This window comes from Lissotriton vulgaris, chromosome 8, assembly GCF_964263255.1.
Source record: "Lissotriton vulgaris chromosome 8, aLisVul1.2, whole genome shotgun sequence".
NCBI lineage: Eukaryota > Metazoa > Chordata > Amphibia > Caudata > Salamandridae > Lissotriton > Lissotriton vulgaris.
The window spans coordinates 927,228,953-927,373,131 of NC_141696.1; positions in this window are offsets into that span (position 1 = coordinate 927,228,953).

Below are 144,179 nucleotides of genomic sequence, written 5' to 3' on the forward strand. Positions count from 1 at the left end.
TTTTCACTTCTCCTTTTTCTTCCTTCTCCCCCAATTTTGGGCATTTTCCTCCTATCTCTCTTTCTTCTTTCCTCTCTGTTTTCAATGTTTCCCTACTCTTCCCTTATCTCCCTGCTGATCTCTATTCTGTCTTGGTTTGCTTCCCCACGACTCTTTCCATTCCTATTCCATACTCTTTCTTGTCTCTATTTCGGGACACTGTCCCTCTGTAAAATATCCTCATATTCTCCTTTCCTTCACGACCCTCTCAGCCTTGAAAAAGCTCACGGCCAATTGGCCACTAGGGCCAAACACGTGTCGGCTGTACCCTTTTCCGCAGATGTGACAAAAAATAAAAACCATGCACGTGAAACTTTAAAAGAACGCTTGAATTTTCTTTTTGAACTTTTGTTGACAAACCGTGAGGGCACAATTCTTCAATTTTCCTCTATTCTTTTTTGAAGGATGTCCGGAAAGAACAGAGGACAGAGGAGATACGAAATTCTGCCCTAAATTAAACTTTACTCCTTTGAATTCCACTCTACCTCTTGAAGTCATCACCTTTGAAAGGGCAGACATTCATGAGGTGGAAGAACTGGCCAGGTCACAAACTCAACACTTCGGAAACCTCAATAGAGAAAGCGGCTCTAGACCAACTTAAAAATAATCAAGGCTTGGTCATAAAGCCTGCAGATAAGGGAGGGGCCATTGTGATTCAAACAAGGATAACATGCGACCAGGAACGCTTAAGACTGCTTGGCGACGAGAGGAACCACCGGGTCCTTTCTAGAGACCCAACAGCGGAATTGAGAAGGTAGATTACTACCATGGGGGAAGGGGCGATCAACAACAATTGGATCTCAGTACATGAGGCTAATTTCCTGCAGCAGACCTTAGTTTTATACACTTCCCAAGGTGCACTAAGCAAGGAGACTTCTGCCATGTAGAACTATTGTCACAGAAGAAAGGGAGGGCTCCCCAAGGAGGTTGGGTGAAGACAGGTGTAGGGGTAGGGGGTAAGGGGGAGGAGGAGGGAAGCACGGGTGGGGTTGCAAGGGGAGAAAAGGAAAAAAATAGTTCTCATTCCATCATAATTTACAGAGACTTTCAGATGTGCAGACGGGAGTACAATCGGACAGGAAAAAGGGGGGGGGAGACACTATAAATTGCCCATAATAAAATATCTTTCATTTCATGGAATGTAAATGGGCTCCGGTGTCCCAGGAGAAGGAGATTGATAATGTGCTTTCTGGAACAATCTCCGGCCAAAATCATCCTCCTCCAGGAAACCCATCTAAAAGGTATTGAAAGCAAAGAGATCTTTGGAAAAATAGGATGGATAGATGCATTTAGCTGTTCTGGGCAGACGGGAATAAATAGTTTTGATCAAGGCTGAGACCAGGGGGATTATAAAATCAACATCTACAGACCAGTCAGGGAGATGGGTTCTGACACAAGTCGATTTCAGTGGCTGCAAACAGACTATTGTTTCATATTATGGCACAAATATAGACGACCCCAACTGGCTACTCAAAGTCCAGTCTAACATAACAGGGGTTACCACCCCCATGATTATAGGGGGGGATTGTAATGTCCTTCTTGATCCCCGGAAGGATCGTTCCAATTATAGTCAGCATGTTACTACCCCACGCTCTAGACGAGCCGTGGTTAACATGATGCACGAGGTGGGCCTTATTGACCTTTGGAAAATGAAGGGGGGGCGAGATCTGGTTTTACGTATTTTAGTAAAAAACATGGGCACGCCTCAAGACTAGATTATGTATTGGTAGATAGGCAGGGGCTGGAGGCCATTTCTGATATTAAATTACTCCCTACCATTCTTTCAGATCATGCCCCTAACATGTTCACATCTTCGACCTGGAGCACATGTCGTACTCCTACCTCCAGATGGACTTTAAAAAGGGATGCACTTCACAATCAATATATAGTTGACGCAGTTATCAACGCAACTAATAACTATTTTCTAGATAATGTCGGCTCCGCCGCTATAGAATTCGTCTGGGATGCATACAAGGCTACATTAGAGGTCAGATCCATAGCCTCACCAGTTCCAATAACAAGGAGGAGGCGTTTAAATTTAAGAACCTGAAAGGTAAAATCTCTCTGTTGGAGAATTAAAGGCACACTGTAAATATTGACAGTTTGCCACAGGTCTTAGAAGATTTAGAACGCCTGCGGCTGGAATATCGTGGGTTGTGGGACTTAAAAGTGAAGGCACATTGGGCCTTACACGCAATGGATAACTATGAATATGGAGAAAAGGCTGGGGCTATACTGGCCAGTAAAATCAGAGCGGACCAGGTCAGGATTAATATAAATGGTTTAGTTATTGACGATCAGGGAACAATATCATGTCAACAGGAGGACATGGAAAAGCATTTACTCTCACTATTTTCTAAACTATATGATGAGGAAGAGCCTTTACCAGACTCAGGCAACACCTTACGGTGGTTGGAGAGCAAGGCACTCCCCAGACTTACGGATCAATGTCTAGATATCCTCAATAGTCCATTTACTGAGGAAGAAATTGGCATGTATATTAAAAAAATAAAGAATAACAAAGCGGCTGGCCCCGATGCCCTTCCCGGAGAACTCTATAAAACATTACAGGATACTTTGGTGTCACAGCTTTGCGAATTGTTCAACTATATATACAGCCCGGAGGGAAGGATACCTCCGTCCTGGAAGGAGTCCACAATTGTGTTAATATTAAAACCGGGGAAGTATCCCCTAAAGGCAAATTCCTTCAGGCCTATCTTCCTGCTAAACGCGGATTAGAAGATATTCACAAGCGTTTTGGCGGGGAGATTGGCAAGGTTAATGCTACAGCTTATCAACTCCGATCAAAAAGGTTTTGTGCCTGGAAGATACATACACGATTTAACCCTCCAGCTTCTTGGAAGTATAGACTTAGCGGAGACGCGGTCGGAACCCCTGGCAGTGGCGGCCTATGACACGGCGAAGGCCTTCTACTGCGTCAACTGGGGCTTTATGTGGGATGTACTGAGCACGATGGGCTTCGGTGCAACCTTCATACAGATACTGAGGGCATGCTACGAGGGAGCATCCGCCACAATATTACTAAATGGCATGTTGACATCTCGCTTTAGGCTAAAGAGAGGAACTAGGCAGGGGTGTCCTATTTCGCCCCTTCTATTTGATCTCTACATTGAGCCTCTGGCACAAGCGTTGCGGTTAGATGATCAAGTTACACTTTTCACTGCCGGAAGTTTTAGCTGTAAAATGGCATTATATGCCGATGATTTGCTAATCTATACAAGCAATCCTGCTGAGGTCTTTCCTAGAGTGGAAGAGATAATGAAATACTTCAGTAAACACTCTGGGTATATGATAAATAATCAAAAAAACAAAATATTGTGCTTGGGTGTAGATAATTGGGAGGGAGCCTGAAGCAGTCAGTTTATATACTTAGGTATAATAGTAACACCAGACCTCAATACCGTAGCACTGATTAATATAAAGAAGATGCCAAGGATATCGACCATCTTTTGCTGAGATGGCAGAACCTCCAGCTTACAATTTATGGTCGGGTCAACCTGGTCAAAATGTTGATTTCACCGAAACTGACATACCTTTTTAATATGATTCCATAGAATTTCCCACATAAGGCCTTGGCCAAAATTCAAGGGAAAATTGGTAGCTTTATCTGGGCAAATAAAAACTCAAGGATCTCTTGGAAAAAGTTGAAAAGAAGATTGATGAAGGGAGGCCTTGCGCTCCCTGATATTCTTTGGTATGCTTTTTCTTTCCAACTGAAAAACATTTGATGCCTCCTTACCAGCCCTGATGATTCCAACTGGGGGAGTATATTGAACACAATGGTGGGCCAAGAGGGGGGCGGACCTGGCTTCCTTTATAAATTTGGTGAGCCAAAATTTTACAAAAAGGTAAGCCTCAGGGTACTGGAACATGCGCTTTTAGTATGGACCAGAGTCAAGGGGAGATGGGACATTAAGTATTATTCAGATCTTGCCCCAATCTGGGACTCCCCGGGCCTGCCGACATGTTTTGAGGATAGTCTCTCTCTTTCTATCAGGAGAGCAGGTATAACAGTATGGTCAGATATAGTAACACCAGAGGGAGTTCTCCCATGGGAGATCTTGAGATTGAAGATAGGGGACTCTTTCTCCAGATTCAAGTATATTCAGATCTGTTACTGGTTTACCGCTAAGAGAGAGAACATAGGCGGGAACTTGGATATCCAGTCTGCACTCCAATCCCCTAGTCCAATGAAGAAGGAAGTGGGACTTTGGTATAGAAAAATGTTGCAGGAGGAGAAATCTGTATCCTCCTCAATGTATCAAATCTGGAATGCCTCTAGGCTGGAGGAGACATCGGTCGCTCTTTATGACAGATCTCTTTATACTTTGTACAAATATGTTAGATCAGCCTCCCTGAAGAAAAACCACTATTTCACCATCAATAGGCTTTACTAACCCTGGGCGAAGCACTACGCTACGCTTGCTGAGTTTGCGAAGTTTGCGCAACTTCGCACTACGCGAGCTGCACGTAGCACAGTGCGAACACGCGCAGTGCAGCGTAGCGTAGTGCAGCGCTTATTATTTGCTTGATCGCGGTCCTGAACATCATGTTCGCGACCGTGAGCAAGCAAAATGACATCCCGGCGAAATTCTCAACGCGGGGAGGTAAGGTTTCTCATTGTGAGTGGTTGCACATGCTCGTGACCGCTCTCAATGAGAAACTACCAGCTCGCGTTGAGAAAGCTGCAGCTCGAGTAATAATCTACTCGAGCAGCAGAAAACTACGGCTCGCACTGTGCAAGATGCCATTTTCAATGATTGCACAGTGCCGGATGCTTGTCCGCACTGTGCAATCATTGAAAACACATTTTGGACAGTGCGAACATGCTACTACGCAGCTCGCATAGTGCTACGTGAAGTTCGCGAAGTGCGAAGTGCACTTCGCGTAGCTTCGCGTAGCGCTACTTCGCGAACTACGCCCACCTACACGCCAAAAATTATTGCAAAGTTTGTGATCCCCCTCCATCGTGTTCAAGATGTGGGTTAGTGTAAGCAGATGACATACATGTATTTTATGATTTTCCTTCTCTGGGTCCCTTCTGGTCTATGGTTGAGAAGGCCCTAGATGGCATTTTTAAGACACAAGGCTTTGACTTTAAATTTAGTTAGAGTCGTTTTTGGGATGGATACTCAGCTTTGTAGTTTATTAAGGGGGGCACAAGTGGCTTTATTTTTTAATCGTATTATAATAGCGCGTAGGGAGATTTGCAAACTTTTGAAGGATGCTAGCCCTCCCTCATATGAAAGCTGTTACGGGCGGCTTTGAGCACTGCTTGGTTAGAATTTAGTTTGACACAAAATGTAAATAGCATGGTGTGGGATCCTTTGTTAGAATGGGGAAGACAAATGAGGCTGGTTTAAGGCCTGGCTGTCCTATGATTACACCAGGCCTCGGAATAAAGAGGCAGGGCGGGTATGCCCAGGCCATTGCAAGAACGTCAACCCCGGGTACTCACGACGATGGAATGGATTGAGAAAGTTTATTTGCACAGCTTTTGGTGGAATGAGGACACCAAAAAAAAGAACTATTGTCACAGGCATTGGATCTCTATTGGAACCTTTGTTACAATGTTGTGATTTTTTTCTTCAAACCTCTGGTCCAAAGTAGAGAAGCGTACCTTAAAGATACTACTGATGTCCTCACTCTGTTAAAATACATAGATTTCAACCATGAATAGGAATACCTGGTGAGCTTGGATATTGAATCCCTGAAAACCAATATCCCTCAAATGGAGACCCTGAGGGTAGTGGAGGAGATTTTGTTTGATCAGGACTGGCGGTACTGCACCCCTGACCCTTCATAATACACCTGGTTGCAAAGCACTCACTTAGAACTTTTTTTGAGTGCAAGGGGACATATTACTTACAAACTCATGGGACAGTCATGGGTAGCGCTTTCGTGCTGAACCTAGCAGGCCTGTATGTCTCTGCATTTGAACAAAAGTATATCATTGACGCAAAGAACCCTTGAACACAAAACATCCGGATGTGGAGATGCTTTATTAATGACATCATTCTCATATGGAATGGTAACGAGCAATCAATTGAAGATTTTATGCAATGGCTCAATAACCAGAATACCTTCTTACATTTTACTTCAACAGTTACCAAGGAATGTCTATCCTTTTTGGACCTCAAAATCATCCCATAAGGAGGAAAACTGACGACTAGAGTGTATCACCAACCCACTGACAAGAATGGACTTTTGCTCTTAGAGAGCTTCCACCCCAAATCCTTAAGGAAGAACCTCCCCGTGGGACAATTTCTGCACCTGCGCATGAACTAGTCGAAACTGGAAACTTTTAAAGAGGAGCCAGCTTCTTTGTCAGAGAAATTGGTAAAGAGGAGGTACCCTACCAGTGTGTTACGGCATGCCCAGAAAGGAGCACAAAACTGCCATAGGGAAGCCCTGTTGGAGAAGTAAAGAGACCAGAGAACAAAAACGCAATATGCATGACTAGATTTAATACAGCCTCCACCCAGATTAAACGCATCATTATGAAACACTGGCATATACTCAACTCTAGTGGCCTTCATCTGGACAAATATGTATTCTCCTTTAGAAGAACCTCCAACATTAGGGATCACCTGGTCCACACAAGACACCACCTTACATCTCGAGCGGAACAACAAGGACTTTGGGAGCTTCCTCCTGTCACAGGCGACACCTGATGTTGCTCTTGTGATGTTTGCAGACCAACTGCTACACCAAATGTGTAGACTCATGTTTGAATTACCCATAGGAACAACGTATGCACACTAATTGCAACTCTGTGAATGTGATATACATGATCAATTGCCCTTTTGGATTGATCTATGTAGGCAATACATCAAGGAAAGTGAAAGTGAGAATAATGGAGCACAGGAGTAACATCCGCTGTGCTAGGACCACCACACAGCTCACAACACTCTATGCAGAGATAGGAGATACGGTGAATGACCTGTATTGGATAGGATTGGATAAACCTTACATCTCACCCAACATGAAGGATCCCAGCCATACACTGTTCATACGCGAACAGAAATGGGTCTATAGGCTACGCATATGTAGAAGAGGCAACATTATGCTCCAAACCGGCCGCACAGCTTACGTAGCGCCGCTTTGGCCAACAGTTCATCTCCTTCATTTTTCAACCAATGTTAATCTGCGTAAGCCATTCTCTGTATGTCATTTTAAATATTCAGCATTTCCTTCAATCCACACGTGGGGTTTTGTGCCATTTTCAAAGCTTCTAATGTAAAAGCTGTGCCCTCAGGACCTCTTGCTTAAACACGACAAGTGCAGGGGTTTGTCCAAAAACAGCATTTATTGCAAAACATCAATGCATTTCGGGCATCTTGTGCCCTTCATCAGGATGTGCTGTTCCGAACGTTCACAATTAACCATTCGCCATCTTAGTGCAAATGAAGTTACATGCACTAAGATGGCGAACAGTTAATTGTCAACGTTCGGAACAGCACATCCTGATGAAGGGCACAAGATGTCTTGTTTTAACAATCATTTTAATGAAATCAACTTTATACCTGTTCTAAGTGCCACCCCGTGCACTGAGAGAGTGAGCAGTTCGATGAAGGATATGCTACATCAAAACTAAGCACAGGCTGAAAGTTCATTCCGCTCGCCGAATTTGCGGATTTTCCGCGATTTCGCGATCCACGAATCTTGCGAAATCGCGGTAAAATCCGCGAATAAGCGGGGACGAATTTTCAGCCAAGCACTTACAGGATTACAGCAGCAGGTGCAAAAGTTAAAGCTAATTTTTTGTAACCTTTTACAAAAGGGTTACAAAGAAATTAACTTCAACTTGGGCACCTGCTGCTGTAAGCCTGTAAGTGCTTCCTGGCGCCTCGTTGCCTACTTGCAACTATTCTCTGACCCTGCTCTGATCCTTGAAGCAGGGTCAGAGAATAGTTACAAGTAGGCAATGAGGCGCCTGTCACGAAAATTAAACCTTAACAGGAAGCACTGACAGATATAAAAACAAGCATTTGCAATGCAATAGGTCTCGCATTAGGAAAGTTTGAGCTATTGGTCTTGTAAATGACATTTTTTTTATTTATATGTTGGTTTTGAAAATAGCTAAATTAATAGCTTTGTCACTTACAATGCCAATAGTTATAACTTTCTCAAAAGTGTCACCTATAGCATTTGTAATGCAACATGTTTTGTATTTACGTGACTTAGATGTATTGATATTACAAATTACAATGGCTTTTAATTTTTTTAAAATAATTAATACTTAAATAAAAGTGATTTAAGTGATTTAAATTTATAATGGCAATAGCCTAAACTTTTGTAAATAACTTTTGTGAAGATTATGTTCAGTGTATTTTATTGTGACGAAAATCCAAGAACAGAAGTGAAATATTAACATCTTTTTGTGACATTTGTAATAAAGCTTGAAACATTGAGAGAACATATTTGACCCAGTTGATGTTGAATGGTTTCGCAGATTGATGCTGGGGTGGCGCTGAGTGGTGCTGTGGTGGTGCTGAGTGGTGCTGTGGTGATGCTGAGTGGTGCTGTGGTGGTGCTGAGTGATACTGGGATGGTGCTGAGTGATGCTGGGTGGTGCTGAGTGGTGTTGTGGTGGCGCTGAGTCATGCTGTGGTGGTGCTGAGTGATGCTGTGGTGGTGCTGAGTGATGCTGTGGTGGTGCTAAGGGGTGCTGTGGTGGTGCTGAGTGATAATGTGGTGGTTCTGATTGATGCTGTGGTGGTGCTGAGTGGTGCTGTGGTGGTGCTGAGTGATAACGTGGTGGTGCTGAGTGATAATGTGGTGCTGTTGAGTGATAATGTGGTGCTGCTGAGTGATGCTGGGGTAGCACTGAGTGATGATGTGGTGATGCAGAGGGCAGAAAGGCACAAAAAGCAGTCTAACAAAGGGCAGAAGGGCAGAAAAACAAGGGAAAAACGAGTCTAACAGAGGGCAGAAGGGCACAAAAAACCAGTCTAACTGAGGACAGAATGGTAGAAAAACAAGGGAAAAACAAGTCTAACAGAGGGCAGAAGGGCACAAAAAACGAGTCTAACAGGGGGCAGAAAGGCACAAAAACGAGTCTAACAGAGGGCAGAAGGGCACAAAAAACGAATTTAACAGAGGGAAGAAGGGCAGAAAAACAAGGGAATAACAGAGGGCAGAAGGGCACAATAAACAAGTCTATTAGAGCGCAAAAGGGCAGGAAAACAAGGGAAAAATGAGTCTAACAGAGGGCAGAAGGAAACAAAAAACGAGTCTAACAGGGGGCAGAAGGGCAGAAAAACAAGGGAAAAACGAGTCTAACAGAGGGCAGAATGAATCCCGCCCTGCGTGTTTGTCCACGAAGATGCCACCGTTTTGTGCAATACCTCTACTCAACTGGAGTACTTTCTACTGTCTAATCAGTAAGTGCCCCATCCTTGGCTAAATGTATAGGGGCAGATTTACAATCACTGGCGCATCCCCAGGGATGCGGCAGTTATTGTGCACCGCAGCTCCGCCACCCATGGTCCGCCGCATTTACAATGCGGCGCAACATGTGGCAAAAACGGCACAGATGCGTCACGCATCTGTGCCGTAAAAGTAGTGCATTACTGGAGCTGCGTCGCAAGCGCGATGCAGCTCCAGCATTGCTATGGGGGGCCCTATCTCCCCAATGCTCCGTCAAGCAGGCGCATGGTTTTGACGCAGCATTGACCTAAAAATGACTGAGTGAAATCTTGTAGATTTCACTCAGCCACTTTTAGGAGGCGTTCCTGTGAAGGAACTCCCTCCCCTGCCCCGGAACGCCTCCTGATGGTGCAGGGCTTTACAACGTGACGCATCACTCAGCATTGCTGGACGCAGCTCCAGCAATGCTCTTGGGGTCCTATCTCCCCAATGCTACGTCTAGCCTTGCGCCTGCTTCAAGCAGGCGCAGGGTTTTGATGCAGCATTGGCCTAAAAGTGACTGAGTGAAATCTTGTAGATTTCACTCAGCCACGTTTAGGAGTCGTTCCTGCGCAGGAACGCCCTCCCCAGTGCTGGCAGGCGCGAAGGTTTTGATGCAGCATTGGCCTAAAAGTGACTGAGTGAAATCTTGTAGATTTCACTCAGCCACGTTTAGGAGTCGTTCCTGCGCAGGAACGCCCTCCCCAGTGCTGGCGCAGGGCTTTGCAACGTGACGCATCTCTCAGATAAGTCACGTTGTTAATACCCAGCACCATGGCGCATCTTTTGTGCTGCTGCTGCTGCATCACAAAAGTGACGGAACTGCAGCGCAAAAGAGGCGCAAGCGGCTTGTAAATCTGCCCCATAGTGCTTTTACTACACTGTTGCTGCATAAAGGGCCAGAAGATGTGTCTCCAGTGACTATGTGTGCCTGTGCCTGTGTTACAGGCACACATGGTCACTGGAGACACGTCTTTTGGCCCTTTACGCAGCTGCAGTGTAGTAAAAGCACTATACATTTACCCAATGAGGGAGCACTTACTGGATTAGCCAGTAGAAAGTACTCCAGGGCAAATCGCAAAAAAATACGCAGTTTTGCTGGAAAATTTGCGAATTCGCAGATTTTTTTGCAATTTCGCGGGGAAATCCGTGAATTGGCAGAACGTGAATTCGCAAATTTTGCCCATGCTTAATCAAAACCACATCCATTCAGATGAAAAACTTTCCAAGTTTCCATCCGACTACCAAGTGAATCGGTCACAACACAGACCAAAGGGAATGTTACAAGTACAAAAGAGGAGCCCAATAGCCTGGGAACTACCTTGATTCGGAAATAAATAGCAAAGGTAAGACAGGCAGGGGCCCCCGGCCCCAACGGCATTCCGCCAAAGCTATACAAACATGATCCTGAATTTTGGTGCAATGCACTAGAACTAGTCTTCAAACATGCATTTGAAACATCTACAATTTCACAGTCCTGGAGCGGCTCAATCATAAGCCAGATTTACAAACAAGGAAAGGGGTCTGAGCCAAAAAACTATCGATTGATAGCCCTCATTGACACTGAGGCAAAATATTATGCGGGGCTTATTTTAAATGATCTGCCAACCTGGGCTTCAGACAACCATATTATTTCACCAACACAAACCGGGTTCCGACAATGTCAGGGAATAACAACAAATATAATGTCCCTAACTTTACTAATGGACTCAGCAAAATAGGGGAAATATCCCCTGTACCTCTGCTTTATTGACTTTACAGCCGCCTTTGACCACGTGGACAGAACAAAGTTCGGGCAAAAACTTCAAGGGATGGGAATACCACCTCCGCTTCTGGACCAGCTAAGGAATTTGCACACAAACACTTGGATAAGGATAAAGCTAGGTGCAGGGACCCACATATCAAAAGAAATCCCTACCTCAAAAGGGTTAAAACAAGGGTGCGTCCTAGCCCCGTTGCTTTTTAACCTATATCTTGCGGACTTACCAGGGGAATTGGACAAGTGTAAAAATCACGCACCGAAACTAGGAAATATAACCTTATCAAATCTGTTATATGCCAACAACTTGGTTCTGATAAGTCGAACGCCCATTGTATTACAACATCTACTGAATGTGACTCATAGCTTCGCAGAACGGAACACCCTGAAAATAAATTATAGCAAGACAAGAATAATGGCAGTAAATTTTCATGGGAAGAAAAGTTTCAATTGGTTCCTGGATGGGCATTGCCTAGATCAAGCACCCAGTTACAAATACCTAGGATTAATATTAGACCAAAACCACTCATTTAAACCACAGATAGAATCCGTGAGAAGGAAAAGGGTAATGGTGAATTTGGCCATAAAACCTCTAAAGAAGCAACTACCGGACCTAACACTCGACCCTTTAAGAAAAGTACTGCAAGCAAAACTTCACCCTACAATTACATATGGTAGCTCAGCAATGAAGGGCAAAGATGCAACAGCTGTAGAAAATACATTAACTAACGCATATCGATCCATTTTTCACTTCCCTAGGTATTCTTCCCCGGCACAAATACGGCTGGAGTTTGGGCTACAAAAACAAGCAATCAAAAGAAGGGGAGCATACGGAAAATGCTGGCATAAAATCAAAGAAACAGGAGAAGGTTCCCTGAACAGCCAAATTCGGATTGAGCTACTCCATCCAGCAAAATCACCAGCTAGAGATTACTTGCAGGACTCAATTAAACTCTTAGGGCTGATAAAGATAAAAACACGTTATCCAAACGATCACAAGGATGGGTAGTACTGAATATGTACAAAGCTTTAAAACTGCAATCTTACTTGAAAATCAGAATAAAAACTACAACAAAGGAAAAATTCCTAAAACTCCGCCTGGGGATTGGCGCAATTAATCAGTTTCTTCCCCATTGGGAGAGAAAAGGGGGTGATCAGCCTTGTCGCCGCTGTAGCCGCGGAGTGGAGTATTTATTACACGTTAATTGCACCTGTAACAACCTAAGGGACATAGGAATAAACCTTTTAAAACCAGTGTTTAACCAGTACGGAGTAAGGACCCATGGACAAGTGGCTCTGCTGTGTTTTAACCCAGAGAAAGTGCAGCTAAACTGTCGACTAACAACATTTTTCGACATAACAGCTAGGCGACTGGAAAATCTACGCACGTCGCCCTTGGATCACTTAACAACAGAAGCGTTACCAAGTGGTAACACCCATTAAATGGAACAGGTGGGAGAGGACTCACAAACGGAGCCAACATCCTAAAATCTGTTCCTATTTTCACCACACCAGAAGTGGTAACATGTGGAAAAGAAAAAAGAAGGCCTCTACAGTGATCTAAATTGCGGTCATTCCATTGGGGCTTCCCCAAACAAAGCGTCGCAAGCTGTCGATGGAAATTAATGAGTTAAGGCAATGACTTTGAGGAAAATCTCTTCAACGGGCATATCCCTCTTAACAACAACATTGCGATCCACTGGGAAAAGACTATATGGTACATTGGTAGAGGTCAAGTAACAGTGGCATCTGCCCTCCTCCACCTTCTTATTTCTCTTCTTTTAACGAGTAACTGAAATGAAATACGCGGACTATATAACAGTATTTTAATTGCATATGAACAGATATTTAAGAACAAGTTTTAATGTATGCAACGGTTTTAATTAATCATGCATAATAACAATTCATTCATTCAGTGCTACAACCAGAGCGAAATCTGCTTTGGAAGTTGTGAGGACAGTTGTTGGACTCAAGGAAGATAAACATTGCTTCCGGACTTCCTGCGCAAGCATTTTGGCCAGGACAGGCAGGAGATATAGGCCTAAAACTCTTGACCTCCGCTGGATCGGTGTCTGATTTTTTCAGGATTGGCAAGACATAGACTGCTTTCCAGGTGGAAGGGTAGATGCCCGTCCTCAAGGAGGAGTTCCAAATGGGGTTGAGTTGCTGATTGAGCCACTCACCATCAGTCTAAAATACTTGGCCGGGCACGGATCACGTGACAAACCTGATTTCCTTTTGCTCAGTTCCAGCTTAGATGCTTCTGGGCTAAACGCACTGACCGCTGACCAAATTCTAGGCTTGTCCTGAGTAGTGATTGGCATTGTGGAAGACCCAGCTGAGGAGAAAGAGGAATAATTAGCTTGAACTTTCTCCTGAAAAAAAAGTGGATTGGTCCTCACACAGAGTAGCCGTGGGTACAATAGCGCTATCCAAAGCCAACTGTTTAATGGAGTTTTGAACAATCTTGAAGACTTATTTCATTGAGTTATCCACTCAGTTAGCACTCCCATTGTGCTAGAGAGGGATTCATAGAAATGTAGAAATATAGTACACTTAGGCACCGATTAAGCACAATGTTCATAGAAACAGTCATGTGGCAAAGCAAAATAATCACCTTCACTGACATAAAAAAACTTTTGACCAATGTATTTTTACCCCTTCTTCCAATTCACGCTAACAAGCACAGCACCACGATCTGGCCCCCAAGCGTAAGTCAACACTCTAGTGTTCCTGGGTGCAGATGCAATGACATCATACACGTACGTACTATGTCACACGCATGCACCCCTGTAGCCGTGGCACATGTCACAGGAAGCCGACTAGCATAGAAGGCCCGGCTTGGCCTGAAGCCAGGTATATGCACTGCACCAGGAGAGACCATATTTGTGGTTGCGCACCACTCTTGACAATGTAAGGAGTTGGAGGAAAGGGGGGTTTGATAATGTGACACGGACAAAAAGGGTGGCGGCGTGGCAGCAATCATCCACAAAAAACACCAGTTCACAGCACTCTCAACCATTCAAATTGTCAAGACGGAAACACTTATCATCAAATTGGAAACTCACCTTTCTTCGCTGGCATGCGTCGTTGCATATCGCCCTCCATTGCATATGCCATCTTACCCGTTGGAGTTTGCTGACTTAATTGGCCATCTGGTTATCAATCACACCAGAGTGTTGATCATGGGTGATTTTAACTACTGGCCAGGCGACACAAATGAAACCCTCCTTTCCCGAGACTTCACGGATCTATTGATCAATCTTAATTGTACTCAACATATTCACTCCCCCACGCATAATAAAGGTCATACCCTAGACCAAGTCTGGTCTTTTAACCTAGACATCACCCAACTTGATATCCTTCCCTGCACCTGGTCAGACCACTGTCTAATTAGATGCACACTTGCCGGGTTGGCTGCACCTCCCACGACTAGACCTAGCAGCATGAAGGCGAGGAATTGGGGCCAAGCCAGCATCGAGTCCTTCAAAACTATCCTCATCAACACTGCCCCGCCGATCCAAGACACCTCTCTCACAACTCAGGCGGAAAACCTAGCCATCTGGCTTGAACAAGCTAGCAACAAGGTTGCCCCTCAAAAACACATAAAAGCACGCAGGCCTCACGATGCTCAAAAATGGTTCTCTCCCGCTCTGAAGCTTCAAAAACTTAACCTCAGACAGGCTGAGCGAAAGTGGCGTAGGAAATACGACCCTGAACTAAAAACCAGTTACCTCTCTCTCTTCAAAGATTATAAAGCCGCTGTATTAAAATGTAAAACCGAGTTCATTACAAGTAAAATCTTAAACTCGGCAAACAAAACCAGAGAGCTCTTTTCGATAGTCGACGAATTGACAGGGATGGAGAGAGTGTCAGCACAACCTGTGCACTCTTAAGATCTAGGCGACAGGCTAAATAATTACTTTTTCGAAAAAATTGATACAATAAAATCCAGTATCCTCTTATCCAGTACCCCCAATCCTTCTGCCTTACCTGGTGAAATTCATCCCTCTTTACTGGACCATTTCCCCTTTATAAACTTGGATTCCTTTTCAAAACTGACGAACAGGGTCAAATCTGGCTCCCCTCTCGACAGTGGTCCCCCCCACATACTTTGCAAAGCCTTCAGCGCATGCCCTGATCCACCCATATCCCTGCTCAACACCTCCCTGGGCAGTGGAACAGTCCCTGACTCGTTCAAAAGTGCAGAGATCCTCCCCATCCTCAAGAAACCCGGGGGGAACCCTCAAGTGCTGAGCAACTATCGTCCTATATCTCTCTTACCCTACCTTAGTAAAATACTGGAAACACATGTGACGGAATGTCTGAGCTCTTTCATTGAGGAGTCTCATTATCTCGACCCTCACCAAGCTGGCTTTAGACCTGCCCACTCGACCGAGGCAGTCCTCGTAACGGTCATGGATGAGCTACGCAAGGGGGCTGACCTCAACTTCCCCAGGCCCTGATCCTCCTTGAGCTTTCAGCCGCGTTTGACACGGTCGATAATAACATCCTGATCGACCGTGTCCATAGCGATGGGGTTGGAGGACAGGCCCTGAGGTGGATACGATCCTTCCTGACAAACAGACTCCAATCTGTCAGACTGGGCAATTTCTGCTCAAAAAAAGGACGGCTCTCCTGCAGAGTCCCACAGGGCTCCTCACTATCCCCCCTTTTATTCAACCTATACATGCAACCTTTAATATCAACCCTGAGGGAAATGGGAGCCCAGGTCTATAACTATGCAGACGACCTGCAACTCATATTTAACATTCAACCTACAAGACTCTCTGAAATCAATCTACAGTCGATCATGATTTACATCAGCTCTTGGATGAACACCAACCAATTGAAGCTTAACCCTGACAAGACAGAGTTGGTCTTGACACTTATGCCCTCTAACCCCTGGAATTCCAGCTTCTGGCCTCCCGCTCTGGGCCCCCCGCCCACCCCAGTTCCTTCCGCAAAAAGCCTAGGCGTAAAAATCAGCAGTGATCTCTCAATGACTCCACAGATTAGTTCTGTGGTATCAGCCTGCTTTCTTATGTTACGGAAAATAAAAAAATAAAAAGATTTTTGTCCATAGAAGCCCTCACTCTGGTCGTCCTTGCACTCATTGTCTCTCGGCTGGATTATGCCAACGCACTGTATGCTGGCATTCCAGCTTACCAGATACACAGGCTGCAATTGATACAGAATCAGGCGGCCGGACTGATCTTCCAACTCCCGGCCCGCCATCATACAAAACCTTTGTTAAAAAAATTGCATTAGCTTCCCGTGGAACAGCGAAGCACTTTCAAGCTCTGCTGTATTACACATAGAGCCCTATCAGACAAAGGCCCTAGGTTCCTCTCAAATCGGATCAAAAAATACACTCCCTCTCGTACCCTTCGTTCTGCTGGACAACACCTACTTATCACTCCCAGATTTAAGCGCCTAAAATATGGCGGCACCCGCTTCTCCACGCTTTCCCCTCAAATATGGAATTCCCTCCCTCTCTCAATCCGTTCTACTGCTTCGCATCTCCATTTCAGAAAGCTGCTTAAAACATGGCTATTCCAGCAAGCCTACTCCTCCTGAGCCTCCATTCCATAGAGCCCCATCCAAGAAGCGCCAAGAAACCAATCCGGTGTACGTTGCGCTATATAAATATTTTAACATTAACATTAACATTAACATGTGCATTCTGATAGCTGCAGTTGGTGGGGCACGCAATATATCTAACGTGCTGGCGGGCTTTTCCAATGCTGAAGGAGGAACCAAATCTAGTTCCCTATAGAACATAGTGAGTTATGTTATGAGCGTGAGTCTTGCCTGATACTTATGATAGCTACCTAACTATAATTTTTCCAACTAGTGTGTGACTGCAGGGGGTCGCCCACTTCTCTCGTGCCAGTTCTAGCGATTGATACAATAAACTCAGTAAGATGACTGTGTGCATGATCTAAAGCACATATGTTTGTAGATTTTTAGCATGAGTAATGTTGGGGCATGATTACCTACAAAATTCTTTTGAGAGTAGGTGTGTTAGGACATAGGCACATAATGCTGGAAATATTGATACTTTCATATTTGTTTTCACAATCAATATAAGGGTAGTGTTCGATCACCAGTGGTCGTGTTTAATTATAAGAACCACTGTGTCGCACCAAAATGGTTTATAAAATAATACAGGTAGCATATATATTAGTCACTTTCTTCACTGTTCTTGTTTGTTTGTTCATTTATACACGAACCCTCTCCACTCGTATTTTTATTCTCTCTATTTACAGATCTCACATAGGAGTATGTGTACTGAACCATACCACATAATACAGGTGGAGTAGCTTTCAGTACATTGATATACTAGGGTCATATCAGCAGAAAAGGAATCTAGCATAGGGATCCAACACTCCTGATGAAAGCCGCTAGAAACACAGTTTCGGGCAGAAACATGTCATGTAGAACAGAGGGGTGAAGGGTGCATAATACACTCATCTCACCACCATCTCAGGGTATGAATTACCTTTTTAATCCTGACAAGCGAATCCAGGAATAAAACTATTATTAGGTTATCCCTTAGTTAGTTTTAGACTTATTATCTGCACCTTTTTGGATCCTTCTTTACTTTTCAATTTGTTTGTACCGCCCTCCCCACCCTATTGCTCCATCTCAAGCATTAGTCTGTGCTGAGGTGTCGCGTCAGCCCTATGATGAAGCATGCCACGAGTTGTTGTGGGTGAGGCGGTTTTTTACAAAGTAATGTGCTTTGCTACACCTTTATTTAAGACTGACCCTTCATAAAAATTGTGACTATAGGAACCTTACTTCTTTTCTGTGTGTTGATATTCTCAGATTACCAGAAGTGGTAGAGCAGAGAAGCCATCAACAACCTATGCCTCTCCAGATGAAGTGCAATGCGGAGACATATGTTTGCAGAATGCAGCACATACAGAAGTTGCAACTCATCAATTTCTAATCATTGTTTATGTGCAGGAAGGGACACCTTCCTTCACACGAACAATCACTAATGGCGATTTGGCTCTTTCTATGTGTACTGCAGAATGCCGCCTTGTAAATAAGGTAAAGGGGTTATCACCACCAGGACGTCAGAAAAAGTGACGTTCTGATTGTGATAAGCTCTTGTGAATATGCCCTTAGCTGTCCAAATTCAAAGTTACAGCCAAAAATGTAGGAGGAACAGACCACAGTAGAATTATTTTTATTCGGTGGGTCAAAGCTTCATGGGAGATATTTCCAGGTGAACTGTCACTTTCCAGTTGTGGATACATGTCAGAAAGTTTTTGCTCAACAGCATAACACAAGGTGCAGGTAATGTGCAAGATCAGCAGAGGAGTTCACCTTGGCTTTGGTTCCAGACTACATCCGTTGTTCAGTTGTTGATCTGGCCAGGTTGCCTCCTCTCTCCTGGAAGAGGTTTGATTTCAGGCCACTGCAACAAAAGGTCCTTTATTTTCATTTTTCTTTTTGTTGTTCAAGCTAGACAGTGCACTATTGTCTACAGAGAATTGTAGAGGAAGGCAGAGGTCTAAAGTGCAGCCCTAGGGGACAAGCAGGAAGAGGGGAAGCAGCTAGCAACTAACCCTTTGAAGTACCCTACTGTGTTACAGGCTACATACACGCAGAGGAGGGAAGGAGCTGGAGGGGGCAAACATTAAATGTAGCCAACAACCCTCTGGCATGCTTCACGTGCGATGAGATGGATTATTAGGCTGCAGTCATGACATACTACGCTGTGCCCCAAGGAGTGTCGGTTGATTGTCTCCTTACTCAAGTTTATGTAAAAGGAGAATGTTACACCACACTTAAGACAGCTGCCACCAGCTAATAACAGTGCCATTGGTTGTTCGTCCATTTTAAAAGGAGTACCACTTTGGGTGGATCCCAACAGCACAACACAAACTATCACTCCGATGGTAAGCAACATGCCAACATAAACCTCATGACATAGATCTTTCTGACAGAATAATAAAATGGCACCTACAGCGATCCTTTCACAGAAAGACATGATCACATCTATATTTGAAAACTGGCAAAAAATGACAACATGTCTCAAACTTATAATATTTTAAACATTTCAATCTGTGAAAAACATCAGTTAAAGCTGACCATAAGAAGTTATTTTTTTAATCATGTTTTCCTTGATGTTTTGATTTTTTCTAGCCAGCTGAACTTGCATTGTTTGCATTGAAGCTGAGGTAGTGGCTATCAATCCTGTTAGTACTGGTGCTCAGACCACTAAAAAACGGTTTACAATTTTCAGTATAAGTATTTCTTTCGGACCAGTACTCATTTTGAACTCCAAATTTTAAAATGAGATCAAACTGCTTTGTGAATCTGGCCCATTTTTTTTTTAATTATGTGTTTAGAGTATTGCTCCTGTGAGAAAGATGCAAAACCATACATATCTACAAAAGAGGCACAATTATGAATTGAGAGAGTGGCTTTTAGCCTAACACTCTAGTCCAGATTTGCTAAACTTTACTTAGGTGCTTGCTTGACACAAAGGGATGCTACTTGACATATTCTTTGAAAACAACAAGGTACATCGAATTTCATATTCAAAATGTTTTTAAGCCAAAAAATGTTGCAAATACCCTGCTGAAACGATACTACATTGTATATTGTGAAACCCTTGGTAATCTATGCAATGTGGGGCCAATGGGTGGAGACAGTACACACGCCTCTAGGATTCCACGCAAAGCCACATCAACTTAAGTTACTTTAACTAGTGTGACCTAAATGTATATGTAATCTCAGCCCAGCAAGGCTAATATGTCTGGCATTGGCTACAGAGCTTTTGATTGCCAAGGCTTGTTTCCTTTACTATAGTTTATCTTTCCAATAAAACAACATATTGGGTGTGTTTAAATAGTTAACTAAAGTTAAAGTATGACAAAAAGCATTTTAAGATGGTTGCTGTGCCTGCACATGTGAGGTTGCAAAGGGGATATATGATGTTAGCACGCATACTTTTAGCACGCATACCATTACCACGCATTTTTTACAACGCAGGTCATTTTACAACGAATACCTTTACAACGCATTACACTGCAACGCACATACTATTACAACGCATACCATTACAATGTAAGTATAGGTAAGTATATAATATTAATATATAATGTAAATAATAATTTTTAAAATATTTTATTTATTTATTTTTTATTTAATTAATAAATAATTTAATTAAAAACAATAATTTTAATTTTATTATTTGTAAATATATATGTTAAAAATACCCAAGTACCCCAAAACCCAAATCCAACCCTAAAACCTAAAAATACCCCAGTACCCCAAAACCCAAACCCAACCCTAAAACATGAAAATACCCCTGTACCCCAAAACCCAAACCCAACCCTAAAACCTAAAAATACCCCTGTACCCCAAAACCCAAACCCAACCCTAAAACCTAAAAATACCCCTGTACCCCAAAACCCAAACCCAACCCTGAAACCTAAAAATACCCCTGTACCCCAAAACCCAAACCCAACCCTGAAACCTAAAAATACCCCTGTACCCCAAAACCCAAACCCAACCCTGAAACCTAAAAATACTCCTGTACCCCAAAACCCAATCCCATCCCTGAAACCTAAAAATACCCCTGTACCCCAAAAACCAAACCCAGCCCTGAAACCTAAAAATACCCCTGTACCCCAAAAACTAAACCTAGCCCTGAAACCTAAAAATACCCCTGTTCCCCAAAACCCAAACCCAGCCCTGAAACCTAAAAATACCCCTGTACCCCAAAACCCAAACCCAGCCCTGAAACCTAAAAAGACCCCTGTACCCCAAACCCAAACCCAGTCCTGAAACCTAAAAATACCCCTGTACCCCAAAACCCAAACGCAGCCCTGAAACCTACAAATACCCCTGTACCCCAAACCCCAAACCCAGCCCTGAAACCTAAAAATACCCCTGTACCCCAAAACCCAAACCCAGCCCTGAAACCTAAAAATACCCCTGTACCCCAAAACCCAAACCCAAGCCTGAAACCTAAAAATACCCCTGTACCTCAAAACCCAAACACAACCCTAAAACCTAAAAATACCCCTGTACCCCAAAACCCAAACCCAACCCTAAAACCTAAAAATACCCCTGTAACCCAAACCCAACCCTAAAACCTAAAAATACCCCTGTACCCCAAAACTCAATACCCCTAATAAATATTTTTTTAAAAAGATAAACTTACCTATACTCATACTTACGTTGCAATGGTATGCGTTGTAGTGTAATGCGTTGTAAGGGTATGCGTTGTAAAATGACCTGCGTTGTAAAAGTATGCGTGGTAATGGTATGCGTGGTAAAAAATGCGTGGTAACAGTTACATACCTTGCAAAGGCAGTTATCCTGTATTGTCTTTTTTTAAACTTTGTCAAAAATATTTTAAGGTGGCTGCCAGTACATGTAGGAGTCATGACTAACTAGTACAGACTAAGGGCAGGGCTGCCTTTGAGGCTCAGATTGAAAGGTTGGCTTTTTCTGAAATTCACATTTACTCAGTAAAAAAGTCATAATGGCCTATTGCGTCAGTACGTCCGGAATTGTAATTCCGCTCGCGGAGCTGGCTGAATTCAGAAACTCTGCGATACACATGTGATGCTTTTATTGCAGATTTCCTGCTAAATGTCACCATCCAGCTCACAGCGGAAATATAATCCCATTGGCACGTGCAAAACTAGTGTTAGCATGCACAGGCGAGCACAATGAGATTGGCTGGCCACTAGCACCTATTCCGTTTACCACAGAGCCTTCCGCAACCATTTTTGTGATGCTGCCAAGCGAGAGCAGCTGAGATTGCTTCTTGACCAGATTCTTTACTTGAGAAACAGTTAAATTACCACATAAAGATGTTTTCGGCTGATAGTATACTTAAGGTTGCTTTTGAGTGCAAAAAGATATTTTTGTGTCCTCATATCACCATAGCGTCTGCAAATCTCGCTCTATTTGTCCGCCTTACGGTCTGCTGCATTTGCATTTGGCACCACCACTCTGAGCCACCTAAGCAGGGCCATCACTTGAAGCGGTGCCTCTGTGTAATCATAGGACCCTATTGTTCTATTTGAGGTTCTTTCCTAAATTCCACTCCACCTAGAAAAATCCACCTATATGCTGGGAGGCCTCCCTATCTTGCATTCTATATCCGTCTGCCAAGTCCAACTAGCCACATTAACCCAATCAACAATGTTCGGAGGTGATGGGTCGATCCACCATTTACAGATTTCTCTCCTCGCTATAAGTATCAAATAGAACATATGGCCACTTTGCTCTCTGCTCAATAAGCTACCTGAGGTCTTGTCTACTCCTAACCGGACTATTAAAGGATTTAAAGCTATTGTTACCCCTAAAATATCTTTTAAAATTGTCTCGATGTCAGTCCAAAACACTTTATTCCTAGGGCATAAAAACAAGATATGTTTATCATTATCTTTTAAAAGTCTACACGTGGGGATTGGCGGTGGAGCGAACTGACATATATATTTAATTGCATCCCCCTCACATCCCCAAGACTAATCACAGGTAAGATCTAGGAGAAAAAGCCAATTTCATATGGGCTTCCTGGGGGGTTAGGATGGCTTGGAAGAAGAGCAGGTAAAGACTTGAGAAGGTTGGCTTAGCCCTCCCAGACCTATATCTTTATTGTATAGCGCTTCAGTTAAAAAATCTCTGTATGCTATTGAGAAAGCCGGATAGCTCAAAACGGGGAATGCTATTAGGAGAAATGATGAGAGAGTTTTGAGCTGATGGGTTTTTGTATAAGTTTGCCGCCTCAAAATTCTTTAAAGGGGTTCGCCTGAAGGTTTTAATGACATCACTGGTGCAGGGTGAGGAAAGTGCATAGTATTGGATAATATTCTGACTTTGCACCAATAAGGGATTCCCCCGGGCACCCCAGAATGATTCAAGGATGGGTTGAGTCTCCCTCCAAGGTGGGCAGGGATTGCTGCCTGGTGAGACCTGATCACAGTTCAAGGGATACTACTCTAGGAAGTCCTGAGAGCTAAAGTTGGAGATATTCTTCCCAGGTTCAAAAATGTGCAGTTGCCTTCATGGTATGTAACCTCATCACAGGCGACTGCGGTAATGGGAATTTGAGTCCTCTCTCCAGGATGTAAGATCTAAATGAAAGGAGGTCATCATATGGCATTGGAAACTCCTAGAAGCCGGAGATAAGAACATGAAATCACGGTATATGTTGTGGGTAGACACCTTTCAGGGAGTGGACTTCCAAACAATTTGGCGTGTCTCTCTGAAATTATTATACTCTGTTGTTTAGCCAGAAACCTAAAGTGAAACCACTTCTTTACCCTCAACAGACTATTTATTTTCTTTGACTTTTTTTTCAACAATAAGGAAGCGCCCCAGATACTAAAACATTGTCTTCCTGTCCAGCAGGCTCCTCCCAGTGCTTTGAGCATCTCCTGGTCACTTTTTATTGGATGTCACGGTTGAAAGATCACTCTGTTTGGCTTTAATTCCTGCTGCATACATAACATTTGAGTTTTAAAGACCTTGATTTTTTGACATCACAAGTAAGTTCAAAAACATTTATATAAGGGTATTGCTTGTTTGATAGAGGGCATGCACCAGTATTTATCTTTACTTTTATTTGACTTTTTAATTGGATTGTAGTTGTGTTGGATGGCCTGGACACCTGGAGTTGCAGTAGGGGCCTAGTAATTTTTTTGCATTTCATTTTTTTATCTTTTGTAGGGGAAAAAGGTTTTAAAGTGCAGTACATTTTGCTAAATGTGCAGTATTCATTTATTTTACTATGTGGTCAGGTATACCCACAGGTCATACAGCAGTTAATAGTCATTGGGTACATGAAACAACTTTTGTCCTAAAACATAATTTAGACCAGGGATGGTATTGGATTAAATACATAAATTGGGTATTTTTTTATATTTCTTGTTTTTTCTGCAAAAAGTATATGATTGGGTAATATTTGAGGCCTTGGGTGGATGTGTGTTACAAACGTTTTATAGCTGACTTAATTTTTTGTTTTTGGGCACTGCTGAATTAATGGTAGTGTTTTCTTCATTGTATACCATGCCTCCTGTGCCTGGTCAGTGTGTGTGCGTTTACCATAGCCTACCAGTGACATGGGGCCATTTTGTGTAGTCAGTGGTCTCAGGCCTGCATGTGTTCTTTGTTGATTGCATGCCTCCTTGCTTGTTGTTGTTTGTACATGTGGCGGCGACAAATTTTTGCAGCCAGCCAATGTGGTAAATCCTTTTTTTTCAGTTTTCAAAGCCATTTTCTAGGCAGATTGACAGGAGAGGGCTATGCCTTTTCAATTTTGTTCATTTCTTTTGTACTTTTCCTTGGTATAAGTTTAATATGCTTGAGGATCATTGTAGTAGATGTATATATGAACAGTGTTTAATAATATATGCTATGTGTTCCATGTTTCCTCTGAACCTCCTTGCCTTTCAATGGGTTTCTCATAGCCCCCCGTTGCACCATCAGTTATTTATTTCTTTATTTTTTTATTTTGTTTTTTCAAATATGTTATTTTTTTCATTTTACCTTCACCCCCTGCCTACCATAGGCAGCTGCCGTACATCATCATTAATTTTGTAAGGATTGTCATTACTCATTGCCATAGGTGCACACTGTCATTTATTTTTAAGGATTACTCCATTTTCTCCTGGACCCCCTACCTGCCATAGATGCACATCAGCATTAATTTTTTAAGGATTATTCCATTTTCCCCTGCACCTCCCTGTCTGCCACAGGTTCCCGTTTGAGGCACATAAATCATCCTGATTGAAACATTATGGTATGGTGGTATGGTTTGACTTTGGAATGAATACACTATTGCTGTTAATTTTCTAGATAACCACACTGAATTATATTGTATGTACTATGAATAATTCAAACTGTAAAAGTGCCAGGTTCTGCTAAAGGTTTTTCTTGCTTATTTGTATTTAGGTACCCAAGGGCATCACCCACAGTACTGCCACACAGAAGGCTCGCACAAAGTGACATGGCCACATGTTGGTCGTCCTCTCTTCCGCTTGGGCAGCTAAGTGCCAAATAACAGAGCTTTTAGATGTCCCCAAAGAAAGGTGTGGCAAAAAAGTTGCCAGTCCTTTTTCTAGAAAGTTTGCGTGCCACCTGCACCATCTCCTGGGCCGCAAGCTGGAGTGCAGCACTCCTACACTTACGACGGTAGCACCCTAACCTAAGCCCAAATCTTGTCTCTCAGTGAGAAAGCCACTACAATCAAGGCAGCGAGCAGTGAGCCGCAGCCACAAACTAGTATCCACTTGACACCAGAAACTGAGCAAAGTATACAGTAGGTGCCCCAGTCAGAAACAGATCTTCCTGAAGGAGGATCAGACCAGGAGGTTAAGCTTCTTGCTCAGCGAAATGTACCTTTTCTTGAACCACTTACTGTTCGATCTTCAGCAAGAAGTAAAAAGAGTACTCCACCATCTTCTCCAAGCCCCCTTTTGATGATCAGGACATGGATTTGAATCTGGCTGTTGCAAGATCTGCCACAAGAGACAAGGAAAAAATTAAAGTAAATGAAAGCCTTAGAGTTAGGTCAGCGGATGAAGAGGACGAGCAAGCCATTGTCATGGAAGCTGGCTCAGAGGACACCAACAATGCCACTCCTATTCAACTTGGTCCAAGGGATGCACTGGTTCCATCACCACCGCCAATGCTAGTGTCCATATTTTCAAGGTCCCTGGTGAGGCCTGCACCCACTACTACCTCAATCTAAGTACGCACTGCATAGAGGCAGTCGTCAACACACCAACCTACCTCCAGTTCTTTGGGCATTGGCAGTGGCACCAGTGACACCCTAAAATGTTCCCCTCCCCAGTTTAGGACTTCTTTATTATGATTAGTAAGCAGGAAAAAACCATTGCAATGTTCCATTTGCCATGCAAGTGTTCGTTGAGGTATGCCTGGTTCCCACTATGGCACTGAAGGCCTAACAACCCACAAGAAAAAAAATCACACAATCCGGTGGGAGGAGCACATTAACAAAATAGCTGCAGGTGATGCTGGTTATGAGGGAGGAGAATCAGCTCTGACAACTGTGGAAGGCGATGCGGAAGAAGATGGCAACATCCTTATGCAGCACCTGCATCAGCAACCTTGTAATGGCACAAGAGTCACATGGAGACACCACTAGATATAATGACTACTCCAGCATGCACATAAATCTACCACCTTCTGGTTTTCTCCAAAAATCACATGCGTCTATGGTACAGTGAAAGAAAAACAATCCATGCTACTATCATGAGCATCTTTAGTCAGGAGAGGGCCTACAAATGCAGCCACCCAATGGCATGTTTGTGCAATGGGAAGCTGGCTAAAATGTTAGAGTTGGACCTCCTCCCTTTTTCTTTTGTGGAAGAAGTGGGATTTTTAGCGTTTGTGGCTGCCATCTGCCTGAAAGACAAGGTTCCAAGCCAGATCAATTTTGCCAGAGTTGCTGTTCCAGTGCTGCAACATGATGTGCTACAATTGGCTGGATCAGATTTGCAGCAGAGTGCTTTTCACACTAGCCACCTAATGACAGACTTTTGGACTAGTTGTTAAGCAACTGATTACATGTGTATCACTGCACACTGGATTGCTTTTGAGGGAGTTAGGCAACAGCTGTACAGGTCTCAGCACTAAAGAAACTTTGAAGGGCATTAGATGTCATTCAACAGTAGTGATGTTAGCCATGGAAAAATTCGATATAGCTGCAAACATCTTGGAAGACTTTAATTGCAAGGTGATTGAATGACTACAAACTAGAGTTCTCAAAATCAGATTTGTTACCAAGGACAATGGCAGTAATTTAGTCAAGGCCATGGCAAATGGTGGCTATTTCAGTGTTCTGTGTTTGGTGCATTACGCCAACCTGATTGTGCAGGACTTTCACCAAAAAAAGAAGACATAGTCAGCAACACACTGATTACCTTACATTACATGTTGGAACTTGACCTATTACATGTTGCAACATCTTTTTGAGCAGTAAAAACCAATCAATGACTATGTCATTCAAAGAATAAGGGATGCATCTGGAAAAAGCATGGCCATGCAGGTAGACAAATGAGGACTAGCCCGGTCAAATGCTTTATGCCTTACACAGATGCCACTTCCTTTTGAGGTTTTCACATGAAAAGTCAGCAGGAAGTACAGTATGATGATCCAATCTATCCCGGTGTTGCATCTGCTACAGGACCAGTTAAAAAGGTGTCACAAAGGTTCATCAGTGTGAACAGAGAAGTGCATGAGTTGGTTCAAAGCTTAATCCCCTGTTTAGCTGTTAATCCAAGGCTGCACAGAGACATCGTTTCATCCATGTAGTAGATATGTGCCATAGTACTTGACCCACGGTACAAACCATACTGGACCCATTCATTCCTTTTTCAGAAGTGGATGTTTCACTATACAAGATGTGGATTAATGAGCAAACAAGAGACATGGAAGAAGAACGTCTGGAAGTTAGTGTCCTAGGCAGACGTTAGGTGTGCAGCTTTAAACCTGCAGAGAGGGCAGTGCTGTTGTCACACAACAGCTTACGCCAGCAATAGGAGCACCAGGAACAACAATAACAGCAACAGAAGAATCAGACCCCATCTCATCAATGGCTTGGTTTCAAGGGGCATGGCTTAAGTCAAGTGCAGACTTAGACATGGGCGAATTTTGCGGATCTCGCGTTCGCGAATTTGCGGATTTGCGAACTCGCAATCCGCAAAATCCGCGAATTCTTGCGAATTTGCGGATTTTTTTTTTTTTTGTGTTCGCAAGGATTTCTGCCAGTTCGCGAGGGTTTCGTACCAGTTCGCAATTGCGAACTTACATTTCGTCGCGCAACGGTCGCGAATTATGTTGTTTCTACGTCTGGTTCATCATCACAGGTTCCCAGCACCCTCTGTTTCACCACTGCAACCCTCTGTTACATCAATGCCACCCTCTGGTTCATCATTACTGTAGATTATGGGGGGGAAAAGCAAGCACACCATCCCTGCTTCAACTCAGATGAATTAATTTGGGGTTAGTTTATTAATGTGTCACTGTTTTAAAATTCCAGTCTGGCACCTGCTTCCTTATCTGTAATTTTGCTTTCTGTTGCAGTGCATTTTTTTTCCCCAGGACCTTCTTTGTGGCCTACTTGTAGCTATTGTATGAGCCTGCTGTGAGGGTCAGAGCAGGGTCATACAATTGTTGCAACTAGCAACTGAATTCTGGAGGGGCCCCAGTCAGGAAGCACTACCGGGAATTGTTACTAATGATGAGTTTGAACTCTTGCCCCTGCCGAGTGCTTTCACTTTTGAAAAACTCATTTTTCTGCAATTTCGCGGGGTTCGCGGGGTGCGAACACGCGCAAGATCGGATTCGGAAGCCGCAAATTCGTGCGAATATGCAATTTGTTTTTTTTGCGGCGTGTTAGTTGGCAAGGTTTTGTGCGTTTTTGCGAGCCGCTCGTAGCGCAAGACGCGAAGTTACCCTCGCGGTCGTTCAAGGGCGCAGCCATCTTGTTTGCCTGACGTATTTCCGTTTCCGGCCGCGAAGTGTAATCTCGCAAAGTCCGCGGTTTGCCAGTACAGTCTCGCGCGTGTTCGCAAGGAAAATCTCGCGCGAACTTACCCGCGCGGTCGTGAACGGGCGCGGCCATCTTGTTTCTCATTCATTGCTATGGTTCTGGGCATGGTCTTTGTATCCTCTGTCAATCTCTGCCATCCTTTGCTTGTTTGAAGTTTTTTTTTATCTATTTTACTTATTATCTATCCCTCTATTTTTCTAGCCCTATATTTTTGTGTTTACTGCTACTTTTGGTTAATTTTAAACTACTTTTGTAAACTCTTTTCTTTTCTTCTCTTCCCTATTCTATTTTCTTTATTCCTTTCCGCCCAGACCATGGTGAAGGGAGCCGGGAAGCATCCCGAGAAGGGGAAGGGTCCCGCACCCCGTGTCCGGCTCCCGTGCGGGCGTTTGAGGGGGGAGCTAGTGATGCCACGGGAGATCTTTACCCCGGAGGAGGTGGCCCAACTCATTTTTTATGTTCAGCGCCGCCTCCCCAGGACCATCATGGGAGGCGGCAAGATCAGTGCCGGGTACGGGGCCCGGGAGCGCCGGAAGCGGTGGGAGAAGGTGTGCCAGGCCATTTACCACCACTCTCGGGTCTGGCGCACCTACAACCAGGCCACCCACCGCTGGACGGATGTCCTGACCCGTGAGCGAGATCTGCTCGACCTCCTTGGCCTTGAGATCCCCGGGCTTGGTGAGTAGTAGTAGCTATGTCTTTACTACTATGTTTTCTCCTGCTGTGTTATTATATTGCAAATTTTTGTTTTTTACCAAGAGCAATAATGCTGCTCATTACATTGTAGGTACATTTTATTTCAAAATCTTCTGTGCATTTCAGGTACACTGCTCTCCTTCTCAGTAGTGTTGCTACTATGCTTATTTGTTTTAGATTTTGTGTTCATTTCATTGGCCTGTGAAATTATGTATGAGTGTAGTTGAAAGAACTGCGCAATGCTACACACTAAGGTTCAGATTTTTAATTACCGGCGCATCCCTGCAAAGTTGCAGGGATGCGCCAGTAATTGTGCGTCACGCCACCATCACCCATGGTGCGCCGTATTACAATGCGGCGCGCCATGGGCCCAAAACGTCACCAAAGCGTTACGCATCTGTGCCGTAAAGGTGGCGCATTGCTGGAGTTGCGTCGCAACGATGGTGCAGCTCCATCAATTCTCTGGGGTGCCCTATCTCCCCAATGCTGCGTCAAGCCGTACGTCTGCTTCAAGCAGGCGCAGGGTTTGAGTCACGCATCATTGTCCTCAAAGTGACTGATTGAAATCTTGTAGATTTCCCTCAGCCACTTTTAGGATGCGTTCCTGCGCAGGAACGCCCTCCCTTGCGCCGGAACACCCCTATTGGCGCAGGGCTTTACAACGTGATGCATCTCCCAGATGCGTCACGTTGTTAATATACGCCGCACCATTGCGCCTCTTTTGTGCTGTCGCTGCGTCACAAAAGTCACGCAACAATGGAGCAAAAGAGCCGCAAGGGCCTTATAAATCAGCCCCTACAGACTCAAGTCCAGTCCTTCCTTTGTACACATGGCGATAAGAAGAAATAGTGGTGGTGGATTAATAGTTTGAGTATTTTAATGACTGGTGAATGTAGTAGGAAACTTTAGTGTTGTCGCTGATCTTCAATCACGATGGACTTTGGCTGTCACTTTGCGTGCTGCGGACTGCTGCCTGCCAATCCTAGGCAAACCTTTTTAGTACTTTGTTTAGTGAGTTACATAGGGTAGTTTCCAATTCGACGGTCCGCAAATCAAGCAATACTAAAGTAATGACGTAGTCGACCACATGAGATTGGTCAATAATATATCCCGTGGAGTCGTTCCCTATTTGCTATTTCGCAAAAATATTTTGTTACTTTGTTAGTTCTTTTTTAAATGTTTGATTTGGTTGAGAAATAAATATCATCCATGTTTTCTGTTTTTCTTTCTTTCATGTTGTACATCAGCTTCCCCCAGGGGCAAGAGGAGGACACAGGAGGAGGAGGAGGAGGGTGCTGTTGTCGATGCAGGCCAGGACCGGGCAGTCGAGGGCTCCTTTGCTGGCCCCAGTAAGTTTTAATTTTAATATAGAGTACTTATTTTTTCCTAGCGTTCCTCATTCGATTTTTTCTAAATCGTCTTTGATCTTCTTGTAGACAGGATCTAAATTCTTATCCCTATGACTCCGTGTGGTATTACTAGATTATTCTTATTAGTCTGTCTGTGTAGCTAACTAAGATTGCACATTTGGCATTTCCATTGGACTCCCATTCTAGTCAGCAATAGCTCTATGCACTGAGTGTAGTCCTCTGGGATTGTCCATAATGTCTTTTCAAGTATTCTAAATGTTTATGCTTTGACCATTGCCAACAATAAAAAGGTGAATGACCACCACCAAGAAATAATAAGATACTACTTTACTTTTGGTTTGGATAGGACAATCCATTCTACTACTGTTGCAGGGACAAATCTGCACAAACAGAACTATGGACACTAAATAATGCATCGCTTAGCTTATCAATTATAATAGGTGCTGTAACTGTTAGACTTTCCACATACCTCAGTGATAACAGACTTTGTAGTTGAACCCCCAATCTCCTTACTGACTAGATAGTGTGGCAGAGTCATTTAGCTCCCAAAGTCACCGATGGCAGAGGCACGGACTCATGCTTGCAAAAATTCGAAAACCTTTAGCTTATCCACTCTAGTCTGGAGGACCAAAAACCACAGAGTCTATTTAAGTTTAAAAGCTTTATTAAAAGTAAACACATTTATTAAATTCAAGTTTGTCATAAAAGTGAACGTGTAACTGAAAATGGAAAAGTGCTTAGTGCTGACGATTAATTGGACACATTTCTTGTGGTCGAGCCGAGCTCTCACCTGGTTTGAACTTGATCCTGCTCGTGTTCTTAGAAGTCAAGGTTCTGTCTGTTAGGAGAAAAAGTGGTGCGTGTTAAAAAGTAAAAAGCAAACATTCATCAGTTGTGCCAAAAAGTGCAGCAAGACAACAGCCTTCCCTGGAAAAAGGGACATTTTTACTCTAGAGTACACAGTCAAAAATTATTAAATTGTACACTTTTTTTCACATTTCTTTCTTCCTCCTAGACCAAATATTATATAGTAGTGAGTGGTGTATTCTAACATTATTAAATGTACTTTGTAGGTGGAACATCTGGAGACGGGGCCAGCGCGGAGGTGGTGGCATTGGACGAGGAGGACAACTCTGGGGAGGAGGCGGTGCAAGTGCCGGAAAAGGACATGCCTGTGAGGGTTCACACGGTGGTGGCGGGCAGAGGTAAGCTATACATTCCTTAGTCATTGAGATTGAAGACTGCAGAGTGTGCTTTCTGCACGGGTGTATTATAAAAAAAGCAGGTAGTAGCCTCCTCTAAATGTACTTCGACTTAGCTGTGAAGTTTTTGGCGAGAAGAATCCCAATCAGATCTGAGGTGAACTTGATGGATGGGATGAACGAAAAGCGAAAGAAGGGTGTAAGTAAGTGTGGAAGCACGAGAAATGTAATGATGACTGGCAAAGAAGAATGATATGTGTTTGCTTGGTCCCCGAGGTGGCTGGGAAGGTAAGAAAATGGTATGGTGCATGGCTGGGTGAATGATGAAGCAAGGATGGGTGGAAGGAGAACAGCCTGGGTGGGTGAGACAGAAACTGTATGTGTGCAATATACTTTGAATGGATGGATGCCTGGATCATTCATGGTACTATCTGACTCTTAGATAGCATATGTGAATCTAGAGAGAGTAGACGGTCACTGGATGAACTAAGTGTTACTTTGAAGAGCATGTAACACCGCACCCGCACGTCCGTTCCAGTGTAGGAAAGGCAAGGAAAAGAAGTTGTAACGTTGTCCAAAGACTACCATGAATAGTAGCAGTAGTTTGTATTGCAACTGCAAGCACAGCATATATCCAGTTATTACGGTGGGCACTCCCTACCTCCCTTAATAACTTTAGTTTAGTAGTAGTACGTCATTCATGTGTGGGGGTATCACTGTTCACTCAATAATAAGCAAAGCACCTAAAGTCATCCCATATGTCATCAAATACATCCCATGTGAAGTGATAGATAATCAGATAATTTAGCTTCTTCATTTTCCTTTTCTAATACTCATTTGCACTGTAGGGTGAAAGCTAAATTAATTAAGCAGTAGCCCTTTTAACAGAGTATTCTCAGTGCCACCCGTAATAGAAAAGTAAGAGCTTCACCACCTGCATGTACTGGACCGGTACAGTAACGCAAGTCTGTCTCACTCACCATGGTGTGCGTCTGTTTTTCTCGGGTGCAAGTTCACTGCGCTGGCATTATGCCGGCTTGCATAAGATAACGTACCAATTTTCCTAAACAAGAGAGAAGAAGAAGAATAAGAGTGGTGTACTGTCATAGTCGACTGTAATAGAAGTCCATAGTGCTCGTAGAATTTGTTCCTTAAACTCCCACTAATGTTAGAGCAAGGATGAAGAAGTCGGAGGTTACATAGATACTGTCCTCAATAGTTATGCACTGTGCTTTCAATTTGCTACTTGTACTGTGACAACTTTCTGCTCAATCATTTTGTGTTAATCTTAAGGAGCATTGGTTACAGACTATGTCTTTCTTTTTTCATGTAGTTGCTCCTTCCAAATCCAAGACACCATCAAGGAGGAAGGAGCTGGCTCGAATGGCCCGGCAACGGAGGCTGGATGCCACTGTTGCTGAATATCGGCGGCTGGTGGCCCTGGAGGAGGAGGAGACGCAGTCTGGAACAACAACAACGTCCACTGGGACAGCTGCCTCCTCCTCCGTGCGGGCTGCCAGCCAGCGCAGTGCTCCAGCGGTACGGAGCCGGGCTACCAAAGCCAAACGCCACCGCCCAGCAGCAAAGAAAGCAGCTGCCCCTCACAGGATTTGCAAGGCACACCGGCGCCGCTTATCCCTCAGACTGTCCTACCTGGAGCAGGAGGTCCATAATTATAAGAACGTGGTGGAGGGCCTCCGCTTCGAACTTGCCACCCTCCGCAAGGAGCATGATGCCCTGGCTGCTAATTCCAACAGCACCCTGCCATAGTGTCCCTTGCCCCTTTTTTAGAGACTTTTGGGGGGTGGGAATTGGGAGTTGTGATTTTTGGGGACTTTTGAAGGACAATCGTTGGGGTTAGGGAGGGTTTTGCGGGAGATTCTTTTGTTAGGGCTATAAAAATATACTTTTTGAAACTTTATCTGACCATACCTGTTTTTTACTGCTTTTGAGTCTGGTGGGTGGGGGTTTAACATAACAGTAAGTTTGTTTTCCTGAATAGTCCTAGGACTTTAGTAGTACTACCGTCAATCAAATCTCTCGTCTCTCCTAATACTCCATTATACTACCTCCAACCAAACGCCTATCTTACCTGTAATTTCTGTTTGCAAGTAGGGCTAGGCCCAGGGCTGGCTCCACGGGAAACAGCAAATAAGGTTGGCAATCCTGGGCGGATAAAATTTCCTCATAGCGGTGGTACTAGTGGTGTGACACAGTGGCAGTTGCTTGCCTATGAAAAAAAGAAAATTAAATCTGGTTTGTCCTCCTGAGCAATACAAAGGTACAATACAGAATATAGCAGGTGACAGAAGTACACTAGAACAGTGCCACGTTGTAGCCTAACAAATGTTAAAGTATAACTAATTCGGTTGAAGTTCTTTGACATTAGCCATGGGTCTTTGTCAAGCAGAGTAAGAATATATCCTCGGATTTCTTCACCAGCCTGTTGCTATCACCTTATCCTCCCCAGCAAGTGTGTGGATTTATTGCTGTAATTTAGTCACACATCAATCAAAACCACACAGCCCGGGGGAAGAGGGTTAGGGTTTGAAAAATGGATGGGTACGGGGGTTTTTGGGAAAGGTTTTGGGAGACAAGAAAAAGTAGCACAGCATGGACGAACAATTGTGAACATAAACAAATCTTTGGGTACAAACCTATCCATCAATCTTTGAAAGTGCATACACTACTGTAACTGCATGCATGTCAGTTAAAAGTAATTAGTACTTTCGACAACTGTGGAAGAAAGAATGCGACAGTACAGGGCGTGGGTGGAAATATTGATAACTATATTCAACATAAGGTCTCTGTAGCCAGATACCTGAGAGCCTTGCTGGTCACTATAAATCCATTCACAACAACACTCAATGGGGTTGGTCTGGAAGGTGTCAGGTTTACTCCCCGTGATCCAGTCGATGCAAATATGGTTCCACCTCCAAATGTCACCAACACCCAGAAGTGTAAACACAGGGTGTTCGAGGCATTAGGCGGGGGAGAAAAATAACAAACTAAAATAAAAAATGTGGGATGGGTAAAGGTAGGGTCAGCAGGGAAAGGATACCTGTAACAGAAGACAAGACAGGCATCAGTGAAGTGCTGTCCTAACATACAAGGGTACTCTCATATAGTCTCACTAAATAGTCTGCAAGTCTCCCGCCTACTCATGGGAAATGTAGTTTCATAGTACGGTAGGCGCTTAGGGGCTGCGTAACCTGACAGAAGGTATAGTAGATAGAAAAGGAGAAATTGCTTTTTTTCTAGGTGTCCCCTCACTCACCAGGGTTGCCCCTTGGTGACATGCTTCATCATTGGGGCCATCCCAGTCCTCTACGGCCTGGGGCGTGCTGCGACTTGCGAATTACGTAGGAGCACTTACAAATGACTATGTGTGGTGCAGATGTGATAGTGGAGTGGACTAAGTGATGTGTTAAGGGATCAATGTAGAAGCAGAGAGAGAGCCAAGAAATGCAGTCACAGTCAGAGAAAAAGGCAAGGGATACTGTATCTATGTGGTTGTAGTGGTCCTGTTGGAAGTGGTAAGTAAGTTGCCCGCAGGAAAAAAATCCTCCTATTAGCGGCACTCCTCCATTGCAGCCGACGCTTCGTCCATCGATGTTGGTCACCAGAAGACACCCTGTCCACTGCCTGCCTGATGCTGAATTGTGGCTCGCTACTGTGAAGCCTGACTCCATCCTTTTTTCCCCATTGCAGAGACTGAAACCCGGCCTGTAATTATTCAACGAAAAACAGGAAGTGATATAATATTACAACACCACTGATAAATAAATATAAGGTATGTAGGCTGTGGAGTGCAAAAAGTCACAATTTGTTTTTCCTAGTAGACAGTACAATGTTTTTGAAAGTGCGTACTCTGAGTCACCTTTTGAAGGATAAATAAGTATGGGCAAATTAATGTATCGGATCTTGCCCCTCAAGCTAGGTGTACTGTAAACTGTGTTTTAGAACAAAATTAGATCTTCCTAGCAGTGCTCCCACCCAGACCCTTACTAAAGCCAGTCGCAAAAATGTAGAAGACCCCCAATCAAATCTCAAAAAACGAGGCCTAGCAGAAAACTGGTGACAAAACTTACTTTGAAAGTAACAGTAGGCCGAAGTACCCTAATTACCCATTACCCACCGTGGATTGCATTCAAACCACTTGCAAGCAACCAAGCAAAAGTAGCCATAGCCAGCATCGCTCCAAGACTCGAAATCCCCCCCACTCAAACACATGCAATAGAAATACTGCTAACCCTAACGAACCCTAAGTTAAGAATAGTGGCAAAGGCTTTCTTTAACTATGCCAAATCCCCCCTTTCCCACCATGGATTTTCTTCAAATGACTTGCAACCAAAATTACACATTCTCACGAGTGCTCTAAGACCCCAGAACTCAGTTTGAAAAATCTAGAACACCCCGAAACACATGCAATCCTGCTGCTAGGGCTAACCCTAACGAACCCTAAGTTACAAAAAGTGCCAAAACTAAAGGCTTTTCCGCGCGGATTTTGTCCCAACCACTTCTACCCGGTATTAGACCTTCCCAGGAATGCCCCAAGACCCGGCAACCCACCCGCCAAGAAGCGTAACACCCCCAAACAGGCCAAAAGCAAAATCTCATACTTGCAATATTTCTGGGCCTTCGGTCCAAACGCGCTGCGTAGCTAGGCCATAAGTCGGGGTTGGCACGACGGATTTCCTGAAAAGCAAATGCAATCAAGATTAGAGTGTCCCAGCAGTGCTCCCAGACCACGAAACTCACCCGCAAACAGACGGAACCCCCCCTAAGAGCACCTCAAAGGCAAGCAAGTCATCAAAAACACAAAAAAAATTCCGCCTGGGATTTGGTCCAAAACACTTTTATCCGGTATTAGAGCTTCCCAGCAATGGCCCCAGAGCCGTCAACCCAGGAGAAAACGAGTAGAAGACCCCCAAACAGCCAAAGAGCAAAAGTACAAAAATGGGGACTTAGTCACTTTTTCACAAATTTCCCAAATCACTCCGCGCGCGCTCTGCAGCTAGGCCCTAAGTCCCCTCAGCCACCATGGATTTGCTTCAAACCTCTTGCAAAGTAAAGTATATATAGCCAGCAGTGCTCCCACACCACGAAACTCACCCACAAACACCAGGAAGCCCCCCAAACAGGCCCCCGAAAATGCTACATAGAGCAAAATGTCAGAAATAGCCCAAAAAAAAATCGGCCTGGATTTTGTCCCAACCACTTCTACCCGGTATTAGACCTTCCCAGGAATGCCCCAAGACCCGGCAACCCACCCGCCAAGAAGCATAACACCCCCAAACAGGCCAAAAGCAAAATCTCATACTTGCAATATTTCTGGGCCTTCGGTCCAAACGCGCTGCGTAGCTAGGCCATAAGTCGGGGTTGGCACGACGGATTTCCTGAAAAGCAAATGCAATCAAGATTAGAGTGTCCCAGCAGTGCTCCCAGACCACGAAACTCACCCGCAAACACCAGGAAGCCCCCCAAACAGGCCCCCGAAAACGCTACATAGAGCAAAATGTCAGAAATAGCCCAAAAAAAAATCGGCCTGGATTTTGTCCCAACCACTTCTACCCGGTATTAGACCTTCCCAGGAATGCCCCAAGACCCGGCAACCCACCCGCCAAGAAGCATAACACCCCCAAACAGGCCAAAAGCAAAATCTCATACTTGCAATATTTCTGGGCCTTCGGTCCAAACGCGCTGCGTAGCTAGGCCATAAGTCGGGGTTGGCACGACGGATTTCCTAAAAAGCAAATGCAATCAAGATTAGAGTGTCCCAGCAGTGCTCCCAGACCACGAAACTCACCCACAAACACCAGGAAGCCCCCCAAACAGGCCCCCGAAAACGCTACATAGAGCAAAATGTCAGAAATAGCCCAAAAAAAAATCGGCCTGGATTTTGTCCCAACCACTTCTACCCGGTATTAGACCTTCCCAGGAATGCCCCAAGACCCGGCAACCCACCCGCCAAGAAGCATAACACCCCCAAACAGGCCAAAAGCAAAATCTCATACTTGCAATATTTCTGGGCCTTCGGTCCAAACGCGCTGCGTAGCTAGGCCATAAGTCGGGGTTGGCACGACGGATTTCCTGAAAAGCAAATGCAATCAAGATTAGAGTGTCCCAGCAGTGCTCCCAGACCACGAAACTCACCCGCAAACACCAGGAAGCCCCCCAAACAGGCCCCCGAAAACGCTACATAGAGCAAAATGTCAGAAATAGCCCAAAAAAAAATCGGCCTGGATTTTGTCCCAACCACTTCTACCCGGTATTAGACCTTCCCAGGAATGCCCCAAGACCCGGCAACCCACCCGCCAAGAAGCATAACACCCCCAAACAGGCCAAAAGCAAAATCTCATACTTGCAATATTTCTGGGCCTTCGGTCCAAACGCGCTGCGTAGCTAGGCCATAAGTCGGGGTTGGCACGACGGATTTCCTGAAAAGCAAATTCAATCAAGATTAGAGTGTCCCAGCAGTGCTCCCAGACCACGAAACTCACCCGCAAACACCAGGAAGCCCCCCAAACAGGCCCCCGAAAACGCTACATAGAGCAAAATGTCAGAAATAGCCCAAAAAAAAATCGGCCTGGATTTTGTCCCAACCACTTCTACCCGGTATTAGACCTTCCCAGGAATGCCCCAAGACCCGGCAACCCACCCGCCAAGAAGCATAACACCCCCAAACAGGCCAAAAGCAAAATCTCATACTTGCAATATTTCTGGGCCTTCGGTCCAAACGCGCTGCGTAGCTAGGCCATAAGTCGGGGTTGGCACGACGGATTTCCTGAAAAGCAAATGCAATCAAGATTAGAGTGTCCCAGCAGTGCTCCCAGACCACGAAACTCACCCGCAAACACCAGGAAGCCCCCCAAACAGGCCCCCGAAAACGCTACATAGAGCAAAATGTCAGAAATAGCCCAAAAAAAAATCGGCCTGGATTTTGTCCCAACCACTTCTACCCGGTATTAGACCTTCCCAGGAATGCCCCAAGACCCGGCAACCCACCCGCCAAGAAGCATAACACCCCCAAACAGGCCAAAAGCAAAATCTCATACTTGCAATATTTCTGGGCCTTCGGTCCAAACGCGCTGCGTAGCTAGGCCATAAGTCGGGGTTGGCAAGACGGATTTCCTGACAAGCAAATGCAATCAAGATTAGAGTGTCCCAGCAGTGCTCCCAGACCACGAAACTCACCCACAAACACCAGGAAGCCCCCCAAACAGGCCCCCGAAAACGCTACATAGAGCAAAATGTCAGAAATAGCCCAAAAAAAAATCGGCCTGGATTTTGTCCCAACCACTTCTACCCGGTATTAGACCTTCCCAGGAATGCCCCAAGACCCGGCAACCCACCCGCCAAGAAGCATAACACCCCCAAACAGGCCAAAAGCAAAATCTCATACTTGCAATATTTCTGGGCCTTCGGTCCAAACGCGCTGCGTAGCTAGGCCATAAGTCGGGGTTGGCACGACGGATTTCCTGAAAAGCAAATGCAATCAAGATTAGAGTGTCCCAGCAATGCTCTCAGACCACGAAACTCACCCACAAACAGACGGAACCCCCCCTAAGAGCACCTCAAAGGCAAGCAAGTCATCAAAAACACAAAAAATTTTCCGCCTCGGATTTGGCACAAACCACTTTTAGTGCTTCCCAGCAATGGCCCCAGACCCGTCAACTCACCTGCAAAGAGGTAGAACAACACCCCCACAAGTGCTGAGTCTTTCTTCATTGGGCGTAAACCAGCCCTCTGCTTTGATGGAAATAGGAGTCTGGAGGAGGAGGATAGAGGAGCATGTTCTTCTGAACTTGTGAACCTGAGGAATGCAGACTGCGGCACCTTCAAATAAATTAGCAAACAAGTGAAGACAGTTCTGCTGATGGGCTTGTTTTTGTGATTATCTGATTAAAGTTTGAATTATATTAACTGTGCACAACAAAGAAAGACAGACACACAGGAATAAAAGTGAATAAGGATGAAAAAGAAAGTTATTGATTCGTTGTCTCATTTTCAGGGCTCGAAGTCGGTATCACGGTCCAGGAATAAGAATAAGGCTTCGTCATCATACTCTGCGAATTCAGCCAGGGTGAGGTCAGTGCCACCTGACAGAGTAGAAATTCCCTCATCTATGGTGCTGGCCACCTCCTCTTCATCCGGCACGCTCTCTCGTACTCTTATATCTGGTGGTATGAGGTGCTGATTCATCTTGATCATTGTTAACCTCTCCACATTTTTGGGCGAGAGGCGGCTCCGTTTGGGAGTTACAATCCCACCAGCCGCACTGAAAACCCGTTCAGAAGACACACTTGCGAGTGGGCAAGACAAGTAGTTTAAAGCCAGGTTGGTGAGCTGTGGCCACAATTCTTTTTTCCCATGCCAATACGCCAATGGGTCAGAATTAACATAGACCTCTGTGGAGTCATTCAGATAGTCCTTCACCATCGACTCAAGGTCCTCCTCCAAGGTTCCTCCACTTTGCGTAGCTCTTGCTGTGCCTCTGACCTTTTGAGAACCAAACCCACGCAGAGCTAGCCAATCCTCTTCAGCCTCCAATGTTTCTGTTGTCTTTCGTGCAGATGATCCGGTTGCCGGTGTCTTTAACGGCTGAGAGGTCACTTGTGCCACAGCCACAGGTGCAGAAGTGGATTGTTTTGACTGGGGATGGCCTGCTGATGTACTGCCATTTCCTTCAATTTCCAGCCGTTCTGTTTCAAACTTCTTGGCTGACAAGGCTAGCCAACGTTTGTACTTTGTAACATCTTCATCAGCAAAAGGAAAGAATGCTCTGCCTGCCAGCGCCTTTTTGTAGCGTGGATCCAGAATAGTAGCACAAATGTAATGCTGTTCTGAGTGGATCTTTTTAAGACGTTCATCACCTTGTAGGAGCTCTAATAATTGCTCAGCCAGAAGCAAAGAGTCTTTCTTTTTGTCATCTTTTCGAAACACAGAACACACCTCCTTCAGTTGGTCCTCCAGCATGTACAACAATGGGATAGCTTTTCCCAAATTAGAGTCCTCCTTGCTGACTGCACGTGTGAAGACCTCAAAAGGACGAAGCATGCGTGTTAGGCTTTCAACTATGTTCCATTGCGGCCCACCCATCCTCAGCTCCTCTATACCCTCTTTCAAGAAATATTGATCGAGTTGCGTATACTGCTCATACAGACGCTCAAGCATGTAGAAGGTTGAGTTCCAACGTGTTACCACCTCCTGGATGAGTGCTTTCACTGGCATTTGACATTGATATAGCATGCTCCTCAGCTGCTTGCGGGCCTTAAAAGAATGCCTGAAATGCTTGCAAATTTTTCGGCAGTTCTCCAATACACTGTACGCTGCACTGCGTTTATTACCCAAGAATTTTTGGACAACCAGGTTTATACAGTGCGCCAAACACGGCACTCTGAAATAGTAACCGTCCCTCATGGCCTTAACTATATTGGAGCCATTGTCTGTGGAAACATAACCAACCTTGCGTTTTAGTGGGGACAGACAGTTAAGGACCTTTGTGTTAAAGACATCCAAAATGTTTTCTGCTGTGTGACGTTTCTCCAAACCAAACATGGCTAGTGTTGCATGTTTCCGAGCACCTTTAAAAACAATGTTAGTGTCAACACCTGAGTTTAGCTTTGCTTTAGTCCCTGAAAAAGAGACCCAGTGTGCAGTGATGCACATGTAATCAGCGCCTGCGCCACTGGTCCACATGTCTGTTGTCAGATGTATAGTGTGAACAGCACTCTTCTGCAAAGCTGCCCCAATCACCTTCAGAACATCTTCATGTAGTGCTGGAACCGCAACTCGGGCAAAATAGAACCGGCTAGGAACCTTCCATTTAGGGCAGAGCGCTGTCACTAATTCTAGAAAACCAACCCCTTCTACAAAAGAAAAAGGGAGAAGGTCCAGAGCTAGCATTTTAGCCAGCTTAGTGTTATACAGACGGGTCATTGGGTGGTTGCGTTCATATTGCGCTTCTGTAAACAACATCTTTTTAATGTTGCCCTGGACCAATGATTTACGGGATGATGATGATCTCTTCGACCCAGTTACGCTCGCTGATGAACTTTTCCGCATTGATGTCTCACTCTCTCCCACACTCTTAGTGTGGCTCCCATGGGGTGTGCTGCTGACATGGGAACTGGGTGTAAGTGAAGTGTTTGAATCGTCTTCTTCTACCTCCTCGTCATCAGCAGATGACAAATCAACGTTTTCATTACGTGCAATTCCGGCTTTCTTGACCGCCTCTAGGTGCGGAAACCATTCGACAGCGTGCCTTCTCTCAAGATGACCTCTCTGGCCTCCGGTACCATAGTTAGAACCAAGCTTACCACGACTAAATCGAAGCTTACAAAGGCTACAAATGGCTACGTTTTCCTTTTTTGGGCAAACACTAAAGAAGTCCCAAACTGGAGACTTGAAATGTCTTCGGGGGCCGGAGGAGGCGGCGATACTGGTGGTGGTGGTCCTGCTGCTAATGACAGATGAAGTGGAGGATGTGGATTCAGTACGTTTTGCACTTTCACCACCACAAATTGAGGTCGAGGACGAGGTGGGTACCTTCTTGCGAAGAAATATGGAAGCGGTAGGTTTTGGTGTACTACTTAACTCCAAATCTAATGATTCCATTTCCATTGCCTCCTCGCCGACATCATCATCACGCTCAGCAGCTTCTCGGGATAGGGTCAAAATGTCTCTTTGCTGCATGCCCGGTGGGGCTGCAGTGACCTTTGTGATGACTGGCTCGTCGTCATCGTGAGAGGCTTCATCACCAGCAGTATCTGTCACTTCTTGTTGAGCCTCATCACACTCCATAGGTTTGAGTTTTTGGACGACCTTCCTTTTACGCTTAGGTACCGGTGTCAGATCATGGTGTGCCTCTGCCTCACTGTCAGACCGCAGTTGTGGTTCCCAAGACAGATCACTTGCACCAGAACGAGGTGGGCTTGAAGAAGATGTAGACACCCCCCTTGATCTTTTCCTTGCTAGGGATGTGGAAGACAATGAATGATCATCAGGAGGAGTGGCTTCCAATGATACCTCAGCTTCATTGTCGATTTCCAAATGTGCCCCTACTTCGGGAGGAACAACTATTGTGGGCACTTGTGAACGTCCATGCACCTTTGCTTGCGCATCTCCTTTTGCTGCCTCTCCTTCCACATGTACTTGGGCGTGTACTTGCACATGGTGTTGTTGTTGCGGCTGTGGTTGTTCAACACTTGTCAGATGAGTTACAACAACCTGTGTTGATTCAGGGACATTGCTGCTACTTTCTTGCGATGAGCCAACATCACTGGTCGATGGTGATTGGAGAAGTACACTGACTGCCTCTGAAGCACTCAAGGGCTTTGACTTAAGTTGGCGTGGTGGTGGAGGCACTGAACCCAATGGAGCAGGGGTGCTGCTCTCAGGTTGGTCCCCAGCAGATCCTGCTGCTGCAGGCGTACTTTTTTTTTTGCTCCCAAAAAAAGTGGCGGGTGGCACACCAGCCTCCTTGGTAACTTGCTTCTTCTGCTCCTTACTAGCAACTTTCTTGCTAGAGGAGCTACGGAGAACTTTCTTTGGGGGCGGGGCCATCTTCTTCAGAGCAGGTCAGACAGCAGGCCGCAGTTGCACGAATTGTAGAGTTGTCTGAGGCCAGACGTGACGTCGCGTGACGTTATGCTGCACACACACACCGCTGCAGGACTTCTTCCTGGCACTGGTGGTTCTCTTGAGTCTTGTGCACCTAAAAAAAATGGAAGACAGAGGAACATCAGTTCAGTTATAGAGCACAAAAAAATCGAAAAACACTGCAAAATCAGCACAATCCCAATCCATCCATGCCCTCCATAATGTTTAAATTCAAGACAACCCACAGAAAGACTAGGCCCATGCAAGACTCACTACCCCTGGGCATAAATAAAGGTTGAAAAGTAGGCAAAATGGTTGGAGGCCTAACAACAAAGCCTGCATTCAAAATGGCCACTTGCCTGCCAGCACATGGCCAGTGCCTGTAGCTGCACTCAAAATGGCCACCAGCCACATGGCATGTCCCTCCCCATGAACACCCCCAAAAATCGAAAAACACTGCAAAATCAGCACAATCCCATTCCATCCATGGCCTCCATGATGTTTAAATTCAAGACAGCCCACAGAAAGACTAGGCCCATGCTAGACTCAAATACCCCTGGTGAAAAGGCCACAAGTACAGGCCCAAAAATCGAAAAACACTGCAAAATCAGCACAATCCTATTCCATCCATGGCCTCCATGATGTTTAAATTCAAGACAGCCCACAGAAAGACTAGGCCCATGCTAGACTCAAATACCCCTGGTGAAAAGGCCACAAGTACAGGCCCAAAAATCGAAAAACACTGCAAAATCAGCACAATCCTATTCCATCCATGGCCTCCATGATGTTTAAATTCAAGACAGCCCACAGAAAGACTAGGCCCATGCTAGACTCAAATACCCCTGGTGAAAAGGCCACAAGTACAGGCCCAAAAATCGAAAAACACTGCAAAATCAGCACAATCCTATTCCATCCATGGCCTCCATGATGTTTAAATTCAAGACAGCCCACAGAAAGACTAGGCCCATGCTAGACTCAAATACCCCTGGTGAAAAGGCCACAAGTACAGGCCCAAAAATCGAAAAACACTGCAAAATCAGCACAATCCCATTCAATCCATGGCCTCCATGATGTTTAAATTCAAGACAACCCACAGAAATACTAGGCCCATGCAAGACTCACTACCCCTGGGCATAAATAAAGGTTGAAAAGTAGGCAAAATGGTTGGAGGCCTAACAACAAAGCCTGCATTCAAAATGGCCACTTGCCTGCCAGCACATGGCCAGTGCCTGTAGCTGCACTCAAAATGGCCACCAGCCACATGGCATGTCCCTCCCCATGAACACCCCCAAAAATCGAAAAACACTGCAAAATCAGCACAATCCCATTCCATCCATGGCCTCCATGATGTTTAAATTCAAGACAGCCCACAGAAAGACTAGGCCCATGCTAGACTCAAATACCCCTGGTGAAAAGGCCACAAGTACAGGCCCAAAAATCGAAAAACACTGCAAAATCAGCACAATCCTATTCCATCCATGGCCTCCATGATGTTTAAATTCAAGACAGCCCACAGAAAGACTAGGCCCATGCTAGACTCAAATACCCCTGGTGAAAAGGCCACAAGTACAGGCCCAAAAATCGAAAAACACTGCAAAATCAGCACAATCCTATTCCATCCATGGCCTCCATGATGTTTAAATTCAAGACAGCCCACAGAAAGACTAGGCCCATGCTAGACTGAAATACCCCTGGTGAAAAGGCCACAAGTACAGGCCCAAAAATCGAAAAACACTGCAAAATCAGCACAATCCCATTCAATCAATGGCCTCCATGATGTTTAAATTCAAGACAACCCACAGAAATACTAGGCCCATGCAAGACTCACTACCCCTGGGCATAAATAAAGGTTGAAAAGTAGGCAAAATGGTTGGAGGCCTAACAACAAAGCCTGCATTCAAAATGGCCACTTGCCTGCCAGCACATGGCCAGTGCCTGTAGCTGCACTCAAAATGGCCACCAGCCACATGGCATGTCCCTCCCCATGAACACCCCCAAAAATCGAAAAACACTGCAAAATCAGCACAATCCCATTCCATCCATGGCCTCCATGATGTTTAAATTCAAGACAGCCCACAGAAAGACTAGGCCCATGCTAGACTCAAATACCCCTGGTGAAAAGGCCACAAGTACAGGCCCAAAAATCGAAAAACACTGCAAAATCAGCACAATCCTATTCCATCCATGGCCTCCATGATGTTTAAATTCAAGACAGCCCACAGAAAGACTAGGCCCATGCTAGACTCAAATACCCCTGGTGAAAAGGCCACAAGTACAGGCCCAAAAATCGAAAAACACTGCAAAATCAGCACAATCCCATTCAATCCATGGCCTCCATGATGTTTAAATTCAAGACAACCCACAGAAATACTAGGCCCATGCAAGACTCACTACCCCTGGGCATAAATAAAGGTTGAAAAGTAGGCAAAATGGTTGGAGGCCTAACAACAAAGCCTGCATTCAAAATGGCCACTTGCCTGCCAGCACATGGCCAGTGCCTGTAGCTGCACTCAAAATGGCCACCAGCCACATGGCATGTCCCTCCCCATGAACACCCCCAAAAATCGAAAAACACTGCAAAATCAGCACAATCCCATTCAATCCATGGCCTCCATGATGTTTAAATTCAAGACAACCCACAGAAAGACTAGGCCCATGCTAGACTCAAATACCCCTGGTGAAAAGGCCACAAGTACAGGCCCAAAAATCGAAAAACACTGCAAAATCAGCACAATCCTATTCCATCCATGGCCTCCATGATGTTTAAATTCAAGACAGCCCACAGAAAGACTAGGCCCATGCTAGACTCAAATACCCCTGGTGAAAAGGCCACAAGTACAGGCCCAAAAATCGAAAAACACTGCAAAATCAGCACAATCCTATTCCATCCATGGCCTCCATGATGTTTAAATTCAAGACAGCCCACAGAAAGACTAGGCCCATGCTAGACTGAAATACCCCTGGTGAAAAGGCCACAAGTACAGGCCCAAAAATCGAAAAACACTGCAAAATCAGCACAATCCCATTCAATCCATGGCCTCCATGATGTTTAAATTCAAGACAACCCACAGAAATACTAGGCCCATGCAAGACTCACTACCCCTGGGCATAAATAAAGGTTGAAAAGTAGACAAAATGGTTGGAGGCCTAACAACAAAGCCTGCATTCAAAATGGCCACTTGCCTGCCAGCACATGGCCAGTGCCTGTAGCTGCACTCAAAATGGCCACCAGCCACATGGCATGTCCCTCCCCATGAACACCCCCAAAAATCGAAAAACACTGCAAAATCAGCACAATCCCATTCAATCCATGGCCTCCATGATGTTTAAATTCAAGACAACCCACAGAAAGACTAGGCCCATGCTAGACTCAAATACCCCTGGTGAAAAGGCCACAAGTACAGGCCCAAAAATCGAAAAACACTGCAAAATCAGCACAATCCCATTCAATCCATGGCCTCCATGATGTTTAAATTCAAGACAACCCACAGAAAGACTAGGCCCATGCTAGACTCAAATACCCCTGGTGAAAAGGCCACAAGTACAGGCCCAAAAATCGAAAAACACTGCAAAATCAGCACAATCCTATTCCATCCATGGCCTCCATGATGTTTAAATTCAAGACAGCCCACAGAAAGACTAGGCCCATGCTAGACTCAAATACCCCTGGTGAAAAGGCCACAAGTACAGGCCCAAAAATCGAAAAACACTGCAAAATCAGCACAATCCCATTCCATCCATGGCCTCCATGATGTTTAAATTCAAGACAGCCCACAGAAAGACTAGGCCCATGCACCACTCACTACCCCTGGTCAAGGCCCCAACAACAGGTCAAAAATCGAAAAACACAAAATTTTACATACAAAAAAAATCGAAAAACACAGAAAAATCAGCACAATCCCAATTCATCTATGGCCTCCATGATGTTTAAGTTCAAGACAACCCACAGAAAGAATCAGTCCACCCACCACTGAGTACCCCTGGGCAAAAGGCCCCAAAACAGCCCAAAAATCGAAAATCCCAAAATTTTAGTTGCAGCAACTGTAATGCCCCAAACAAACTTACTTGTAAAATTTCTAATCCAACAGTGATCCAAAGAAAGTCAAAAAGGCCTCAAATCCAAAGATCCAGCAGCATCCACAAAAAGTAATCCTTCCAGGTCCACATCCAAATGAAAAGTGACCAGGAGATGGACAAAGCACTGGGAGGAGCCTGCTGAACAGGAACAGGAAGTTGAAGACTATGGGGCACTTCCTTCCTCCCACCCCCCTGCCCCCTCCCCAAAATGGACTCCTCGCTAAAAAAGTGCAGGCAAATGTCAAACTAAGGAGTTATTCACATAAAAATCATCATTTCTAGAAGGTTTATGCTGCTTGCTGGTGGATTTCTTGTGCAGAATTGCAAATTTATATTTTCGCTCGCCGCATCTCAAATCTCGCAATTGCGAAGTACCGCGAGACGTGATCTCGCCGTATTCGCGTTGACAAACTATCGCTGGCAAGCCGCGATGACGTAATCGCGCTCGCCAATTCCCACGGGATCACACAGCAAGATCCAAAATGGCGCAGCACTCGCAAACTATCGAAAAAAACAACTCGGCAAACGATGATAAACGCCGCGCGCCGCAAAAATTGTATCACCAACGCCGCGCGCCGCCAAAAAAATCCGCTGCGTGCGAATTTGCGGATTTTGCGGGAAATCCGCAAATCTCGCGGATTGCGGATTTCCCGAAAATCCGCAAAATCCGCGAGCGGAACGGATTTTCCGCCCACGCTTAGTGCAGAGGCAAAGGTAAAAGAGGTCGAGCAAGTGGCAGTACCAATGGCCATTTAGAGTATGTTCCAAGACTAGCTGGATTGCACAAAGAGGTCTAAATGGATACAAACCCATTGGTCTATTGGGATGGGAAGATGCACCAATGGCTGACAATAACATATCTGTCTTGTGCGGTAGCCAGTGTGTCCGCTGAACATGTGTGTACTGCAGCTGGTGCAGTTGTCACAGTTAGAAACATGAATAAAATGAACCAGCATTCCATACTACACAATTACACTGTTCCTTGAAACACCAGAAGAGGAGGAGGATGAGGAGATTAGTCAGGCTCAGGTGTATTAGCTGACCACCTTCTGGGCAAACCCTGAGTTTGAGGAGGAACTCTACTTCCCTGACTGAGCAGTCCATCATAGAACGTTTTTAGATTATATTTTAACTTCTATGACAAAAATAATGGATATAGCTAGAAGAACATTCTATAGTTTGTTTGTGTCTGACTTATGCAGTCCCAACATTTAGGCACATGTATGCTTACATTGGAGTTGGACCAGTGTGCGATGAAGAAGCCTTTCCATTCCCTTCAAGGACAATAACTGACTCTGACCCATGCCTAACTTTCTTCTTTCATTCCCTAGAAGGGCAGCCCTAGTAAAGGTAATGTAATTTACAAGACTACCAATGATTTGATACAATACAACAATTGTGTACCTCCGTGCTTGATTTGGAACAGGTATCTATTGCATTAATGAGTGTTATATTATTGAGTGAGTATGAGAGATGATTTCTCATGTAGTAGTTGACAGTGAGAGAGGGTGTTCAATGAATCTGTAAACTTGATTCTGATTATTTATAATGTTTGGGGTCTGATGAGTGATTTTGCCTGAAGGTGATTGACCCTTTCACGCTTGTTTATAATTATTTGAATGGTCCACTCCTTGCTGTACTTTCTTTCTGGCCCTTCTGAGTCTAATCCAGTCTGTTTATTCAACAAATACAATTCTAAAGAAAATGAGCAGATTTTCTCTTCTTGTTCATCAACAGCAGTGCACTACAGGACTATCTCTCTCAATTTTATTTGGTTTGGGAGTCAGACCAATTTGTTACTTGGAGTCAAGACTACTGCAATAGTGCGAGAAGCTGGCTTGGTATATGATGCACACTTATGTAAGTGGGCACCGTGCACCTATCCAGACAACCCTTGTGATGACTTTAGTTGTCTTAGACTACCTTAGAAAGCTCTCTACATGGCAGCTGTGGAGAGCAGCATTCAAGCTTAGTCAATAAGGAGTGTAAAGCAGCTTATTTGACCAGAACATAATCTTATTAGAATAGATTAAGTGAAAAACAACCACACAGTGTACTTATAAAAATATGGATTCATTCTAAGTCACTCACTAACATAAACCGATATCTCCTAGCCAGAGATATACACAATGCACACATGACCTTTCAATAGAAACAAATAAGTAGCATGAATACACAGTGGTCACCAGGGGGAGATCAAACCATATACTAAAAAGGTGGTATGCGAACCACGACTCGAGTCAAGCCTATACCCAGAAGACGTAGAAGTGCTGGGGACCCAAGGAACCACCGGAGGTAAGTAACTAGGAACACCATGGAGGTCATGAGCAGAGTGGGAACACAACCGTGGGCTCAATAGAAGTTAATGGGCAAGTCGCGGTTGCAATTTTAGAGAAGAAGGACACTTCCCTGTGGACCCAGAAGAAATCCAATGGAAGACAAAATCTTGGAGAGCCACCAACCTGTGGATACCCTAGGGACCAGGATACCTACACCAGGGAAGTCGGGTGCAAAGGTGTGAAGTGGCGTCAGAAACCGCCATCAAAGTCAATAGGAGACTTCAGGAAGATGCTGCTGGAGAAGGTGAAAGCGTCCGATGGAACACAAAGGTGGATTCAAGTTGAGAAGTACCTGAAAGCAGAGGGGACAGAGTTTATGTCACTAAGGGGGAGGCACGGAAGACAAATGCCTACCGATGTAGAGTGTTGCAGGAGAGATGACGGTGACCTTGGAGCTGCAGCTGTGAGAACTAGGTGAATCTGTGGATGACCACGAGCTGTTCATGAGCCGTCCCCCGTCGGATGTCGAGAGTTGAGGGGTCGGTGTTTGTCGAGAACACCAACAAGCCTTGGCAACTGCAAACAACGTGCAAAGCGAAGGAGGTGCAGTGTCGGAACCAGCAAGGTCTAGGCAACTCACCACAAGCAGGGAAGTCAGGGCAGGCCACGAGCAATCACAGGAATACACAGAAATCAAAGAACACCCTCAAGAGGACTTACAGGCCAGAGGCACTGGAGTCGCAAGAGGACCATGAGCATCTCACCAAAGATGCAGGCCCGAAATACAAGTGTTGCAGTGAGGATGAAGATCTTGGTAACAGGAGATGCTTGTGGTTGGGGATGATTGGAGCCCAAAGATCTTGGAGAGAGAAAGCCAACAAGCCTTTGCAATAGTAAGTTGATGTGGTACACAGGGGTTCAGTTCCTCCGGTTCCAGCGAGAGAAACTGACCTCAAGCTTGGTGAGACAAAAGGCCAGGCCTCTAGGGAGATGAAGAATCACCACCTGTGTTGCTGATCCTTTTGGAGTCTGTGGCAGCTCGGGATCAGCAAACCGGCGAGCTTTGTTGCAGTGCCCGCAGATACAGGTAAGTGACTCCTTCACTTCAAAGGAGATTCCTTCCTGTGTCTTAGGTGTTTACCGGCCTTGTAAGGTTCCTGTATGGAGTACAGGCACGGATGTTGCAGCAGAGGAGCAGGCCAATGAGACCAGGAGCAGCAGGAGTCTTCACAGTTGCAGTCTTGTTACCCAGAGCGAAGTCAAGAGTGCCCAGATGGTTGAAGTAGAGGTGGTGTCTTGAAATGAATCTTGTCCCAAGATGAATCTAGGGACCCACCTATAGGTAAGCTCTTAAGTACGCTAAGGCAAGGGTTCGGACAATTCAGGGTATCCTCCTGGGGAGGTTGGACAGTGGAGAGGATACTTCCATTCCTTTGTCCAGTTTTGCACCAGAGCGGGAGCCAACGGCTCCCTGAGCTCGTTTGAACTGGACTATCCAGGGAGGGTACCAAATGTGTCTTTCAAGCAAACTGAGAAGTGCTGGCAAGCGCTCCCACCCGGCCCCAATACATTAAAACCTGTCTGGGGAGTGGTCACACCTCACTGTGACAGGATACCTATTGTTCTGCTTTCCCCTGCTCAAGCTTGTCTCATCAGCAGGAGGGCAGAATCGTGTCTCTGGTCCGCATCATCCTTGCTGTCAGGGTCTAGGAGACTTGTACCGGGGACACTGAGGGCCTCCTGGAGGAGCTTTACAGTGCATGGAATCATACCTATCACACCATTTACAATGTGCAGGGGGGAGTGATTCCAACAATCTTTCCACCAAACAAGACAGGGTTCGTTACAGCCAGTTTAGAGATGATCATCACGTAGTGAGCTATGGCCACTCTATGTATTGTAATTGCTGATGCACTTACATCCCAGTAAAATGGACTACGAAGGTTATAGGGGTGTCTTGCTCATGCAGGGGCACCCTCACACTTAGAACCAAGCATCCTGCCTTCAGGACTGAAAGGCCTGTTTTTGGGGTGACTTATAGGTTTTACGTGCAGTGACCGCAGATATAGGGAAGCCTATATCTTTTGTAAGTGGTGCTAGCACCAGCTTACGCAGGCTGTGATGGCAGGCCTGTAGTTACTGTTTGAGTGATCCTCCATGGGTGGCATAGTGCATGCTTCAGCCCATGGGGGACCTACAAGGTACCCACTCCCCGGTTACCTTAGTCCCATATACTAGGGACTGATAAGGGTACACCAGTGTCCAATCTGGGATGTACCTAAATATTTACCATTCCAATTTAGGGGAGAAAGCACAGAAACTGAGAGCATGATCAACAGGATCTCAGTTAGACTAGTCCGAAACAGCATAGCACCAGCTAAAAAGTGGGGCTAACCATAACAGCAGATCTTACTTTCCTACAAATCTTCAGAAGAAGGAAGTTATCGACTTCAATGGAAAACCAACATGATGATGAATCTAAGAGACCTAGTCGCACCTGTGGACAGGAGATAGGTGCTTTGATATGGGAAATGCTGCTAAGTAGTACCTGCTGGATTAAATGGCAAACTCCTCTATTATGATTATGATTTTCCCCTACAGATAGCCTAACAGGCAGGAATGGGATAAAAGGGGAACTGGGCACTTCATGGGCCTACTTTGAAGCCCCACAATTTTAAAGGCACAACTGGGTATAAGTATTGGGGTTCTGACCCTATCAAGACAGTAAGTAGTTTTCTGCTTTAGATATTGACCTAGCCCATCTCAATTGAAACCAGAGTGACTCCAAGGGCTTGCTGACTTGCCCCCTGTTCTAAAATTTTCAGGGCCATCAAACTTCCTACAACTCTGCAACAGCACCTGGCTTCTGGCATCTGTGAACCTTGCCCTGCCAAGTGATGCCATTCCAGCCCTGGGCCCTAGAAAGGTGATTTTTGCTTTCCAGAATCATCAAAATGTACGCAGTGACTACTTTGCGCCAAACAGAACTGATGCGTTGCCCAGCTGCACCGTCGCAGGAATCGATTGATGACTTCGCTTCGGCGGATTAAACAACTCAACAATGACTGACAGAGCGGCTTGACAACGTTTAAGTACCTGCATCATAAATACATTCTTCATCACCTATGTGGATCGGCACCCATGCATTGAGACTTTGATGTTGATGCTTTGCTCCATCAAAGGCACTTTCTCAGCAGGACATTTGTGAGTTTTGTAGCCGGCCTGCCCTCCATTGTGGTTGGCTTGAACTTTGTATTTGGCCCTGGTCCAGTGCGACCTCAAGTAACCCTTTAGCGCTATCAAAATCTGAGCACAATTTTTAGTTTATTCCATTAAAAATACATAACTCCTGTTCTACTATTGAGATTTTTGTTATCTTGGTCTTATTTTACTAATGAAATTATTCTCTATTTTTCTAAACCTGTATGCAGTATTTTTGTGAGGTTTTCATTGTTTGACAAATACTTTACACATTGCCTCTTTAGGTAAGCCTGACTGCTCCATGCCAAGCTACCAAAGCTTGAGCATAGTATATGTTTTAGTGTGTATCTAGCGTACCCTGACTAGGATTGTGATCCCTTCCTGGACAGGGTGCCAGCCTCTGCCAACTAGAGACTCAATTTCTAACATTGGTGATCAGCAGGGAGGATTGGACTTGTGCTTGTGCAATGCCAGATAGTAACTGATTGTTCACTACAACTCTATATTAAGACCAATTTAGGTCTTTTTCAATTCTCCCTACTTGTGTTTTTGATTTTCCTGCTAAAACCATGCCTCACTCAGAAGAAGCAGCATCTGAAGCAACGGTGCACCAGTTGTAGGATTTCTGTAAAGACTTTCAAGTGTTTACAAGGGGTTTCACTTGGAAGATGGAGCTAAAGAAGACTTTGAGAGCCTGGTCGGAGAACCAGGTAGCAGAGGATGAACATCCAGAGGAGGACCTGATTCTGTATTCCAATGTGGATTTAGGACTGCCTGTAGAAAGGGCCAATAACTTGCCAGGAGCAACAGCGGTTCCCAGAGCAGAGAGCAGTGTTTCTTCCAGGAACCTGCCCCCAGAGGAGCTGGCAGACAGGAGGGATGAAGTAAAACTAACATTGGAGCGTGTCAAGCTGTAGCAGGCACAGCAACTTGCTTTTTCTGAGAAAAAACAGGATCTGGAGGAGAGGAGACTAGCCAAGGAGGAGAGTAAGGTGTCTCATGAGCTCACTCTCAAAGACCTGGACATGAGTCCTACAAGTTGAGTCCTGTAACAGCATTGGTGGTAGCAGACCTGTTGTGTCCACTAGTGAGTTCAAAGTCCAGATTCCAAAGGATGTCATGCTTAGTTATGTTGGGGGGAATGACATAGGCAAATAGTTTGCAGTCTATGAAGTGGCTCCCAGAGTGTACAAGATCCCAGACGAGTTATGGGGTGGTAGTTTATGGAGGCATGTGCCACCGTGGGGAGGGATACACTCCTTACACTAGAGGACCAGACATGCTACACTGCTATGAAGGCCAACCTAGTCAATAAATCTGGATTGACCTCCGAGAGGTAAAGGCTCAGATCCAGGGGTAGCCACAAAATATCAACACAAAAATTCATGGACTTCTTGGATTATGCCATAAGGGCCTGCTTTGAACACAGCCCCACTTCAAAGGCACATCTGGGTATAAGTACTGGGGTTCTGAGACTACCAAGAATAGTATGCTGCTGGACCTGTGTTGAACTCTGCCAGGAGAAAAGACTGCTGTGCGACAAGGATTGACACTTTGCTACTCTGAATGAACTGCTTTCTGCTTTTTTTCTGTCTGCTGATCTCTGTCCTGCTGAGGATAAGGACTGCACCATCTCACTTATACCCAGAGTGATTCCAAGGCCTTACACCCTGTTCTGAAGACTTCCTTCAATGATGCACCAGCACCTGGATTCTGCCATTTGTGAGTCCTGCCCTGTCAAGTGGTGCCTTGGAAAGTGGTTTCTGTTATTGAGAACCGTCAAAATTAACGCAGTGATGCCTTTGTGCCAATCGGAACTGATGCATTGCCCTTCGTGGGTCGATGCAGGAACAATTTGATGACATCATCTCAACAGACTGTGTAGCTCGATGACGACTGACAGTGTGGCTCAACAATGACACAGTGCCTGCATTGTAAAGCGGTAATTCATCACCTGCACAGATCAGTGCAAATACATCTAGACTTCAACGTTGATGTTTTGCTCCATTTAAGGTACTTTCTCAGTGGGACCTCTGTGAGTCCTGTATTCGGCCTGTCCTCCATCACGGTCTGCCTGAACTATAGATCTGCCCCGGTCCAGCACGACCTCAAGTAACCCCTTAGAGCTATTGACTTCTAACCACTATTTTTGGCTTACTCTTAAAAGATTCATAACTCCAATTGTACTTATTGGATTTTGTCATTTTGATCATTTTATACTGATACAATTATTCTCTATTTTCTAAACCTGTGTGGAGTATTTTTGTGGTGTTTTCATTGTGTTAATGTGTGTCTGTTGCACAAATACTTTTCACATAGCTACTTTAGGTAAGCCTGACTGCTCTATGCCAATCTCCCAGAGGGTGAGCACAGGTTATCTTAATGTGAATGAATATAACCCTGACCTCTGCCAACTAGAGACCCAATTCCTATCAATTGCCTCAACCAATATCGAAAAAGTCTAAAAGTCTAATATTGCCCTAACTGCCCTTCCCAATTCCTACCCACAACAAAAGTTCCTCCCACCAAAGAATATGCATCAAAAGAGAGACTAGAGGGCCTCTATGCAGTTGTGGACATGTTCCAGCTCACAGCAAAGCAGCACCAGCTCCCGTAGGATGCAGTGGAGGAGGTAGTCATTGGATGATGATGAGGAGGGGAGGCAGCAGTGGTAGATCCCAACTGTCAGCAGAACTGGCGATGGTGTGGCCGGGATGGAGGCAATGGAGCCTAGCTGGAGTTACTGGGAGCAGATGCACATGCCTCTGTGTCCTCCCCCAAATTGGAAACAACCTCCAGAGTCAACCCAGTAACTTTAAGAACCAGGGAAGTTATAGTAGAACAAATGAATATTGTTTTCTTGAGAGAGCATTAACCCTACGGAGTCAAGCTAAATAATTAAATTGAAACATTACATATAAAAAAATGAATTTCATAAAGCTTAACACTGAACTGACACACCCAACAACAATTATAAGGAAACATCTATAAATCTTGCCCTTCTTATCAATTTGTCCCAACCAAAAAGGTATTGGCCACAAAGCTTTACATACAAGACATCAAAAGTAGATCTGATTTTCATTAATAAAATAAGGGATCAAAGAATAAGGTAACACATCTAATACCAATATAAAATATGCAGAAGAAATGGCTGCCATTGATTCCAAACAAATAGTTGAATCTAAAAAATACACATTATGGAATTTACAGTTATAGAATAAACGTATTGCAGCCAATATCAATTGAATAAAGGTCGAATTTTCAGCCCAGCGGTAGAATTGGTCAGGGCAAACTTATTGTGACAAATGCAATCAGAAACTGTGAGAAATCAGGACCTTGTTTGCATTGTCCCCCACTTTTTGCATCCATTTGACTACCAGGTGCTGGTTTTCTGACGTTTACTGTGCCCTGGGCCCTGCTAACCAGACCCAGGGCCTGTGTCCTTTGTAAAAAGTACATGGTAATTTGGGATAATTACAATTGGCGATGACAGACCCTTATATGTCCTTAGCATATAACAAGGCAAGAGGCATTAAATTACCTATAAATTCTTCGGACAGTGAAGTTTAGAGGCTCAGTAGATTTCGTGCACTGGAATGTGCACTACTTGTCTGCCTGGTGTCAATATACAAGGCAGCCCTGTCTTGCAGACTGTTTTAAAAATTTTATTATATGCAAATTTGTCTTTGGAATTAAAGGTACTTCCAAAGTATCAAACAACCTTATTTATACACGTCACCCCTAAGATGTCCCCCAGGTGCCCCAGGGTAGGGTCCCTTGTAACTATAAGCAGGGACATTATCAAAAATGTTTTATATGGAGATGCGATATTTAGGGGTGAGGATAACACAAGACATACGGGAGCTTACCAAAGTCAACTTTCTTAGAGTGAGGAAGGAGATTACTGCTGCTCTGCGAGGTTGGGTACATCTGCCATTAACGCTGTTCGGGCATGTGAATCTGGTGAAGATGATGATTTTACCAAAGATAACTTTTTTGTTTGATTCACTGCCCGCCATTATTTGAGAAAGACTGGTTTGAAAGACTTCAGAGTGAGATTGGCTCGTTTATGTGGGCTTCAAGAGGGTCCTGTCTTTCGTGGAAGAAGATCAGGAGGAAACTTCTGAAGGGAGGGCTAGCGGCTCCGGACTTTCAGATCTATTCATGGGCTTTTTTGTTGAAAAACTGTAGAATGTTGTTGGGTACTCCAGGGAGTTCAGTTATAGGGAAATTGTTGGCTGCGTTGCTTAGAATAGCGAATTTTAATGAGCACGGCTTTATGTATAAATTTGCTGATCCAAAATACTTCAAGAAGATTAGATTAAGAGTTTTAAGAGACCTAGTGGAGGTCTAGTTTAAAATCAGGAGGGTATTAAAAATTCCTTATTACAGCTTTATGGCCCCGATTTGGGAATCACCAGGATCCCCTTTCTGGTCTAAGGATGCCCTGGCAAAAGCATTGAGAGTGGATGGGCATCAGAGGGGGAACGATTTATTTCCGGAGGGCAAGCTGGTTCCATGGGGATATTGCGAACAGGAATGGGGTCTGAGATTCTCCAGATACAGAGCTGAGCAACGGGAAAGGAAAATTTAATTGGTCTCCACAATGATTTTGAAGAGAAGCCAATGTCAGAAACAGAGTTTAAAAAAGAAGTTGCGTTATGGTATTGGCTAATACTGGAGATGGAGGATGGTCCATTTACGTTGCCGGAGACCTTGTGGGGAGAGTGCTTGCCGGAGATTGCTACAGAAGACCAATGGCAAGTACCAATGTCTTTGCTATATAAAATAGTTAAACCTGCAAATTTAGGGAGGAACCATCTGTTTACGATACACAGGGTATATTGGTCTCCTAGAAGACTTTCGAAATTCAATCCCGGTGGTATGGTGGTGTGCCCTAAATGCAAGAGTCCTAATGAGGATGATCTTCACATGTTCGTGTATTGCCCAGCAATAAAAGAATTCTGGAAGGCTGTAAGTACGATTCTGTCGACAGGTCTTGGCCTGCAGATCAAGGTAGGCCCTGAACTTGTCATGTCTGGGAGACTGGATTTGCAAGGTAAGGGCACAGACGACAATGCTAAACTTTTGTTTTATGCTATACTGCTGGCTCGGAGAGAGATTTGTAAACATTGGGTTTCTGTGGTCTCCCCAACAGAATTGGACTGGATAAGATCTATGAGAGACATTGCCAAGTTAGATATTTTGGAAAGCGTAAAAAAAATATCGATTTTGGACTCGCTTTTTGTTATGTTTTGGGTGAAGGGGATGGTGGTAAATTCTTGATATAAGTCCTATGATTAAGCTCTCTCTTATCTCGGTTGGCTTTTAGTCCTCCCTGGTTAGGGGAAGACCTGAGGAAGGGTGGCTACGGCTTGGAGATGGTCCCTTTGTCCAACCGACTTAAGGGGCGATGCCCGGAGGAGGTGTCTGGATTCTAATTAGCGTTGCAGAATGCCCCTCCTCTATAGCAGAGTCAATATATGAGATTAACAGCCCAAGGGTGGTATCGTTGAGTGCTGGGCGGTGAGAAGGCAAATTAGGACAAAAAAAAAATTATAAGCCCTGGTGATGGAGAATTTGTAAATTTCAATTTTGGCCTTTGTAGAGAATGGCTCCATAGGCTGACGTAATATTTTACTGCAGTATAAATATTGATAGGAGCCATGTAAAAAAATATACTTCAAGGTATCGAACTGATTGTTAAAATAAGTCCAACAACTCACCACTGGTAAATGTATAAAAACTATGACAGAAATAAGTTATTAAACTTTCTTTTCTGTGAAGAAAAATCCAGCCTCGCAGCTGCTTTCTCCTGAATGGACATCCTCTGCCCAGGTGTGAAAAGCCCTGCTAATGAGACAATGGGTTTCCTGTGGGAGGAAAAGTACAAGCTGCAGAGCAGATAGCAGGAATGGGATGAGGGGTGGCTAAACTGGTCTTCAAAGGGAGAATTACACTTTAGGACTGCACTGGCTTACCCTCACTTTCTGCCACCGCAGCCACACAGGAGCCCCTGTAATTAGATTATGGAGAGGGTTGGGAAGGGAGTGTTTAAGAAAATTAGCCACAACAGTAGGCTTGGGGCCTGATCCAGCTCCACTAGAGAGACTTTCTCCATTTTGAATTTTGAGAGAATAGTGCTTTCTGGGACAAGGATATGCCACACTCTAGAGGAAGTGGTCATATACCTGGGTGGTAGCCTGCATACCATTGGTCAGGTGTGCCCCCCTGCTCGATGCTCTGGAACACTGCGTAAATATGGAAGAGCTGCATTGCTCCTCAGATCTTTTGGCTGACACTACAAGGAGAAGACAGCCTGCCCTGCTAGAATCTGAATCTGCACCCAATCGACTGGACTGCACCTGCTGTACAATATGTTATTATAGTCCTAAGGACTTTCCCTTGCTTTAAAAAGGATTAAGGAGTAGAATCTCTGCAAGTGGCATCTTTACATAGCCCACCTGCATCATCTCCACCACAAGACCCTTTTTAAGGACTTGGCCAGGTGCATTGTAGGAATTGTAATACAGAGATCCCAAGGTCCATCTAGGAGATTCCAGACACTTGGATTTGTGTTTCGGACCATTTTGAACACTCAAGAGGAACTTCAGGAAGAAGTTCCAGAAGTTTGGAGCAACTTTGGGAAAAAGATCCATAAGGTGATCGACTCAACATCAAGATTCAAGCCTGCTATCGTCAACTGCGACCTGGCCTGGATTTCAGTTTTGTCCTGCTGAAAGCTATGGAGCTCCAGGCTTCCAGGATTTGACCTAGGCCTCGCAAAGAAGCAAACTGATGATGTTGCATCAAAATTGGATGCTGGAGGGGAGCGCTCAACATCAAGAGAATATCCTCCAGAAAAGTTCCTAAGTCCGATGATGAAATTTTCTCCAAAGACTCTCACTTTGTGTATCCGGCCAGGGCTCCATCGCAGTTTGCCTCCATTTTTAACTTTCTCCCGGTCAAGTGCGACCAGATGTTTCAAAGTGGCTCTATACAGTTTTAAGCACTAGAAAGTGTTTATTCTTTAAAAATTCATTTCTAATGTTCTAAATATTGGATTTTTGTCATTTTGGTGTCTATTTGTTCATAAAAGTATATTTTATTTTTATAAATTGGTGTTGGATTTTTATTGTGTGCTGTGTCTTACTTATTTAATGTATTGATGTTATTAAATGGTTTACACACCTGTCTCCTAGGTTATGCCAGCCTGCTTTTTGACAGCTACCAAGGGTTGAGTAACGGAATTATTTATTGAAACCTTTAGAGCCCTCTTATTGTATTTGTGGCCTTATTACTAGTGGTAAGTCACTACTAACTGCTAATAATACACTTTCCAATAGAAGTAAAGTTTCTGTTCAATAAATGTCAAAGTTAGTGAATGATTGGGGTAAATTGCAATAGGACGAAGAAACTGACACAAACAGGAGTACTACTAGAGCTGTAGAAGGAAAAAAACTTGTGAGAAAACATGCAGGCAGGCAAATCATACACCGCTTAGATAGGCTAAGATATCAGCCCACGGTCCAAGTATTTGTATAAGTGACATAATGTGCAGCAATTGCACCAAACACTTATGATATGGTAGCAAATAACACAGACTCAACCAACTGATGAGGAATTTCAAATCTTGTGGCTCTTGAGAAACCCAATTTTGTGGTCACAGCAAATTGAAGTATACAGTTGTACATTGTACAGTTTGACTTGCGGTATACTTCAATTTGCTGTGATCACAAATTCTGGTTTCATAGTAAAAACTAAACAGACACTTTGTGTATAAAAATAAAAACAATCTCTCATTAATGTATAAAGCATATATGTAGCACAATTAATAGTATTCTTGGTTTGCAACATTAATGGTAGCATGCTGGCATCGGGTCAGCATGCAGCTGCGGAAGCTGTAATGGACAACTTATTATCTTACTTTAACGCCAATAGCCCTGCTCTTCTCTGACTTTCTTTCAATTATACCCTGACTCCAAAGAGGCACATGAATAACAATAATAATAATATGTCACACACACGTCACATATAACTGTGGATATCAAGTCTGCTGTAAGTAGACAGTGCACAGCAGTACATGGAAAGGAAAGGGGCTATATATTTTATTTGGCATGTTCATCACAGAATATTCCACCTGCCAAACTCTAAATCAGGCGCTAAGTCCCACTTTACTCCATGGCCTCGCCCTCTACCACAAATATTTTAAACAAATACCTTCACAAACTAGTGAGGAAAGTTACTTTACTGCAAGGTAAGTTAGAGGGAGTAATCTAGGTAGATGTTTAGCTATAGAATAGTGAACAGTCAGTGATCATAATGTGCTAAGCTTTTGCTTAGTCAGCCATCGTAGCTGACGAAGGATGAAAAGGAAACATTGGAAAAAGCATCAATCTGTCATAGAAGGCATGAAATAAACACACATGAATCCAGAGAAATGTGGCACATGTCAAGAATGGATTTTTCGTTTTTTGTGTGATTGCTGGGACAAAACTTATGAAAGATTAATTGAGTGAAGAACTAGTTGGAGGTGACTAATTAAGCATTGGGAAAGACACCTTGTTTTCAGTTTTTAATACATAAAAAAAGTGTAATGCTGCATTACCTGAAGGAGACACAGATTGCACATCCAACACTCCATTGCTGAATTGAACTATCCTAACGTTAGGTCTTAGGTGGTGAAATGCCATGTGGGGCAATCTGATAAATGATGATGGGTGGGATATCTGTCTCACTTAACAAATGCAGTATATCTAATTTGTCAATAAGCAAGCAGTGTGACATACCACCACCCTCCCATCCCACTGCTGGGACTCCTCCCCCTCCAACCCCCTACTGGGCACCCTCCATTGCACTGCAACTGCCTCTGCCAGTCTTGGCCCTGGTGGTTTTGTGGCCAGAAAAAATATTCCACATTGTAGATACCAGTTTCACAACCTAAGTAATTAATAATATTTTGGAACAAATATCTTCTTTTGAAACTGGCCCTTTGGGAGGTTTGTTGGTTGGCATTTTATAAAATGTCAAGCGAACCAACATATTTTTGTAATGGAAGGACAGTACTAGGATCTTTGTTGGCAAATACAATACTTTCCTGCCATACTGCACTGTAGTAGAAACTGCTGGCATACTGTATAAATGAATGACGATACAAAAGTGGATGATGGACGGAGCATTGGAGCAAATCAAACACTCACCCCCAGTCAAGTGACATGGCCCTATGCAAATCAGTCTGACCCTGTGCCTCAGATCTGTTGACTGGGTGTGAGTGTTTCATTGGTTCAGATGCTTCATCCATCACCACCCCCTTTTGTACTGCTTTGTTCACCATAAGTTGGCAGGGTATGCTCAGACGTGAGTCCCTTGCTCACTTTGCCACTGGATTCAAGCAAGCCGGGCTGAAGACGGCTGAAATGCCAGAAACCGGTCCTCGGAAGCTTGTTTCCGGTCCAGGCAAGGCATGGCTTGGCAGTTCAGGCTGGACTGTTCCAATGAGGTACAGGGTCAGACTGATTTGCATATGGCCATGTCTGAACTGGGGTGGCAGAGTGGACTAAAGAATGGTGATGGATTAAACCCAGATCTGTTGACTGGGTGTGAGTGTTTGATTGGTTCAGATGCTCTGTCCATCACCACTCCCTTTTGTACCGCTTTGTTTGCCATAAGTTGGCAGGGTATGCTCAGACGTGAGTCCCTTGCTCACTTTGCCACTGGATTCAAGCAAGCCGGGCTGAAGACGGCTGAAATGCCAGAAACCGGTCCTCAGAAGCTTGTTTCCAGTCCAGGGAAGGCATGGCTTGGCAGTTCGGGCTGGACTGTTCCCATGAGGTACAGGGTCAGGCTGATTTGCATATGGGCTTGTCCGAACTGGGGTGGCAGAGTGGACTAAAGAATGGTGGTGGATTAAACCCAGATCTGTTGACTGGGTGTGAGTGTTTGTTTGGTTCAGATGCTCCGTCCATCACCACCCCCTTTTGTACCGTATAAATGAATGACAACACAACAATGAGGGGGTTCATCATCATGGCTACACTCTTGTTTTAACTGTTTGAGCATGAGCAAAAAAGCCTTCTTAAAAAATGCATGGTGAATATGAACAAACTTTACTTGGGCAAGCAATCTTCACAATATCATAAATCTGGTCACTTAGTTTTACAGTACTACAAGACATTTAAGGTGAGTCGGAATGCTTACTAAAACAGCAGAGGAGCACTACAGACAGAAGGAAGTCAGCTACAGAAACATGAAATATAAAAAAGGATAATACAATGATATCAAGAATTTAACAAACAGATGAGGAGTTGAAAAAAAGGAGACTTAATAAAAAATGTACAAGGAAAAATTATTGTACTAGTCGGAAGAGGTAAAAGTTAGGGAAATAATAATAACAGGATTTACTGGGGCCAGCATAACCATCTGCCATGGCCTCAGCGCTGGTAGTGGTGGTTTCACTTGCAGGGGCAGCACCTTCACTCTGCTGTGATGCCCGCTTGACCTTGGGTGCAGATGTAAGAAATAAAGATACAAAATAGATTAGTGGTATATTTAACTTATAATAAATATTTTGGCAGGCAGACACAGTAGCACTGTATTTTTCTAAATCAGATGGCCTATTGCCCTATTCCTAATTTCCTAAACGTAAGCCCTATTCCTAATTTCCTCAACTACATTTTGAACTACTAATGCATGCAACAAATGGTCTTTGCTTCTTCACCCCCTTTGATGGACCAACTGAGTCTCCCTTTTCAATGCATACTACATATCACTGGGAGATTGGGACTGTATGAGTTACATAAAAAAGACACAGAGAACACTAACTCCTTGTTATACTACTATCTTGGGGGCCCATTACGATGTCGTGCGGATTGTCCCCGCCAGGCTGGCGGGGGCAATCCGCCTGACATCCACTCCCGAATGCTTTTCCACCTCTGTCGCCTTGCGGCGGGGCGGATACAAATTAATATGGTGGCGGTGTCTCATAGACACCGCCAGCCATATTAGTATGGGCAAAATCGGATGCCTCTCCGTGGCGGCGATGCCACCACGGAAAGGCATGCGGTCTTCACTCTGGGGGCCCCCTGCGGGCCCCCAGAGTGAAGGAGGGGTTGGGGGTGCACACAGGGGTTACCTATGGTACCCTCCAGCATTTGCATAAACAAATTTGTTTATGCAAATGCGCAGATTCATTTTTAACATTGTGGTGGGTTGTGCAGTGAGCACCGCCCGCCACAATGTTAAAAATGGGGGATGCGCCTGCCACTGTGGCGGGCGCATCCTAATGCAGACATCAGGACCCCCGCTCTTAAGGCGGGTGGTCCTGTTTTCCGCAAAGGTGATTAATGGGGCCCTTATGTTATGTTATGTTATGTTATGTTATGTTATGTTATGTTATTTTATTTTATAAAGCGCACAGATGCCGCAGCCAAGAGGCGTCCCGGCGCTTAGGAAATGGTAAAAAACACAACACGGAAATTAATAAAACCAGAGAGAAGGACTAAACAGTAGAAAACAAGAAGGTCTTCAAGGCCTTTCTGAACGGGAGCAGATCAGAAATGGAGCGAAGAGAGGCAGGCAGGGAGTTCCAGAGAGCTGCCGCCATCACAGAGAAAGAGCGTCCGCCCATCCTTGCTTTTTTAAAACGTGACACTACAGCAAGGTTTGTCCCTGAGGATCGAAGGACTCTGGAAGGCACATAATGACAAATTAATTGTGACAAAATGGGGGGAGAAGCTAGCTTCAGGATTTTAAAAGTTAAACAAAGGGCTTTAAATTTGATTCTTTGCCCGACGGGCAGCCAGTGAAGATCCTGGATAGTACGGCGTACAGAAACAAACTTCGGAAGGCCAACCAACATCCTGGCGGCCGCATTTTGCTTCCACTGAAGGCAAACTAATTCTGCTTGATTGGCGCCCAGGAACAAGGAGCTGGCATAGTCTAGTCTAGCCAAGACCATGGCCTGGACAATGATCTGTCTCGTGTCAGCATCGAAAAACTTAAAAATAGGTCGCAAACACCACAGGGCACCGAAACAAGTACCGGCAACCCGTTTAGTGTGGGCGGTGAATGAAAGTTTGTCATCCAACCACACACCAAGGTTCCTGACTTCAGCCACTGGGGTGGGAACAGGGCCCAATTCAGATGGCCACCACTGATCGCCCCAAAGCTCGCTTTCCCTACCAAAAATAATAACCTCGGTTTTAGAGGCATTCAGTTGGAGGCGATTGTTCGCCATCCAGCCCGCCACAGCTTTTAACGCGGACTGAAAAGTGGCAGCATCCATGTTGGACTCTCCATTAAGTGCCACCGCCAGCTGCGTGTCATCGGCGTATGACACCATGGAGAGACCAAAACTATGGGCAACCTCAGCCAACGGTTGAACATATAAATTAAATAAGGTAGGGCTTAGGGCCGACCCCTGCGGGACACCCTGCGAGATCGGGCGAGGAGCAGAAACAAAAGGGGGAGTGGATACTTTAAAAGTTCGATCAGTAAGGAAAGATCGAAACCACTCGAGCGCTCTCTCTCCAACTCCGGCCTCCTCAAGGCGATGGAGGAGGATCTGATGGGACACCGTGTCAAATGCGGCACTTAGATCCAATAGGATCAGTGCCGCCGTTTGACCTTGGTCCAACATCTTCCTGATGTTCTCCACCACCGCTAGAAGAGCCGTTTCAGTACTGTGACCCGCACGGAACCCATTTTGCGAGTTATCCAGTATTTTCGCTTCCTGCAGATGGAGTGACAGGATGCGATTAGCATGAGATTCTGCTAATTTCGCTAGCCAAGGAAGCAGGGAAATCGGCCGATAGTGTTCCGATTTAGTGGGATCAAGGGCCGGTTTTTTAAGAATAGGAATGATGGTAGCCTGCTTCCAAGCACTAGGCACACAGCCGGTGTTAAAAGACAGCTCAATGAGACTGTGCATGACCGGATAGCAGCACTCAGCAATTTCCTGGAATTGAATGGGTCTCATGGGGTCATCAGGTGAGCCGGATTTAACCTTCATTGTCAAGGCTTTAAACTCCTCTAGAGTAGGGCTGAGAATAGTCAGCAGTGGTATGGAGGCCTTAGGTACGATGTTATTCTCCTGGATGGTAAGCTGGGAGAATGACCTATAAATGGCCTCGACTTTTTCAATAAAGAATGACGCCAAATCCTCACAGTACTCTAGGGAGGCTACCAGAGTAGTAGATTGATTTTGTTTACTTGTAAGGTCCTTACAGACCCTAAAGATAACTTTTGTGGGATTGGAACTGTTTTTTATCTCCCGAGAGTAAAAGGCCGCTCTGGCAAAGCAGATGGCCCGGTGGTAAACTCTCGTGCAGGCCCTATAGGCGGACTTGAGGTCCGCGTCGTAGGTTTTGCGCCATGCACGTTCAGCTTTTTTACAGGTAGATTTGAGCAGTCTAAGAGATTCATCATACCATGGGCTGGAAGGGCTAGATCTAGTCTTGCTCCACCTAGCTGGTATTAACACATCTAGGGAGTGATTAAGCCACTCACAGAAGTTTTCGTACCCAAGAAAGACCTCCGAGGGAGGTTGTGGATGATGTTCCATCAACAACTGATGGAAATGTTCAAAATTAAGTTTTCTCCAAGGGCGCTTAAAAAGACCCGGAGTATTATTACTATGAGAGGAAGTAGGGATGGTGACATGGGCTTCAATCAGACAATGGTCTGTCCAGGCCATAGGCCTAGGCAGAAGCACAAGAATGTTGGTAGCAAAATTCGTCAGAACGGGATCTAACAAATGACCGCCGATATGGGTCGGTAATTGCACCAGTTGATTTATTTGGAAGGCTTCAAGATCAGCCAGCAAACTGGACACCGAATTAGAGAGGGGAGCATCCATGTGTAAATTAAGGTCGCCGATAATCGTGAAGTTGGCTGATTTCAGAATCAAAGAGGAGACAACCTCTAAAAGACTATGGCGAAAGGCGCCCTCAGGGCCGGGTGGCCTATAGATTAATAATCCCGATAAAGTAAAATGGGGATTAACTGAGATGTTAAATACGCGCTCTCACACCCAGCTATGGTGATGTGCTTCCAAACACATGAATAGCAGGATTTTAGCGCAAGTGCGATACCTCCACCTCTAGCAGTACGGTGTAGGGAATGCATGGTGTATCCCGGGGGGAGGGCTAGATTTATAACAGCCATAGATTGGTCATGCAACCTTAGTGTCAGGACCGAGGAATCTGTATCACTTCTTAAATAATCAGCACAAGCAAGCACAGATGAGTACAAGTAGGTAGCACTGAGCACCTGGCTAGGTCAAGCTGGACCAGAAATTATTCATAACATTAATGTAACTTACCTCTGAGTGTGAGCAGCATGCTATTTAAAAAACAAAAATTAGCATTTTTAGAAAAGACAAAATATTTACTCACTAAGCATCACAACATTGACACCCAGCAGGTTGATCAGGTCCTGTTCCCGATATATTTGGTCCACCCAGCAGTGCATCAGTTGCTGTGTGCTGTGCAACAGTGCATGCACCAGCACAATCTCCCCCAAAGCAGGCTTAGCTCTCAGGAGGCGTACCCTCTTCCAGGCCCGTCACCTGCTGTCAGCATGGAGGGAGGTGGTTTTGCACAAAAAAAAGTGTGGCCACCTTCACCTCTGTAAAAAACAGTTGGGCTAAACACCTGAGTGACGGGCCGCTGACCGGGTGTGTGAAGCCTTGCACTGGTGCCTCCGGTTGCTGCCTGTTCTGCCATGGGGCTGGGTGAAAAAAAACTGTAGGACAAAATAAAGCAGAAATGAAGAACTGAAGGAAGTGGAACACAAGAAAGAAATGAAAAACAAAAATAGAAACAAAACGTTATGAAAAAAATTTAAAAAGACAAAAACATAAAATACATACACAGAAAGACACACACAGATAAAACATAAGTAAATTAGGTATGATGAGTCGAATTGGGTGAGAATGAAAACAGAATAAAGTACATTGAAAAGTGCCCCGCACCATGCACAGAATAGCAGAGAAAGCAGGTAAAACACAATAGCCATGCCCATGCGCACAGTGCAGTGCCATTCCCTCTGATTTTCAGCATGAAATGCACTATCGGTGTAAACAAAAGCACAAAGAGCTGAACGAGTATCTTCCCACCCATTCGGAGAGTTCCATGAAATCTTATTGGATATATAAAAACTGTCTTAATTGAAGAACAGAAAGCAAACCAATTAGTGGAAAAAGATATTGTGCTGATTTTCATTTAAAAAAAAATACTAAAATCACGGACACCTTTCAGTGGTTTAGAATTAATTTGCTTTCAGATGAAGACCAATGACATTCTGTTAATTGTAGCACTAAACATTGTTTCCATCAACGGAAATGCACATAACCTTTGAGAATAAGCATATCTTTCAAAGTGTAAATACAATTACTTTGTCTAATCCATTATAAAACACTGAATCAAATATGAATCTATTCCTAAAATTGTGAACTTCAGAAGTGTCATATACATACCTACTGTAACCAGTGGAGTAGCATCTTTAAGGAAGCTTTTTTTAATCAGCTAATTCCTCAGCCTAAAATTTCACTGCAAGAGTACTTAAAATACTTATGCCAGATATGAGATTGATAGAGTTGAATGAATGAATAAAAAGAAAACAGGCATAGAAGCCTGGCAGCTAGTGAAAAAGGAAGATGCATGAGCTTCTCAAAATGTGTGTGAGTCTTACCCCGGACAAGATGACAAACCACTTTGCTGTGAGGGGCATGCTATTGCAGATCTAAAGGTTAGTGTTTAATCCAGAGGCTATTCCTTATCTAGATTAGACTTGTGTTCTCAAAGAAACCAGTAAGTGAGTAATAATTTATTTGGTTCAATTGATTAAAATTGTTACAAAAGAAGAAAGAATTCCGTAAAAAGCTCAATTAAAATGGCATTCATATGGACACCGTTCTTGTTGAAATATCCGAACCATGTATCAAATATAGTAGCAAAGTGTTACCAGTGTTTCAAAAATGATACACTTTATGACAGACATAGATCAAAGAACATATCTTGAATCCGCTATTCATTTCCATTTATACATGGCAAAATGTCTTATTGTGTGCATCCCTTGGGTTGTAGATAATTGTGATTAGTATCTCAGAAAGGGCTGCATACTACTTGATTTAGTCTTAGGAACTTTCATGAAAATTCTCTTTATCTCATCAAGGAAAGTGGCTCATGCTTTAATAAGAGACGAGCTGCATATTTATGCTGATGCTGGGCAACTTTGATGTTCATTTTTTTTTTCCTGGAATTAATCTGGCTTTATAATTTGTGTGATACTCCATAATTTTATGGAACGTAACCTGTTAAAAGTCTTTGGCTTACAGCAATGTATTTCCAAAATCTTGTCTGTACTGCCGAAGTTTCGGTGGAGAAGAGTTGGTCTTTTGCTTCACCACAGGTGCATATGCCATTATTTTGAAACACTGGTTTCATTAAAATATCTCATACTTAAAAAAAAGGCAAATGCATAAAAAGGACTCCAAGGTTTCCTCTCTTGTGTGCCATAGCCTACACAAGTTGGCCCTACCAAGTGACTTCCATCTTTCATACACAGCCTGATTTATCATTCTACCGTTTTGTGAGCCCCTAATAGCGATTCATAGCGAATCGCTATTAAGGACTCGCAAAACGGGATTCATGTAGAAATTGCATAAAGAAATGCGATTCCTACATAATCCTTATTTGCGATTAGCAAATTGCTAATCGCAAATAAGGAATAACTCGCCATTCATTCCTATGGGCCAAAAGGCCAAAGGACACCCTGTAGCACCCCTCAAATGAAATTTTACACAGGTGTTGCCCACACACATGTCCAAAGGACATGTGTGTGTGTAACATGCAACTCAGAAAAATGCATTTAAAAGCATGAGTTGAGTTTTCGCAATTTACCGCGAGGTCTGACCTCGGGGTAAATTGCGGCCAGAAATTGCGAATTCGCAAAACAAAATCGGATGATGAATTGCATTTAAGGAATCTCAAATAGAGATTCCTTAAATGTAATTCCTCGCAAAATTGTGAGATCGCAATTAGCGATTTTTGCATTTGGGATGATGAATCCCAAATGCAAAAATCGCACTCGCAAAGGGCCAGATTCTCAGAATCTGGCCCTTTGCGAGCTGATATCGGCTTCATGAATAAGGCTGTTAGTTCTTTAATTAGGAGTACCATGTGATTTGCATGGAGGAAGTGCTTGAGCATGTTCAGATATGGCTGGATCTCAGTTTTACTTCCTGTATGATTTTGATATGTGTTGTAAATGGCATTTTCTGCAGGGTCACCCCCAACCTTTTTACCTTCCTTCTCCCATTTTCGCTGAATTTGTTGTTGCCAGCTTTAGGACTCTAGGCACTATACCACTGCCTACCAGCGCTAAAGGGCATGCACTCTCTGCTTAAACCAGGGTAACATTTGCTTATCCACAACTGACATATTTAGCTTACTTATATGTCCCTAGTAAAGTGCACTGCATGTGCCCAGGGCATGTTCATTAAATGCTACTGGTGAGCATGTAGAACTGATTAACCACCCACTTTAGTAGCCCTTTGAACATGTCTATGGCCTGTCACTGCAGAGCTGTGTGTGCAGTTTTAAACAGGCATATCGACCTGGCAAGTTAATGCTCTTGCCAGGGCCAAACCTTCCTTTTTATTACATATAAGTCATCCCTAAGGTTAAGCTTGGAAAGCCAAAGGGGAGTGTTTTTAAAAAGTAGGACATGCACAATTACGGTATACATGTCCTAGTAGTGAAAACATTTTAAACTTTGAGATTATCCCATTATATTTTATAAGTGTGCTTTCAAATTGGGAAGAGATTGGACCCCCAGGTTTTGTGTCTCCGGAATCGCAATTTAAAATCACAACTCATGGGGTAGTCAGATTTTAAATTGTAATTTTGAAAATCCCACTTTTAGAAAGTTAGAGAATTAATGTGTTCCTGGTGGAATTATTTATATTCTAATCAGCAAGACAATACATTGTAAGTAGTGTGTAATAAATCCTGATTTACTCATGCGGTTGCTCTGCGTGGAAAATGATTTCTTCTTACCAACTAAAAAAAACCTCCACTTGATTTGAAATATTAGTGCATATGGTATCTTGGAACCTTGTGCAAGATTGATTATTTGACAAGCTTTTTCCCCTCCAACACGGGGTTCTGATGATAGTCTTGTGGACCTTTTGAAAAATATAGAACGAAAATTATCTGCAGATTTCTAAATCTGTAAGGTTAAAAGGATGTTGCGTCTCTTGAGATCACTGGATTTATTACACACTACGAAATTTACAGGCATTGTGGTTTGGCATTAGTGTTGCATTAATATATTGTCATGTCCATGCTTGTAATATAATATTGATTTAAATTCTACAAAAATATATTTTTGCTAAAAACAATACGCTACTAATTGATTTTGTGAATGCTTCTTGGATGGTTTGCTGTTGGATCATTACAGTGACCAATATATTGTCTTGCTGATTAGAACATAAATAAATCATCCAAGAACAAACATGTTCATTCTCTAACTGTTTTACCTAGTTCCCTGGGGGAAGATTGGCTTGCCCTCTTGTTCAAAGAACGTTTAGAAAGTCAGGATGTTCCTACTTTAGCCATTTGGTGCCTTATGACAACACTGAATACTCACCTTGGGTGGGTGATAGCTGGGCTTTGTGCATTCCCTCTAGACAGCCACAAACAAAGGGAGCCTAGGTGTGAATTGATGGGCCATCCACAACCTGATAGGTCATCCTGGGCAGGATGGGAGGGAGCAGCTGGACATTGCCTCACACTTACACCTGAATAGGCAGTGTCCTTCTTCCACACAAAGAGCTGCATGCCCCCATGTAGTGAGTCTTGAGCCAGGGCAGGAACAGCAGGGCCCCTGTGCACTTCAATGGCATATCTTTGAAGTGTATCCCACTTCAAAGGTCCAACTGGATATATATACTGGACCTCAGACACCTCAACCTCAGTACACATCTGGACATCTGGATACTTTGCCAGGAGGAAGGACTGCTGTGCTGCGCAAGGACTGCCACTCAGCTGGGATGCTATTTCGCTGGACTCCTGTTTTGCTGTGCTGACCTGTTGCCCTCTGCCCTCTTGCCTGGGAGTAAGAAGGACTGGACGTGCATCTTTCCAACCCAGTACCAAAGTGTCTCCAAGGTCTTGGTGGTTTGCCTCCTGTTCGAAGTCTTAGGGACATCAAATACTTCCTACTCACTCATGCTCTGCTGTTGATAATTCAGCCACATTGTCCAAGGAACTGTATGCTTGTTTTATGTGTCTTCTCTTTCCTTTTGGTCATGGTCAGGGGGTTACTCTTTAACAGAAGAGACATGTAGCAGCTGAGAAAAGCAAAAACACTCCGTTCGCCGTGCTGCCTGAGTGAGGGCAACACAAAATGGCGGTGAGACACAAAATGGTGCCTGACTACTGGACGAAGTCAGAAACCGAAGAACCTCAGACCCTCCTTTTGCCATTACTCAGGCAAGACATAAAGGGCTCAAGTTAGTCTGAGTCGATGTCAATGGCCAGGAGGTCATCAAATTGTTGCTGTAACATCATTCTAATGTTCTCTGTTTTCTGTGACACAGGCTTTGGGACACACATAGTGGCACAAAGACCACAGATGGCAGGGCCACACTGTACACAGAGACAACAAGAGAAAATGATGGCCAAGACCATTCCAAGGAAAGTTCGTATCTTCCATCCCCATGTGGACAGTAGTTCCCAAAATCATCCAATCACAGACCAATCTCCTGTGTCCTGATGTATAGACTCGGAGATGATATGCAACTTAGAGATAGCTTGGTATACCGTAGGGGCATTATCAGGAATGTAAATGCAGCAACTAGACCCGATCAATTTACAGACTCCTCCACGATCTGCAAGGACAATGTCTAGAACCATTTGGTTCTGCAAAATCATAAGGAGACCTGCCTGAAGTTCGGCTTTCAGATTACTCAAGGCTCCAGAAGTTACATTTATGGTAGGCTCAACAACACGAACTACTTGTCTGATGTCTCTGCTATTGGCCATTGGGCCCCAGAAAGGAAGTAACCCTCTGATAAAGTCACCTCCTTCTTGTCCTGCTGTGTCTCTCGAATCAATAACCCCTCTGCCATATCTCTTACTATGATGACCTGAAGGAGCAGTATATATTTGAGGAAGAAGAAAAGCCACATAGCAAGTTCCTGAAAAGTAGGTAGGAAGCCAAGTATAGGCTCTATTGTGGCATATAAAATATGTGCCTTGTGATGGCACTAACGGTGAAGAAATCTGAGGCGAATAGACATAAGTATGGGAACAGACATTCTTCTCCTGTTGATTTTTAACATTCTGACCATTAATCTGTAGACAGAAATTACCTCAATGAGGTATAGTCCAAATTGGTGAGGATCTCCTTCTCCTAGCCTTATCTGTAAGGCTAGTAACATAACGGGTTACATTCCAGCCATCATGTGCTCTTTTCTCATCCATGGGAATCTTACTAATCTCAGCAATTCTAGCCATGGCCACTATTCCCTTTATCAAAGAACTGTGACTAAAATCTGCTCCACCATCATATGGACTACCAGGAGGATATCGTAGTTGGTTCTGATAAACATTAGAAAACATACCAAATAGGCCCAAGCGGAGCCTTCATAGGAAAACGGAAGGACTAAATATGGCATCCCTCTCTCTGTATTATGGGGCATAAGCCCACTGACCGAACAATCAGTGGTGTTCATTACCAGTTAATGATGACGCAATAACTGAATAAATGAATTATTAAAGTATTCTGTTCTCCTAATCTGCTCATGTTCTGGGAGTGTATGAAACCGATGTGGGGAGGCAGTGGTAGGGAAAGACAAGGAAACAGAAGCTGGAACAGGTGCTTGCTGCATAGTATAAACAACCCAACTTACATACGCCAATAAAATACATGAACATATTAAAATACATAAGGTTATGCCACATGGACTAACCAATAATTTCTTACCTTTACTTTTCATTTGTTCGTTCTTATCATTGATTTCCACTTTAGTATCCATACTCTAAATAGTTGCTCACGGCAATCTTCCTAGATCACTTAGCTGTGATTATTATCCGTCCAATGACACTGCAAGTCCTGCAGACCTACTGTCACTACTCAGGTCACTTGCAAACAAAATAGGTGATGGACCGAATGTGGATCAATGTCACACATTCACCCCAGTCCAAGGATCTGGGGCAAAATCCATCGTTTTTTTGCACTCCACACCACCCTGGATTAGACAATGGCGATATGCAAATCAGCTCTGACCCTGTGCCCCATGGGAACAGTCCAGTCCGAACTACAAAAGCCATGTCCTTCCCAGAACGGAATCAAGCATCCGAGGACCGGACCGGTTTCGAGGTAACACCTCTCATCAGCCCGGCTAGCTTGACTCCAGTGGTGTGGAGTGCCTGGGACCCACGTCTGAGCATCCCCAGCGCACTTATGGCGGAATTTGCAAACAAAACAGGTGATGGACCGAATGTGGATCAATGTCACACATTCACCCCAGTCCAAGGATCTGGGGCAAAATCCATCATTTTTTTGCACTCCACACCACCCTGGGTTAGACAATGGCGATATGCAAATCAGCTCTGACCCTGTGCCCCATGGGAACAGTCCAGTCCGAACTACAAAAGCCATGTCCTTCCCAGAACGGAATCAAGCATCCGAGGACCGGACCGGTTTCGAGGTAACACCTCTCATCAGCCCGGCTAGCTTGACTCCAGTGGTGTGGAGTGCCTGGGACCCACGTCTGAGCATCCCCAGCGCACTTATGGCGGAATTTGCAAACAAAACAGGTGATGGACCGAATGTGGATCAATGTCTCACATTCACCCCAGTCCAAGGATCTGGGGCAAAATCCATCGTTTTTTTGCACTCCACACCACCCTGGGTTAGACAATGGCGATATGCAAATCAGCTCTGACCCTGTACCCCATGGGAACAGTCCAGCCCGAACTACAAAAGCCATGTCCTTCCCAGAACGGAGTCAAGCATCCTAGGACCGGACCGGTTTCGAGGTAACACCTCTCATCAGCCCGGCTAGCTTGACTCCAGTGGTGTGGAGTGCCTGGGACCCACGTCTGAGCATCCCCAGCGCACTTATGGCGGAATTTGCAAACAAAACAGGTGATGGACCGAATGTGGATCAATGTCACACATTCACCCCAGTCCAAGGATCTGGGGCAAAATCCATCCTTTTTTTGCAATCCACACCACCCTGGGTTAGACAATGGCGATATGCAAATCAGCTCTGACCCTGTGCCCCATGGGAACAGTCCAGTCCGAACTACAAAAGCCATGTCCTTCCCAGAACGGAATCAAGCACCCGAGGACCGGACCGGTTTTGAGGTAACACCTCTCATCAGCCCGGCTAGCTTGACTCCAGTGGTGTGGAGTGCCTGGGACCCACGTCTGAGCATCCCCAGCGCACTTATGGCGGAATTTGCAAACAAAACAGGTGATGGACCGAATGTGGATCAATGTCACACATTCACCCAAGTCCAAGGATCTGGGGCAAAATCCATTGTTTTTTTGCACTCCACACCACCCTGGGTTAGACAATGGCGATATGCGATTCAGCTCTGACCCTGTGCCCCATGGGAACAGTCCAGTCCGAACTACAAAAGCCATGTCCTTCCCAGAACGGAATCAAGCATCCGAGGACCGGACCGGTTTCGAGGTAACAACTCTCATCAGCCCGGCTAGCTTGACTCCAGTGGTGTGGAGTGCCTGGGACCCACGTCTGAGCATCCCCAGCGCACTTATGGCGGAATTTGCAAACAAAACAGGTGATGGACCGAATGTGGATCAAATTGTTTTTTGTAATTTTCTCCCTGAGTGTACTGGGGTAGCTCAGACGTGGGTCCCAAAGCCTCCACACCACTGGAGTCAAGCTAGCCGGGCTGATGAGAGGTGTTACCTCGAAACCGGTCCGGTCCTCGGATGCTTGATTCCGGTCTGGGAAAGATATGGCTGTTGTAGTTCGGACTGGACTGTTCCCATGGGGCACAGGGTCAGAGCTGATTTGCATAAAGCCATTATCTAACCCAGGGTGGTGTGGAGTGCAAAAAACGATGGATTTAGGCCCAGATCCTTGTACTGGGGTGAATGTAAGACATTGATCTACATTCTGTCCATCAAATTGTTTTTTGTAATTTTCTCCCTGAGTGTACTGGGGTAGCTCAGACGTGGGTCCCAGAGCCTCCACACCACTGGAGTCAAGCTAGCCGGGCTGATGAGAGGTGTTACCTCGAAACTGGTCCGGTCCTCGGATGCTTGATTCCGGTCTGGGAAAGATATGGCTTTTGTAGTTCGGACTGGACTGTTCCCATGGGGCACAGGGTCAGAGCTGATTTACATAAAGCCATTATCTAACCCAGGGTGGTGTGGAGTGCAAAAAACGATGGATTTAGGCCCAGATCCTTGTACTGGGGTGAATGTAAGACATTGATCTACATTCTGTCCATCAAATTGTTTTTTTGTAATTTTCTCCCTGAGTGTACTGGGGTAGCTAGACGTGGGTCCCAGTTCCTCCACACCACTGGAGTCAAGCTAGCCGGGCTGATGAGAGGTGTTACCTCGAAACCGGTCCGGTCCTCGGATGCTTGATTCCAGTCTGGGAAAGATATGGCTGTTGTAGTTCGGACTGGACTGTTCCCATGGGGCACAGGGTCAGAGCTGATTTGCATAAAGCCATTATCTAACCCAGGATGGTGTGGAGTGCAAAAAACGATGGATTTAGGCCCAGATCCTTGTACTGGGGTGAATGTAAGACATTGATCTACATTCTGTCCATCAAATTGTTTTTTGTAATTTTCTCCCTGAGTGTACTGGGGTAGCTCAGACGTGGGTCCCAGAGCCTCCACACCACTGGAGTCAAGCTAGCCGGGCTGATGAGAGGTGTTACCTCGAAACCGGTCCGGTCCTCGGATGCTTGATTCCGGTCTGGGAAAGATATGGCTGTTGTAGTTCGGACTGGACTGTTCCCATGGGGCACAGGGTCAGAGCTGATTTGCATAAAGCCATTATCTAACCCAGGGTGGTGTGGAGTGCAAAAAACGATGGATTTAGGCCCAGATCCTTGTACTGGGGTGAATGTAAGACATTGATCTACATTCTGTCCATCAAATTGTTTTTTGTAATTTTCTCCCTGAGTGTACTGGGGTAGCTCAGACGTGGGTCCCAGAGCCTCCACACCACTGGAGTCAAGCTCGCTGGGCTGATGAGAGGTGTTACCTCGAAACCGGTCCGGTCCTCGGATGCTTGATTCCGGTCTGGGAAAGATATGGCTGTTGTAGTTCGGACTGGACTGTACCCATGGGGCACAGGGTCAGAGCTGATTTGCATAAAGCCATTATCTAACCCAGGGTGGTGTGGAGTGCAAAAAACGATGGATTTAGGCCCAGATCCTTGTACTGGGGTGAATTTAAGACATTGATCTACATTCTGTCCATCAAATTGTTTTTTGTAATTTTCTCCCTGAGTGTACTGGGGTAGCTCAGACGTGGGTCCCAGAGCCTCCACACCACTGGAGTCAAGCTAGCCGGGCTGATGAGAGGTGTTACCTCGAAACCGGTCTGGTCCTCAGATGCTTGATTCGGGTCTGGGAAAGATATGGCTGTTGTAGTTCGTACTGGACTGTTCCCATGGGGCACAGGGTCAGAGCTGATTTGCATAAAGCCATTATCTAACCCAGGGTGGTGTGGAGTGCAAAAAACGATGGATCTAGGCCCAGATCCTTGTACTGGGGTGAATGTAAGACATTGATCTACATTCTGTCCATCAAATTGTTTTTGTAAACTACTCAGGTCACAGCGTAAGACTCCTGAAGTGACCCTGCAACTTGATGGATTGTGGAAAAAAAGAAATGTCTCTCAAAAACTTAATCAGAAAATGGAAAAACAAAAATTCAAATGTCTTTTGTTAATCTGGGTCTTAAATTGTACCTAGTCTTATTAGGGATCATTTGCTCCTTAAACAAAGTTTCTGGATTCACTGTGTTCAATCGCAGATGTGATGGTACAGCTTCTTCCAACACGTCGTCGTCTTCTTTCTCAGAGTTCTTTTGATCCAGGAGTGAACTACTAAAAGGTACAAATCGAGGGACACTTTCGCGTTCACTGTTTATACCCTTGCAAACCCACTGGTCAAAAGGTAGAGGCAAAGGTACCCTCTTACACTGCACGCCATGGACCCAGTTCTTTTTCCTGACGACCTTTACCGCTGTATGTGTTGCTAACAAAACTTGCTGGGGCGGCCCCCAACGAGGTTCCAGATTCTTTATCCGCTGGAAATTCTTCAGACAGACCCAGTCACCGGGTTGGATGGAGTGACCTCGATCCACAGAGGCCTCCGGTAGAGCGTTTTGAACCTGTTGATGAAGAACACATAATTTAGTGGTAAGATCATGCAAGTAATCAATCAACATTGAGTATGGGACATCAGAATACTTTTTAGGTCGAGGGACTCCCCAGACATTGGCTGGGCGCCCAAAAACGACCTCATATGGGCTGAGTCCTAAACGAGAATGCATAGTAGTTCTCGTGGATAAAAGCGCCAACGGTAAGGCATCAGGCCAAGCAAGACCCGTGCTGGCCTGAATCTTTGCCAATTTAAGCTTGAGAGTGCCATTATAGCACTCTACCAAACCTGCTGACTGAGGGTGGTTTGCCGCATGGAATTTCTGCCTAATACCAGGACCTGTACACACTTTCTGCATGATTTGGCCAACAAATTCACTCCCATTGTCACTCCAGACAATGCGCGGCAAACGAAACCTCGGGAATAACTCCTTCAAAAGGACTTTGGCAGTGGACAAAGCAGTATTGACCTTTAGAGGAAAGGCCTCTATCCATCTGGAAAAGGCGCACACCACCACCAGAACATACTTGAGGTTATTACAACGATCCATATGAATGTAATCAATTTGTAATACCTCGAAAGGGTATGTAGGGGGAGCAAAATGACCTGCTGGAGTAGGGGTTCCTTTTCCTGGATTATGCATTAAACAAACAACGCAATGCTTCACCACATTCTCCGCACATTTAGGAATTCCTTCATTCTGCCATACCAGAGCCAGAAGTTTACATATGCCTTTTGCACTAATGTGGGCTGGACCATGCGCCATAGTAACTACAGGTAGTACATAGGTGTCTGGTAACAGCCAACGCTGATGCTCTGACAATTCCGTCCAACACCCTTCCGCGTCCAACATTCCCGTACTTTCTTTCCACGTACTCAATTCCTTCTCAGAAGCCTCTTCTTGAATCGTTCTCACACTTTCTTTGTGTCCTCACACATTCCTCCCTCTCTGACCCATCTTGCTGGGACTGCAACAAACATGCGACTCGTAGCATCTCTCGCTGTTTCTTTCGCTACCTCATCTGCAAAAGCATCCCCGCGACCCACATCATCAGTAATCTTCTTATGAGCACTACACTTCACTATTGCTATTAAGGTAGGCAAAGCAAGTGATTCGAGAAGGTCAGTCACCAACTGACCATGCTGTATCTTAGTCCCATGGGAAGTAAAGAATCCTCTTTCCTTCCACAAACGACCGAAGTTATGAGCCACACCAAAGGCGTATTGGCTATCAGTGTAAACATTCACTCTCTTTCCCTTAGCCAACACACACGCTCTCGTTAAGGCAATTAGTTCAGCTGCTTGGGCTGAATTCTGTGGAATGCGTGCTGTCTCCACTACTGTATACAAGGTGGGAACAGCATAAGCTGCAGTGGTCTCGCCCTTTGGAAGTTTGAAACAAGACCCATCCACCCATAGGATCCCATCCGGGTCCACAAGTGGTGTGTCTTTTAAGTCTATTCTGACTTTCGTTTCCTCCTCTGTTCAGAGAAGACAATCATGCTGTTCTTGAATGCCTTTCTCATCCGGAATGGGCAACAATGTTGCTGGATTCAAATTATTAAACTGCTTGATGTGTATATGGCTAGCCAAGAGCGTCAGCTCATATCCAGACAATCGAGCACTCGTGAGGTGTTGTGTTTTTGTTCTGTTCAAAAGAGTATCCACTGCATGTGGTACCATACGAACAAGAGTGTTATCTAGTACCAATCCAGCAGATTGACAAGTTGAGATTGCTGCCGCTGCTGTAGCTCTGAGACACCTAGGCAATGCCTTGGCTACTGGATCCAACGTAGCCCAAAAATAGGCACATGGCCTTTGTTTGTTTCCAAATTGTTGTATTAAAACTGACAACGTGCAACCCTCTCTTTCATGAACGTAGAGTGTGAAAAGCTTACTGTAATCTGGAGTACCTAACACAGGGGCAGAACACAAAGCAGTACGTAGGTCAGGAAAACTCTTCTGACATTCGTCAGTCCAAGGAAGAGGTTGGGGTGTATCTTTCAAAGTAAGTGCCAACAGAGGTCTAGCCAACGAAGACAAATTTGGAATCCACTGTCTACAATAAGAGGTAATGCCCAGAAAAGCACACACCTCCCTTTGTGTGGATGGCACAGACATTTGTGCAATTGCTTGAATTTGTTCTGGGGTCAATCGTCTTCCCTCCTTCGACAAGAGATGACCTAAGTAGGTAACCTCTTGGCGGCAATATTACAACTTAGAGAGGGACACCTTGTGATGCAGGTCAGACAAATGACGTAACAGTGAAACAGTCACATCCTTACAAACGTCCTCTGAATCAGCAGCAACTAACAAATCGTCCACATACTGAATAAGAGTAGCACCTGGGGGCAAAGTGAAAGCATCAAGCTGAGATTTCAAAGCCTGACTGTAAATAGAGGGACTCTTACAATAGCCTTGGGGTGCACGTTTGAATCGGAAACTTCGGCCTCCAAGAGAGAAGCCAAAAATATCCCTACTTTCCTCAGCAATAGGAATGCTAAAGAAAGCATTTTTGAGGTCAATAACCGAGAACCAGGCCGCTGAAGCGGGTATCATAGTAAGCAAGGCAGTGATATCTGGGACAACAGGAAACTGGGGGACAACAATCTTGTTGACCTCCCGAAGATCGATCGCAAAGCGATATACAGGAGGCTGAGATGGATCCGTGCGTTTAAGAACAGGTAGAACAGGACTGTTGCAAACATTACCTCTCGTCTCTTCAACCACACCCTTCTGAACCAGATCATAGATAATAGCCAACAAAGCTTGTTCACCATCATTGGAAATCTTATACTGGGGAATGTGTGGTAATTTAACATTAGGCTTAATAGTAACCACGTAAGGCAGAATCTGGAGCAGACCAACATCATTCGGATCCGTAGCCTAAAGAGTAGCAGGAAGAGACTACAATTCAGGCGGGAATGGATCTTTAGCTAAATACATAGGAGAAACCAATTTCTCACCAAAGGTGAGATGCACACCAGAAGGGGAACAATACAATGTTGCATGAAGACGTTTCAACAAGTTCTCTCCGCAACCAGTCGTTAAAATAAGCGGAGCTTCCAAATCGTAAGGACCAATCGAAAGAGGCAAAGGACAAAAATTCAGGTTAGCAACTGGGGCGCCAGAAAATCCTACAGAAACGTTTGTTAAGCCAGACAAAAGTGCCCCAAGGAGTTTGGAATGAATGATAGAACTTCTCATTGCACCACTATCCAAAAGAAATGGCTCTGCAACACCCAATGCAACAACTTCAACATAATGCCCATTCTCATCCACTGGAACTGACAAGTCTCCCTTACTTTGTCCATGGCTGTCCTAACCAGAATGAAAATCCTGAACCTCACCCTCAACACAATAATCGTCATTATAATATTGGGCAGACTGAGTATTCTGCTGATCAAAATAATTTAAAGAATTCTGAGTTGGAAAGGAACGCTGTCCTTGAGGTAACGCACCTCGCCCTCTACCTGTAGGTGCTGATTGAAAACCACCACAACCTTGCGGCCCTCGGAATCAACCATTACGCTGCAATAAAACAGGACATCTATTCTTAAAATGGCCTTCCTCTTTACAGTACGCACATTGATTAGGACCAAGCAAAGTTCGCGGAACAAAAGGTTCAGGTTTCTGTAACAGCCTCTGAAGCTGGGGAGGCTGTTGAAACTGGCGCTGAGCAGAACGAGGAGGATAAGCCTGTTGCAAAAGAACCTTCGTTTTTAATTCTTTAGTCTTCTTCTCAATCTTATCTTTCTCTTCTTTATCCCTGTTCTCATAATTCTTAGCAGTAGCTAATATCTGTGCGGACGAGGAACAGCCCATGAACTTTCGGAGTCTTTCAATTTATGTGATATTTCAGGAAGTAATTTAAATACAAATTTATCCACAAATAATCACTGTCCACCTTTAGTACTCATATCCTGACCAGTGTGATTGATAAACGTCTCCTCAAAACAAATAAAGAAATCGGAGACACTCTCATCTTTCTTTTGCTTACACGCAGCTAACTTATCCCAGTTAACGCGTAAGACAGGCATCATCGTCTTCATTAAAGCGATGATTCTACCAGGCAATTTTGTAATCAAATCATCTGGCTTAGCATCGCCCACTTGTGCCGCATCTGGGGCACTGATAACGGCCCAATTACCACCTAAAGCTTGATCATGGTCTTCCCTACTAATCCGGCCCCACAATGCTTGTGGCACTACATTCCCCATCAGCATGTCAATATCAGCCAAATTCATGATACACGCATCAACAGTCTGGGACAGCTCCTTATAATACCCAGCAAGATTTTTACGAGGGTCCGGTAGAGACTGTTTGAGTGCCAAAACTTCAGATTGTTTCCAGGGGACGTGTACTCATATACGCTGGAAATGAGCAGGGATAGCCTGAACAGCACCCGCTTGCGGAACCTCTTCTCTCCATACTGGAGGAACTTCTCTCATAGGGTACTGTTTCATTTTCTGTCTAACTGCAGGATCAGGTTCAAGAATAGTCTGAGAGGAGAATAAAGACCTGAAAGTGACAAGTGTCTTTACAGCGTCCTCAACTTTGGAACCCACAATAAGTCCTTTATCAAACCTATCCTGTATATCTAACAGACCATGAGGGGCTAAATCCAACTCCATATCCTCCCATCCATTGACAAGAGCGTCACACATGACATTAAAAACATATCTCTTCGTGGGCGCATTCCTCTGGAGAAACGTACTCAGAATATCAGGTATACTATACAGTGGACAACTCATGACCCATTTGTGAGCAATAAAGTCCAATGCAACTCGTTCGGCAGAATCTGAAATTTGACTACGGGATTGCCTTCGAGAAAAAGCAGGATTCCAAAAAGGGGAGAGAAATGATTACGAGTCGGGGAAGAAGCAGACAGTAAAACTGGAGACGCTGTATTAAGCAAAGTAAGAGACGGACTAGCCGTCACAAGAGGGACCGAAAGTGAAGGGGACTGAGGTACAGAAGTTGGTGGCAAAGGAGGTGTAGGTGGCAATGCAGGAAGAGGCAACTGCGGAAGAACCGGACCACCTGGCTGAACAACAGGTTGCTGGACAGGAGGCATTAGCTCCTGGTACATATGGCGGAGGCAATCTAAACAAATTGGACATCAAGGGATCTTCGTCAAGATCCTTACTCTGCAGAGAAGTAGGCAACACTGGGTAGCATCTATCTATTGACATACGATGTTGTCTGTTTGAGACTTCAATTGCTCGATTAGTCTCATTGTCCTTAAACTTCTGGGCAGCCTGTATGATCGTCATATCCCTCTCTTTTCTATCTCTTTATGCCTGCTTAATTTCTCTCTGTTTGGCTTCTTTACGCCAAAGGCGGAAAGAGTCAAATATTGCCGGCCGGGCTTTTCTCTTGAACAAAATTGCTTCCAAATTGTCTAATATATCAGGCTCAAAGCTACCATTTTGTGGCCACCGTAAAACACCATATTTCTTCGTGTATCGGATCCATGCCTCAATAAAGGCAATGGGACCAACACCATGTTTAGAATAGAGCTCGTAAGTGGGAGTTTCAACCGGAGGAATCGGACATGAGTCCTCTAGCCGGGAATCCCTATTACAACCAAAACAACAAAGCTTCCTACGTCCCCTAAAACCAGGCATCTTAAGTTTACTTTTTCGTTTACCAACTTCAAGGAGTGAAATCAAAGAACACAGTACAAATGTACTCACCCCTTGGCTTCGGCTATTGCAATGGTCGAATAACAAAATGCAAAATCAAAACAAAGAAGTGGGCGCTACCCACGAATACTTAATTAAATAGTCTTCTCACGCAACAGAGGTCCGTCTAACGTCTCGCAATACCAGTCATCACCAGAGGGTCCAAGGCAGGGCGGCAGTCAGGGCAGCAGTCGTCAGCAGCCTTCGAGAAAGGAGTAGCCATGCTGCAAAAGACCGTCAGTCCACTTCGACATACAGGGGTCGCTTGTCGTGGCTCGCAAATCCTCCCGAATTTTCTTGCGGGGCTTCTCACGACCCTCTGGCTGAACCGCTACCACTAAAACCGCCCCACATTGGGCGCCAGTTGGAGAACCGGGCCTTATGGGCCTGGCGGCGCAGGGCACGCCTTAAATCCCCGAGTTCACCTGCCTTGTCGAACAGAGACACAAGACACTCTGTTGAGCGTGGAAAACCAGGTTTATTAGCTGCAGCCAAGCACAGTTGTCCTAGAAGTACACACGAAATGTAAATTGTAAGGAGACTGCCACTTCAATCCGTGGCGCACAGTATTTTATAGCAAACATATTTACAGAATTTACTCTCTACACATACAAAAACGAACCAATAAGAAAAGTTGGAAAACAAGCTATCAAGTGTCTCAAATACGCCCCTCTCTCAGACCCGGTGTGTTACTCCTCCCAACAAATTAATCAGTGCTAGTACCGACAATCCAATTTGCAGGTGGCAGGATGTATTTGTGTGCCTCAAAGGATAGTTGTGTAACAAGAGAATACAAGGAGAGAATAGCGAAGGCCAGTTGAATAAGATAATATAACAAGGAAAGAATAGGAGAAGGCAAACAGTCAGTCGAGACAGGGATCAATCAACCCAGACATGGATTAACGAACTCTGCCAGACCCTGACATCAGTTTTGTAAACAAGGGCAGGGGGTTACTCTTTAACAGAAGAGACACGTAGCAGCTGAGAAAATCAAAAACACCCGTTCGCCATGCTGCCTGAGTGAGGCCAACACAAAATGGCGACGAGACACAAAATGGCGCCTAAATATGGGAAGAAGTCAGAAACCGAAGAATCTCATTCCAGAGCACCCATGCTTCTCTGACTGGGGGTTGTCATACCTGTGTTGGAAGCCTCTCTGAGGCTCTCTCTAGAGCCTCTCTGTGGGTCCACGTTTACTGTCGCCAAATGAGTGAGGCTGCAAGGCCACCTTCCAACATTGCCACCTTTCCGTATTTAATGAGCACCCAATGGGTGGCTGTCTAGTATCAGGGGGCTTCGACTTCCAAATTCCAAAACAGGAAGGAATGTTGGTTGAAGTTGTGCAGGTGGGATGCAGGCGGGGGTAGAGCTGAGGGGCACAGAACATCACGATCCAGCCACCCATCCCAGAGAAGTCACAACAGGGGAGTAACCAGCAGCGCCGCAGTGTCTGCTTCCAATCCTCCACTATGGTTGAATGTCAATTTAAGTATTGAGGGAGTTGTTTCTAGTTTCCACAAATAAACCATTCTATGCATTTTCTCCAGTTTGTTGTGTCATGTACAAGATGAACAAATGGTTCCCGTTCCAGTTCAGAAAGTTGCAGTAAGGATGGGCTGCAAAACTTCACAGACAAATAAAAACATGCACATACAAAGGAACAGAGCATAGTGAATTATGACAAGTATCATTCAATATGTATTGCACCATTCGGGGCTTGGTGGGAGGTTGTGAGTAGAGGAGGACAGAACTCGTGGAGTTACAGAAAATCTCTATCACATTCTGCGAAATTCGGCCAACAGGCGGAAAATCTGCAGTTATCACTGCTCACACTGCAATTTAGCACCAGTAGCATGAACAGCGCTGAAAATCAGAGAGAACGGCACCAGGCACTGTGCAAGAGCGTTGCCACTTGATTTTATTTTGCTGCCACTCAAGTAGAAAATCTACTTGAGCGGCAGGAAATATATTCGAACGGCAACCCTCTCTAATGCTTGTATATGCTGCCATTATAAAATGGCACCGTAAAGCTCTAACTCACAGAAAGATTACTTTGAATGATGCTTGAAGTGAGCAGCTAAATGTAATGCGGGTACTGGAAGAGGTGGTGCAGCAATGTGTAAAGTCTGAGTGTGAACAGAGGTGACTTTTTGGAAGATATTTAAAGATCAACAAAACACTCTAGCAAAGATGGGAGGATAGGTAATTCCAAAGGTAGCGAACAGTGAGACCAGGAGAGTAAACTTATTAATGAAATGGAACTAGAAACAATCAGTTGTCATCCCTTTCACTCTAAGTACATACCGCACAAAGTCCATCCGTGAGGGGTGGCTTCCTAGAGGCACATGGCTAAACTTTAAATTCCACGCACATGGATAGAACCTCAATCATTCTGTAAATACAAAAGCTACGAAATCCTGGGCCTCATTTATGAGGCCGTGCGTCACTTTTACGCCACCGGTGCGTCACTTTTTGTGACGCACCAGCAACATAAAAAATGTGCCTTGTTGCACCATATATATAAAGTGACTCATCTAAGTAGATGTGTCACTTTGTAAACCCCTGTGCTACATTATACCTGCGCCAGGTATAATGTATGCAGGGGGGGCGTTCTGACGCAAGAAAGGGTCATAGAAGTGACGCAGTGAAATCTGTAAGATTTCACTGCGCCACTTTTGGGACACAAATGCGTCAATTTCTTATGCCTGCCTGATAGCAGGCGTAAGACTAACGCAGCCCCTTTCACATGGGGCTTGCCCCATGTGAAAGGACACATTGCTGGAGTTGCGTCACTTTTGTGGCACACTCCAGCAATGCGTCACTTTAGCGCCACACAGATACGTCAGAAATACTGACTTATCTGTAACTCCTTACGCCATGATGCCTCATACTGTAAATATGACGCATCAATGGTGTCGCAAGAAAGGCGCAGTGAAAAGAGACGCATCGCTGTTTTCACGCAGCGATGCATCACTTTTCATAAATGAGGTCCCATATTTTTAACATAAAGTTATGTATTAGCAGCACATGAGGCAAGGCCAATCAATGACACATCTGTTTATTTTTGTTGTGTTTGAAATAGGGTTAGATAGTACTTGGGGAGTATCACAGCCCCAATGGAAGAGTTCGGAAATAGGGAGGAATCAGCTGAGCACTATTGCGATTTAAGGGGTATCAAAGGGGTACACAGATATTTGAGAAGTGTGTTCTTTGCTACTAAGATGCGCTTCTGAATAACAGACCTAAAAAAGAAAGAAAATTAGGAACATGCACCTATCAACATTAGCACACAGTAGGTATTGTCAGGGTTGGCCAATGTTTGAAAGATATACGATGGGAAAAAAAGTTGTTCAGGTTGAATGAGGATCACAATGTTTTTTTTCAGATTTTTTTCATTTGTACAGCATTTGGAACTAAAAGAAACACAAGAGACTCCCACACAGTCATTTGAGAGCTGTTATTGTGTAAAAGCCTGAGCATTATTTAAGCTAAAACATAATAAGGAAATAGTGTTACTTTCTGGAAGGTGCTCCCTAGTATTACAGACACTATGTTCCACGAACTGAGGACATGCTCAAAAGAAAACAAATATTGATAGCATAACACAATGGAGCAAGTCCACAAATCACTCATAGCTGACCGAAGCTGTTTCATATGGAAGGAAGAATTGAGGAGCCCCAGAAAGAGGTGCGATACTGCAAAGCAGAGAAATGATGGAGGTTGGCACTTCAGCACACACAACTGCCCGGTAGCCAGTCCGGCCTGAGGTTCCGTGACAATTGTAAGTGGTGTTTTCGACTCGCACGAATATGGTCGAGTCTGGTATCTACGAACCGCAAATGACGAGTTTAGTAAGTGTGCGCAGTTTCGCTGTGCTAACTTAAACCGTTCGTTTGTTACGTGGGTTATTCATCTGTACCCACGGGTTCCATCTTAGATACGGCATCCATTTTGTTTCTTGCCCTCAAGTAGCCAGTGAACGGACGTTGTCCGTTTCGCGACCCTGGGATTCCCAAGACATCCGCGGAAGACACATGTTCTTTGAAAGTGTCTTTATGACGAGGGGGATGATACTGTAAGGCAGATGGCCCCGCTCGAGGCTCATCTTGCCGTGCCGGTCTATTGTCTCAGCCGTGCATCTCATTAGGCACGTCCCTTTGATGCCTGTAGCTCGTGTTTCCTGATACCTCCCCTTTTACACCCTTTTCGATCTCCCCACTGTTTCCATCTTCCTCTGCACCTGTTCTTGTTCCTTCTTCGATCTGTTTTACTGCCGATTGGAATGTACTAATGGTGGGAAGATGGGTTTTTACAGTTGGGAACCGAAAAATGTTTCCGCACTTATGCCTCGGACCTTGGATGTATCAAAGCGACCAAAATGACCCCTCTCGGGGATAATTATGGGAACCGAGTTGTAAACCTTTGTGTACCATGCAACCTTATGGGGGAAAATTGTATAAAAGGAGCGATCCACAGTACCAATTTGAAGCAGTCTCCTCGAACCTACATTCGTTGTACTTCCTGTGACTTCTGTGTTCCCTGCAGTAAATAAACCTTGAATCTTTGACGCCGAAGGAAGTGTCCCGTGTCTCTGTCATTCGTACGCCGGAGCAGGTTACCCACAAAGGTTTCAGGTGTTGTCCCCTGGCACCGCTGGGTCTTAAATAACCCAGTCCTTCAGTTGGCGCCCAACGTAGGGCTGCATCAGTGGTACCGGTCCAAGCCCGACGATCGTGAGGAACTTCGTGTGAAATCTCCGAGGGAAGGTGCACTCCGCTTCATCGATCCTGTTGTCGAAACAAGTGGCCCGAAGACTTTTCCCGTGAAGATTCCCGCCTCCTGACGGCTGCGACGGACTGCTGCCCTGACTGTAGACCTGTTTTGGCGCCTGGCGTAGACCTTGGTATAGCGAGACGACTGACGGGCCTTCCTGGTGACGCCATCGATCTTTGAGCTAAGTATTTGTGGGTCGCTCCCAGAGTTCTTGGTTGTGGTTGCTTAGTTGTTGCATGGTTCCATTGCATTTGTGGTTCTTGGTACTTTGTTGTGATATTTGACGACTGCAGTCGCCAAAAACCGAGGGTTGTTGCTCTTTGCAGGGACTTGGTAAATCCCGTAACCCTTGACGTTTGTGAAACTCGGCTAGTGTGCAAGATGCCTGGTCGTAGTACTTTGTTCAGTTGTTTCAGACGTTGTGGTACTGATTCCCGACTGGAGGACTCGTGTCAGTTACCCCCGGTTGGAACTCCCACTTATGAGCTCTACAGCAAACACGGGCTAGGCCCGATTACTTTTAATGATTACTGGATTCGTTATACTAAAAAAGATGGTGCCCTTAGTTGGCCACCTCATGGTAGTTTTGAGACAACGATCTTAGATAATCTTGAGACTAAATTGTTTGAGAAAAAGTCATGGCCGGCCATGTTTGATGCCTTTCGGTTGTGGCGTAAAGAAGCCCGACAGAAAGAGATCAGACAGACTAAACGTAATCAGAGAGATGGTGTTGCTACCATTGTAAAGAAAGCAGAGCAGTTTCAGCGCGATAAGGAGGATAAGGAAAAGGAAGTGTTTGATAGGTTACAGCGTATGTCCATAGATAAATGCTATCCTGCTTTGCCTACGGAGTCGGATAAGAAGGAAGAATCAGTTGAGGATCCTTTAATGTCTTATCTTATGAAGTCGCCACCTCCGTACGTACAGGGTACCGCAGCTCCTGTGGTCCCCCTGTACCTGTTCCTCAACCTGTTCCTCAACCTGCACCCGTTCTTCCGACTGTTCCCGCTCCTTTGCCTATTGCTATTCCTACTGCTCCTCCGCTTCCACATACTCCTGCTCCCGCTACTGCTCCTGTTTTACTTACTCCTGTTGCTTCCTCTGTTTCTATCCCTTCTCTTGTTAGTCCTTTGTGCTATACTTCTCCGTCTACTCGAAGTCATACTCCTTCGGTTGCGGCTAGTTTTTTCCATTCTCTTGGTCCTGTTCTTGGGTCCGCTGGTTCGGACGGTCCTCAAAGACGTAGTCAGCTTCCGGGTAACAGGGAACGTGCTGCGCTATATAATATGGCGATGGGTTGGATGACGCACCCTCTTAGAAATCCTCCACGTGCTGTACTTAATGCGTTCTGCCAATTCAATGTACCGACACAGAGATACGTGTTCGACGAAATGTGCAAGGTACTGCGTGATCAGATATCGGCCGATGCACCTGATGATGTATTGACCGCTTTGTCTGATCTACAGCTTCACTTCTCGAACTGACTGATAGTGGATACTAACGTTCGACGTGCTGTTGAGCGGTTGCTATCTTTTCGTCCCACTCCTATACCTCAAGCCTTGTTCGTTGAGGATGTTGAAAGTCAGTCAGATGCGTCCAATCAGTTTCCCATGCGTGAGGTTCCACCAGTGTGGATGCCAGGTGATGCCATCCAAGCTCCGCCAATTCCGCCACACTTCAGGAGAGTATGGATACATCTCCCATGGAAACGTTCTGAAGTGTTACAGGTGAAGCAATCTTTGCCTGACCCTCGCAAAAATCCTGCAGGGTACTATAAAGAATTATCGCAGCTTGTAGATGCTACGATAATGAATCTTGCCGATATCGACATGCTGTTCGGCAATGTCGTACCTCAACCGGTATGGGCTAAGATTCGTCAGGAGAATCATCCAAACGAATTAGGTGGTGATTGGGCTGCCATTGTAGCGGCGGATGGGTTGCAAACTGGTGGTGCTAAACCCGAACAGTTGATTGCTGCTCTCCCTCAGAGAATAATTACGCTAATGAAAACTCTTATGCCAGCTATGAGGGTGAACTGGGACAAATTGTCAGCTTGTAAACAGAAAAAGGACGAGAGTGTCTCTGATTTCTTTACGAGATTTGAGGAGGCATTCATCGATCATAGTGGTCAGGATATGGGCACTGAGGGTGGTCAACGGTTGTTCGTGGTCAAATTTGTCTCTAACTTATTGCCCGATTTGGGAAATAAATTAAAAAATTCTAAGAGTGCGTGGGCCGTCTCTACATCTGCTCAGATATTGGCTACGGCGCAGTATTATGAGAACCGAGAGAAAGAAGAAAACGACCGCGCTGATAAAAAGACGAAAGAACTTAAAACAAAAGTGTTGTTGCAGCAGGCCTATCCTCTGCGTTCCACTCAGAACGCTCCTCAGCAAAATAGATCGCAGTCGCAATCGAATAGGTCGCAACCTCGAAATGACTCCTCTTCCCAAAGATCTTCGTTAGGGTACAATCAGTGTGCCTATTGTAGACAGGAGGGTCATTTAAAATTCAACTGTCCCGTTCTAAACGATCGTAACAGTGGTAACTCATCTAGAGGAGGTCGTGGTGGTTCTCAGCAGACATTACGCGGTAGGGGTCGTGGTGTTCAAAATGATCGTTCAGATAATTCATCAAATTCTAATAACTGTTTTGATCAACGTGGGTCATCGCAAGGACGATCTGCGCAGTACAATGTAGATGATTATTACGTCGATCAGAATGCTGACGACAGTAATTACTAGGACAGCCATAGACAAGGAGAGGGAGTGGTATCAGTTCCGGTTGATCAGAGAGGGCCTTACGTCGCAGTTGCTACATCGGGCATCGTTGAGCCTTTTCTGTTGGACACTGGTGCAGCGAAAAGTTCCATAATGCATTCGAAACTCCCTGGCGCACCTTTGTCTGGCTTAACTAATATTTCCATTGGATTCTCTGGTGCCCCTGTTAGCAATCCAGTTTCACGCCCTTTGCCCCTTACAATTGGGCCTCGTGAGCTGAAAGCTCCGTTGATTTTAACTACTGGTTGTGGTGAAAATCTTTTGGGCCTGGATTTGCTAAAACGTTTGTATGCGACTTTGTATTGTTCTCCTGCGGGTGTAAAGCTTACGTTAGGAGAGAGGGTTGTCTCTCCTATGTACTTGTCTCTCGATAAGCTTCCACCGGAATTGAGTTCTCTTCCTGCATCTTTGTGGGCAACAGGTCCCAACGACGTGGGCCTGCTTGATATCTCCCCTTATGTTGTTCAGCTGAAATCTAATGTACGGTTGCCACGTATTCCCCAGTATCGAATCTCCCTTGATGGTGAACGAGCACTGTTAGCGAGGAAACGTGTGCAACAGTCCTGTACTGCCTATTTTAAAACGTACTGATCCTTCAAAACCACCTGTTTATCGTTTTGTTATCGATTTACGGGAGGTAAATAAAATTGTGATTCCTCAGTTCCCTGTTGTGCCTGACATCACGGCTCTACTGACTCTGATTCCAGCTTCTGCTTCATGGTTCTCGGTGATCGATCTGAAGAATGCTTTCTTTAGCATTCCGATTGCCGAAGAAAGCAGAGACCTTTTCGGTTTCTCTCTTGGTGGTCGCAGCTTCCGGTTTAAACGCGCTCCTCAGGGCTACTGTGAGAGTCCATCGATTTACAGTCAAGCCTTGAAGGGTCAACTGGATGCGTTTTCATTGCCGGCTGGTGCGGCCTTAATCCAATATGTCGATGACTTATTGGTGGCTGCAGATACTCAGGACATTTGCAAAATCGCTACGGTGTCGTTGCTGCAACATCTCTGTGACCTACATCACAAGGTGTCACCTTCTAAACTCCAATATTGTTGTCAAGAAGTAACCTATCTAGGTCACTTATTGTCAAAGGAGGGAAGACGGCTGACCCCAGAGAGAATTGCAGCAATTGCGCGAATGACTGTGCCAACAACCCAAAGAGATGTGCGTGCCTTTCTAGGTATCACGTCGTATTGCAGGCAATGGATTCCAAATTTTTCATTGCTAGCGAAACCATTGGTGGCTCTTACGCGCAAGGATGTTTCAACTCCTTTACCATGGACGGAAGAATGTCAGAAAAGTTTTTCTGAATTACGTGACTCATTGTGTTCGGCTCCTGTGTTAGGTACCCCTGACTACAGCAAGCCGTTTACACTATATGTTCACGAGAGGGAAGGTTGTGCTTTGAGTGTCTTAACGCAACCTTTTGGTGGTAAGCAACGTCCATGTGCATATTTTTCCTCGACCTTGGACCCGGTAGCTAGAGCATTGCCGAGTTGCTTGAGAGCAACAGCAGCAGCTGCGGTGTCCATCCGACAATCAGCAGGATTGGTCATGGATAATATGCTTACGGTGATGGTTCCGCATGCGGTCGACACTCTTTTGAATCGTACGAAAACTCAGCACTTGACGAGTGCGAGGTTGTCTGGGTACGAGTTGACGCTGTTGGCAAGTCATATTCAGATAAAACGTTGTAATGTTCTGAATCCGGCGACTTTGTTACCAATTAGCACAGAGTCAGATGAAATAGCAGCCCATGACTGCTATCTGAGGACTGAAGAGGAAACAAAAGGTCGAGTGGACCTTAAGAACACTCCTTCGGAAAATCCAGACGGAACTTTGTATGTGGATGGTTCATGTTTTAAATTGCCGAATGGTGATGTGACTACTGCGTATGCTGTCGTGACTTTGAATACTGTTGTGGAAACTGCGAGATTGAATCAGAACTCTGCCCAGGCTGCAGAGCTGATCGCTCTAACTAGAGCGTGTGTGTTGGCAAAAGGGAAACGTGTGAATGTGTTTACCGATAGCCAATATGCGTTTGGCGTCGCTCATAACTTTGGACGGTTGTGGAGAGAGAGAGAGGTTTTATGACGTCGCATGGTATGAAGATTCAGCATGGACAACTCGTGAATGATCTCTTGGATGCACTTACGTTGCCTAAACAGGTAGCAATTGTTAAATGTAGTGCACATCGTAAGGTGACGGATGATGTTGGTCGTGGTAATGCATTTGCGGATGAGATTGCTAAGGAGACTGCCCGGAACCTTAGCACTAGAATGTATGTGACGAGTTCGGTTAGGTGGCCTACGGAGACTAGTATGTGTGAGGACACTATCGAGAGTGTGAAAGCGATTCAAGATGAGGCCACCGAGACTGAAAAGACGAAGTGGAAAGAAAGTACGGGAAAGTTGGATGCGAATGGTTGTTGGGTTGATTTGTCGGGACATAAGAGATGGATGTTACCGGATGCGTATGTGCTAGCTGTTGTGACAATGGCACATGGGTTAGCACATATTAGTGTGAAAGGTATCTGTAAGCTGCTGTCCCATGTGTGGAAGAATGATGGTATCACGAAATGTGCTGAACGAGTGGTTAAGAATTGTATGGTATGTATGTTGTACAATCCTGGTAAGGGAACCCCAACTCCTCCTGGACATTTTGCTCCCCCTTCATGTCCTTTTGAGGTGATCCAATTAGACTTCATCCATATGGAGAGATGCAACAACCTGAAATACGTTTTAGTTGTGGTTTGCGCGTTCTCCCGATGGATTGAAGCCTACCCTCTTAAAGACAATACTGCCCTGTCGACTGCGAAAATCCTACTGAAGGAATATTTTCCTCGGTATGGAATGCCTCGGATTGTATGGTCGGATAACGGAAGTGAGTTTGTGGGGAGTGTGATGAAGAGTGTGTGTAAGGGCCTTGGAATTAATCAAAAATTCCATAGCGCCAATCATCCCCAGTCAGCTGGTTTGGTTGAAGGGTATAATGGCACCCTTAAACTGAAGCTAGCGAAGATTCAGGCTACGACTGGTCTTTCGTGGCCTGATGCTTTACCTTTAGCTTTATTGTCAACTAGGGCAACCGTACACTCCCGAGTAGGGCTTAGTCCCTATGAAATAGTGTTCGGTCGTCCTGCGAATGCGTGGGGGGTCCCTAGACCGGGTGTGTTCTCCAGTCTTGAATACCCAATGTTGATTGACTATCTTCATGATCTGACTGCTAAACTGAGGTTAATTCACCAACAGGTTTACGAAGCATTGCCGAAGCAGACGGAGGGTCCAGGCCACCAGCTCCAGCCCGGAGACTGGGTGGTAACCAGAAATTTTGCCCGCAAGAAGAATTTGGAACCCCGGTTTACTGGACCCTACCAGGTCCTCCTTGCCACGAGAACTGCCGTTCGTTTAGAGAGCTGGAAAAATTGGGTGCATGCCACCCATACGAAGAAAGTTCCTATTCCGTTACCGGCAGACTCGTGGGTGAGGAGGGGCATTGCTTCAGCTAAATCCGAAGGATTGCCGGCGTTTGTACCTTTTAGCGACGCACAACCCTCAGTGCAGCAGAAAGACACTGTTGAACATTTGTCATCAAAAGACTCGAGACCAGAACATTCGACTGATCAACAGGATTCTGTTCCCTCATCGGATCCTTTGTTTGATGAACATACACGTCCTGGGAAAACTCAATACTTTTTGCGTTCCAGCACTAAGGACAAATAAAAGATTCTGATCTGTCCCTTGACAATTGCATTATCCCGTTTTCCACGATCAGTCTGAACACCCGTATCATTGTAATTATTTTTGTATATATATTGAGTTTCGTTCCATATGTATTTTTGCTTCCACAGCTGAGAGACATTTTACGTATACATTGTGAATAAAGGCCGTAGGGCCACATGTGTACTTCCTTCTGGTTAGCAGGTCTTGACGCTAGGTTAAAGACCGTCGGTTCCTGGGAACTCCTAGGGGTTGACTACTGCTACACAGAACGAAGTGCGTCAAGAAACGTTGCGGACGGTCATAGGGGATGGCGTTCTCAAAGCTGATGGACTTGGAAGAAGCTCAGGCGCAAAGGTTCAAGCTGCAACAACTTACTCGTACCAAATGTTTTATGTTTCAAATGTTTGTATTGCTTTTGACTGTTTCTGCACTATTGGCGGGTGGGGTGTATTACATGATGTCGTACTTCTTACCTCCTGCCATACCTACTCCTACCTCTGACCCTAAACTTACCTCCACTGCATCCCCTCATTCTTTTCATATCCTACCTGAACACGAGCAGGCTAGACGTGCAGAATTTCGAAATAACTCCTTTATTCAGCTCCTTCATCAGCACCAGTTAGTGGTTAATACTACTAATTGTTGGGTGTGTGGACTAATGCCACATACCACGGATAAGGGAATTCCATATCTGGTCTTACCGTATAGTTCCCAGGGTTCAGCTCGAGCATTCCAAACAATGTTTCGAAGCGCACTAGATTCTTACCCCAGTCGAGAGCCACGTTCTCCCTACTTTGGCCTTGGCTCGTATCATAAGCCTTTGTCCATAGCGATAGAAGATTTAGATAGAGATATCTATGAGCCGTCGCTCATCCCAGAGGAAGAGGTACAAGCCTATAGGGTCCTGAGTAAGGTCGAGTATAGCGCGCTCACGAGTGAAAAACAGCTTAAAAGCTCGCCTCCGATATGGGTCGTACCCCACATTGGTAATTTTCGTCTAATGGGTCGTGGCCGAAGATCGAAAGCCCGACTTGGAGAGAGTGCTTGCACCGAGAATTACATTCTGCCGATGGTCTCGTCCCCTGTGTTTCTGGCTGCCAAGGGTACATACTTTGTTTGTCATGATCGTGCGTATGCATGGTTGCCCTCTGACTTTATGGGCTCATGTTTTATCGCAAATCTGTTGCCTCCGACGTTCACTGTAGACGCAGACTATCACAAAACTAGAGTTGTGAGAGGCGTAATTAGCAAAGAGGATACTGCCGGTCAAGAGGCAGGAGACTTTTTCAAGGGTTTCCTCCCGTTTTGGGGGCCTATGGTTAATAGTAGGAACCTGAGACAGTTGACTTGAGTGGTGGAATCGACAGCTAATATTACTGCCAGTGCCCTTGGTAATATCACCACTGAACTTCATGACGTTACAAAACCGTATGGTTTTAGACGTGATCTTAGCAGATCGAGGTGGGGTATGTAAGGTGATCAATTCGAGCTGCTGTATTTTCATCCCAGATAACGCTCCGACCGTCTATCAAGCCATCTCAAAGTTGCATAAGATCTCTGAATCCATACACGTGGATGTAGGGGATTGGACGCTACTTGGGTGGTTTTGGGGCCTGATGTCGACTTGGGGTTGGAAGATTCTGATGATCATCGGAGTCGTTGTGACATTCCTGTTCACGTGTTGCCTTTGTGTGCAGTGTGGTCCTGCCTTATAAGGCCTTTGTGCTACAACGTGTATAAGACAGCCACCTGTTACCAAGGGGACTCGGTTGGACAGAGCTATGTTGCAGCAACATCTAGATGGTTTGATGAATATCGAGTATGACTCCGACTAGTGCTTGCCTACATGAGGGCAAAAGGAGCGTCTGAGGTTCCGTGACAATTGTAAGTGGTGTTTTCGACTCGCACGAATATGGTCGAGTCTGGTATCTACGAACCGCAAATTAAGAGTTTAGTAAGTGTGCGCAGTTTCGCTGTGCTAACTTAAACCGTTCGTTTGTTACGTGGGTTATTCATCTGTACCCACGGGTTCCATCTTAGATACGGCATCCATTTTGTTTCTTGCCCTCAAGTAGCCAGCGAACGGACGTTGTCCGTTTCGTGACCCTGGGATTCCCAAGACATCCGCGGAAGACACATGTTCTTTGAAAGTGTCTTTATGACGAGGGGGATGATACTGTAAGGCAGATGGCCCCGCTCGAGGCTCATCTTGCCGTGCCGGTCTATTGTCTCAGCCGTGCATCTCATTAGGCACGTCCCTTTGATGCCTGTAGCTCGTGTTTCCTGATACCTCCCCTTTTACACCCTTTTCGATCTCCCCACTGTTTCCATCTTCCTCTGCACCTGTTCTTGTTCCTTCTTCGATCTGTTTTACTGCCGATTGGAATGTACTAATGGTGGGAAGATGGGTTTTTACAGTTGGGAACCGCCAAATGTTTCCGCACTTATGCCTCGGACCTTGGATGTATCAAAGCGACCAAAGTGACCCCTCTCGGGGATAATTATGGGAACCGAGTTGTAAACCTTTGTGTACCATGCAACCTTATGGGGGAAAATTGTATAAAAGGAGCGATCCACAGTACCAATTTGAAGCAGTCTCCTCGAACCTACATTTGTTGTACTTCCTGTGACTTCTGTGTTCCCTGCAGTAAATAAACCTTGAATCTTTGACGCCGAAGGAAGTGTCCCGTGTCTCTGTCATTCGTACGCCGGAGCAGGTTACCCACGAAGGTTTCAGGTGTTGTCCCCTGGCACCGCTGGGTCTTAAATAACCCAGTCCTTCAGGCCTATTAGTGCATAACAGTAATTGGCGGATGATATGACGCCGATCTGCAAAGTCGATCTCAAATGTATCTCCACACAAAAGAGCAAGCAGAAGTCAGGGCCCTGTATCAGTGCAGGAGAAACTGACTGGCCCTGTCTGAAGAAGAAAATATGTGTAAAAGTTTAAACATTTATTTATAAATAATACACTGAGCCACCAGTAGCTGCAACTAAAGAGAACACGTTTTTGGCAGATGTGTACATTGTGGGCGAACAAAATGCAGTCACTCACAGTTGAAGAGAACCAATTGCTGAAGGGGGGTGTCATTTCCCCTACAATGCATACTGGTGGAGCAGCGTACTTTTGGTTCCACCTTTTCACGTCTTAATTATGCAGTATTTCTGTGCATGTATTACTATATATTTGTGTACCTTAATATCATTAACGAAACATGGTGCACTTGACTGACATATTGAAGGTGCATTCATTGTATAATACAAACATTTACATGAGTATTTCATATATATCTGCATTTGTGTAGTTTCGGTAATTTTGTTAACTTTATATATGATCATGTAATCATTTGAATGGTATTATGCATTTATTTTATAGCTATATATGTATCCATAACCATGCATTTAAAAGTGTATTGACATTCTCTTTGCAGGTTAGTTTGTATGATCCTATTGTTAATGAAAGGCACATTGGATATGTGAGATAGTGAGGCTTGGGAGAAGACATTTTGGCAAGGATGAGAGGGGCTAACGAACAAAGGTATGACTCGGATTCATGTATATAGGAGGAATCCAAGGATTTCCTGATGTTCAGACCAAGAGATGAGAGTATCAGTTGAGGCATTGGCAATCAAAAAGAGAATGGACACTAGTTTCTGCAAAAACCAAATAGTTTTTTATCGAGAACCCTCATAGACTTCCTGGAATCGTATCGTAGCGGTATATCTTTTTCGCCCCCTCAGGAGTCATGGCATAGTCATAGGGTCAACGATTAACGTGCAGGATGCCTGCCTCACCAGAGGCTACTTCTGGTATTTACAGAAGTGTCCAGAAATAAAAAGTGGGTAGAAATTTTTTTTAAATTAACGACTAGATCAAAAATAGACTTTATTTACAAAAAAGGAGACTAATCACTAAACTTAAAAAGCCATTGTGATATATTGGTAGTCGAGTTATTGAACTACCATATCGTTTTCAAAAAAGTGTCAACATGTTTCAGCTCTCGGGGCCCTACAGGGTCAGGGGAGCTTTCGTCAGGACAAGGACAAATAACAAACATACATGAAAGTACACACACTATTTGTGTGGTTCGAATATTGATGAGATGGAATTTCCAAGCTTTTTAGTAGAGTTATTTGGCATCAACAGGGACTGGGAGTCGCTCCTGGAGTTTTACCATGCGGCCCGGATTTCGTGCCTAGTGCTGAACCAGGGGCAGAGTCATCAATATTCGAACCACACAAATAGTGTGTGTACTTTCATGTATGTTTGTTATTTGTCCTTGTCCTGACGAAAGCTCCCCTGACCCTGTAGGGCCACGAGAGCTGAAACATGTCGACACTTTTTTGAAAACGATATGGTAGTTCAATAACTCGACTACCAATATATCACAATGGCTTTTTAAGTTTAGTGATTAGTCTCCTTTTTTTGTAAATAAAGTCTATTTTTGATCTAGTCATTAATTTAAAAAAAAATAAATAAAAAAAATTCTACCCACTTTTTATTTCTGGACACTTCTGTAAATACCAGAAGTAGCCTCTGGTGAGGCAGGCATCCTGCACGTTAATCGTTGACCCTATGACTATGCCATGACTTCTGAGGGGGCGGAAAAAAGATATTCCGCTACGATACGATTCCAGGAAGTCTATGAGGGTTCTCGATAAAAAACTATTTGGTTTTTGCAGAAACTAGTGTCCATTCTCTTTTTGATTGCCAATTACTCATGTAGGGGAACCGAATGGACTCCATATCCTCTTCCCTCCCTTTTTGATATTGAAAATATCAGTTGAGGCAGCCATGTTTTACTGTGAGAAGGTTGAAAAGTACAGGGACACGTGATGTGGGATTCTCGAATGTTCTGTGAACGTTTTAAATAGTGGTTAACTTTAAGCTTTAGACAGATTCTATTTAGATCAAGAGGGTTACAAAATTATTTTCTATATTTCTGTTGTGCAGCTTTAGGCTATGCAACACTCCTGACCTTGGAGAACCTCTGCAGAATTCTCTACAATGCTGACTTCTTCTTGTTTTACTTGTTCTAACTAGGGTTTCTCAAACTAAGGCTACTGAGTTTACTTTTAGTTTAGGTCATTTAGGATACGCATGTATAGGCAAGAGGACCAGAAATCATATACTGATCACCAGAATTTGTTCCTGATTTTCTGCATTTCCATAACTAAAATTGGTTTGTCAGTAGTGATTCTGCATTTTTCCAATATATTTTTGAGACTTCCATACATCAGTTTGGCTTTGAATTCATAATAAACCTACATATAATCCCAATTATCAACTTTTGGGTCTTCACTGTGTAGCCAAATGGGCGATACGGTAAATTGTACTTTGGATGGTGCTAATTCCTCTTTATTTCCAGGTATCTAAAAATGTCTTTTGCAGGAAAATTTAGATGTTCGTCTCAGTGTTCTGGCACTGGTGTGGGAAGAACCTAAATATGAATGAATGGATGAAGAGCGCTGGCTGAATGCCCCCTCTATGTATGTATATATAATGTTTACTTTTTAAAAAGTATTTTTGAGAAAAGAAAGTTCTTGGATAATGCCAGACTTAACAATAACCAAATGAACTGGGGGTCTAATAGATAAAATGCCACCAAGTGACTCAAACTACTAAAAACAGAGATGAAAAAGCAAAGAAATAGGAGTGTTGTGAAAGCGAGGGAATCATTGAGCAGAGCTTGGATTCCCATCAATTATCAATGTGATCAATCTTATCATCTGGTTATCCACCCATATGGATGATATGTCTCGATCATAAAGACTAGCTTCCAGAAAGGAATTCGCTCAATGGTACCAGAGCATGAGCACCAATGAGAAGGAGGACAGATTATACGTTCTTATAACATATAATCTGTTCTCCTTTCCTTTGGTGCTCCTGCTCTGATTCCATTGAGCAAATCCCTTTCTGGAAGCTAGTCTCTATGATCAAGAGACATCTCATCCTTATGGGTGGATAACCAGATGATAAGATTGATCACATTGATAATTGATGGGAATCCAAGCTCTGCTCAATGATTTTCTCTCTTTCACGACACTCCTGTTTCTTTGCTTTTTCATCTCTGTTTTTAGTAGTTTGAGGCAATTGGTGGCATTGTATCTATTAGACCCCCAGTTCATTTGGTTAATGTTATTGTGTGTATTGGGAATTGGAACTGTGGCAGGTCGTTAAAATATCCCTTTGACCCTATTTCTCTCTGTTGTGTTTTTAATGCCAGACTTAAAGAGGAGCAAAGAATGGGCTTATAGAAAATTGTGTAACATTTCTATACATAAAATATGCAATTTCTGCAAAATTGCACCTACTAGATGTACCCCTGTATATTGTCTATACGTAGTGATTGGTGTTGTGTTGTATTGTATGTCTCAAGTACACCACTTTTTAAAAACACCCTGTGATTACCTTTGCACTGTGGCACAATGATAAATTGCTAAATTTGGGTTTGTTTCACGCAGACAAGACATGACATCATAGGTTTGCGATGAGTAGTAAAAATGCCACTGAACATTTTTGCCATTAACAGAATCCATCTCTGTAGATTTCTGCACACCAGTGAGAATGAATTTGTTTTCATTGAGATAATATTACTTTCCCATAATTTACCAGTAATTGAACCTATGGCAAACAGAATTTGTGATCATTGAAGCCTCATGCAGTAACATGGGTAGAGCAATAGTTGCCATTTAACCCAATTACCACCGAAAACATATTTACTCTTCACACTGGTCTTTCTCATTTGACCAAAAACATTATGTTCCTAGTCCCCTGTTCATTTAGTCACCAATTTACTGGCAAGAAGACTGCCTTCCTGTCACTCTGCCACTGACTGAGCATTGTTCGGTAACAGGAAGCAGACAAACTCCTCTGGCTGTATTATGAATAGGGTGCACGTTCCCTGTTTGCGTCATGGTACACATTTTAAAAGGTACGCCAGGTGCATACAGGGACAGTGCATCATATTAAAAAGAATGTGCTGCCCCTGGGGTAACCACAAACTTGCGCTTACCCTGGAACAGCGCATTCAAGTGAAATATGGTGCAGCTTTTTAAAAGCAGTTCCTTGTTTCACAGTTTTACAATGCATGCTGCAATCCGCCTGCTTTTTCCAAAGTGGGACAAGATCCCCTTGCAGACGGATGCAGTGAGTGACTACACCCATCTGCAGGAGAATGTCGGAGGGGGTCTTTGGGACCCCCCTTCCTCCCCTTCAGAGGGCTTGCTTTAGGATGTGCACTGAAAGTACACCACCTTTTTGTGGCACACTTTCAATTCACCTCCTAAAGGCGTGTCTGCTTCTGCATCTGCATCCATAACATGGCACTGGTGCAGAGGCAAAGTGATTTCCTCATTTGCATGGGCCCACACCCCCATGCAAATGATGGAATGTCCTGTTATGATAGAGCAGGTACAACATGCCTCTGCCTCATTCTCTTTCCTATCCCTCTCACTATCTATTTCACTCTTAATCATCCTTTGTGATAAGTGGTTGACATTCTGCACCCTGATCTCAGAACAGTGTCCCCTTTTGACTTAACGTTAAATTTTGGGAGCACGGACACTGGACCTAAACAGGCTCGTGGTCCCCCCCTCTCTCCTTTGTTGACTTAGTATTAGCATGGAGGCCCAGCAGAGGGACCTTCTATCCCCCTCAAATCTTTCTCTCTCTCCCTTTTTTTAAAAACTTTTTTCACCTACACATTTGAACATGACCACCTCCAACATGGGGGACAATATAGGCCTCGCCTATGGCGAAGATGTTGTCTCAGAAATCTTAAAGACCCCATCATTACTTAACACATATGACAATATGGCAGGTTCGAATTTACAGGGTGACTGGAACTCACTGGCCTCCCTCAAGAAAGCCCAAGTCAAGATAGCATTACATGACCAGGTAATGACTGAATACCTTAGAGCCAGTGCTGCAGCAAATTGACTTATTATTCCCACTGCACCACAAATCTTCTTTGATGACCCAGAGTTCAGAAGAGAAGGGAGCCAGATTGTGTGGAAGTGTACCCGCGACTGGCTCATCCTGATTATCAGTACAGCTAAAAGCCTGTCGGAAGCACTGATCATCAAGATCAATATCGCTGAGGACGGTCTGCAGGTAGGAATCAGTATATCAACATTCAAGTCCCGCCTGGCAGAGATTAACACCGAGATGACCGGGCATCGTGAATACCTCCTCCAACAGAAAATATCAAAACTCCAGAAGGACGTGAAGAATTTCGATAGAGAGAGGATCTACCCATACATAAGAGATGATTACCAGGCTACAGACACGGACGTCCTTTCTGATGATGGATCGTCAACTTCAAACAACTCGTGCAATCAGCCTACAGCAACTCAAGTGACAGAAGTTGGGGAAGGAACCAGAACAAACCCGGTCTACTTCCCCCAGTACAGTGCACGGTTTCCATCACGCACTATAGCCACCGCAAGGACCAATGTGGTACCCAGCCTTCCAAGGACCACAACCAGGCTACCCACAATCTGGCTATCCACAACCTTTTTTCCAGAACCCACCACCTCCTTTTCAGTACAGAGGCAGGGGGCGAGGCAGAGGAAAAAGAAGAGGTCAGAAGCAAGTACAATGGCAAGATGCCGGGCAACAACAACAGAGACAAAACAGGAGTATGACACACCAAAGACCCTGATTGTCAACCTCTCGAAACAAGAACTGAGTGAAGACGAGACATCAGCCCTCGAACTAGGACTTTTGCTTCGTTCCCATGCCCAAAGAGGATAACTTCAGGATGAAACAGGAACTCCATCAACTATTCAAGAAGATACGGTTACAAGCGTTCTTTCTGGGAAGACCCACACCAGAAAAACGGGACTCAGGACTCAGACACCCGTCCAAGTTCACACCCGCTACCGCGATGGTCCCTAGTGAGATCATAACATTCGAGAAGGCAGTACTGAAGGAGGCAAACCTGCTGAAACAGGGCACTACCTTCAACAATCTACAGAACAGAACACGTCAGGCCATGAACTCACTGAAGGAAGATACAACCATTATTAAACTGGCTGGCTAAGGGGGTGCCACGGTTCTTCTGGACATCGGTGACTATGAAGCAGAATGTGACAAACAACTGAATAATACCAAATACTATCGGAAACTGAACGATGACCCAACGGAACAAATTTTCAAGCAGATTGGCATTATGGTAAACAAGGTAAGCGTGGAGGGCTGGATTTACCCTCAAGAGGTGGCCTTTATGGTGAATGAGAACCCAAGAATGGCATACTTCTACGCCCTCCCGAAAATCCATAAAGGAGTCACCCCACCACCTGGACGACCGATAGTATCCGAGATCAACTCCCCTGAGCCAATTCAGTGATCACTTCCTACACCCCTGGATCCAGGCAACCTCCGCATACCTGAAGGGTACACGAGATGTACTCAACCTAATAGAAGTCATCAATGAGGAGAACCCTGAACCCATCAACCTTCTTCTAACCCTGGATGTGGAATCACTCTACACGAATATCCCCCAGGATGCTACCATTGAGGTTGTATGCCACCTACTTTAGGAATCAGACCTAGAATCCAGCACCCCAGCAGAATTCATCACTGACCTGATCACTGTTGCGTTGAATCAGAATTTTCTTATGTACAAAACATCATTCTTCCATCAGATACAAGGTACCAGTATGGGGAACACATTCGCGATGAGCCTGGCGGGCCTCTATATGGCATCTTTTGAGGCCAGGAATATATTTTCTTATGACAATCCTTACAAAGACAACTTCATTACATGGAAGAGATACATAGATGACATACTGATACTATGGAGCGGATCCAGAGATTCCAGAACCACCTGCAATTCATTCCTGGAATGGATCAATGGTCTCAATCCACACCTTCAGTTCACCAGCGCAATGAGCGAATCAACTATCCCATTCCTGGACCTGAAGATTATCCTTGAAGAAGGTGAACTCAAAACTATACTTCACAGGAAAACCACAGATTGCAACAGTTTATGAAACTACATGAGCCACCATCCCAAGACCTTACGCGATAATCTTCCATATGGGCAGTTCCTGCGGATACGATGTAACTGTACCACTACCCAGGACTTTGACATGGATGTCAACCATCGTGAGAGAAATCTTCGGGACAGACACTACCCAAAAAAGGTAGTGGGAAAGGCGAGGAGATGAGCAAGGAATAATAACAGACAGGCCCCCCTTGAAGCAAAAGAGAAAAAATCAAGCAAGGTCATCATGTGTGTCACCACCTTCACATCACTGTCCAACAAACTTAAAAACATCATTAGACTGAACTGGAAGACATTGAATGTAGACTCATTAAACCTAGAGCAATCACGCTTCGCATTCAAATGGACATCTAACGTACGTGATGCTCTGGTCAACACACGCCCACTGACCAAGAAGGAAACCAACAGAATGCCATGCTCTGGATCCTACCACCAATCTCAGGACACTACCCTTGTGGAAACTGTAATGCCTGCTCCACCACTACCCAGACCAAAACACTGACTTTAGACAAGTTTACCTGGGAACAACGTGGACACCCCAATTGCAACACAAAGTACTGCATATACCTTATCACATGCCCATGTGGCCTGAGATACTTCGGTATGACCTCACGCCCTATCAAGACACGGATAAGCGAACACAAGAGTACCATGTGGCAGGGAAGGTCAGCCACCAAGTTGACTAACACTACCTAGAGGTAGGACACAACTGTGACCAGTTGACATGGACAGTCCTAGAATCTAAACCCAAATGGAGCATGCAAGCTCTTCTGCAACAGGAACAACGCTGGGTCTTTGGCTTACAGACCCATGTTAGAGGGCTAAATGATGAAATACCTTGGGTGGAGCTGTAACTTGTGATTTAACACAATCCTAGCATCTACCAAAAAATGTATGCCCGTATCCATGGACACCTATAGCGATGTTCACTCGGGAAAGTGCTCTTTACTTTACCAAACTAACAACTGTCACCTCTGCACTACACTCACAGTGAAGAACCTACTCCAAGGACTACTATAGTCCCTTAGGGAACGCATATGACTGGGAGTGCACCACTACTGCATAGGGTGGGGAGACAATAAGGGCCACTTGTGGTTTTACATGCCCTTTCATCTGTACTCAAGGGCTCCATTCTGTGGCAACCCTACACCTACGTGAGGGGCCAGTGCTCAATAACGTCTTTACCGCCTTCATTTTATACGCCGCAGATTTTTTGACCCCCTGATACGTACACACCTTTATGTTCAGCACTACCAATATACTATTGCTGACTCTTAAAATAGGGGTATCAACAGGGAACTACACATGCTTGTGCATTAGAGAGGCACACAGATCTCTGGAGCGTGCGCTTGCCCCCCACTCAGTCACTACCTGCTGAGCATGTGCGCCAGGTCCAGACGCGCTACACGTACACCAACAGGGAGGAGGAAACGCCTCCGTTTAGAATCTAGAAGACTATGAATATCACAAGGCCTTAACACTCACTTAATGCAGGCAGCTGCTGGTAGAGGGTAGGTGCTAAAGAGCCGGCACCCGACGCAACCGTGAGTAGCAACCACCATGACGATGGGGGACAGAACTTGTGAAACTTTATGCAATGATGCCTTCCATTGTTTCTAGCTAGACCGCAGTTTATTTTATCTGTTATGCTGTCCGTGTTTGGACTGTCGTTCCCCTCTATAGCCAATAAGGTGCAGGCATCCAGTGGAAACTAGCCTTGGGAAACCTTCCTCTTTACATGAGGGTAAGCCGGGCACTGCCTTTCATTTCTAATTTTTTTAATTTTTTGTTTTCTTACTCGCCTTTACAAGTTTCTTTTGAAAAAAATGTACGACTCTGACCCACGGATATATGACAAGCAGAGATGAAAATGATACATAGACGTTCCAGTGGGTTGCTTGGCAAACCATCATTGTGGTTTTCGAATGTCGACTCCCCCGGGTGTGACCAGCAACCTTCTTGACACGTATGGTTTTTGTTAGAAATCTTTAACCACACGCACATCACCATTTCTATTCCTGTATCTATCCCACACACCTGCACTCACCTGACGGCTTTTCTCTTAAAAGATCTCCATGAAAGTGACCCTTCAGGGGACCTGTCGGGCCTTGCAGCGCCGGCCCGACTAGTAGCATAAGCCCAATGATGAAGCATTACATCCTTCGGGGTGTGTGAGGGCTACTAAGAGGCAAGACTCGGCCCTCCCCTTCAGGATTGGATCCTTGAAACTGGGCATGTACCGCTGCCTTGTTCTCTTTCCTCTCCCTCTCACTATCTATTTCACTCTTAATAATCCTTTGTAATATGTGGGTGACTTTCTGCACCCTGATCTCGGATTAGTGTCCCCTTTTGACTTAACAACATGTGCACCACCACTATCAGTATTGCAGAAGGGGCCACAACTTCGTCTGCTGCCCTTCTGTAATACCATTGTGCCCCAGGGGTGCACAAAGTGAGTGCACACACCGATTGCACCCCTAGAGCGCATTGTATAATACAGCCCCAGGACTTATTTTGGGACTCCTCTACAAGCAAACATTGCTAATCTCGGAGAGCTGAACTACTGGCCCATTCCCAATCTTTCCTGGCCTTAATGCAGGTGCTGCCTGAGCTCACAATGAGGGTAGCAAGATGAGCATCATCAATGCCCTTCCCCGTCATCACCTGGATTAGATGGAGTTTGAAGAGTGACAAACAATCACCAATAACAAGTAATTACCAGAGAAAAAGCCTGTAGCCGTATGCCTCATGAGAATTATTGAGAGTCCTTCTTGATTACCCCATCAACAAGTGACTTGGCATCCCATGTTTCCCTGCTTTTTTTAGGAGAGATTGTGAATCACAAATACCTAAATTTGCAGGGATCTGCACTTGGGAACTCATTAAGTAATTGGTAATTGCCTAGCTTTAAGGCCTTGATTATATATTGTATAGACCAATGTACATATCAGGTACTCGTTGGTTCATCATTCCACAGATTTGTGACTAGGAGCAATAATACCAATCAATCAAATGGGACTTATATAGCACAGCAAATCACCTGTGAGGGTCTCAAGTTGCTGAAGTTGCTAGCTGCTTCATGGAGAAAGCAGTGAAAATGAGGCATCAGCAGGAGCAAGAACTCAGAAAAAAATATGAAAGGAAGAAGAAAGCAGTAAAAATCTAGGCAAAAGCAGGAGAAAGCACTCCGAAAACGGGCAAGGTAAAAGAAAGCAGTGAAAACAAGGCAAAAGCAGGAGAATACACTCAGAAAGATGGAAGAGAGGAAAGAGAAAGCAGGAAAAACTGAGACAAAAGCAGAAGAAAGCACTCAGAAAAATGATGGAGAGGAATGAGAAAGCAGTGAAAAATGAGGCAACAGCAGGGGCAAAACTCAGAAAAATGGAGGAGAAGGAGAAAGCACTCAGAAAACAGATGAAAAAGTAGAAAGCAGTGAAAAACGATGCAAAAGCATGTGAATACACTAAGAAAAACGGAGGGAAAGGAGGGAGAAAGCAGTGAAAAACTGGGCAACAGCAGGAGAAAGCAATCTGAAAAATGGGGGAGAGGAAGGGGAAAGCAGTAAAAAAAGAGGGAAAAGCCGGAGAAAGTAATCAGCAAAACAGGGAGGAAGCAGAGCAGTGCAGCAGCATGGGGGAGCTGTGCCTGGGGCCTGCTCAATGGAGTCGAGCTGCAGTCTCAATTAGTTAGGTCCTGTGTGATGGGTGCTGGGAGATGGTGGGTGGGTCTTGACGGGAGATGGAAATACGGGCAGCAGACAGGAGCAGACAATGAAAAAAATAAGAAGCGTGAAAAATGAGGGGAAAGCAGGAGAAAGTATTGGGACACCTGGGAGAGGAAGGAAAAAGCAGTCAAAAATTAGACAAGTACAGGCGAATGCACTCAGAAAATGGGGAAAATTAAGGAGAAAGCAGTGAAAAACACAGCCAAAGAATGAGAAAGCATTGGAAAAACGGGGAGAGAACAGAGAAAGCAGTAAAACATTAGACAAGATCAAGAAAGAGTACTCAGAAAAACAGGGCGAAGGAAGGAGAAAGTAGTGAAAAATGTGGCAAAAGCAGGAAAAAGCACTCAGAGAAACAAGGGAGAGGAAGGTGAAAGCAGTATAAATGAGGCAAACGCAGGAGAAAGCACTCAGAAAAAGGAGGGAAAGGACAGCGAAAGCAGTAAGAAATGAGGAGAAAGCAATCAGAATAAAGGGGGAAGGAAGGAAATACAGTGAAAACAAGGCAAAAGCAGGAGAAAGTACTCAGAAAATGGGGGAGACGAAGGAGAAAGCATTGAAAATGAGGGAACAGCAGGTGAAAATTCTCAGCAAAATGGGGATAAAGTTAGAGTGGTGCAGCATCAAATGAGAGTGTAGCCTGGGGCGACACCAGCGAATGAATGACAAGTAGCACAGGACTTCATATCATATTTTCAGAGGTGACCCAAAAGTATATAATGAGGCAGCAAGAGGGCGTAAGTGGCAGTTAATTGTCATGCATGTCTCTATATGGGTGTATAATGTTAAATTCAGGCAGATAAATCTGTTCTTACAATTAATCAATCAATCAGAGTACTTGTAAAGCTCGCTACTTACCCGTGAGGGTCTCAAGGCGCTGAGGGGAGGGGGTGCCGCTACTACTCGAAGAGCCAGGTCTTGAGGAGACTTCTGAAGGTGAATAGGTCTTGGGTCTGCCGTAGGAGGGTAGGGAGGGTGTTCCAGGTCTTGGCAGCGAGGTAGGGGAAGGATCTGCGGCCGGAGGTTGTTCGTTGGATGCGGGGAGCAGCAGCGAGGGCGAGGCTGGTGGAGTGGAGCTGGCCAGTGGTGTTGTAGAAGCTGAATCTGCTGTTCAGGTAGGCTGGTCCAGCGTTGTGGAGTGCTTTGTGTGCGTGGGTGAGGAGCTTGAAGGTGATCTTCTGGTCGACGGGGAGCCAGTGTAGGTCTCTCAGATGGTGGGTGATGTAGCTGCGGCGGGGACCTTGATGATCAGTCGGGCGGAAGCGTCCTGGATGCGTTGTAGTCGTCGTAGGTGTTTCACTGGGATTCCTGCGTAGAGTGCGTTGCCGTAGGCCAGTCTGCTGCTGACGAGGGCCTGTGTCACCGCTCTTCTTGTTTCGGTCGGGATCCACTTGTAGATCCTGCGGAGCATGCGGAGGGTGTTGTAGCAGGAGGAGGAGACGGCGTTGACCGGTTTAGACATGGAGAGGGAAGAGTCAAGGATGAGTCCTAGGTTGCGTGCATGGTCAGTGGGTGTCGGTGCTATTCCCATTGTGGTCGGCCAACAAGAGTCCTTCCAGGCTGAGGGGGTGGGTCCGAGTACCTTCGTCTTGTCCGAGTTCAGCTTCAGACGGCCGTTCCTCAACCAGTCGGCGACAACCTTCATTCCCTCGTGGAGGTTGGTTTTGGCGGTGTACGGGTCCTTGGTGAGGGAGAGGATGAGCTGGGTGTCGTCGGCGTAGGAGATGATATTGAGGTCATGTTGGCGGGCCACTTGTGCGAGGGGGGCCATGTAGACATTGAACAGCGTCGGGCTGAGGGATGAGCGCTGGGGGATGCCGCAGATGATGTCTGCGGCCTCGGATCGGAAGGGCGGGAGGCGGACGCTCTGGGTTCTGCCGGAGAGGAAGGACGTGGTCCAGTCAAGGGCCTTCTCTTGGATTCCGGCTTCTAGGAGGCGTGTCTTTAGAGTGCAATGGCAGACGGTGTCGAAGGCGGCTGACAGGTCCAGGAGAATGAGGGCTGATGTTTCGCTGTTGTCTAATTGGCGCCTGATGTCGTCTGTGGCGGCGAGGAGGGCTGTCTCGGTGCTGTGGTTTCGTCTGAACCTGGACTGGGACGGGTCCAAGATGTTGTTATCTTCCAGGTGGCGGGCCACTTGCATGTTGACGGTTTTCTCGACCTTTGCCGGGAACTGGAGCAGGGAGAAGGGCCGGAAGTTCTTGAGGTCCTTGGGGTCCACCTTGGGCTTCTTGAGGAGGGCGTTGATTTCGGCGTGTTTCCAGCTTTCCAGGAATGTCGCTGTTTTGAAGGAGATGTTGATAACCTTCCGTAGTTGGGGTGCAATGGCAGCGTCCGCCTTGTTGAATACGTGATGTGGGCACGGGTCTGACAGAGATCCTGAGTGGATGGAGTTCATGACGTTGCGTGTCTCGTCGTCGTTGACGTTGGACCAGGAAGTCAGGCGGTTGGCGCTGGTGGTGTTCACAGGGGAGGTGGGGCCTGGGGTTGTCGGGCGGTCATGGTGTTGAAGCTGTCATGGGTGTCAGCGATCTTGCGGTGGAAGAAGATGGCCAGTGAGTTGCACAGTTCTTGTGAGGGCGGTATGTCGTTGGCCTTGGCTCTGGGGTTGGGGAGTTCCTTTACGATGCTGAAAACCTCTTTGCTGTCGTGTGCATTGTTATCCAGGCGGTCTTTGAAGGAGGATCTCTTGGCTACTCTGATGAGGTGGTGATGTCTGCGAGTGACGTCCTTGTGGGTTGCATGGTTGTCCAGAGTGTGTTCATGGAGCCATATTTCTCCAGTTTCCGGCATGCGCATTTAGAGGTCTGCAGCTCGTCGGTGAACCAGGTGGCTCTCTTGCTGGCATGGTTGTTGGAGGGTTTCTTGAGTGGGGCCAGGGTGTTGGCGCAGTCGTCAATCCACTGTCTGAGGTTGCAAGCTGCGATGTCTGGGTTGGTGGGGTTGTTGGGTGGGTTTTGGGCGAGGGTGGTGATCAGCTGGTCTTCGGTGACTTTGCTCCAGCAGCAGCGAGGTAGCTGTTGGGTGTGGTGGTGCGTGGTTGGTTTATTGAAGGTGAAATGGATGCAGGGGTGGTCGGTCCAGTGGAGTTCGGTGGTGTAGTCGAAGGTGACGTGGGTGCCTGTGGAGAAGACGGGGTCTAGTGTGTGGCCAGCGGCATGGATGGGTGCGGTGACGAGTTGTCTGAGGCCCAGGTTGGCGAGGTTGTCGATCAGGTGGCGGAGTTGACGTCATTGTTCTCGAGGTGGAAATTTAGGTCCCGAGGAGGATGTAGTTCATGGAGGGCAAGTGCGTGGGTGCTGGCAAGGTCAGCAATGGAGTCATTGAATTGAGCTCGGGTCCGGGGGTCTGTAGATGAGTGTTCCTCTGAGGGTGGTGTTGGGGTCAGTGAGGATCCGGAAGTGCAGGTTTTCGGCTGTATTGAGGGTGTCGTCTTCATTGGTGATGACCTTGAGGGTGGACTTTTGGTTGATGGCTATTCCTCCTCCGATTCCATTGGCGAGGTCCCTGCGGGTGATCTTGTAGCCGTCCTGGATGGCTATGGCGATGTCAGGCGCCGAGGAGTCGTTCCACCAGGTCTCGGTCAGGAAGGCTACGTCTGGGGTGGAGGTGTCGAGTAGATCCCAGAGCTCGACGGCATGTTTAAGTGCAGAGCTGGTGTTGAGGAGTATGAAGCAGAGGTTTTTGGGTCCAGTCCTTGGAGGTTTGGTGGCTCTGTCGCAGGTGAAGCTGCAGGTGTGGCAGGAGAAAGGTCCATGAGTCTGTTTCGGGGCGGCTTGAAAGCAGGTGTGGTTTCGGCCGTTGTTGAGTGCGTAGAGGGTGCTGGCGTTGTAGCGGAGTCAGGTGTTGTGACGTTCATGGGGTCCAGGGGTTCTGGCTAAGCATGGGCTAAAAATTCGTTCCGCTCGCGGAATTTGCGGATTTTCCGCAATTTCACGATCCGCGAATCTTGCGAAATCGTGGTAAAATCCGCGTATCAGCGGGGACGAATTTTCAGCCAAGCATTTACAGGGTCACTGCAGCAAGTGCAAAAGTTGAAGCAAATTTTTGTAACCTTTTACAAAACGGTTACAAAGAAATTAACTTCAACTTGGGCACCTGCTGCTGTAAGCCTGTAAGTTCTTCCTGGCGCCTCGTTGCCTACTTGCAACTTGCAATTCTCTGACCCTGCTCTGACCCTTGAAGGAGGGTTAGAGAATAGTTACAAGTAGGCAGTGAGGCACCTGTCACTAAAATAAACCTCAACAGGAAGCACTGACAGATATAAAAACAAGCATTCGCAATGCAATAGGTCTCGCATTAGGAAAGTTTGAGCTATTGGTCTTGTAAATGACAATTTTTTTTATTTATGTGTTGGTTTTGAAAATAGCTAAATTAATAGCTTTGTCATTTACAATGCCAATAGTTATAACTTTCGCAAATCTGACACCTATAGCATTTGTAATGCAACATGTTTTGTATTTACGTGACTTAGCTGTATTGATATTACAAATTACAATGGCTTTTAACTTTTTTAAAACAATTGATACTTAAATAAAAGTGATTTTAATTTATAATGGCAATAGCTTAAACTTTTGTAAATACCTTTTGTGAAGATTATGTTCAGTGTATTTTATTGTGACGAAAATCCAAGAACAGAAGTGAAATATTAACACCTTTTTGTGACATTTGTAATAAAGTTTGAAACATTGAGAGAATATATTTGAACCAGTTGTTGTTGAATGGTTGTGCAGATTGATGCCGGGGTGGCGCTGAGTGGTGCTGTGGTGGTGCTGAGTGGTGCTGTAGTGATGTTGAGTGGAGCTGTGTGGTGCTGAGTGATACTGGGATGGTGCTGAGTGATGCAGGAGTGGTGCTGAGTGGTGCTGTGGTTGTGCTGAGTGATGCTGTGGTGGTGCTGAGTGATGCTGTGGTGGTGCTGAGTGGTGCTGTGGTGGTGCTGAGTGATAATGGGGTTGTGCTGAGTGATGCTGTGGTGGTGTTGAGTGATGCTGTGGTGGCGCTGAGTGGTGCTATGGTGGTGCTGATTGGTGCTGTGGTGGTGCTGAGTGATGCTGTGGTGGTGCTGAGTGATGCTGTGGTGGTGCTGAGTGGTGCTGTGGTGATGCTGAGTGATAATATGGTGGCGCTGAGTGATGCTGTGGTGGCGCTGAGTGATGCTGTGGTGGCGCTGAGTGGTGCTGTGGTGGTGCTGAGTGGTGCTGTGGTGGTGCTGAGTGATGCTGTGGTAGTGCTGAGTGATGCTGTGGTGGTGCTGAGTGATGCTGTGGTGGTGCTGAGTGGTGCTGTGGTGGTGCTGAGTGATAATGTGGTGGTGCTGAGTGATGCTGGGGTAGCGCTGAGTGATGATGTGGTGATGCAGAGGGCAAAAAGACACAAAAAGCAGTCTAACAAAGGGCAGAAGGGCAGAAAAACAAGGGAAAACGAGTCTAACAGAGGGCAGAAGGCCACAAAAAACAGTCTAACAGAGGACAGAAGGGCAGAAAAACAAGGGAAAAACGATTCTAACAGAGGGCAGAAGGGCACAAAAAACGAGTCTAACGGGGCAGAAAGGCACAAAATGGTCTAACAGAGGTCAGAAGGGCACAAAAAACGAGTCTAACAGGGGGCAGAAGGGCAGAAAAACAAGGGAAAAATGAGTCTTACAGGGGGTAGAAGGGCACAAAAACAAGGGAAAAACGAGTCTAACAGAGGGCAAAAGGGCACAAAAACAAGGGAAAAACGGGTCTAACAGAGGACAGAAGGGCACAAAAAACGAGTCTAACAGGGGGCAGAATGAATCCCGCCCTGCGTGTTTGTCCACGAAGATGCCACCTTTTTGTGCAATACCTCTACTCAACTGGAGTACTTTCTACTGTCTAATCAGTAAGTGCTCCCTCGTTGGCTAAATGTATAGGGGCAGATTTACAATAACTGGTGCATCCCCAGGGATGCACCAGTTATTGTGCGCCGCAGCTCCGCCACCCATGGTGCGCCGCATTTACAATGCGGCGCACCATGTGGCAAAGACGGCACAGATGCGTCACGCATCTGTGTCGTAAAATCAGCGCATTGCTGGAGCTGCGTTGCGCTTTTGATGCAGCTCCAGCACTGCTCTGTGGGGCCCTATCTCTCCAATGCTGCATCAAGCCTTGCACCTGCTTCAAGCAGGCGCAGGGTTTTGATGCAACATTGGCCTAAAAGTGACTGAGTGAAATCTTGTAGATTTCACTCAGCCACTTTTAGGAGGCGTTCCTGTGCAGGAACGCCCGCCTCTGCGCCAGAACGCCAACTGATGGCGCAGGGCTTTACAACGTGACGCATCTCTCAGAATCGTCACGTTGTTAATACCCAGCACCATGGCGCATTTTTTGTGCTGCCGCTGCGTCACAAAAGGTCTCGGTAGTGGGTGGCAGTGGTTAACCAGAGGGTGGCAGTGATGAACCAGAGGGTGACAGTGATGAACCAGAGGGTGGCAGGGGTGAACCAGAGGGTGACAGTGCTGAACCAGAGGGTGGCAGTGCTGAACCAGAGGGTGGCAGGGGTGAACCAGAGGGTGGCAGGGTTGAACCAGAGGGTGGCAGTGATGAACCAGATGGTGGCAGGGGTGAACCAGAGGGTGGCAGTGATGAACCAGAGGGTGGCATGGGTGAACCAGAGGGTAGCAGTGGTGAACCAGAGAGTGGCAGTGGTGAACCAGAGGATGGCAGTGCTGAACCAGAGGGTGACAGTGGTTAACCAGAGGGTGGCAGTGGTGAACCAGAGGTGCTGTGATGAACCAGAGGGTGGCAGTCGTGAACCAGAGGGCGGTAGTGGTGAACCAGAGGGTGACAGGGCTGAACCAGAGGATGGCAGGTATGAACCAGAGGGTGCTGTGATGAACCAGAGGGTGGCAGTGGTGATCCAGAGGGTGGCAGGGGTGAATCAGAGGGTGGCAGTGGTGAACCAGAGGGTGGCAGTGCTGAACCAGAGGGTGACAGTGGTTAACCAGAGGGTGGCAGTGGTGAACCAGAGGTGCTGTGATGAACCAGAGGGTGGCAGTCGTGAACCAGAGGGTGGCAGTGGTGAACCAGAGGGTGACAGTGCTGAACTAGAGGGTGGCAGTGCTGAACCAGAGGGTGACAGTGGTTAACCAGAGGGTGGCAGTGGTGAACCAGAGGTGCTGTGATGAACCAGAGGGTGGCAGTCGTGAACCAGAGGGTGGCAGTGGTGAACCAGAGGGTGACAGTGCTGAACCAGAGGGTGGCAGGGGTGAACCAAAGAGTGACAGTGCTGAATCAGAGGGTGGCAGTGGTGAGCCAGAGGGTGGCAGGGGTGAACCAGAGGGTGGCAGTGGTGAACTAGAGGGTGGCAGTGATGAACCAGAGGGTGGCAGTGATGAACCAGAGGGTGCTGTGCCCATACACGACCGCATGGGTAACTTCGCCATGCAAGAGGCCCGCGAACACGCAAAAAGCCCTGCGAACACGCAAAAAACCCCGCGAACACGCAAAAAACCCCAAAATCCACAAATTCGCACGAATTCGTGGATTTTGCGGATTGGGAATTCGATTTTGCGCGAATTCGCGGAACGCAAATTCACAAATTTCGCCCATACTTAGTTCTGGCCCTGGGCTCGGTCCAGGCACGGACAGGCACAGATGGGCTTGCCTTTGGTGCACCAGCGGCACATCCGCTGCTTGCGGCCACTGCACTGCCTCCATAATAGGGGGATAGGGAGGGAGGAGCAGCTGGGAGGCGGGAGCGGGCTGGCCAATGGGGCGCAGAGGGGAGGGGCCGCAGGGACGCAGTTGCGGTAAGGAGCAGGAAACAGTGGGAAAACAGGCGGGCGGCAGGGAGCAGGTATGAGGCAGCTGGCAGCCGTGTGGTGGAGTGGGGAGTGATCTGCCTGCGAGCAGGGTCAGAGGTCGCCCAGTGCGATTCTTATACATTTTAAGTAATGTGTTTTGTGAATCAAAATATACACCTATTCAGTAGCCCATCTAACTACAATTCTTCAGCTACTGGGTGAGAGAGCATAATACCAGGCCACTGAACACTTGATAAGTGGGTCAGGACTGCTCTTTAAATGTTTATCTTTGCACCTAGTCCCATCTGAGGGAGCAATTGGGTGCATGACAAAGTTGTGATGGCACAGCAAGATGCACCTAGGTATATGTGCCTGTACTTGTGATAGGCATCTAATGATGATAACATGGATGTTAGAAATTGGGTTACTGGTTAGCTGGGTTGAGAGCCCTAGTCCATTTGCAACCACAATCTTAGGGGTCTATTAGAATGGCGGGCAGATAGCTGTCGCTGATCTGGCAGTGACAACCGCCGTACTGGCGGTGACCATACACATCGCGATCGAAAACTGAAAAAACGCCAGTTCGATTAGCATCGTGGTCGTAATCGCGGCGGTGTGATTTTCTTCCCACCACTTTTCCACCAGTTGCAGTCCACCCGCATGCCTGGTGGGTGGAGCTGGACTGCTACAAATGTTGCGGATCAGGGCCAAAAACCGCTGACACGATTATGATACCGGCGGTAGCCAGCCTTACTGCGTCGGTAGAACCGCCATGGAAAGGCATGCAGAGACATGTTCCGGGGCCGATTGCGGACCCCCAATATGTTAGGGGGGGTACGGGTGCACTGGGGTACCCATGGTACCCCCCTACATTTCCATGTGCCACGTGGCAGGCACTGTTCAGTACCTGCCATGCAGTGCTGGGAGATGCGGGACATACTCGTTTTCACATTGCAGCAGTGACTGCCGCAATGTTAATGACCAGAATACGTCTGCCGTGGTCGGATTTCAACTGCTGGGCATTCTAATTGGACTGGCGGTTGTGCTGCGGTCCTTGCGGGCAGTCTGTTACTGCTACCAAGGCGGTCTGTGAGGTTTTCAACCCATCATCCTAATAGACCCCTTAGTCAGGGTAAGGCATATGCAAACCCCAAAATCAGCTGTGCTCCACCTCCTTTGTAAATTTGACACAGAGCAGTCAGGATTTACTTAGAGGCAATGTGTAAAGTATTTGTGCAACACTTCAACCAGTAATACAGTGAACAAACCACACAAAAAGATCCCACACCAGGTTAAACAATAGAGCTTAATTTAATAAATACTACAAGACCTAAATGATGAAAAATCAGTAGAACCAGAGTTATGAATTAAAAAAATAAATAAACTGCAATATAGTGCTTAAAAGCATAAAGACTAAACGCAGCAATCTGATCATGCTGGACCGGGTTAAAGTCAAAAGTTCAATCTGACCGCAATGATGCACAGGTTGGATACAGTCTCAGATTTGTCCAACTGAAGATTTACTTTTTCAAGTTTTGCGCCAAGAGGCCCATTCGCATTGTAGAGGGTCACTGAGAGCAAAGAAAGTGTTGTGGGCGGGGGGGGGGGCAGCATAGTGCTAAGAGCAGTTTGTGTGTCACTTACGGGTGGGCGGGAACTTTGCATTGGCGGTTCTCCACGGGCTGCCAATATTACTGTGAGAAGAGATGGGCTGCCAGGGGCTTGTGCTGTATTTCGGTGGAGCCACAACTTGGGGGTCCGGAACCATGTGCAGCTGGGTCCATGAAATGGTTAGGGAGCCATTTTATGTTCCTGAGGCTCTGCTCAGGGTTGCCAGCAGAACAGCCCTTTGAGTCACTCTGGGCAGATCAGCAGAGTGGCAGTCCTTGTAGTAGTACAGTATTCTTTCTTCTGGCATAGTGTCCACAGGTTTTATAAATCAATGTGGAAAGGATCACTGGTCCTGCATAACCAAGGTCTGCAGGTGGAACCATCTCCTCGGGAACCCGGAACCATTGATTCCGGGTCACCAAGGGCAGAGACAGCACAAGCTGCTAGACGGGTGTTTGAAGGCAAGAGTGAAGCCTCCCCCTAACTGCCATGGTTCCTGAGGAGACAAGTCTAACATAATGTAGAGGTACAATGTGACCTACTACCACAAAAAGAATCAGGTTACCAATTTACCTTTTCCCTTTTTTTCACTTAATCACTTTATGGTCCTGAGGAAAGCCGACTGACCAACAGGCAGATAAGGCTGAAACATGTCGACCACTTTTAACCTCACAAGATTAGTGCGCTAGAATTCCTAAATAATTCCATAGCGACACGTCTTAACCTTTTACCCGAATCCAGAAATATTAATGTTGAACCTCTGGCTGTCCGGGTATTTTAGAACACCTTTATAGCACTATTTCACTTATTCACCATCACTACTGTTTTAACCAATGGTACAACCTCCTGGCGGAGGGTGCAAACAAAAACTGACCCAAGGATTACGCACGGACATGTGTTACACATCATATACCGCTACACGACTCTGAAAAAACACGTGTATGAGGGTCTTTTATTTGGGAGACACCTACCAATCCACCTGCAGACCTTGGTTATGCAAGGCCAGTGATCCTTTCCACATTGATTTATAATTATTGAAAGGAAATTGAAAGGATCTCTACTCTCTCTCCCTCCACCATTCGATGATACATAGTGTCCACAGGTCCAGAAATGTACTGAAGAGTTGGTGTCTGAGATTCTTTTGTTATACATAAGTGTGCCTTTAAATTGGGGAGAAGCTTCTAGAGGCATGCTTTTGAAGTGCACAGTTGCCCTGCCTCCCTTGCCCAGGCTGCAGACTAACTACATTGTGTGTGGCCATATAGGAGGAATACATAAAGCCCAACAGTCAGCTACACCCAGTCATCTCACCAGAGTCAGGCTGAAGGCACCAAATTTCTAAGGCAAGAATAATTTAACTTTCTAAAAGAGGCATTTTCAGAATTGCAATTTAAAATCTGACTCCACTATAAGTTTGGATTTTAAATTGTGATCCCAGAGACACCAAAAATGATCTGTTTATCTTTTCCCATTTGGAAATGACGCTTATAAAATGTAATGAGGCGACTCCAATGTTATCCTACGTGAGAAATATAGCTGGGCAGTAGTGAAAAACGAATTCAAGAGTTTTTAACTACCAGGCCATCTAAAACATATAAGTACATGTCCAACATTTTAAATACATTGGCCCCTGTCCTCTGGGCTGTCCATGGCCGACCTTAGGGGTGACTTACATGTATTAAAAAGGAAGGTTTGGGCCAGGCAAACATTTAATTTTATTAGGTCAAAATGGCAGTTCAATTGCACACACAGGCTCTGCAATGGCAGGCCTGAGACATGTTTAAAGGGCTACTTAAGTGAGTAGCACAATCAGTGCTACAGACCAACCATCAGCATTTAATTGACAGGCCCTGGGCACATGTAGTGCCACTTTACTATTAACTTATACGTAAATTAAATATGCAAATTTATGGAGAGAGCACAAACACTTTAGCACTGGTTAGCAGAGGTAAAGTGCTCTGAGTCCTAAGGCCAACAAAATGAATTCAGCAAAAAGTAGGAGGAAAAAGTCCGAATGTTTGCGAATGACCTTCCAAATAGAGCCAGGTCCAATACTGGACATATGTTAGTGATAAATAGGTTTATATAGTTCATTGGCATATGGACCACTTCATGTGCATCTAAGGAAGTACCTAGAACTAACATGATGTCCACAGACATGCAAGGCTGAACGTGGACATATAAAGCAGTTCCTGGCATATATGCAGATACAAATCAGAACCTTCAAAATTACATTGTGCATGGGTAAGTGATGCTAAGGTTGGATAAGAAGCTGTTTCTGGCATATGATGGTTGTGTGTGTCATAAGAATTTGTATATCATAAGAGCTTTATTAAGGGACATGCATCCCAGAGACAAGAACGTTTTAAACTCTCAAGTCACAGGAATCCCCAGATAATCAATTAGGACTGCCAAATGATATCCAAGTGGACAAACCTATCTTTGTTGGGATGATACTCATAAAAGACACAGACACAGAAGACATATTTTTGCATGATTCCTGGATACATTAAGGATTGGTAGTTACATTGACACAGAATCAGAAATCTCTTGCCCACGATTGCTGTACTCAAAAGATCATATACAGAATACTATATTTGTGATGCTCTGGAGATGGATACATAAGAAAACCTTAGTGCATGAACAAGAGCTGTTACTTGTAAAAATACCTGGGAAACAACCTTTACAACGCAACTTTTACACCGCACTACCATTACAACGAAACTTTTACAACGCAACATCCATGACAACACATGCATTTTCAATGCAACCATTACAACGCATGACACTACAACGCACACCACTACAATGCATGCCATTACAACGCAGTCATTACAACGCATACCATTACAACGCATGGCATTACAACACATAGTACCCTTACACTATCCAACACTTACCCTACTGTTGCACCCCCTGGAGTTAGAATAGTAATTTTAACCCCTACACTATCCAACACTTACCTTACATGCAATGTAATGTTATGCGTTGTAATGGTATGCGTTGTAAAGGTAGTATGCGTTGTAGTGGAATGCGTTGTAAAGGTAGTTTCAAAGAATTCTTTGTAATGGCATGCGTTGTAATGGTATGCTTTGTAATGGATGTTGCGGTGTAAAAATTGCGTTGTATAGGTAGGCGTTGTAAAAGTATGTGTTGTAACGTCATACATCCAAAATAACTACATGTTTAAACATTTCACGGGACAGGTGATGCAAACTTTTAATAGAAAATGTTAAACGTGAAACCAAAAAAAACGACAGTATATGTTTGAATATAAAAATATTTAAACCTGTGAGTTTAGAGCGTTTAAGAGCATTTAAAGCGGCAATTCTGAATGTTCAGCCACTTTATTTTTTAATGGATGACTAGAGGGCAATCTGTTGTAAAAGCAAAACATGATTCTTTTATTAGATTTCACTTGCATTTTCCTCTGGTGAGTGCCAATGTTCATTTTGTTCCAAACAACACGTTATTTTTAATTAAATTTTCCTATTAAAAAAAAGAAAACTGCCTGCAACTTGATCTTAAGTGTGTAAAAGTATTACAGGTAATCAAATAGCTATAGTAATATATTTTTCAATGGCTATTTATTATTTTTCCCATTAAACTCTAGGTATTGTATTTTAAGTAACATTTCTTCCCTCTATTACTTGTCTTTTTTTATACCTACCATACAAATCCCTAAAGAAAATATTAATGCGAGAAGTAATTAGTCATGGATAAAAAAATAATCAGCTTGCATCGCATTTGCAAAAATAGTTATTTTGTACACCATGCAAACCGGACGCCCTCAGAGGTTTGTGTTTAATAAAAGATATACGAGTTTGCCCTATGGGGCATATGCACAAGCCCCTTGCACCACCACAGCGTGTCTTTTTTTGACTATCCGGTAGCGCAGTGTGGTGGCCCATATTTACAAGGCCACACAAACCCACCCTGCATGGCTTTACATGACCTTGTAAATGTGGCCCCCTTTCACGAACTACTCTGCATGAAAGGGGAATTCCATTGGTGTTTTTGTGGTTGTTCCCACGCAGCACCCATGAATTCTGATGCATTCCCAGATTTACAAGGTTTCGTAAACCTAGAAATGCTAGTATAAATACCGTTATTTTTCTTTGTTTTTTGCTCTATGTGCTACATTCTGCAGCACACATAGGGAAACACATTTAATGATTGTTTTTGTGCAGAAAGGGGTTTGTTTCCGCAGAAAAAAAATCATCCATGCAACAAAGAAACTCTTTCACCATAGTGCAAGGGTGCCTACATTGGCATTAGGCACCCAGTTCTGCATCAGCACAGAGGAAAGCACAGAGATGTGTCATATAGTTGTCACTACGACACATCCCTGCACTTTCCGAATGATTCAGCTCGGCACAGCAAGATGGCTTGCGGGGCTGTGCTGCGTCGTTTTCTTGTTAATATGGCCCAATGTGACTTACATGAGTTTGAAGAGAAAGGCGCAAACTAATAGTACTAAAAAAAAAGCTGTCTTGCATTTCTTTTCCTAATTCTAACTATGCATATGTTAAATATTCTATAACATTTCCTGGCTAGTGTGGGAGAAACGGAAAAAAATTAGCTGTTCATTTTTGTATACATTTTCAAATGTTTTTCTTCCATATTGCAACTTGTTTTCCGTCAGGAAAACCGTGGGGGTGGGTGGGGCGGGGCAGGAGGAGGAAGTTTGGGAATTGAAGAGCCTTACCTTACTTAACCGGAATTGCATGTACACTTACCTATGCCAGATGTAATTAACGTGCTAAAAAAGTGTGATGAATGCATTTAGAAATGTCTGCCAATGATTACGAAGTAATAACAGAGTGTATGTACACGACATTTGTATATACGTGCACTCTCTACAGCTCTGACCGAGCCGTGAAAACTTTAATTAGACTAAAGTAGGAAACAAACAAAAAAATATACGCTATTAAATACACCTGGTGAAAAGTATATATATATATAAATGCATATGTTATATCTTTTATTATTACCCTTATTACGAGTGGTTTGATGTTTTCTGACCCCTGCGTAAACTCCTATTTGCGAAGGTGTCGAAATTATGATTTGTTTGGTATTTACCTACCTGCGCTTATTATACCTGCTATAGAACACATTCCAAGTTACCATTCTTTGTCTGTTGCAGTAAAAAGCACCAGGATTCCGACTGACTCGGAAACAGGCCCTATGTGTGTCAGTCATTCTTAGACCTCGAAATTAAAAATATATTAATGAGTACTCCATAGGATCAATGCAAAGTAGTAAAGAAACGTACATTCAAAAAATCTAATACAAAGGAAAAATGAGCTAACTCGGGCCTAGATGTAGGTAATTTTGTTTTACCACTTCTTAAATACCGAATTTTAGCGATTCGGTATTTAAGAAGTGGTAAAATAGAAGAAAGGGATGTAGGTATTACAGAATCGGTAAATACCGAATCGTTAAGATTCGGTATTTACCGATTCTGTAAATATCGATTTGGTAATGCCCATTGATTCCTATGGGCATTGAAGCCCATAGGAATCAATGGGCATTACCGAATCGGTATTTACCGATTCGGTAAATACCGATTCAGCAAGGGTGCAGGGCGTGTCACTTTGACACCCTCTAGCACCCCAAATACAGGCATGTGTGCCATGTTCCACACAGACATGCCCTAAGGGCATGTCTGTCTGTCACATGGCATAGGTGTGCATGCACACATGTGCATGCACACCTGGATACAGTATTTTACCACCCAATTGGATTGGGTGGTAAAATACCGAATCTGAAAGGCATTTGGGACTCAGAAGAATCCCACCTACATCTAAAAGTTACCGAATCGGTAAAAATACCGATTCGGTATTTTACCGATTCGGTAAATTTACTGAATCGGTAAAATTGGCCCCCTACATCCCAAAAACCCATTTACCGGTCGGTAACGGCCGAAATCGGCCGTTACCGGCCGGTAAATGGCCACCTACATCTGGCCCTAGATGACTTAGCATTTGACTTCAGTCTAGACTCAGAATGTAAAATAAAAATTCTCAAAATAATCCCAATGAAATATATAAAATAATTACAATATCATGAAAATTCGATATTTACTCAAAAAGCTTTCAGTTAATCGACCTACTAAAATAACCATTTTCAAGTTATTGAAGCCTATTTTCTAAATGTAGGGATTTCATGATATCAGAATGTTATGGGAACGGCTCCTTTTCAAAGTATCACCAGTCACTCGAAAATGTGCAATGAAAGGTTGCTTATCAAACTCTTACTGCCTAGATGTCACAAACGGCAGTTGTCTAAAGTGTCGCTATAGAAATTAATTATGGCTGGTTCAAATTCAATACTTATGTAAAAGAGACTGAATGATAGCCATGTTTCTTTTCATTTGCACAACTATTATATCACCAATGGACTCTAAATCTCAGAAATGTAGCTGAGGAAAGCACATTCGAGGTAGGACTGGGCACAGAAAATCGTCTCTGGCACTACAATAAATGTGACCCTAGCAGTGAATTAGATCGCTAAAAAAACCTATGTTTGCAAATTCGGGCAGTATTGAACTTGTAATGACTCGTTGTAAAAGTGTTTTGGAAGGCATTGGAGACTGCATGCCTTTGTGCTTACTGCAGGCAAAGAATATGGTATTATCAGCAAAATCAATAGTAACAAGCATTGGTAATGCACCGTTTTTGCCTATGTAATGAATAAAGAACTGTTTTCCTCAATCATAGTCCAGGATAAGGAAAGAGCTCCCTGACAGATAACACGGGAGTGGAGAGGATGTGGCACAGCTGCCAGAGCTGCTGATATGAGATCTGGGCATTCCGGTTCGAGTCTCAGTGGCCCCGATCAACATCCTGTGATTCTATACAAATCACATACAGCCACATGCATCATTGTAGGAATTTGCGATTCCTAAATTGCGAAAATTAAGGAATCGCAATTTAGGAATCGCAAATTCCTATGCATCAAAAAATCGCAATTTTTTTTGCGATTCCCTAATTTTCCTTATTTGCGATTCTTTAATTGCGAATCGCAAATAAGGAAACGCTTTACATTGATTCCTATGGGCCTAGAGGCCCATAGGAATCAATGGGAAGGCATTCTCATTTTGCGAATTCGCAATTAAGGAATCGCAAAATGAGAATGCAATTTCAAGGGTGCAGGGGGGTCCAAAGGACCCCCCCTGCACCCCTGGATTGTCATGTAAGTACATTTTACTCACACACATGTCCCAACGACATGTCTATGTGTAAAATGTAAGTTTCAAAAATGCAATTATTTGCATTTTTGAAACTTTTCGCAAATTACCATGAAGGTGTACTTCATGGTAATTTTTCCCTTTAAAATTGCGAATTCGCAAAAAAAAATCATGCATAGCATTTAAGAAATCGCAAAATTTGCGATTTCTTAAATGCTATCGCAATTTGAGAAATCGCAAAAAATAGCGATTTCTTAAATTGCGAGAAATGGGAAATGATTGATGCATCCCAAAAAGTGATTTTGGAATCACAAACGGCCGAATTTTGCGATTCGCACTGTTTGCGATTCCAAAATCACTTGATGCATGTGCCCATTAATCTCTCTAGGTGATACATTGTTATAGAAATATGCTGCACTAGTACAAGGCAAAGTTTTATGAAAGTATATTTCTACCAAAGTGGATGTTAACAGTGTTTCAGCTGCGGTAAACTAATAAGAGAAGCTGATTAGTAGCAAGCATTGGTAAAACAAGAAAAGATGCTACAGCCAAAAGAAATAGAGGAAAGGTAAGTGTCACATGCAGGAACCAATGAGATGCAGGGAAAGAGAGGAGGCGGGATGTAAGTCCCTTTTAAGTGTACATTAAATACTATACATTTCTCAAGCATAGTGTAAGCGCTGTGCAGGTGAAACCTAAACACTAGCCGTCCCAATCATAAAACAGTCCCACAAACAGCCACAACAATTGCCGACACACTGACCCATTACACCAAACCTTCAAGTACTTCCTAATTGCTCTGTAGGCCAGTCCGACCCTGAACACACCCTTGCATTGTCAAATTGTCTCTGTGTGGTGATTATAGAGTTCTTCATGTGACATTGTGGCTAGAATTGTTTTTCCTGTATAAGTCTAAATAGCTTACTTTGCTGCCCAGTCCCAAATTTCATCAAATTAAAACCAATAACATTTTGAGTCAATGAGGATTAGCGTTTCCTTAATATGAGACTTAAAGATACTGATCAAATTCCCATTAACATTATGTTTATACCTTCTACAACCTTGTTTTCAAAACTTTGCTACGCATATTTAAAAAAAAATATTCTTGAAGCTGTATCAATGTAAACTTGTCTGCAGTTCAGGGTGTGTCTCAACTCGCCTGTTATTTTACAGCCTCAAGCAATTAACATGGAGCTCTCTGCAGTTAGGGGAATTTTTTTCCACATAGTTTGACCATTGCTTCAAGTCAGTAAATGTAAGAAAGGATTTTTAGTCTTTAAGAAAACACTTTTGGTAATGAATAGGGTTAGGAAAGAAGTGAGTAGGAAATGGTGTTACTGTTTGAGGGGGATGAGCCCCTTCTCAAGCAGCCACCACATTTCTTGTGAGGGTGAAACGCAAGCAAACCACAGATTAACCTGGGCTTAACTCTTTGGTAGCTTGGTACAAATGCGGTCAGGATTAACATAGAGGCAATGTGTAAAGGATTTATGCTGCACTTCAAACAGTAATAAAGTAAAACACAACACAAGAAGATCCCACACCAATTTACAAGAATAGAGGAAAATGTATTAAATTATTAGAGACCAAAATGACAAAATCCAATCAGTAGAACCGGAGATCTGAAAAATTGAATATTTAAGAGAAAACAATGGTTAGAAGCACAGAGTGGCCACTGTGGTTATCTGAGTGCACCAGATCAGGACAAAATCACAAGTTCAGGCCGACTGCAAAGAAACACAGGCAGATACAGGAACTAGGTTTGAAACACTGAGCAAAGTACTTTAAATTCGGGTTGCATAACTTTGTAAGGTCACGCGTGGAGGATGCATCGCACAGTGGCGGCTGCTGGTCGTGCAGCAAGGCTATATCAGGCAGGAGCAGTTCTGAGGAGCTGCGGGTCTGACATGTGAGTTCCTGTGCCGAGGACACATTGCCAGCAGCATTTTAAGGAATGCATCTCACTGCAGGGGTTCCAATGCATGGCTGCAAGGCAATGCATTGCGCTGCATTGGTCCTGCCCTGGAGACCCCAGCTGGGCTGGCAGAGCACCTTCAGGTCTGTTTCCAAGTGTTTGGTTCTGGGGTGGCACCACTTGGGCAAGACTTACAGTAGACAGAGTTCAGATGTTGGTTTCAAGGTAGTTAGAGGCTTTGCTATCCCTAAGGCCCTGATTTGGAGACTAGCCACCTAGCCCTTGGAGTCACTCTGGTGGTCCTGGGTTCAAGATTCAGGCTCAGTCCTTCTCATTAAGGCAGTAGGGCATCATGGCAGCAGATTAGCAGACCTTCCTACAGACAGCAGCCCTTCTGAGTCCTCCCAGTCCAGAGTTGTACTCACAAGTTGAGTCTGCGTTTCTAAAATGTATACCTGGTGCCAGCTTTGATGTAGGAGAATGTTCCGGAGGTTTCCACAGATGTTTGTAATTTCCTGCCTCCCTATCATGTGCTGAGCTTGTATGGGGCACACAAATCTAGTGTCAAACCCTTTGTGTGAGTGCTCAGGCCGAGGCTTTGTAATGTGCAGGTGTGGTATGTGAGACCTCTTCCTCCTCAGGTTTTATTTATCCAGGTCGAAATGGGAGTTTAAAACTGCAAATACTGGGAGTCTGCAGAGCGTGCAAAGCAAGATGGCCACCGCACTTTAAGCTACGCCCTCACACACCTTATCGACGATCTTTTTCTGATGAAAGGGAATTCGTGTTGCCATCATCTTCACCCCAGCTGCTCCTTATTGCTTGGAGAGACGTCTGGCTGAATTCCAGAAGTCTGATGCCTTCGTGTGCAGCGCGGAAGGCCCATTTCTTTTCTCCTCGGAGAGGGCTCTAGTCGTCTGCAGTAATCTCTGTGAGCAGTGAGGAGGCGGGCATATCTTCCTTGGCACCTCCTCTCTTCAGAAGCCTTCCATCCTCTTAAAGGGACTTTCCAGCCTCTTGTTTGCTTGCACTCCTCTTCTTCACAAGTTCAAAGAGATTCCTTTTCCTTTTATTCATTCAAGCTTTATTCAGGACTTACTGGGTCTGTTTTTAATTCATTAATTATAATATTTTGACAGGAATACTTCAAAATCTCTGCTATTTGTTGTGTAATTTATTTACTGTTACTTGTCTGCTCTCTGTTTAACAGTATGGAGTCCAAAACGGTATCAAATGAGCATAAACAAGCTATTTCACCTCCTCCTACTAAATCCAAAATTATTGATTCATAAGATAATTAATTGTCAAACATTTTGGAGGAAATTCAAGCTGTTCATATACATACTGACACAATTTCTTCAGATATTACCCCTTCAGCGCTGCGCGAATTCCGCTGCGGTGCTGAAGGTTCTAAAGAACCTATGGACTCATGACGGAACGGTTCCGTCATGAGCACAGGCCAACCGACGCTCATGACGGAACCGTTCCGTCATGAGCATGGAAGGCGTTAAAAATATTCAGAGAGATATGGCTTCACTATCTATGAGAGTCGCAGATAATTAGATTAACATTTGTGGCAATACTAAAGCTATTACAAATATGGCTCCACTTATTCCTCAGGTTGCTTCTCTCCAACGCTCATTACTTGACTAAGAGTATAGAAATAGACAATACAACCTATGCATATTTAATGTCCCAGAGGGAGTTGAGGGAAAAACTTGTCGTCTTGAAAAACCTTCTACCTAAACTTTTAAATCTCAAATTTCCAGAATGTTTTGAGATTGATAAAGCTCACAGAATACCCTCCATTCGTAAACCTCACCAAGTCAAACTGAGACAAATCATCTTTGAAGTTTTGAGGCACCATCACCTCCTAATCCTATGGAAGGCTTCCTGAGATATCCCTTCTCTCTTAATTGAAGGAAATAAAGCTGTTATTCACCAGGATTTTGCAAAGGAGATAGTTCAAATAAGACTCCAATTTTCAGATTTAAGGCCTCGTCTGCGTGAAGCTGGATACAAGTATGGCCTCTTTAATCCTACGGTTATGCGCATCTGGAAAAGTAATGTCTCCAAGTCTTTTTCAGCTCCTTCAGATTTAATAAGATTCATGGACCAGCATGATCCTATTCTCACGGATTCTCAACCATCTGGTTCTGCATGCTAACATTTCCTCCCCTTAATAAAGGATGTTACTCTTTTTTCCATAGCAGGCACACATAAGGTGGTTTTCTTGCTTTGCACCTCCGTATCCAATGTTCCTGGAGATTGACCTCTTTATATGTTGTATGTCTTGTTTTGTCTTTTTTTATGTGGACTACTTACTTTCTTTTATCCTTTTCTAATACTTATAGGATAATATATCCAGGCCACAAAAGTTAGTAGTTGGTTCAATAAATGTGAAGGGTTTGAGGCACCCAGTTAAAAGACTAAACATTTCAGAATATCTGAAAAAATCTAATGTAGATAGCTATTTTTTTTACAAGAAACGCATGTGGATGGTAAAATATTACATACTCTGTCCAAGGGTTTGGTAGGGCTTATGGTTTCATCCCCTGTTGCAAAATGTAAAAATGGTGTAGCTATACTTTTCTCACATAGAGCACATGTACAAATATTGTCTCTTCACCATGACTCAGATGGTAGATTTGTTAATGCTCAAGTTAAAATTGACAAACTAATTTTAAATTTGGTCAATGTATATGCTCCTACATCTGTTGATCCTGCCTTTTGGTCATACGTTTCTGATGAAATACTCAAAATTGGTAACATGTCCCTTATAATGGGTGGTGATTTTAATCTCACCAGAGGTCCTTTATTGGACCGTTCTTTAGTATTTAAATTTCAGCCTAACAAAACATTCTTTGCTTTGAAATCTTTTCTTTCTGTTACTAAATTGTTTGGGTTTTTAGAGATTGAAACATCCTACGGATAAAGAATTTACTTTTTATTCAATTGCTCACTCTTCTTTTTCCTAGACTGATTACCTATTGATTTCACATAATCTATGCCACATGATTAGTGAGTCAGTTAAACACCCTATTACAGTTTCTGACCATTCTCTAATTTCCTTTTACTTATGCATTTCTGACCCTCACACTCCTAATAAAAGATGGAGAATGAACTCCGAAGTAGTTCTCAATCCAACTAATTCTAAAAAAATTGCCTTAGCTGTTAGTGAATATTTTGTAAATAGCAATCCATGCAATACTTCCAAAGTTATCCACTGGGATGCTTTTAATTCTCATATTTGAGGAGTTTAAATTTCTATTATGGCACATGAGAATAAATCATTTTACTCCCACCTCTCCAAATTGGAGAAGCATATAGCAACAGTGAAAAGACTTTTCATTTCATCTAGAGACCCACAATATAAATCCCAAATTCAGAAATATAGATACGTATATCATTGAATGCTTAGTAAAAGAGCAGGTTTACTTATTTCAGAAGAAAAATCAAGCTTTCATTTTAACTCTAACACATCTGGTCAACTATTAGCTAACTATATACGCATCAAGCAAGACAGAATTCAAATCCCAGCCATCAAAACAAATAATGGTACCTTCTTGACATGTTGAGGATATACTTAGAGAGTTCCTATCCTTCTACTCATCCTTATAACATGAACCTTTCGCTGCTCATAACAATGTCATCACTGATTTCCTTGATTCTTGTCAACTGCCTCAGATTTCCGACACTGATAGATTAACTTTAGACAATCCCATTGACATTCAAGAGATAATTGCAGCTAATAGTGCATTAAACAAAAAAAAAAACACCTGGCCCAGACAGTATTCTGGGTTGAATTCTATAAATGTTATCAAGACCAATTATCTCCTATTCTACTTTCTCTTTTTACAGACTTTCAGCGCACTTCCATGATGGGGAGGCTCTTTCAATGAAGCCACTATCATTGTCCTCCCCAAGCTTAATAAACATCCTCCTTTAGTATACAATTTTCATCCCATATCTCTAATTAATCAGGACTGTAAAATATGTGCCAAAAGATTAGCAAATAGATTATCTCCCTTGCTTTCCAATATTATTCAATCTAATCAGACTGGCTTCATGAAAGGTAGACTGTCAGCCAATAACACTCAACTGCTTTGTCATGCCTTGTCTCTTGCTAAATACTCCAACTGTCCAATTGGTGTAATCACCTTAGATGCAGAATAGGTATTTGATAAGGTTAACTGGCAGTTTTTATTCAAAACTCTAGAAGTATTTTGATTTGGCCCTATTTTTATTAATATGATTAAAGCATTGTATTCAGCTCACTCAGCCTCCATTTGTATCAATAGTGCATGCTCTTCTTCATTCCGATAAAATATGGAGGCACTCCCCAAGGATGTCCACTATCTCCTTTACTTTTTCTTATTGCTATAGAACCCCTCTTATGTTCTTTCGGCAATAGTGATATATACACAGGTGTTATTTTGAAAAATACTAACAGTAAAATTTCTGCAGACGCCCTAGATGTATTACTATATGTTAATGATCCCTTTCTCTCTGTACCTATTAGTCTCAATATCATTCATAAATATGCTGGTGTTTCTGGTTATTCCTTGAATACTAATAAGACACATTTTTTTCCATAACATTTTTTTTGTAATTCTACCAATGTTATGTTATGTTATTGTTATTTGTTGTGCGCACAGCTACTCCAGCTAAGGAGCGTCCTGGCGCATTGACAAGGTAGAACATAACATAACAGGAACTAAACAGAAAACTAGAGGGTGCTAACTAAAACAGAAAGGTTTTTATGGCTTTCCGGAAAGCCGTGAGGTCCTCCAGCAGGCGAATTTCAACCGGAAGAGAGTTCCAAGTTGTTGCAGCTTTGACGCTGAAGGAACGTCCCCCCACACGGCAAAGCCTGTATCTAGGAACCACAGCAAAGGCCTGGCCTTGGGAACGGAGGGTGCGCGTAGGGACATAGAAAGAAAGAAAGCTGGACATAATTTCAGGGCCTATACCTCTCAAAATCGTAAAGGTCAAACAAAGGACCTTGAAGAGGATACGCGTCCTCGCTGGAAGCCAGTGCAAGGAGCGAAGGACACTTGACACCGAGCAAAATCTGGGCAGGCCGACAATCGCTCTGGCCGCAGCATTTTGTACCCATTGCAAGCGGGTAAGCTCAGCCTGATTGGCCCCAACCAGGAGAGAGCTAGCGTAATCCAGGCGAGAGATGACGGTGGCCTGGATTACCAGCTGCCTGGTTGGGGCATCAAAGTATTTGAGGACAGGTCGTAAGCCTCTCAACAGGCCAAAACAACAGGCAGCTGTTTTTTTGGTGTGTCCTACGAAGGTAAGACCAGCATCCAGCCAGACTCCCAGGTTTTTCAGCTCCGACACCGGAGTCAGAGTTGGTCCCAACTCTGGCGGCCACCATTGGTCACCCCATAGTTCCACTCCCCTTCCGACAATCATAACCTCTGTCTTAGTGGCATTGAGCTGGAGACAGTTCCCCGTCAACCAGCTAGCCACCGCCTTCAGTCCAACCTGAAACCTGGGGGCATCTTGTTCCGCATCCCCGCTGAGAGTATCCGCTAGCTGTGTGTCGTCGGCATATGAGACCAAGGTTAGGCCCCACTGCCTGGCAACCTCAGCCAGCGGTCTCACGTACAGATTGAACAATGTGGAACTCAGCGAGGATCCCTGCGGAACCCCCATGGCCAGTGGCTGGAAATTGGACTTGAAGGGCGGGTGGCAACACAGAAGGAACGATTGCTGAGGAAGAAGCGGAACCACTGCAGCGCCTGGCCCCCGACACCAATCTCCTCGAGCCGATGCAGAAGGATACTGTGAGAGACCGTGTCAAAGGCGCCGCTGAAATCTAACAGTATCAGCGCCGCCGTCTGACCAGCATCCAACACCGCACAAAGATGTTCTACCCTCACAAGGAGGGCGGTCTCCGTGCTGTGCCCAGCACGGAAGCCATTTTGTGTGGGATCAAGGGCGTTGGTTCGGGCGAGATGTTCTGACAGGGCCGAGTTGACATGAGCCTCTGTTATCTTCGCCGGCCAGGGTAGCAGTGATATGGGGCGGTAACTTTCGGGCTTCGATGGTTCCATGGTGGGCTTCTTGATGATTGGGGACACCACCGCCTGCTTCCACTTAGTTGGAACCACACCCGACTCCAGTGAGAGGTTGACTAGGGAACATACAACAGAACGTCCCAAAATGGCCTGATCTCTAAAAAGAGCAGGTCTTACTGGATCCGATGGAGAACCAGATTTAACTTGCAAAGCAAGTTTGTCAAAACCCTCCGGAGAAAGAGGAGGAAATGAAAGCAGGGTAGTATGGGGAAATGCCCCATTGAGACTTCCCAGGTCAATCCCTGTCCTGGGGAATGCCCGGTAAATAGCTTGGACTTTTCCCAGAAAGTAAGAAGCAAGGGATTCACAGTGGGAGATGGAGCCCACAGCCACAGGGGAAGTCCGCTTCGCCAGAAGATCTTTCACGGCCTTGAAGATGGTCTTTGACGGGTTTGAGCTGTTACGAATTTCTGCAGCATAGAATGCCGCACGGGCTCGACAGATTGCCCGATGATAGATCTTGACGGAAGCAGCATATGCAGCTTTCAAATCAGCCTCATACGTCTTCCGCCATGCTCTCTCCGCCCGTCTACAGGTTCCCTTCAAGGCACGTAAGGCGCTGTCATACCAGGGACTCGACTCTCTGGTACTGATTTTACTCGATACGATAGGGATCAGAGAGTCCAGAGCCCTGGCAATCCAAGAGCAAAAATGGTCATAGCCCTCTTCCACGCCATTCAGTGGGCCCAGCGGATCTTCAGCTAGAAGGCGGTGAAAGTCTTCTAGCCTGAGTTTGTTCCAGAGCCTCCTAGATACCCGACTGACCGAAGGGATGGAAGGGGTCACGGGTATAGGACATTGGATGATCACCAGGGAATGGTCGGTCCACGCTAACGGAAAGATAGATATGATTTTAGTCTCCGGCAGATTAGTAAAAAAGGGGTCCAGAATATGTCCCCCCAAATGAGTAGGCTGAGAAACCAGCTGGGAGAGCTGAAAGGCCTCTAAGTCAGCAGAAATACTGCGTACCGTCAGGTTGGAAGGAGTATCAAAATGTAGGTTCAGATCACCCAAGATGGAATAGTTGGCACAATCTATAACTAGTGTGCCAACAGCGTCGGGGAATGAATTTCTGAACACCACATCACTACCCGGCGGACGATACACAAACCTCCCAGAGAACGTAAACTGGGGGCTGACTAAGATCTTGAAAGAAGCGCTTTCACACCCGGCAATGTTGAGGCCGCTCCACACGCAGGTAAAACAAGACCTAACTACGAGAGCTATACCACCGCCTCTGGATGATCTATTAAGAGTGAACATAGAATAGTCAGGGGGGCATGCTAGATTGGAAATAGCAGCATCCACATCCTGAAGCCAGGTTTCTGTAATGGCAAAGACATCGGGGGCTTCATCCTCAATTAGATCGTAGATGTCTTGATGGTGTTTCAATGCCGATCTAACATTCAGGTTTAGAACCCGCGGTCTCCAAAAAAACTCAAGTATTTGGGTGTAACATTTACTGATTCAGTTCAAAGTACTGTTGATACCAATTGTTTCACAATTTTAGCAAGAACCAAAGGGAACCTGGATAGATGGTCAGCTCGTCAATTAAATTGGTGGGGACGTGTTGAGGCAATTAAAATGTCTATAATTCCACAAATTCTTTACTTGTCCATGATACCCTTTTCTTTCTCATCTACTTTTTATGTTAAATTATATAAACTATTTACTAAGTTCATCTGGAATAATAAACCTACACGGATCTGTCTTAAAAAAGCAATTTCCCAAATGTGATAGTGTGGTTGGTCTTCCAGATTTAAAAACATGTCATTTTGCATTTATGTGGCACAATGTTTGTTATGGTTTCATACTATTTCTCCTTTTAATGCACCCAAATGGCTTATCCTGGAGAAGAATATTTTGGCTCCATATCCATTACCTGCATTCCTTACTATAGCAAATGGTTCATTTGGCAAACGTTCCCCCATTACTGCAAACTCTGAACTTGCCCTTTTATCATTTAATAGTAGTTTTTCTATTACCATTACATCCACTAAAAAGGTTTCTCTTTAGTTCAATCCCAAACTCCAATTTCATAAACATATTTCTTTTTGAAATTTATGGATTGCTGCTGGTATTTGTTTTGTTGCTAATATATGTCAATATGATATGTTTTACCCATTTGATGCTATTCAAGCTAAATATACTTACCTTTATCTAATTTTTCCAAATATACATTACTATGTAACACTGTTCTTTATGCTTATCCGCAAATGCTTTCTATGTCTCAGTCCTCTTTTCTGGAGTTTTTTGTATTAATGTGTTCAGTCATACAGGACATATAGCCTCTAAAGCAGAGGTCTTTAAACTTTTTGACGCTGAGACCCCCTTGTCAAACGTTTTTAGGCATAAGGACCCCCTTATGACGAAAACTTCTAGAGCCTGGTACTCCTCATCATAGACAACTAACAACAACCATAAACGCCCCCAATGCCCACAGCAATTAATTTTTACGGTGGGTAAATAATAGTAAACAGTGTTTAGCAAACCAAAAGTCAGTGAAAGCGGGATTGTAGTCAAAGGTGTCGCTAAAAACAAAGGGCCTCATTTATGAGGAATTGGCATAGGGCAGCACCGCAAGTCTTCTTGCAGTGCTGCCCTATGCCAATGTGAAGGGGCAGGAATGCACAGTATTTATGAAATAAGGTGCCTTCCTGTCCTTTTCCTTTGCAATGGAACATACATTGTTGCCTAGCACCAACATAGAAAGGATTGTTTTTGTACAGGAAGTGGGACCTTCCTTCACAAAAACAATCTTAAGAGGCGTTTTCCTCTTTCGATGTGAGATGCAGAATGCAGCACATACGGAAAGAGGAAAAAACAACGAGAAATGAAAACATTTCTCCTCATTACGCCTTCACTGGGGTGGCGTCCGCTTTTGAAGATTCCCCAAGTTTACATGATTTTGTAAATATGGGGCAGCATCATAATCCATTGGTGTTGCGTGGGAACCCCAAGAAAAGCTCATGGAACACCTCCTTGACGCACAGTAAGGCAATGCAGTGACTTGCACTGCTTTGTCTTACTCCATATCTATGAGGCCATGCAAAGAAATGCAGGGTGACTTTGCACAGACTCATAGGTATGGTTGAGATTCTTGCGCCGCTGAAGCATAAAAAAAAGTGATGCTCTGGCGATGAAAGCCTCTCATAAATAAGCCCCAAAATATTCTGAATGTTTTTTAGTTCTTTCATTATCCGGTAACTACATATAAAATTAAGGGCAGCGTAAATGAAAAATACATTTAAAAAGTTGTTACTCAGTGGGAAATGCACTGTAGTACATTATGAAACCTCTATTAGTTAATGCACTGCAACACACCTTTAGGGATACTAAGACCTGTGTAAATGTAGTTAAAATTAAAAACACACTTCACAGCTCAGTTGTTAACTCTGCAATGCCAATTAAAAAAACAAATATTTGTCTTCCCAAAGCTTGGAGTGATTTGATCATTTAAAACCAGAACCAGCTCCCAAGCACCCTTTATACTTGCAGATTAATTGATAGGCACATTTGCATTTCACTCAGGCAAGCAAACACCATTGCATGAAAACTTTTCACAGCCCAAGAGACTCAATTGATGGAACTTCAGCTAATAATGATCTAAATAGCCATCCTAGGACTGCTGTCATTATCCAAAATGAAAGCAAATATTTTGGATTTAAGGCACAAGTGAAGCAGGGGAATGCGCAACCCCCTTCCTTGGCCTCCACGGCCCCCCTGTGGGTCGCGCCCCATAGATTGAAAACCTCTGCTCTAAAGTCTATAAAATACTTGCTACTCCTACTTCTTCCTTAACACATCTCAATCAAAAATGGTCACCGTAGATATATCTTCAGCCTTCTATTGTGTCCTGGAAGGATACTTGGAAGTCCAACACTGCTAGTTACCTCCCGGCTACTCTCGTACAAACTAATATTTATCAAGCTTTTTTTCTTCTCCAGACAAATTTATTTAAAGCTAAACTTCTAGACACTCCAAACTGTTGGCATTGTAATTTAGTGACCGGTGATTTACAACATCTTGATTACAATGGTTCTATTATTCATCAGTTCTTAGCAGACATATTGAATATTATAACTCGGATCCAAAAGATCCAAACAGCTTTGTCTTTCCATATTCTAATCCTTAAATCCTATCTCCTTAAGTCTGTATTATCCCCTGTGGATTGTAAACTTTTTGACTTCTTTATTTCTACGGCAATCAAATCTATCACTCCTAATGGAAAATATGCTACATTACTTTCAGTTAATGCATGGTGGGAATGGATTTTTCTCAGTTTAGGAGTAGTAAAGTTAGGAGTCCTAACTGTAGGACTCCTAAATGCCTTCTGTGAATACCAAAAGTCTTAAAGTTAGGATTTTATTCTGTTTAGGATTCCTAAAGTTAGGAGTCCTAACTTTAGGACTCCTAAATGCCTTCTATGAATACCGATAGTCTTAAAGTTAGGATTTTTCTCAGTTTAGGATTCCTAAAGTTAGGAGTCCTAACTTTACTACTCCTAAACTGAGAAAAATCCTAACTTTAAGACTTTTGGTATTCACAAAAGCATTTAGGAGTCCTAAAGTTAGGACTCCTAACTTCTGTGACTACCGAAATGATTAAGTGCCTTCTATGAATACCAAAATGGTGGTAACTTTAGGATTTTGTCTTAAGTTAGCTCTGTGAATCGGGCCCTTCATTTCCACATTCTCCTAACGATTCATCTCATTCCAGATCTTACATGTGATCTAGTCTTGATTCTTATATTATTGCATGTTCTTCAATATAAAGCACGTATTTTTATCTTTACCAGTCAATATACATTCAATGTAGCCCTTTTTTTGTTTATATTATCATTTATATCTCTATGTATGTAACAGTTTAGTTATAGGGATTATATTTAGATGCAAATGGATGTTTATATTCCTTGTATTTGCAATGTGTTCCTATGCTTCAATGTTCTGTATTATTCTTTGTATTGTGTTTAAAATCTATGAACAATTTATTAAATAAAACATTTTGAACACAAACAAATGGCAGCCCAGGGACATGTTAAAAGGGTTACTTAAGTGGGTGGCACAATCAATGCTGTATACCCACAAGTAGCATCTAATTTACATTTAATTTGCAGGTCCTGTGTATGGATGGCACCACTTTACTAGGGACTTACGAGTAGATTAAACATGCAGATTGAGTGTAAACCAATGTTCCCATTTTTAAAAGGGAGAGCACAAGCACTTTATTACTGGTTAACAGTTGTAACATGCACAGAGTCCTAAAAGCCAATGGAAAACTGGTTCAGAAAACAGGAGGGTGAAGGGAAAACCTTTGGGGATGACACTGCATAATATCCCAGTCCAACAAAATGCCTGATATTTCTTTATTTATTCCCAGACACAGTTGAGATAACAGATATGTCCCCTTTCACATTTTCTTGTTGCCATCCTAAACAATATGATGCTGTTGCACTCACAATAAAAGGTTCAGATGCTCCCAACCATACCATTTAATTTTAAGCACCACCTCTCTTCAAAGGTGGGTACAATTAAGAGAAGGCCATACAACCACCCCTGATTTAGATGTTCTAGCTCTAATGATGCATGTCAGTAGTAAACACAAACCTTTTTCAATTACAGCAGTTTACTTTTATTGCAGATTCTGATATGTGACATCGAAATTTTACATTTATAGGTGCTGACTAATTGGGCGGAAGAACAAAATACCTGTGCATATACAGGTAATCCATCTCTGATCCTGGAAAGAGCACACAAGTTCAAGGAAGAAGACAGAAAATGTTTCTATATCCCTCATTGTGATCCAAAAGTGTGTGACCCCCGCAGTTTGAATAGTTCTTTTACCATTATATCTACTCCTTTATGCATTCAACTTCCCACACCCTCCAGCAACCTTATCATTCATAAGTAATTTCACTTTTATGTCTTCCCTTCTATTCTCCCTTTTATGGATCTATCTTTTCATTTCACTATAGGTTTTCTTGACATTTTTTCATCCATTCACCATTCGTTCATCTGTCCTTTCTCACAATTGACCATCCTCTCATTTTTCCATACTTCTGTTTCTTCCTTGGTCATGCTTTCAATATTCCATTGGAAATTTGGCTCGCATGTCGATATATCCATCCATCTGTTAACCCATCCATCTATCTGTCTGTCCATCCATCCACCCATCCATCCATCCATCTATCCATCTGTGGTAAATAATTAATTACCCTGTCATAATTTCTATACATTAAATAAGGATCATGCATATAATGAGAGGCAGAGTCCGTGGTGTCCGATTCAGAAGGGCTTTATTCAGTAGCTCGAGCTAAATGAGAATCGGGTTCCATCTCCACTAAGGATCAGGAAGGATCGTCATCTGAGTCTTTATTCACAGAATACATTATATATAGTTAAAACATACATTGAATTGGATAGAGAAGGTGGAGCAAGTGAAAGAGAGAGATAAGAGCACATGGGCGTGAAAGAGGGCGTACACATGGGTGTACAATTGATGAGTCATAGGTGTGTCACAGGTGGGTGGATACATGGAGGGGGTCTGTATGGTCAGCAGGAACCTTTACCCTACTTGTGCGCGCAAAACTGGTCATGACGTGAAATTGACGTGTAACTGGGGAGAGCTGGGGGGGAGCTGACTTTAGTGCTAGTAGAAGAGTCTGGGATGTCAGAACGACCTGCACCCTTGGCATATCTGATATCTAGTGTTTGGAGGATGTATTGTCTGAAGTAAAGGTCGCTCGAGCAAAGGCTGCTCATCACTAAATGCTAGTGTGTGCATATATTTCTTCGTGCATTGCGTGGGGCCATGGGCCTTCTATGGATTCGGGTTCTGTAAATCACTTGAATGGAGACAGAAAAGCTAGGCCCTATCTTCTGCAGGCGGAATATGTTTACCCTTTTCACTAGACTGGAATGTGTTTCTATGGAGCAGAGCAGATAACTGTAGGCAAAATACTGTCTTGGCAGGCCAGGCTGGGCACCTCTCGGCTGAGCAGGAAGTATGTGAGGGGTCAGGGATACATAGCTAAACTGCAGCTTTCAGAGTATCAAGAGGCTTGGAGCCTGGATTCGGATCCTGGCTCGGCTGAGCCACAAAACGTTTTCATCTCGACATTAAAAACGTGTACCATGTAAATGCATTGGCAACATAGGCCTCAGTGCAGAATTAACGTTTCATTCATGGAGGGCCTGATAACTGACATGCTAACATTGGACGGAAATGCAGAGGCATTATTATTTCAGGCAGGAGAAGGGAAATGCGTGATGACATGAACATACATGGGGTATATATACAGACATAGGGTGCATGTAGGGGGCACACTGGCCACGTAAATTTTTTATTTCCTCACATCCAACCATCCTTCCATCCATCTATCCATCCATTCATCTTTCATCCTTTCATACATCCTGGCTCCTTTCTCTGCATAGTCACAGTTCCTTTCAGGTTTCCTTCCTTCCCTCTGTACTTTTTTCCTAACTTCCTTCCTTCTTTCCCTACTGCTTATCTTTTTATTAACTTTCTCTCTCCTGCTATGTCTGTTTGCAGCTCTCTTTGTCTATTTCAAGTTTGCATCAATTCTTTCTCTATCTCATTCGCTTGGCAGACCTTTTGTTCGAAGACCTTCAGCCAGAAGAACAAAGAAACCTTCTGGTTGGACCAAGGTTACCAAGCCACACATTCCACTTTGAAACCCAGTGTTAGCAGTAAAAATGGAGAGTTCACTAGGCCCCTGAACCAGTTATCTGTAGCATGCAACATACTACATCTTTTGAAATAGCTGGGCCTGAGAAAGAAATGTAGCTTGTGCTAGAGATGTACACATGTAGGTAGATGGGGATTCAAATGCAGGTAACATGGCAGACTCTGCTGTCACAGTTCTTCACGAAGAGGGTCATGCTTTGCCTGCTTTAAACTGCATTCCCAGGACACTCAACAATAAATTCAAGCTTTTACACCTGAAATATGTTTCCCCCCACCACTAAGAACATATCCAGAGACACCTGCAAGAGTCCCAATGATATCCCATAAGGTGCCGAATCAACAGTTTGAGAAGTAAGATTTGCAGCCTTAGCAAAACAGCTGGAGAAACCTTGAAAAACTAGCAAAGTCTTAGAGAGTCCAACGAAATCTCCACCTGAACCAATAGAGTACAGGTACACTCCCGAATGCAATGGAAACTCCATGATGAATTGCTGCTCTATTAAAAAGAGGACCTGAGGTTTGATGAACCAGAACAGACTTTCATGCCTGATGAAAGGTTTGAGCAATCTCAGATTCCTCTGCCCCCAGGGAAAAATTCCGAAAATCTTTAATGATGCCCTGGTGATGGAATGGAGAGTCTGGCCTAAACGGAAATACCACACTATCTATTAATGAAGGATATTTGTGAGGATACAGTTGGTAAGAGTGGTATTCAAGCAGATATCTTCTATATTGTTTAACCTTGCCAGAATATCTGTGTTGACCTACAGCACCGATATTCTGTTCAGCATTATTCAGATGGGATGGATTTGGGTGCATTGGCAGGAAATTCGGTCTCCTGTTCCTGATCAGAGGTCTTCCTCTTCCTCATCCTTATTCTTCCTCTTGTACTAAGAGTCTTGATCACAATTTGCGTCAAAGGGGTTTGGGTGGTGCTGGTGTTTCTTCACAGGAGAAAACCCTCATGGGTTCCACTATACCTTTATGTGGTTCTGGTTCATCAATGGGTAAAGCGGATCCTTATGTAAACATAATTATGGCCAGGCATCTCCGCTGGTCTCTGCTCTGTATGTCTGTGATCTTAACAAGCATTTATCAAAATAGTTTTTTTTGTCCACCGTGATGCAGCCTCAGTTATGCAGTACCTTAAAAAAGCTTGTTTAATTCAAAGACTGCTTGCTCAGGGCTGGACGTTGTGGGATTTTCTGAAGAATACATTCATTATAAAAGTATGTACATCCTAGTTCCTCCAAGGCATCTCGTTATTATGGCCTCCTCTAGTCTCTAATAGGATTATAGGTAAATGTGATGAGCACTTGAGACTGCCCCCTTAAAACCTTTGCATGGCATGATACTCAAGAGTTTCACAGTAAAGATTCCATTTGTAGTGCAAGCGTTATCAGGCCTAGTGCTTTGTTATCTTCTGACCCTTACCTCTGCTCTGTCAAAGCTGTCCTAATTGATGTTCCTCTTCATCATTAATATCAACGCTGTTTTCTTACTAATAGTGGATGGATTATCTTAACCTAGCTCATCTTGTTGATGCTCGATCCTAATCCCTCATGTGCAGAAGAGATAAAGGTCCACTCGTCTAATATAAGTATATGTCTGCTTTTATAACTCATGTGTATCAAATGTACTCTCCCACTGCCTTCTTACACTTGTGATGCTGCCATAAAGGTAAAATAACAACCATAGCAACTCAGCAAGTAGTTGCCAAAACAATTCATTTGGTTATATGAATCACAGGCAGTTATTTTCCCTGCTGAGATTTCTGGGGGATTCTCCAAGGCAATTGTCACCTCTAGGGTGGATACTAGAGGATCTAAATGTTTCAGTTATTCACAATGGCAACTGAGCTTACCCATACACGTTTGTACCCCATTAATGTTGCTGAGCATAATTTAATCCTTACATGGCTTTGGCAATGTGGTGTTGTGTTTTCTGGTTTACTGTAGATCTTTTTGAACTGAAATGAATGTGCATGTGTTTTGCACTAGTTTTTTGCATGAATTTCAATTGGCTTTACAGTTTGGTATATCATTAAATTGTCTAGAATGATTACAAAGAAGAAGAAGCAGTAATGCCTGACTTTTATTCGGTAATGTTGTTTGCAGCAAGCCTTTCTTATCCTCATTATTGTCCTCAATCTCTACCACCCACTACCATCCCCTTTAGTTGTAAGACAAACTTGAATGTTATTGGTCTTTGTTTGGTACATCTGAAAGCAGTTAGTTGGCATTTGCAAGGCTATAGCCTTAACCCTCTTTTGAGAAGGCAGTAGGTAAGTAAGTAAGTTCTTTATTGTTTAGGTTAATTAAAACCATTACAAAAAAAGCATCTTTTGAGAAGGCATAGCTCAAGCTAGAAGGAAACATTTTAGGTATTCTAATCTGCTGTGAGGGATGGGACTCTCGTCATAAGACTCAGGAGTATGACAAAGAAGAGGATGACTGAGTGTAATGACTTGCAAGAATGGGAGGCCGTTCCTTTTTTTTTTTCTTGGCCCCAAAATCTGGAATTTTCTTCTCGAGTCTTCTTGAAGAATGACCTGTCCTATCTCAGCTTTCGAAGAAATCTT